Source organism: Schistosoma haematobium, chromosome 2, assembly GCF_000699445.3.
Source record: "Schistosoma haematobium chromosome 2, whole genome shotgun sequence".
Taxonomy (NCBI): domain Eukaryota; kingdom Metazoa; phylum Platyhelminthes; class Trematoda; order Strigeidida; family Schistosomatidae; genus Schistosoma; species Schistosoma haematobium.
In genome coordinates this window covers 23,058,178-23,202,356 of record NC_067197.1, presented here as the reverse complement: position 1 = coordinate 23,202,356, position 144,179 = coordinate 23,058,178, and the positions used below count along the sequence as shown (strand labels likewise).

Here is a 144,179-nt window from a genome sequence, read left to right as displayed (position 1 = left end):
ACTTTACGTGCTGTCCATAGGGTTCTAAAACTTTTGGTGGCTTTCTCATGTGCAGGAGTTTTGAGTCTTTGCTGACGATGACTCCGAGATCATTGTGTGTTTAGAAAACAATTAGCTCAATGTTATTCATCGTGTACCTTGGAGACCGATATGCATCTTAATGCGCTTGGAAGCGTTTATTATCAACTGCCAAGTTCTAGGTCATTTTGAATCTCTAAACCATCGCCTTCAATTTTTATCACTCACCATCGATGTATAACAAGGCCAATCGTTATAGAAGACTAGGAAGTTTGCAACAACTCATGCTGATTGATCTGGGATTGACCTCGAACGTCCAAGTATATGTTTAAACATTAAACTAGGAAAGATAGATTGGTTCAGCGAAGAGTTCTCTTTTCGGCGAATTCATTTTCAAAGCTGTACAATCTCAAATATATATACTTATTTTTACAGGGTGATAATAACATTGATAATAAACTTCTGTTATACATGGTGACAGTGGGGTTAAATAAACAAAGGTATTACAAAAATTTTAAAACAAGTAAAGTTTAATAATCGTTTGATAGTTAATGGCTTAAGTATTTATTGGGTAAGGATGGCTCAGCGTGATAAACTGATATGTTGAAACAGAGATCAAATGTAATAGGAATGATCGTGGAAATAAAAACATACCGGTTAGGGGTAGAAAATTTGAAGGGAAGTTGGAAGGTGAAGCAGATGGCTGTTAGGGAACAAGAGTGTGAAGAAAGAGAAAAATTTCGATACATTAAGACCATGGTAGAAGAAAAGGTTGTACCAGTCTCTTTTGTACACATAATTATAGTTTTTCAAAATGTATGGCTATTGCCTCAGCAATGCAAAGAAGATGCAGTCTAATTGTCTTTGGAAGGCTTCTACTTACCTTGTAGATGACTTTGAACGCAGAGTCTGTCTTGATTGAGTGGCCTGTGTTCACAAAGTGTTGGATTATAGAACTTCTTATTGATCGGTTGCCTCCTTTTTTTAGCCACACCGGACAATTTTCGTGAATTCTTTTGGATAAAGTACGCATCGAACGACCCATATACCTAGCTCCACAAGAGCAGGTAAACTGGTAAATGCACATTGAGTTGGTCAGATGCGATAATTTATCTTTAGGATTATTGGTGAACAGTAATCAGCTGGAGAATAATATTCGCAATGTTGCTGCGAAGGATGTTCTTCTTAAAGAATCCGAAATTCTCCTCTTTAAGATATATGCGGCTCTATCACCTTTGAAGTCGATGTTCATGTATGAAATTTTCTTTTCTACTGTAATTGTTTGTGGTTTTGGCATTTTTGGCTTCATGTTCTTATCAAGGAATAGAGAAGGATATCCGTTTTTGATAAGTATCTCTTTTAAAAGGTTCAATTCTTCCTCTACGACCTCGGGGCTACAGATTCTTCGTATTCTTGTGGCCAGAGTTATTATTAAGTTTCTTTTTCGGCTGATGGGAACCCAACTGTGGAAATTTGATAGTTGGCCATTCCACATGGGTTTCGTGTAGATAAATCTTTCCAAAGTACCATCTTGTTTTCTTGTCATATCTACATCAAGGAAGTGAATATTTTGTTTGCTTTCAACTTCAAGTGTGAATTTTATTGATGGGTGAGAATTATTAAATGTCTTTAGGAGATCACCTAAGTTACATTTGTTGTCACAAATGATAAAGATATCATCCACATACCTTTTATAGAAGTGGAGGCTTTATATAATTCTTTTGAGTTGGTTGTTTTCTAAACTGGCCATGAAGCAATCTGCCAGTAATGGATCAAGTGGGGATCCCATTGCTGTACCATCCTTCTGTCTATGAATTACATCGTTGAATGTGAACTGTACATTGCAAGTGAAACGTAGCAATAGTTCCTTCAAATAAACCCCAGGTATCCCAATGTTTATCTCATTATTGTTTATGTACTTACAGAAAAAATTAATGGTCTCTGTGAGTGGAACATTAGTGAATAATGATTCCACATTAAGAGATAGCATAATTTTGTCACTTACATTCAGTTCTTTTATGTGCTCGATTGTGTGCGATTGTACAGCTTTGAAAATGAATTCGCCGAAAAGAGAACTCTTCGCTGAACTAATCTTTCTTTCTTATTTAATGTCATAATAGGTGTATTCCGTTTATTAAACATTAAAACTCAGTTATTCATTCACCTTATTCTCTATGGGGATTATATTTCCTACTATCTTATAGTAAGTGCTGAAATGCTTTGTATGTCTGAGAGGCTAACCTCTCGCCTCACTGTGTTCTGTTTGGATAAAGATCTATTCACCTTTAGTCTATTAGGACGAAGGTTACTACCGACACGAAAAAGTCATCTACGTAGTGAAGAAAGAGCACGCTCCAAAACTTTACCCTCTTGCAATCCGCTAACCACTGTCTCCAACCCACCAGCCTCGAATTCACCCATACTCTTTTATTTATGCTGAATTCGGATGTTGTTTGTCCACATATATAAATTGCTTCTAAACACGACATCACTTTACTTAGATTGCAGTTGGTTATGAGGAACTTTGTTAAAAGCCTCATTTATAGGCAACTTTTAATACTTACTGGCACATCAACTTTCACGGGTTAGTAATAAGTTTGTTAGGCCTGAATAATCTGTTCTAGAGCCACTTTGTTTTTTAGAAAGAGTATAATTTCGTTTAGATAGGAATTAAATTTTCTAAGATTTAATAAACCACACTGATTAGGCTTACGTGTTGGCTGTCTTCAGGTTTACAGCTCGTAACTGATTTAAGGACAGGACTTTCTATGCCGTTCTCCATACCTTTTGATAATCTAATTTGGGCTTCATATAGATTAGAAGTATGCTCAATAAATTTCAAACAAAATTTCCCTGTTCTTCTGGTAACCTAGGATGCTTTTTTCAGATTCTATAGATTTGCTTATATCGGGTTTATTTGGCAGGCCAAAGACATTGTGTTATTGAGAGGCACGTTGTCTAGAGTGTTTTGGTTTTATATGAAATGGAGGGGAAGGCATTTCTAAGATGTGTGTGTTGCTAAATTGATTTTGGAATATTTAGGCTTTATCATCGGCTTAATCTACCCTTAATACTTCATAAGCTGTTAAAATCGTGTATTCTGATTCTGTTGTTCAATCTACTGAAATGACTGAGTGTACAATTTCTTGTATATTTTCTTTCCAGACGTTTGTTGTGGCTTGAGCTGACATATCATTGTTGGTAAAAAGTAGAAATTAAAAACTAGAATTGCGTGGTCAATCTTACTAAAGAGCGGATAGTAATGGAGATTTATAACATCATCCATAAGTCGGATCAGTATGAAATCCTGTAAGGACGATTCAGAGTTGTTGAATTCATATGTTGCACTAGGGTACATGTGATGATCGTGACGGTTAAGTTCTCAGACTTTTTCAGCTCGAAGTAAATGTAATAAAATCTCCTTAGATTAAACATCAACCACTTAATGTCTGAGTATTGAAAACATCTAGCAAGAACCTGCTCATCTCAGAGTTCGTAATACGATATAACAAACCAATCAGAGGCTCTGGTCTTTTAGATTTCAAACAGCAACTAACTTACTCCGACGTTCAACTTTGATGGTATATGTCATTGATAACGTTAGATGGGATTGTACTTTTATGAATGCAGCTACTCCTTCTCCTTTAAGCTTTCACGTTCTGTTGGCTCTTAATAACGTGAAAGTATTCTAAGCCAAGTTCTCTATTGTTTACTGACTGCATTAACCAGCTATCTTTGACAGCGATCATATCCATCTTAGTGGACTTTATCTATAAACCAAGTTCCCAATACTCGTTGGTCAACCTCCGAGCATTTGTTTAATCGATCGAAATACCATTCAAAGCACCGGCTAGGCACTCTTGTGCGATGCTATAATTCTGTGCGATAGAACATTCCATACGAAGTCGAAAATAATTCACACCGGCATAGGTACATACTTTACGTGCTGTCCATAGGGTTCTAAAACTTTTGGTGGCTTTCTCATGTGCAGGAGTTTTGAGTCTTTGCTGACGATGACTCCGAGATCATTGTGTGTTTAGAAAACAATTAGCTCAATGTTATTCATCGTGTACCTTGGAGACCGATATGCATCTTAATGCGCTTGGAAGCGTTTATTATCAACTGCCAAGTTCTAGGTCATTTTGAATCTCTAAACCATCGCCTTCAATTTTTATCACTCACCATCGATGTATAACAAGGCCAATCGTTATAGAAGACTAGGAAGTTTGCAACAACTCATGCTGATTGATCTGGGATTGACCTCGAACGTCCAAGTATACGTTTGAACATTAAAACTCAGTTATTCATTCACCTTATTCTCTATAGGGATTATATTTCCTACCATTTTATAGTAAGTGTTGAAATGCTGGTCAGGTAGGTCTTTTGTCGACTCACTGTCATGCTGAGAGTGTGTCCTAGGATATATGCTTTCATAATCCTCAGCCATCTGAAAAACAACTGACCTGTCTAGGCGATCAACCTTTGATTATTCAACTAGTGTTTGGGAAACTGAGTTTGCTTTCACGACATTGGGTCATTTCTTATTCTTAATTTGTACCCATTCATCTTATTTCACTAGATTTGCGGTCTCTATCGTGTTATAAACACGGTGAGATCCTGGGTAGTTCCTTAAAACTAGAGTTATCAGGCTTTCGTTTCTCTTGCTATAAGAAGATCAAGCATTGTGACCAGGCATTACTGCTTTGTTTCATTTATAGAATGCGTCACAGAAGAAAACTTTCTTGAAACGATCGATTCTTATCTCATTTGGAATAACTTTGAGTCTTGTTGTGTATCATCTGTGCGAGTGCCATACGATGCACCTCGAATACGCTTCATAATACGTCTCCTGACAGCATTCACCATTGCAATGGCTTTGGACGGCGAGCTTGTTTGCTTCCAAACAGCATTACTGATTCAACCACAAGCAACGATTTTTACTGAGGCATTCGAAAGCTACAGGCATTAGATTAGTCCAAACTTGTTGGTAGCACCCATTGCATTTATAGCGATGCATGCAATTTACTCCAGGGTATCGACAGCCTGAGCGCCGGTAGTTTCTTTTTTTGCATTTCTCAGTCATCAACCAGACATAAAAAACACTCAGGCAAAGGCTGATTGCTAAAAAGAGTGGAAAACCGTAAATTGTTAAACCCGAAACTTTAGGAAATAAAAAAACCGTACCCACAAAGTATATATGATAACCAACTGTTGAAAAAATGATACTCCTAATATTGCTTAAACCGAAATAAATTCAGTCACAGTGAAATTGGATAACTTGTTGCGTAATCAACAATCAAAGGTATAAATTTAACCTTGTTTGAAAAACTCCTGTTCTATTTAAATAGCGCTCGATGTAGTTCCAGTGACCAACTAATAACACGTCTACAGGGGGCTGTTTGATGGAATATACTAGTTGAATAGGGCACAGGACAAAGTGTAAATATCCGGAACTGTCTTTAAATTGAAGTCAAATTTCAGATACTAAATATAGATTACACACTTATCAATCGATGGGTCACCAATGAAGATTTATCCTCCGGTCAGTAAGGCAAATAACTCCGCCTGGAGTCCCTCCGGGGGCTACTGCCGGTCCCAAGCTCGGATAAAGGAGGAGGGTTGGGCATGGGGTTAGCGGCCCCATCCCTTAGAAAACTAACTCGCCAAAAAAACGCTAGCCAGAAAAAATTATTCAAACTTTTCAAACTCTGCCCTGGGAGTCAGAAGGTCCTCATTTAGAAGAATTATGACGCTTCATGATGAAAGCCGAATTCCTTCGGAAGTTACGAGGCCGATGCCCCTTCTGACAACCAGAGCGACTATCTATCTAGGTACATGGAATGTTCGTACAATGTGGGACACCGGAAGAGCCTTCCAAATTGCTGCAGAAATGAGAAGATACAACTTAGAGGTACTTGGTATCAGTGAAACACATTGGACACAAGTTGGACAACAACGACTAGCTACAGGAGAGCTCCTGTTATACTCCGGCCATGAAGAAGAAAATGCCCCACATACACAAGGAGTTGCATTGATGCTGTCCAAACAAGCGCAAAATGCGCTTATGGGATGGGAATCTAATGGACCAACGATCATCAAAGCCTCGTTCAAAACAAAAAAGAGGGCACTTCAATGAACATCATCCGATGCTATGCGCCTACCAACGACTACAATGAAGACGCTAAAGATCAATTCTACAATAGGCTGCAGTCAATCGTCGAGAAGTGCCCAACAAACGACCTGACCATTCTGATGGGAGATTTCAACGCCAAGGTTGGAACGGACAACACTGGATATGAAGACATCATGGGACGAGACGGACTGGGAGAAAGAAACGAAAATGGTGAGAGATTTGCGAACCTATGTGCCTTCAATAAACTGGTCATAGGCGGCACCATATTCCCACATAAACGCATACACAAAACCACATGGACTCCACCGGATCACACCACGCAAAACCAAATCCACCATATTTGAATCAACAAATCGTTCAGGAGGACTATAGAGGACGTGAGAACCAAGAGAGGAGGTGATATAGCATCAGATCATCACTTGCTGGTCGTCAAGATGAAATTGAAACTCAAGAAGCACTGGACAACGGGGCAGACAGTATCACAAAAGTTCAATACGGCCTTTCTTAAGGATACTAACAAACTCAACGAATTCAAGATAGTCCTCAGCAATAAGTTCCAGGCCTTTCATGATCTACTCAATGGAGAAGGAACTACTGTGGAGAGCAACTGGAAGGGGATCAAAGAGGAAATCACTTCAACATGTAATGAGGTCCTGGGTCACAAGAAGCACCACCACAAGGAATGGATCACTGTTGATACACTGGATAAGATTCTAGAAAGGAGGAACAAGAAGGCAGCGATCAATACCAGCCGAACAAGAGCAGAAAAAGCCAAGGCACAAGCTGAATACACGGAAATAAACAAACAAGTGAAGAGGAGCATCAGAACCGACAAACGTAAATATGTGGAAGATTTAGCAACGACGGCGGAAAAGGCTGCAAGAGAAGGAAACATGAGACAATTGTATGACACGACAAAGAAACTCTCTGGAAATCGCCGCAAACCAGAACGACCAGTGAAAAGTAAGGAAGGCGAGGTAATCATCAACATTAAAGAGCAACAAAACAGGTGGGTAGAACACTTCAAAGAACTGTTGAATCGACCAGCTCCACTGAACCCACCCAACATCGAAGCAGCACCCACGGACCTCCCAATCAATGTTGGCCCACCAACAATTGAAGAAATCAGCATGGCCATCAGACAAATCAAGAGTGGCAAAGCAGCAGGACCGGACAACATCCCAGCAGAGGCACTAAAAGCAGACATAGCGGCAACTGCAAGGATACTCCACATTCTCTTCAATAAGATTTGAGATGAGGAACAAGTACCAACAGACTGGAAAGAAGGACTACTGATCAAAATACCGAAGAAAGGCGATCTCAGCAAGTGTGATAACTACAGGGGCATCACTCTTCTCTCAATACCGGGAAAAGTCTTCAACAGGGTATTGTTAAACAGGATGAAGGACTGCGTAGACGCCCTACTTCGTGACCAACAGGCAGGATTCCGTAAGGATAGATCGTGTACAGACCAAATCGCAACTCTACGGATCATTGTGGAACAATCAATTGAATGGAATTCATCACTCTACATCAACTTCATTGACTACGAAAAGGCATTTGATAGCGTGGACAGAACAACACTATGGAAACTTCTTCGACACTACGGCGTGCCTCAGAAGATAGTCAACATCATACAGAGTTCATATGATGGATTACACTGCAGAATCGTGCATGGAGGAGAGTTGACAAAGTCGTTCAAAGTGATGACCGGTAGTAGACAAGGTTGCTTACTCTCACCCTTTCTCTTTCTCCTGGTGATCGACTGGATCATGAAGACGTCAACGTCTGAAGGGAAGCGCGGGATACAATGGACATCTAAGATGCAGTTGGACGATCTAGACTTCGCTGATGATCTGGCCCTTCTATCCCAAACGCAAAAACAAATGCAGGAGAAGACAAACAGTGTAGCAGCAGCCTCAGAAGCAGTAGGTCTCAATATACACGAAGGGAAAAGCAGGATTCTCCGATACAACACAGCATGCACCAATCCAATCACAATTGATGGAGAAGATTTGGAAGATGTAAAAACCTTTACATATTTGGGCAGCATCATTGATGAACAGGGTGGATCTGATGCAGTTGTGAAGGCGCGGATCGGCAAAGCAAGAGCAGCATATTTACAACTGAGGAACATCTGGAACTCAAAGCAACTGTCAACCAACACCAAGGTAAGGATTTTCAATACAAATGTCAAGACAGTTCTACTGTATGGGGCAGAAACCTGGAGAACTACGAAAGCCATCATCCAGAAAATACAGGTGTTTATTAACAATTGTCTACGCAAAATACTTCAGATCCGTTGGCCGGACACTATTAGCAACAACGTACTGTGGGAGAGAACAAACCAGATCCCAGTGGAGGAAGAAATCAGGAAGAAGCGCTGGAAGTGGATAGGAAACACATTGAGGTAAGCGCCAAACTGCGTCACAAGACAAGCCCTCACATGGAATCCTGAAGGTCAAAGGAAAAGAGGAAGACCGAAGAACACATTACGTCGGGAAATGGAGATAGACATGAGAAAAATGAACAAGAATTGGAAGGAACTAGAAAAGAAGGCCCAGGATAGAGTGGGTTGGAGAATGCTGGTCAGCGGCCTATGCTCCATTGGGAGTAGCAGGCGTAAGTAAGTAAGTAAGTAAGCAGTAAGGCGGTTCCCTGGTAATGTCACATTTTTTGAATGCCTAAGGTACTCGATAGATCATGTTAATGCAACCTACCATCCTTAGACAGACGAAATCAGTGATCATTTCCCCAACCTAGTACCCAAAATCTTTCACATTATCCCCTACAACACTTTTATGATGCGCTTTCATCCTGTTTTGAAATCACGCAAATTATCATCCTAGGTGTGACATATTTAGGATTTTCGAATGTGGTTCTTGGTGCGCTTTAGGAATTTTCAACTAACAGTTCGTAATAAAACATGCTGTACTGCTATTCAAAGAGGTGAGTTGTAGACTGACTTTGGCTTAATTTCTAGTACAGTCGTTCTCATCTCGCTTTTAACGTTACCCCTTAGTCACAAGTAGTTGATACACAAGTAGGGCGGTAGAAAAAGGAATGTTCGCTGTCTGTCCATTGCACCAACGAAATGAAGCTTTTAATGACGTGCCGGAAACCCACCAAAATATAATATCTTTCTGAGCATATATAACATGGGTGTCCGTTTTCATCCTGTATAGATATTAACAATTGCTTTCATTAACCATATAAAAACAATCATTTATTCCTGACAAATATAATTTACATTGGGCATCCCAATTAACATGCAAGATCAAGTTGTTACTAGCGCCATGTAATTTATTATGTTAAACTCATTCAACTATCTTCGGCCTGCCATAAAGTACGTTTTCCTGCAGAAACAGGGTAACAAAATATTAATGCATATACAGTCGGTTTTCCAATAAATGTTGAAATGTAAGCCTAAAACGTGACACATCATATGAGCATCGCGTTAGAAGGCTTGAATATTGGTAGTTAGTACTCCGGGATAGATACATTGTACTAAACAAGAAATTTGCTTGCATTTTCGTCTTGGAATTATAAATAAAAGCGTAATTTTGACTCGTGTTCTCGACATGTTGTCCAGATGTTGTACTTCGAAAATGTATACGACGTTTACAAATGTAGCATTTTGAGCATCGTTTATTTCATCTTGATTATATGCAGTGGATTGAAAGGCCATTACTCTCATCTTGTGATACTGTATTGACCAAGAATATTACCAATAAAAACTATTACTGCAGGGATATCACATGCAACTGCTCAGGTCTAAGATTTTTGGTGACGTACGAGAAAAGAATATCCCATATTTTTAAATATTAAGAAACCTACCAAACTTCAGTTAGACTTGTATGCCGAGGAATATACATGTATTCATCCTTTTTGTAGTCGCCCAAACATGCACTGTTGTGTTTTATTTGGATGCAAACATTGCCGACTGGTAAGGCCAATAGTGTGTTATGATTTGGATCGTGTTTGCTATGACATTTATCTGCTGAGGCTCTTCAGTCACCCTGAACTTCGTTGAGCTCGGCGCAGAATTATCGACCATCGATGTTAGTTGAAAACCAAAGGCTGTGATGTTGGGATGATCCCAACTTCGTATTTTCTGTGAAGGCTGTACTTAGCATGGTGCTAGATGTTGTTGATAATGTACTCGTCGAATTTTTCGGTCCCAGAAAAATGTCCGGACATTGGGCTGATAGAGAGGTGAGTGAAGTATCGTTACGTCAACCTAGGGTACTCTCGTAGAGGGTTCCACGGTGTTCAATGTGCCAATCATCAAGTTGAGTGGTCAACAGCCTCTGAAATCCTAGGGATAGCTCAGTCGTACTATTACAAGTTAGATCATTCCTTCACCTACTAATAATCTAAGAAATGATGCTTTGTTCGGATGAGTTACTTCTGAGATCCTTCCTTATTTATGCACATTTATATGAAAGTTAACATATTATGGTAGAATTCGATGTATTTGTGCCCCCGTCTGCTGACTTCTTGGTCTGTTTTTAAACGCTCTTCAAACTGGAAAATCCTCAGATTTTCGACCATAATTATAGTTTACAAACGAGATGGAGTTGGCCTGTTTAGTCTCGGTCATAAAAATCTCTCATGCAATCCTATGTTTGCTGACGCCTACTGACTGATGGATTTGCGTTCTTATATACGCCTGTTACTCCTCACAAAGCATAGAACGCCGAAATTTGTTTGGATAGTTACAACACGATCATGATGCTCGGGGTACAATATAATTCCCCATAAACATTGTCAAATGCTTTTTCATAGTCAAGTAACTTTATGTATATCAAGTGATTCCATTCAATCGATTGTTCAGCAGTGACCCGTATTATCGCGATTCGTTCGGCACACGATTGATTTATATGGAGTCTAGCCTCTTGGTTTTCAAGATGTATGTTTACATAATCTTTCGTTCAGCCCAACAACCTGTTGAAAATCTTTCCTGATACTGATATTTCAGTGATGCATCTTTAATTTTCACACTTGCTGAGGTCTTTCTTCACTGAACATTTGAGATATTTTTTCTCAAGTCCATCAGTACTTTTCCTTCCTGCTGTGTTCGAAGAGATTACGAGTTCACTTGATCTGTGAACGGAACGAGGACTCAGCGACAAAATGACTAAATCAGCTAACTATTCCGATTCGTCCCCGCCCGCTAACTAGAGAGAGAAGTCCAGGTTCAAAATAGAGAAGTATATTTCACCAACTGTCAGAAGCATGAACAACAACAATAATCACAACTCAAGCGTATAAATGGAGCATAAAAATGTGTTTAGGAAACGTCACAAAATAGAATAATAAAAGGGACGACGAACCAATAGCATTTAACGTCCTCTCAAGTAGGAAATACGACATGAAGGCGAAAACGGCTGCTTTTGACGCGAAAACAAGAAATTCAAATTTTTAAAATAGAATTACAAAAATCTGGCATTTGCCAAATGAGTTCTGAGAATCTAACTTTCCCAACACTTCCTTCTAAATTTTCCTCAGCAGAATGTAAAACATCGTTGCAATTGCTCCAACATTGACTTTCAGTGCTGCATATACCATTCTGTATGGTCCTGCTATTTCTTACCCATGTTCTGTCTGTTAATCATGCTGGGGCTTCAAATTGTTAGTACCTACAGGAAGGTATTAAAGTGCTGCTTCGATGTCCAAAGGATCTAGTAACGCTGTCTTTTTGAGAATCCTTCAAAGTTTTCTCTCTACCTATTCCGCTGTTCTAGAATCTCGGAGTTGGTTTTCCTGTTGCTTGTTGACTGGTCGTTCCGGTTGACCATATTTTTCAGCCACATTTTTGTCGTGTTATATAGTTATCACATATTTCGTTCTCTAGCAGCATCTTCCAGTGACATTTCTTGGTCTTCCACATATTTACGACAATCAGCTCTATGATTCTCATTGCTCGAGTGTTTACATCGTTCTATGCTTTTGTTCGACAGATGTTATCCGCTTTCCCCTTTTTATTATGTCATCAGTAATTCCTAGAGTATCAATATAAATCAGTTGTACGTGCTTGTGTTCGCTGGAGCCTGTCAACTCCTTGGATGCTTTCATTGGTCCCTTTCCAATTGTCCTCCGATTTGGCGTCCTGATTTTTGACTATGACGTGTAGGACATAGTTATATTGCTGCTAGTTATCACGAAGTCATTTAGTTTGATAGCACCTCGAAATACCGTCACATTACAATTTAATCGTTTTGTTTTCAAGTTAAAGCTTTAAACATCTTAAAAAAGCAAATCGACTGACTAATTATTCGATGAGAAATTTGTAAGCTAATAATATATAAGCGTTTATAAGATGTATTGAAGTGTCCATTAAACATGAAAATATTGGAACAGAAAAGTCCAAACATTTCGATATAGAATTCTTAGTTATCATGTTGACGACTTTCGTTAAGTCTCATCACCTTCAGTCAGAAAGTGACAGTCGACTCAGCGAAACGAAAGTCGTCTCGACTAACTAAAACTAAAGTTCGCTGCTGTCAAAATTACGTACCTTTCTTTGAGTCATGCAAAGTCAAAGTTTTTGTCAAACAACAATGTTTCACGTAAATAATTTTGATTTTTCTTCGTAAATTACGGCGAACAATTCAAAAATGGTTGGACCATTAGCGTACACAAAGTCTATTGATTTTGGTTACCCAGAATACTGAAGACTTTAGGCGCAGAAGCACGGCGTCTTACTTCGAGAACCGGTAATGCTGAGAGAAGAAATCAAAATATTCATACTTGTTGGGACACCGTCAAATGTGGAAACTTAGGCGAGGCACCTATCTGAAAATACATCACAACTTTTTCCATAAAACTTCAGTCAGACAACACTTCCATTCCATCTGCTGGACCAACAAACAATAAATTAAAATTTTTCACCTTATTCACTGCATCTACCTTAAAACAGTGCTAACAAAAAAAGTCGTCAAAGAATCTCCGATGGCTCAACTTTTAACATTAACACTAACACTGCATTTCGGACAAATATTCACTTTCATTTTTGGTACCATGATCAAGAAGGCTTACAGAGAAGGCACTAGATCAGTAGAAATGGCAAAAGACGACATTAATAAATCAGAAACATTTGTCACCGGAATGTCCATGAAAATTTACCAGATACGTATGTGTGCAATAGGACTGTCTAATAAGTCTGCATTTGTCATAATGCAACTGTGAGCAGACGCTTGCTATAAGAAGCAAGTATAACAAATGCATGAGTTAGGTTTGTCATCACTGAGTAAGAAAATCCCTCAAGGCTATATACTACAAACCTGATGATGGGGAAACGGAAAAGATGATCAGCAAAGCAATTCAATATGAAGTGTATGATATGAGTCTATGAAAAAAGTAAAGTTACATTTTAAACATTGTAATTCGTGATCGAACATTACTCCTGTTTTCAATTCAGCGTAATGACTACTCAGTGCAATATTTGTTTTACCTTCAGTGTTATATTTTACTCAACACAAGATTGGTTTGTTTCATCGTTATTCTCACTCAAAATATGATATCCTTTGTATTCAGTTGACGTGAGCTGTGTTCAGCGTGACAAATGCCATCCGAATTTTTTATGCATCTAACTTCCTCCTTAAATTATAATCAAATAAGTGTGCTAGTCGTAGTGTTCTTCTCCACTTTTAATAGTCATACATATTCCCACATCGCGTCGTGTGAATAGCAGTGGTTCCTCATTTTAACTTATAAGTAATAAGCAACGCGAATAAAGAGATTTACGACAGCGGTTTTTGAAAAACAGGATCACACCAATTTTTCTCTGGTACTAATTTATAAGTTCTAGTTTCCAAGTTAAACATAATAACATATATTTCTGACATCGAACGTACACGCTGTTTTCAGACGCGTGATCATAAATTTGAAACGTGAGATTGCAGATAGGATAGTAGGTAGCTAGGGTTGTTGGATAGATAACGTTGGTAAAAATATATAATAGAATTTTCGTGCAGATACAACGATAAACTACTATATGGGTTTGTGCGTCGGAACTGTGCTGTAAGTTCAAAGTTTTTACAATCATATCGATAATAGCACGTCGTTCAAACCGTAAACTTGACGGATATGCCACCGTAAAAAATGAATTCTGCCGTTTACGCACGCATGTGACGTGTTATTTTGTGCACAATAAAATCGATATTTCTCAGCATAGTACCGACAGTTGTATTATTTTGTTCATCCGGCGAATTTTGAACACCTTAACCTCATAATTTAAAGCAAATAATCGTGGTTTATTTCCAGGGTTATGCTCCAATGAGAAGTTGTTACATTAGACCCAATCTCGTCTTTCAAGTCAATCAAACATCGCATATTTATAATTCGATTCTTCATGGGGTTTGCGTTGACGTATTCCAAGAATCGCAAATAAATTGTAGCCCATAAGCAGTTGGCAATCGGTTGTAATTATTTTCCACACGATCCAATATGTTATCTTCCAATAATTTTTAAAACGAAAAAATTAATTTAATGTAAAAACTTGAGGAATATGCGCTTGCAAGCTTTTATAGTTTCATCCGTAATAGAATGACGTCCTCTGTGGAATACATCATTTAACTTAATAGCAGCTGCTTAGCTTATACAGAAAAATACGCCACAGTTTTTATCGCTTTTCTCAACTTCTTGAAATCGCCATAACCCACGATCGATGATTTTCGTAAACAAAAATGTTATTTGCAATAAAAGAAAATAAGAATGATTCCAAACACAAGATTTACTAAGTATAACTACACAGATCATTTTGTCAAATTTGAACATAGTTAAAGTAAAAGGAAAGCCGTCAATTCTCAGCATTCGCTACAGTTGTTTACAGTTACCCAATGGATTTGGTGGCAATTATTTTACTCGTTCGTGAAAAGTGAGTGGTGCATGAAAACATCTAGACCTTGTTTCAATAAATCAAGTCCAGATCAATTACAGCATTTTTGTATTTAGGATACAATCACCTACAGATCCTGAAATATACAAGGAATGTTTGTTGGGTAAAGCTCAAGGACTATTATTATCATCATTTCTTCAAGATGTGGCTGGAATGTGCGATCGTACTCTCACGCTTGGACCTGACACTAAACAAGTGAAGGATGGGAAAAATGCAGGTGTTAAGGAAGTTCAAAATGCTTATGTGAATTTTGCTTCTTTTGATCGTACAATTATGTATGTTAACTAATTAGTTAAGAGTCAATAATGAACTTTATGAAATTGTCTAGTGAGTTTATTTTGAATGAGATTTAAATGATATTGAGTTCTATTTCCAAATGTTTGATCATATCCACGCCCACTCTCAACTTTCTTTTCTTTCTCCGTATCTCCGATACAACGTGTGTTGATGTGTTTTGGATAAGAGGCGTGATAATATGAATAATGTCCGGATTTCATTGAAATTCTTATCGACATAGTGACAATCAGAAGAACTGGAAGAACAGGAATGTATATTTTAACTAAATTTTAAATAGAATTGTTTACATCATTCATCTGTCACTTAGGTTAATTATATGCTTTAGTAATTAGTTTTGTCATGGAGATTGATGATAATTTTTTTACTTAGTTGTTTTTATATTACTTAAGATTATTGCATTATGTCAGTATTTAAAACTCAATACTTTCACTTTTTCAGTTATTTCATTTCATAGATAAGTGTTCAGCTGTGTTTGGACAGTGTTTTCTGTCCACCGAGTGTGTGGTCAATTTTGTCACTATTCTGTATTTTATTATCTTTGTCTTCCGTATTGTTAACAAAATGATGTGCTGTCGTTTCACCAGTGATATCACAGTGATTACTGCATCATGGCACTGTGTGAAACTAATTCACTATGGTATTTTATTTTCACTGAAACTCTAGTAGAGTAAGTGAAACTTAGGCAAACGCACATAGGTGCTGAAAAGGAAACTGAATGCCGTATTTTTTGTCGCTTTTGTTGTTTGGAGATTAACATTAAAGTTTATTACAAGCAATGAGCCCTTCAGTTTACTTATTCTCTTTTTGTGTTTTATCTTTCGTCTCTGATATCTCCCTTGAGTTCAATATGTCGATACACCTCTATGGCGCTTCATCAATTGAGTCCTGCAAAGAAGAGCAGTGGGATCCAGGTCGGTTCATCTGATTGGGCTTGAACTTCACAGGTTTATCAGCATCATAAGACACGTTGTGCAATGAATTGAAATGACGTCAAAGATATTGGTTTTAATTTTGAATGAGATTTCTTCACCTGTGTGCCACGATTTATAGCGGTCTTACCTGTTTTGGTGAGTTTCTACTGGGAATTAAGAGTAATTCTGTTCGTTATCTTCTCTCTGAATTCAGGCAATTTTGATTAATTTAAATGGTTTAATAGTGTTTAAGGAAATTATCCTGAACAAGGTAATTTCATTGTTAGCATTAAAAATCGTCCAGTCAACAGGACTATAAAAGAAATTACTTGTCAGATGATTAGTTGGAAAATAATGCAAATGATGGAAATTGTTGAATCTCTTCCTTCAAGTGTGTCACACAATATAACACATGATCAGATATATATCTTCGAATTTGCCATACATCAATTCGCTATAACTCAAAAGTCTGGAGAATTCTGGAGAGAAATGTCAATAGTTGTCTACGGATTCGTGTAGTTCTAGAGACGGTTCTGATTGAGATCCGTCCACTGAGATGCTCAAACCTTTTGATAATTGTAAGTACTTGAAATATTGGTCTAACCGGGAACTTTCGAAGTAGTGCAATTTACAGCAAATAGAATTAGAATAACACAAACAAACGTACATAATTTGGAATTCGAAATCGGGAGGCTATCAAGTAAAAAGGAATCATTAGTTCGTACAAATATCACAACCGCCGTAGCTTAAATAATGTTCCAAATTATTGTATTCCATTGTATTTCTTCTCCCCAGGTTTATCATATCTGTCTGACTGTGTATTAGATGTAGGATCTGTGTGGTTTACTTACTTACTTACCTACTTACTTACTTACTTACTTACGCCTGTCACTCTCAATGGAGCATAGGCCACCGACCAGCATTCTCCAACCCACTCTATCCTGGGCCTTCTTTTCTAGTTCCTTCCAATTCTTGTTCATTTTTCTCATGTCTATCTCCATTTCCCGACGTAATGTGTTCTTCGGTCTTCCTCTTTTCCTTTGACCTTCAGGATTCCATGTGAGGGCTTGTCTTGTGACGCAGTTTGGCGCTTACCTCAATGTGTTTCCTATCCACTTCCAGCGCTTCTTCCTGATTTCTTCCTCCACTGGGATCTGGTTTGTTCTCTCCCACAGTACGTTGTTGCTAATAGTGTCCGGCCAACGGATCTGAAGTATTTTGCGTAGACAATTGTTAATAAACACCTGTATTTTCTGGATGATGGCTTTCGTAGTTCTCAAGGTTTCTGCCCCATACAGTAGAACTGTCTTGACATTTGTATTGAAAATCCTTACCTTGGTGTTGGTTGACAGTTGCTTTGAGTTCCAGATGTTCCTCAGTTGTAAATATGCTGCTCTTGCTTTGCCGATCCGCGCCTTCACAACTGCATCAGATCCACCCTGTTCATCAATGATGCTGCCCAAATATGTAAAGGTTTTTACATCTTCCAAATCTTCTCCATCAATTGTGATTGGATTGGTGCATGCTGTGTTGTATCGGAGAATCCTGCTTTTCCCTTCGTGTATATTGAGACCTACTGCTTCTGAGGCTGCTGCTACACTGTTTGTCTTCTCCTGCATTTGTTTTTGCGTTTGGGATAGAAGGGCCAGATCATCAGCGAAGTCTAGGTCGTCCAACTGCATCCTCGATGTCCATTGTCCATTTCATCTTGGCGACCAGCAAGTGATGATCTGATGCTATATCACCTCCTCTCTTGGTTCTCACGTCCTCTATAGTCCTCCTGAACGATTTGTTGATTCAAATATGGTGGATTTGGTTTTGCGTGGTGTGATCCGGTGGAGTCCATGTGGTTTTGTGTATGCGTTTATGTGGGAATATGGTGCCGCCTATGACCAGTTTATTGAAGGCACATAGGTTCGCAAATCTCTCACCATTTTCGTTTCTTTCTCCCAGTCCGTCTCGTCCCATGATGTCTTCATATCCAGTGTTGTCCGTTCCAACCTTGGCGTTGAAATCTCCCATCAGAATGGTCAGGTCGTTTGTTGGGCACTTCTCGACGATTGACTGCAGCCTATTGTAGAATTGATCTTTAGCGTCTTCATTGTAGTCGTTGGTAGGCGCATAGCATCGGATGATGTTCATTGAAGTGCCCTCTTTTTTGTTTTGAACGAGGCTTTGATGATCGTTGGTCCATTAGATTCCCATCCCATAAGCGCATTTTGCGCTTGTTTGGACAGCATCAATGCAACTCCTTGTGTATGTGGGGCATTTTCTTCTTCATGGCCGGAGTATAACAGGAGCTCTCCTGTAGCTAGTCGTTGTTGTCCAACTTGTGTCCAATGTGTTTCACTGATACCAAGTACCTCTAAGTTGTATCTTCTCATTTCTGCAGCAATTTGGAAGGCTCTTCCGGTGTCCCACATTGTACGAACATTCCATGTACCTAGATAGATAGTCGCTCTGGTTGTCAGAAGGGGCATCGGCCTCGTAACTTCCGAAGGAATTCGGCTTTCATCATGAAGCGTCATAATTCTTCTAAATGAGGACCTTCTGACTCCCAGGGCAGAGTTTGAAAAGTTTGAATAATTTTTTCTGGCTAGCGTTTTTTTGGCGAGTTAGTTTTCTAAGGGATGGGGCCGCTAACCCCATGCCCAACCCTCCTCCTTTATCCGAGCTTGGGACCGGCAGTAGCCCCGGAGGGACTCAGGCGGAGTTCTGTATGGTTTAGCATGTAATTATAAGTATTAGAATTAACAACGGTTGTGTGTATAGTTGATGCCTCTACCAAGGTGCACATCTGTAGCGTGGCGTCGAGTCGAAATTGACTATGAACACCGCTACAGAGAAACACGTGCCAAATAAATCCATAAAATCCCGCGGAAGCCAAATATCAGAAGGCAGTTAATGGACCAAGTCGAGATATGTTTGCTGGCGATCTCGTGGTATCGAAGGAATACCGAGATCGTGCCAGGATACAAACTTGGTTACAGAACGTAACCGAATTCGCGCGAGGTCACAATCAAAGTGTAATAATAATGCATGCTTTTCAGCACAGTTAAGCAAAAGCACATTAAAACAGTCACTGGTACAATTGGTTATAATAAAAATTGTTTTCAATAAACCAATCGTGTTCTCGTGATAAAAGTGGGTCACTATAGGAGCCTCCCGCTAGAAGGGGTCTACACTTTCGATAAGTAGCGGTTTGAATCGTGGGATTGATCGGCTGACGAGCGATTTTAGGACGGAAAAACTGGCGGAACAGGAAAGCGATCGTTGATCGTCGAGTTGCCAACGAAATTCTTTTTCGGAGAACGGTACCAAGAGCGGTGTGCTGTGTTTGTTGCTTGAGTTGGCATACTACACCAGAGTGGTTTGTATCCAGAATCTGAAGATTGCGTTCGTAGGGGTGCGGACCAGAAACGCTGCAGACGTAGGACGAAACCACGTTGAGCCGATGAACCGGAAGCGACCATAACGACAAAGTTCGAGACCAAGCGTATGCAAAGCATTCGAAGCCAAAATATCGACTGAGTGCGTTGACAGAAGCGTGGGTGGCCAGTCCAGCTTTCGCCAAAGTTGACTGAAGTCGACGATACTAAACGGGGATGGTCGGAGGCGTGGGCTCAGGAAACAAAAAGAAAATCAAAAGAAGAGAAGAGTGTAGCATGCGTGTAGCATAGGAATAGTCCTACACCGTATCGGTTGTTAACTGTGCGACTAGTCGCGGAAGCGTACGGGCAACCGTACTTGGCGACCGGGACGTGAGACGGTAGTCTCGTTCGTATCTTGAAGGTCTTTTCGTGACGAGCGATCACGTGAGAAGGGCTTTCGTAAGGTTGTTGCAAAGGTTTGCGTACCGAATCTACTCTTATGAAAACATGTGAACAGGTAAAAGAACATTACTCAAATTTCTTAATAAAATCGTGTCTGACAAACGCCTTTGAAACTATATTCACTTATCTGAGATAATACTAACTGATACATGAAGAAAGTTTTAGTTCAATATCTCGGTAAACGTTTGTGCAAGTAACCGGTTTGTTGTTCTATGCTCAGCTAATAACTCGACGGTGTTAACGAATAGAGGCATCGATTGCATTTGATTCTGCTATATTCTTTTGTTTGTTTGATGTCTAAATTTGTTCCACTTTGAGTGGCGCCTTCCCATCACATCTTGAGTTGTCAGAGTCATCTTGCTTTGTACGTGTTCGGGTGCATGTACGAATTTCAGAATTAATTGTGAATCCTAGCCCACGAAAGAAAATTTACACGTGGATCGATCCTGTTTTAGTGACCTATATTGAATCGTTCACGTACTAGATTCACATTTTCAGCAAAAATGTCGTAACCAGAGACTCGATGAGTAAGTTGACATGGCTAAAAATTGTTCGCAGTGACACGGATGTATCCAGTCTATATCATTCCTCGGATCTTCAGTCCCAAAATATCCCTATTTTTTCTCTTTCTGCTAATAGTAACTGAGAGTTCTTACTGTTGCCGACATTAATATTAGTGCTAATAGTCTAAGACTCGTTTTGAAGAGTTCGTCCCTCTGCGCTAATACGACGTGGTAAATTTGACTGATTCACATGTGTTACAGGTTCGTCTTTGAACACTTGACGCATCAGTCATCATTGAACATTTGGGATAAGTAACAATATCACATAAATAAAATAACAGAATAGATTAATAGAATAATCTGGTGATTGAATGAACTAATGGTTCCTTTGTACTTGTTGAATGCTTGATTTCGAATTCCAAATACAGTACATTCGTTCGTGCTTATCTTGTATCTCATGATCCAATTGCGTTATTTCTGGGATTGTTAGTTCGTGCTATAATTAAAATACTCCTAATCATCACAAAAACTAAAAAACAAGTGTTAATGAAGTTTAAGTGAGAACTAGGTGGCTGATGTTTACAATCCATTGTGACTGATGAAATTGGTTGACAATAAAAATCAGTCACAAATATACTCCGTCATGTATTTAATATAATCATATTGACTAAGATCATAATTGACGTGAACAATATGTTATTATTTCATGTGTGAACACCGAATTTCCCATTAGTTCAGGAGACATTTAGACATTTGGCTCGCATTGGATAGGATATTATAAATGATGGAAGGAGATTTTCAGTATTGATTTGTTTTGATTTACTGTTGGTACTCGGCAATATCTACATTCCCTGAAAACTTCAATAAACGCCAAAGAGACATACATTCATGATAGCAGTTCCACAGGTGCAAATCTGTTGTTTTACATGTGAATGTAGGGTATACTTGTGAATAAAGAACAACAAATTAGAATTAAGAAATTGTTGACAACCAAGTTCTAAGCGTTTTTCAATCGGTGATAACATGCGTTTCGCAAGCAATACTTATATGGTGACAAAACATGATAGGAAATGTGAACAAGTGATAGGTCAATGAAAACGATAAGTAATTCGAGTTAGCAGTGTAAGTGAATTAGTGAGAGACTATCTGATGTACCTCATCAGAATTATGGTCATATCTGACGGAGCAAATATGATAGAGAAATGATTGCTTAATAATACTATTTGAAAAAATATTAAGAATCTAAGGAATTTAATCAAGAATCATGTGTTTTTTATAATTTTTATTGTCTGATTATACAGCCAAATTGATGTCTTTAATTACAAGGTCGAAATACTTATGTGAATTTTGCTTCTTTTGATCGTACAATTATGTATGTTAACTAATTAGTTAAGAGTCAATAATGAACTTTATGAAATTGTCTAGTGAGTTTATTTTGAATGAGATTTAAATGATATTGAGTTCTATTTCCAAATGTTTGATCATATCCACGCCCACTCTCAACTTTCTTTTCTTTCTCCGTATCTCCGATACAACGTGTGTTGATGTGTTTTGGATAAGAGGCGTGATAATATGAATAATGTCCGGATTTCATTGAAATTCTTATCGACATAGTGACAATCAGAAGAACTGGAAGAAGAGGATTGTATGTTTCAACTGCACTTTTCAGGAAGTTATTATCGTTACATGTATCCGAATGTCATTCTTCACTTATACATTGGCTGTTCCTTTTTTGACATTCAAATTCCAATATTATATCATGTAATCCCCTATTTGTGGTACATGTTGTATTTTTATGATGTATATAATTTCTTATGTTAGCAGATGAAAACAACTGGGAATAATTTTTGAAAATAAATAGTTAGATGTCAGTTCATCAATGAGTCTGACATTATAAATTTTAGCGAACTGAACTACTGGTAGATCCACTTTCAGATATTCACACCTTTGTTTTGCCCATCCTCGATATTTTAAAGATCTTTCTCCAATACGGTTAGTAACCGAGCTCCTTCACATACTGCATAGAACTAAATATTCTGTTGCTTCTTAACACCAAAAATACTTCACTCACTAACCATAGGCTTAACACATATCTTTAATTTATGATATTTAGGCAAGCTTGGTCTTATACATTCTACGAATCTCCCTGTTACTATTTAGGAATGTTTTGATTCACAAAATGGAGGAGAGACAATATGCACCAATTATCGATCACTCAAATAATTAAATAAAGTCGTTTTTCTTTAAAGGCTTCATCCTAGTTACTTACTAACTACGCCTGTTAGCCTTCATAGAACCTAGTTTACCAAAGATGGTTATTTAAAAAATGTCCTGCACTCTCTTGTCCAGTTCTTGTCGAGTGCTGTGTCGTTTTCCAAAGACTATTAACCATGTCTTGTAATTTCATTCTCAACTCCTTCTGTGTAGACTAACACTTCAAGTTACATTTTTTATGAACAACATGACATTAAGAGAGTTTTTATGGTAATTTCACTTGTTATGTGAGACAATTCACGGTAGTGTTTATAAACAATGGTCATTTTCTGGCTAGCTTTTGCCGATTATTATTAAAAGAAAATATGTTTCAACACCGGACCTCAGCATAAATTTTTATTATTGAAAAAATTAATTAATTAACGAAAGTTTACACCATATAAGTTGTTGCAAAATTTAAATATTGAAGCATTCATATCTAATTTCGGGTCTCAATATAAAAATAAAAACAAGATTTTCATAAGATCACAACACTGACTGATTTATTGTCTTGATTTGATTAGAAAAATAATAGGTACAACAAATATCCCGATCGATATCGCCATGGTTACATAATTATCTGTAGATCTGCTAGTACGAAGAAAGGCATTCGTCGAGAGACATATTAAACCTGATACCGCACTAGTAATGCCATTCAATGTACCAAAATAACGTATTGGGAATGCAGACAGAAGAAAGCTAATGAAGCAACTGAATAAGAGTGACCTTAATATAACCAAGAATACAAACGATGCATAAGAAGCTATAGGACTAGGTATAAACATCATTGCACTCAGAGCAACAGCAGAGAGAGCCAAAAGACCTTGTCCCGGGACTAGGCCAAGTGTTAGAGTATAATACATTTTATCGGGATTCGCTAAATCACGTTCGTTGGTGAGCATGTTCTTAATGCTCGTTCGAGCTCTTTGAGACAGAAGTCAATCATAAGACCAGTAACTGGTGACAGCAAGAAACTCGACATGAAGAATGCTGAGGAAATACTTAACAAATGATCTGCAGTTGACTTGTCAGAATACGCATCATTTATGTGTTTTGCTAAGTGCGATAGGTAAAATGAGAAACGAAACAAACCCAAAGTAAACCAAAGATTAATCAGTAAGTATGATAAAGAAAAACACAACTTAATAAAGATGGGTAACGTTTATCCAAAATTGAAGATATTTCTCCATAGATATCCATTTCTCCCGAACTTTCAATTGACGTTTTCTGTTACAAAACAAATATAAGAAAGACGAACAATAATAACCGTCAGTGGTGGGAGAATCGCGTTCATATCTGTATTAGATTCTAAGATTTACTTCGACTTCTAAACCATGCATTTCTGTCAAGTTGAATAGATCATGACAAAATAAAACGGAAAATAATACAATGTCCCATCATAGTAAAAATAAATGGGGAACTGTAGAAGATCAGTAAACTACGATGTGCATAACGAGCAAGATTCTGTTATTAGGAATAATGGCATTTCATACCTATAATTGAGATCTTCGTGAAAGCGTCTTCCTCTCATCGAAAATCCGTATTCACACTCAATGGGAATGAAAACAAATTGTATATGGTATATATAGCTTGTGACAGATTTCAAACAAACGCGGTCTGAGCAGAATAAGGAGTTCGATGATTGTATTGATTTTGTCGCACATTACAGTTTATTAGAATATGTGAAATGCCTACAAAACTTAAGATTCTGTCGATTCCGAAGTCCCGTCATCTTCACTTTTAGTGGTTTTGTTATGGATGGTTTCTACTGCAATTGAAACAAGCAGTTTAGTCTATCCTCCACGTGAAATAGCGCACCGAACATTTCATGAAACTATCATTTTGTATGTCAGAATATGATAAGTTTGAACTAAATCTACGCAGCACGCTTACGTGATTGCACAACTGAGGCTAAACTGACTGGTCTTATTCGTTGAAGTGTTTAGTCGGAGAACATTATTCTTTCATTTGTCTATGAATGACACACATCCATATTCTGTCACATCTTTCATCATTACCAGTAAACGCTTGGTCGTAAATATTTATATTTATAATCTAATGTAGCTGATCAGATGGTTTAAACTGAACATAAGTCACTTTGTAGTTAGCCTTACTCTGTTCTTTGAAACGATTATCATTGCTTAGGCACTTCTCGATATTTTATATAAAGTATTAAGACTTCTTTCAGTTTAGTAAGTATTTATGGATTAGGCTGTCACTGAAAAGGGTTAATATTATTAGTGGGAGAAGTTCCTTTGAAATTAGTTTTTATTACATAACATCAATTAGTTTATTGGATAATATCTGTATGTTCCATTTTATGTTTTATACATTGTATGGCAGTGTATGAGTGAAACTGCTGTTTCATCCAATTCAATTCTTTGTTTTAACTGTGAATCCAATTTTAACTACGTAACAACGAGAAAACATGTAATTTACAAGTCATGAGGAGTGAAATTTTAGATTATGACTAGTGAATTAATAAATGTTGTGTTTCGTTCTTTCCTTCGGATGGATTCTAGAAGAATGACTACTGGCATATCTCCCTAACGAACTACGAATGCATAATCACAATACTCTTATAGTTTGTCCTGTGCTTCCATTGTGCCGTCTCTCATTTCCCATTCACTTTTATCCTTATATTCGGATTTACTTACTTAATGACTTACTTACTTACGCCTGTTACCCCTAGTAAAGGGGCACAGACCGCTCACCAGCATTCCCCTATCCACCCTGTCCTGGGCAATCCTTTCCAGTTCCTTCCAGTTCCAATTCATCCTTCTCATGTTTGCTTCCACTTTTCGACTTAATTTGTTCTTTGGCCTTCCTCTTTTCCGTTTCCATTCAGGATTCCAAGTTGGGGCTTGCCTCGTGATGCAGTTAGACTATTTCCGTAATGTGTGTCTTATCCATTTCCGTCGTCTTTTCCGAATTTCCTCTTCAGCTGGAAGCTGATTTGTTCTCTCTCACAGAAGGCTGTTGCTGATGGTATCCTACCAATGGATGTTGAGTATCTTGCGAAGACAGCTATTTATAGATACTTGTACCTTCTTGATGATGGTTATTGTAGTTCTCCAAGCGTCAGCTCCATACAGTAGAACTGCATTGACGTTCGTATTGAAGATTCTCACTTTGATATTGGTTGAAAGTTGCTTTGACTTCCATACGTTCTTCAATTGAAGGAATGCAGCCTTTACTTTTCCAATCCTCGTCTTTACGTCTGAATCTGAACCTCCTTGTTCATCGGTGGTGCTTCGCAGGTATGTGAAGAATTCTACATCTTACAGAGTTTCGCCATCAAGATTGATTGGATTTCTGTTCTTCGTTTTGAATTTGAGGATCTTGGTTTTCCCCTTGTGTATGTTGAGGCCAACTGATGCACAGACTGCTGCTACAATGGCTGCCTTTATCCGCATTTGTTCGTGTGTATGGAATAGGAGGGCTTGGTCATCTACGAAGTCCAAATCGTCTACTTGGTTCTGAGCTACCCATTGTATGCCGTGTCTTCCCTCAGATGTCGAGGTTTTCATAATCCAGTTGACCACCAGAAGAAAGAGGAAGGGAGAGAGTAGACGGCCTTGTCTGACTCCGGTCTCTACTTGGAATGCATCTGTCAGCTGTCCTCCATGCACTACTTTGCACTGTGGTTCGTCGTATGAGTTCCGGATAATGTTGACAATCTTCTCACGAACTCCATAGTGTCGAAGAAACTTCCATAATGTTCTCCTATCTACACTGTCAAATGCATTTTCATAATCAATGAAGTTGATGTACAGTGACGAGTTCCACTCAATTGATCGTTCGACGATGATCCGCAGCATCACAATTTGGTCTGTGCACGACCGATCCCTACGGAATCCAGCTTGTGGATCTGGAAGTTGGGCGTCTACTGCGTCTTTCAACCGGTTCAGCAACACTCTGTTCAAGATTTTCCCTGGTGTTTACAGGAGTGTAATGCCTCTGTAGTTCTCACATTTGCTCAGATCTCGTTCCTTTGGGATCTTGATGAGGTGTCCTTCTTCCTAGTCCATCGGCACTTGTTCCTCCTCCCAAATCTTTTTGAATAGAAGGTGAATTATGTTTGTAGTTACTTCGATATCTGACTTCAGTGCTTCAGCTGGCATGTTGTCGGGTCCTGCTGCTTTCCCGCTCTTGATTTGTCTGATGCCTACTCTGATTTCTTCCGTCTTTGGTGGATTGACATCAATAGGAAGGTCTGTGCGTGTTGCTTCGAAGTCCGGTGGATTCATTGCAGCCGGCCTATTCAGGAGTTCCTCGAAGTACTCTACCCATTTGTTCCGCTGTTGTTGAATTTCAGTGATTGTCCTGCCTTTTTGTCTTTGACCGGTCTCTCTGGTTTACTATATTTCCCTTCTAGTCTCTTCATTGTTTCTTATAGTTGTTTTATATTTCCTCCTCTTGCTGCTTTTACACTGTCGTTGATAGTTCTTTCACGTATTTCCGCCTGTCGGCTTTAATACTCTTCTTCACTTGCTTGTTTGCTTCTATACACTCAGCTTGTGCTTGGACGTTCTCTGCTCGTGTTCGGCTGTTGTTAATTGCTGGCTTCTTGTTTTTCCTTTTTTGATGCTGTCCAGTGTTTCTATAGAGATCCATTCCTTATGATGATGCTTATTGAGGCCCAGAACCTCTTGACACGTTGAAGTCAATGCTTCTTTGATACTTTTCCAGTCGTCCTCCATAGTAGTTTCTTCTTCCTTCAGTAGATCCTGTAAGGCTTAGAACCTGTTGCTCAGAGCTATCTTGAATTCATTGAGTTTGTCAGTATCTCGAAGGAAGGCTGTACTGAACATTTGTAGTGCTGTTTGTATACTTCTTCTTTAGATTCAGTTTTAAATTGGCCACAACTAGGTGGTGATCTGAAGCTATGTCATCTACTCTCCTGGTTCTCACATCTTCCATTGTCCTTCGAAAATTTCTATTGATGCAATTACGATCTATCTGGTTCTCTGTGGTGTGGTGCGGTGAGATCCATGTAGCTTTGCGTATACGTTTGTGTGGAAATATTGTGCCGCCTATGACCGATTTGTTGAATGCACACAGATTTGCAAATCTTTCTATATTATCATTTCTCTCTCCCAGTCCATGTTGTCCCATGATATCTTCATATTCGGTGTTGTCTATTCCGACTTTGGCGTTGAGATCTCCCATCAGAATGGTGAAGTGCTTTCTTGGGCACTTCCCTATGGTTGATTGCAGCTGCTCGTAGAATTGACCTTTAATGTTTTCGTTGCTTTCATTGGTGGGTGCATAACATTGGATAATATTCATTGTGATCCTCTCCTTCTTTGTTTTGAATGATGCTTTGATGATTCTGGATCCGTGAGATTCCCATCCTACAAGTGCATTTAGTGCTTCCTTGAACAGCATCTGAGCAACTCCCTGAATGTGTGGAGCATCGTCCTCTTCGTGGCCGGTGTATAGCAGCATTTCTCCCCTATTTGGCCTTTGTTGTCCAGCTTGGGTCTAATGAGTTTCGCTGATTCCCAGTTCTGCCAAGTTGTATCTCCTCATATCCGTTGCTATTTGACTGGTCTTCCCGGTCTTCCATAGTGTCCGGACGTTTCATGTACCGATAAAAATTGTTACTCTGTCAGAAGGGGCATCAGCCTAGTGAATTTCGAGGGAACTCGGCTTTCAGCATGAAGCGTCATAGTTCTTCTAAACAAAGACCTTCTAAATCCCAGTGCAGAGTTTAAATGGTTTGGATTATTTTTTCTGGTTAGCGCATTTCTAGCGAGTTAGTTTTCTACGGGATGGGGTCGCTAACCCCATGCTCAACCTCCTCCCCTAGCCGGGCTTGGGACCGGCAATAACTTTAAAAAGGCTACTGGCGGAGATATCTTCAGATGTGGTTACTTAATATAGTTGATATTTGGTGGCTTATCAAAATTATCTCCCCGATTCGTTGTACGAATCAGTTGAACTTTTTAAACTACTAAGGATCAAAAACTTACTTCAAACTTGTAACATAATATTGATGACTTCTCCCTCGACACGTGAGTTTTCCTTGAGTGAATGAATAATTTAGTGTACAACGGTAATTATTGTCTAGTTGTCGGTCGTTTATAGAAACGTTTTATGAAAAGTTTAGAAAATCCCAACCTCAATACTTCAAATATTTGATTGTGAACCGATAAACGGAATCCCATTGTTTTAAGTAGATCAACTATATCGCAAAATGAAGCGTATTTCAATTACACATCACCATTAAACTTGACAAAGAGGAATATGCATGTCAACAATCACGATAGCCTACTATGCAGTGATTTAAGTGCTTTCATGCATCGATTTGTAACAAGGTCTTCTAAATGTCACAGTGCTATTATCGAAATACAGTAGTGTGACGAATTCGAGCAAAATATCTATGAAAACATAACTCACAGTTCATTGATGAATAAACATGATAGACAAGTGATAGGTTGATGAAAACGATAATTAATTCGAGTTAGCGGTGTAAGTGAATTGATGATTGGCTAATCGTGGTGATTCTCTTAATCGCTATTTTCGAAGACTATCTGATGTACCTCATCAGAATTATGGTCATATCTGACGGAGCAAATATGATAGAGAAATGATTGCTTAATAATACTATTTGAAAAAATATTAAGAATCTAAGGAATTTAATCAAGAATCATGTGTTTTTTATAATTTTTATTGTCTGATTATACAGCCAAATTGATGTCTTTAATTACAAGGTCAAAATACTTATGTGAATTTTGCTTCGTTTGATCGTACAATTATGTATGTTAACTAATTAGTTAAGAGTCAATAATGAACTTTATGAAATTGTCTAGTGAGTTTATTTTGAATGAGATTTAAATGATATTGAGTTCTATTTCCAAATGTTTGATCATATCCACGCCCACTCTCAACTTTCTTTTCTTTCTCCGTATCTCCGATACAACGTGTGTTGATGTGTTTTGGATAAGAGGCGTGATAATATGAATAATGTCCGGATTTCTTTGAATTTCTGATCGAATTATTTATTATTATTTATAATGTCTTAATAGTGATATTTATTCTCATCACATTGGTTTCTTCAACACATTTTTCTTGTCTGTAATTTTTTTGCTTATATTTTTATTATTTTCTCTCACTTCCTACTTATTACTTTTTATTTTCTCTATTTTCTTCATTTGTTTACATCACTGTTAATGGTGCTTGAGCTTTTGCTTAGCTATCATTTATGAGCTTTTTGCCTCACACTTTCTTCCTTAACTTTTACTTTTTAGTTTCTGCTCTCTGTTTTTATTTCTACTTATTTGTACGTTTATGTTGCCACTTAAATAATGTTAACGTTTTTTGATCACTTTTAGGGATGTATAGTTTTTGAAATTTTTAAACCCCATCGAATTCCGTTGCCTGAATGTGGATACTAATTTATTTGATTATTGATATCCATGATCAAAATGACAAAATCTTATTATTGTGAAGGAAGGTTTTCATTTTAAATTCGTTTACTATTTTTTGATCTAATGACATGTTAAATATGCTACACAAGAAAAGAACCTAGGAGACACATAAAATTATGTTCTTTATTTAACCATCCTAGTGAGCGACTGTGCATGGATCTGAAGTGACCTACTTTTATCAAGAGAACGCTACCGGTACAACTGAAACTATTATTATTATAACCAGTTGTACCAGTGGTTGGTTAACCTACTTGTTTGTTTAACTGTACTAAAAAAATACATTTTTCCGCTGCTTGTGACCTTGAACGGGCTTACGTTGGCTCAGTAGCTCCTCTTGTACCCCCTTGGGACGATTTCGGTGTTATTTCGATACCACGAGGTTGCCAAAAAATATATCTTACTACAAACTTTAATCGACTTCTACTTTCTGGTTTACTCGAAGGTTTAGTCTGTTCTGGTACGCAGTTTTCTTGTAGTGATGATCATAGTCAAATGTGACTCGATGCCACACTGCAGATCTAATATTTCACCCACATTCAAGAAGCTAACTGACAGTCTTTTATTGTAAATTATTGATGATGCCTGTGAAAATGGAGTGTACCTGCTATGCCAGAAATATATCATTACTAATAATAACACAGATATTTTTATTCTTGTAAACTTTCTATAACTTTTGTATTTTATAACATATCACCCGGAGTAAATTATTACGGCGTCATTTTGATCTTGCTTGTTAACTGTAACGTTCTGTCAAAATACTAACGCTTTCATTACGGCCGTTATACGTTTCTTGGAAAGGCTACAAGCTCTCACATGAATCTATGGTGTAACGGATCTAAGCTTGTTAGAGAGACATATCAATTACTTATTAGTACGAATGTTTGAAAAAAACGTTGGATGAGTGACTTCATGACATTAAATGAAATACTTTGTCATACAAACCCATTCACTTGCTAGCTATTGAGGTGTGTTTTGGAAAAGATTGATACGCTCTATTTGAAGAACCTTATCGAAAAATTCTACGTGCTGATGGCCTCATCACTCAGTTTGTGGAAATAGAATGGATTCTGGATAAATAATCCATCGTTCATGTGACGCCGGATCAAAGTGATGGCTTAAAAACTACACCTAGAACCCTGTAAATACTGAAGGGCTTTGATGGAGTGCACTATCACGGACAGATATTCTGAACGATGAAGACATAAGGATAATATTTGACTTTTTTAGGAAGCCGACTTACTGTCGTATGTAGGCTAGGTTTGTGAATGTGGAGGAGTTCTATTTTAAGTTCTGCACATCGTACGCAAGTATGCAAGGCCGGTCGTACTTAGAAGATTCTTCACGTAGTTGGAGGGTTTCCGCGGGTGGCAGAAGAGACACTACATGGTTACTTCTAAAGCTTTTCATAATCTGACCTGCTTCTATTTGATTTTTAAAAATCCCTGCTTTGTTTTTCTAGTTGCACACAGGGCTCATACAATTATGGTTTTGTGTCGCTAAATCTTATTTGATGATGGGTTAGACTAGTTTGTATTGTTTCATCCTCTCGTTGTAGAATATCAAGCCAACAACAATATGCCCTTGTTTGAGTGAACCTAATCTTACGGTTATATGTGATGACCAGCGACCCTTAACTCGGTGACTCGAGAAGAACTTGTGCTTTGTTTTACTTCATACCAATATAGCTTCTAGGTAATCTGAACTCGGAGCTAATGCTGAAGTTGTTTGACACATACGATCATTCTTAAACGCACAAAATCCCCTCTTTGAAGAAAGTAGCGAACATTTAAGAATAAGCAAAAAGGCTTTTGTGTCAACTAGCCTTAATCCGAAAGGATTTTTTGACTGTTCTGAAATTTTCTACTGTACATTGACTGCCACAGGGCTACCCAACAACCAATAAGAGCTAAGTGCTCAATGCACCCAGTAAGACCACATATACCTAAACGTTTGGACTGTGGTAGATCAAAATATATGAAAAGTCCTGTCCCTTACGTTTCAAACAGCAAATAACCAGTTTTCACATTCCATCTTCATAGGATATATTACCGATAACGGTACGAGGGCTACTATTCCCAGTGAATGAACCTAATCCTTTTCACCTAGTTCCAGTCGATTGTTAATCAAGCCATGGGCGTTTGTGTAGCAGATCCGACGACAATGTTAAATGGCTTCGAGCATAACACAAATCGGCGTTGCCATCACTCTCTGCCCCTAAGTCTGCCCACCTAAACTTCATAATCCTGAGATCCTTTTCACGGGCACTTAATATTGCTCCCGAGTCCATTTCAGTTTCTTGATTCCTAGTCTCTCAATGTACGCCCGATTCAAAGTGTTGAATCTTTTTCATTTGAAGATTCAGATATGAACTGTTTTCTCACAACAGGTCAACAAGAGGCATTTTTCAACACCAGGACTTGTTCAGCGTAGATATAGCTTAAAGGTTGAATAGCCACTACACCAAGCTATGCACCAGATCTCGTAGTATTATGGTCAAAGAACAAGCAACAGCATGTGACTGCATGACTCAGGTCAATCTGGATCTTTTGTGGGAGTCAACTTCAAAACGTGCGATTTAAGCTGGAGTCATCACGTCTCATGGCATAACAATTTCTCTCAACATGGTCCTTGCAAAAGAATTTAGACTGTATTCATTTGGGTCTGGGTAGTACGTTATTTTTGCACCTGCAACTGTCATTGAATATAATAACTATTTTAAAGGCACTCTCATGGGGATCAAAACTTATGTCTCTGTTAACCGTTTTCATTATGTTGGGGAAATCACCCAGCAACAATATTTGAAAGATTCATATCTAACATCGGGCTGGCTGCAATCTGTAAGTTATTCAGGGTCATCAAAAATACAGTGAGCGCAGCTGAAACCGAATCCTAACAAATCTACTCGCCACTTTTCTAATCCGGTATTCTACGTGCAAATTAGCTCTGCAATTACTACAGCTGTCCATATAACGCCTATGGTCTGAATAACTAAAGCCGATTGAATAAACCATCTGGGATCTTAAGGTTTTCGGATATGTAATCAGATATGAATGGGTTTGTCACTTTGATAAGCACATAACTAATCACAGGATCAACCAGTTTATAAATATCTCTTGCAAGAGAATTTTAAATGAAATTCCCGGTAATTCGGACGCTTGGGGCTTCTACACCACGGTATGAACAGCACACCTTATTTCTGTAACGCAGTCACGCAGAAATCATAGGCTCTGGTAAACCATTCGAATCATATTACTTTAAGTACCATCTCTGATCAATGATCTCGCTGGTCAATTGTGCTTAGCATAAACGGGCCACTTTTGAGTTACATCACTTAAACGACTTTCAAATTCATAATTATAAACAATACAGATATGCATTATGCTATCTTCATGGCAATGGATTCTGCTATATTCCTCACATGGAATAAGACAGAACAATAAAATCTGACTACCACCGCGCCCGCTCACAACACTAACAAGCTTTAAAGAGTGAACCCTTAAGGTACGAAGAATGAGCATGCCCAAAACACTTCATTCTGACCAGTGAAGCGTTCGGACCGTAGTTATGTCCTCCAACTGTAGTAAATTCTTCATTGGTGACAAACTTATAGAAACACTAGATACACTCGATATCCCCAGTAAGTCCACACCAGACACTGTAGTGCCGGATGGCATCCGCAATCTGATATTGGCACACGATGTGATACACGTAAGCCTCACAGTTCATAGAACACAAGATTGGACGAGAAATCACATTTGGCTATTGAACATAATACACAAATACTCACTGATATAAATATCTCTTTATCCCATAGAAAATTATTACATTTCCTAGCCAATAATCTGCACTTGTCCTTCAAGTCACTTCTGATGGCCATCGACTGATACTGTAATTTGACTAGTTTTGATTGACTTGCCATATCAGACACTGCTACCATAAGCTCTTAAACCAACTGAAATCCAGGGCCAAGGGACGAGAATTACAAACAAGGTACTTTATATCAAAAGACATCGGCCTCCTGGATGAAACACAACCCCTACTTGGATGTGTTAAAAGTCGGTATTAAGATTATCGGCAAGTGGAGGAATAAAAAGAGCTTACTAAACATTTAAATCCCAAGGTCTCTGACGTCTGCTAGAAAAGCGCTCAGAAAAGAGTCTACATAACACAATCCATTTCGTTTAGCATGGAGGAATGTTAAACGATTATCAACAATTCAACTTTAAACCATTGACTGAATGGTTTTTCAACATGACAAATATATCTCATGTCCTGGAAAATGGCGTCAACCACAACAGCAAAAATATTCCGAGGACAATCAACTTTGGCTTCGTTATTATTTACTTCACGTTCAGACCTTTAGGTGTGAAAAAGTTTCTTAACCACGTTTCTCCAGTACGTAACCAAAAGTAAGTGATGGTCACATTGGATTTCGATACCAAGAAAGTTGATAAAGTATTAGCCAAAGAACTTCCTTTAATCTGAATCATTCTGTCAGTATCAGTTAAATCCCTTCTGACGAATAGTTGCCAAATGATTAAGATCAATTATGCAGTGCTTACACCTTGACTAATAACTAATGGTGTTGAGCAAAGTAATGTGATGTGTTCATTGTCTACCACAATCAATACCAACATTTCTAGGTGCTTCAACACTCAGAAACGCAGCTGGCTATGTATTGGAGACACTTCTTTTAAGATAATACTCATAGTTGCAAGAACGTATTTACCGAACTCATATCAGTGACTGACTTTAAGGTGCATAACTCGCGCAGACAAGACTTCCCAAAATATATCTTTACTAAAGCACCCGAAATACCAAAATTGATAGGCTTTATTCTCAACTTCTTTCAGAATTGATCGAGAATCATTCTTTACAAAATAAATGTAGGCCGGATACCGCTTCTTATAATTTACCAACTCACGCCTATCTGGTGTAGTCAAAGAGAAAGGTATACAATGGCATTTAACCTGTAATTTACTACTGACTATCCCTCCCGACGTCGCACATAGGATTTGAACTCTGTGGGAAAGAAAGCTTAGAATTAAATTGACGTTAGACTTCAAGCTTCTAAATAAAAGTATGGTCCGAATTAACAAAACGGTGAAAATAAGTACGAATTACCACATGGTACGTTAAGTGTAATGAAGATGGCGCAAGTATTCAGTGTTTGACAACGCTTTTACCAGTAAAACTTTCTAATATAACTCGTACCCACCAAGAGAAATCAAAAGACGGAATCGAGGAAATCAGAAATTGTATTTGACGATTGTCAATATATCGGAATCATCTGATTTAATCTGGCTAGCGATTGCAGTAGCAGTTGAGCACGGCGTTCCCACACGTGATCTGGTGCGGATGCATGACCGAGCGCCTTCAGCTAGGTGGGTCCACTAAAACTAATCTGGTCAGCATTCAATGTCGCAAAATTAAAGAGCTATTTGTTTTGAGGATTAATTTACCGCTACAGATCACTCTCCCCCTAGTTTGGTAGTGATGACCCTAAGATGTGGCCAGCCAGAATTTTAAATCCAACGAGTTTTGTCGTTGATAAACACTCTTCTGATAGCTTGCTAGGTTTAGCAGCGTCTGGTCGTCTTTTCTTACTATAAGGGACCATGGAATACAATATAGTAAGAAAATAATGTACAAGAAAAATTTTGCCTCCTCTTAAACTTCATCGTTCTTTTCCAGCCGTCCTGAAAAAAAAGAATAAGTAAGTGCATGTCAAAATACACTCGTACGCGCATAAAAACACAATGCCGGCGAAAAAAATGGAAAATAAACTCATATACACATAATATCGTTGAAAAAGGATTTTTTTAATGTATTTTTTTAAAATAAATATATAAATATATAAGCATATTAAAATGGCTTTTTTAAAAAATATTACATATGGTAAAAAGGAAAATTGAGATAATATAAAATGTCAAGTATTGCCTTACGTGCAATAGTCGTTTAAATGTTCTGGAAATCTTACTCTTCTTCCAGAACGCGTCGTTTTAAGTTTATTTTCAGATACATTCGGAGTATCATGGCGTGTGTTGGTTGTCGATTGAGGAATTATGAGTGGAGTCGTGTCGTTCGATTGTACCGAAGGAAAATCGACGTAGATAGGATTTCCTTCTAAATACGCTGCTTTGAGGCGATCGATGCTGATGCTATCGTTGGTTCCGTTCTTATCGACTATATAGTACTTAGATTCATGTTGAAGAACTTTGAAAGGTCCTTCATATGCTGATTCGAATGGTCGTCGATGCGAGTCTCGACAAATGAAGACGTGTGTACTATATCGTAAGTCCGATTGAACGAAAACATCAGTTGATTGTGGTCGAGTGGAAGCAGGTTTAACTGAACGCATTGCGTTTGTAAGCCTGTTCGTGTAGGAGGTTAGATCCATGTTCATTGAAGAGGGCGAAGGATCCACGAATTATCCTGGAAGTCGAAATGTCGTTCCATAAACGAGTTTAGCCGCAGAGTATCCAATGTCAGCTTCCACTGCATTGCGAATACCTAGTAAGATGAGTGGAAGAGCGTCGGTCCACTATGAAACGTTTGCAGCTGATAGTGAGACTTTTAGTTGTCGGTGAAAAAGTTCTACCAACCCGTTTGCTTGTGGATGGTAGGCGGTCGTTCGGGAGCGAGTGATTCCTAAAAGTGTGGTCAGACGACGGAAAAGATCAGATTTAAACTGACGTCCGCTATCTGTAGCGATGGTTGAAGGGCAGCCGAAGTTTGCTACCCATCGTTCGATGAAGGCGCGAGCCACTGTTTCAGCAGGATGTCCTTGATAGGTACTATTTCTGGTCATCGAGTGAAACGGTCTGCGCAGGTTAAGAGATAAGAGTATCCATTTGAATCTGGTAAAAGTTTGTGCAACGTATTGGAGACATTGCGTCGATAATGTTTTGTCACAATTCGGCAATCCCTACCTGTAGATGTGTCACACAGTAAGGTTTCCTCACCTGTTCTCATCTGTTTGATGCCTAGTTTAAGGGTTGTAGACGATAACTCGTGCTGAAGATCAGTGTTTTCTTCTTGAAGCTCGGCGAGTTTAAGAAGGTCGATTCCTTGGAAACTGTTCAAGGAAGTTATGCGAGATAAGGCGTTTGCAACTACATTGTTTGCTCCAGAGATGTGTTGAATGTCTGAAGTAAACTGAGAAATGTAGTCCAGTTGTTGAGACTCACGAGGTGAGTGCTTGTCTGAAGAGGAGCTTAACGAGAAAGTAAGATGTTTATGGTCAGTGAAAAGGGTATATTCGTGGCCTTCGATATAGTGTTGAAAACGCCGTACAGCACAATACATAGCTAGGAGTTCTCTACCGAATGTACTGTACCTCGATTCGGTTTCTAGCAACCGTCTAGAGAAAAATGCCAAAGGTTGCCAGGAGTGGTTAACCCATTGTTGTAAGACTCCTCCGATTGACGAGTCAGATGCGTCCACCGCGATGCTAATGGGCGCTTGAGTGTCCTGATGTGCAAGCATTGTTGCTTTAGCGATAAGTTCCTAAACTGTGGAGAATGCTTTTCGTGCGGTGTCGTCCAAATTAATGGATTTCGCATTTCCACGAAGTTGGTCAGTAAGAAGTTTCATGAGTAACGCGCATTTCGGTATGAATCGTCTATAGAAACTTACAAGGCCGTTAAACATTCGTGATTGCTTGATCGAGGTCGGTTCTGGATAATCCAGAATGGCCGCTACTTTGGTCCTAAGGGGTCGAATGCCTTGAGCATCTATAGTGTGTCTTAGGAAGTCTAATGAGTCGGTTCCGATTTGGCATTTCTGGATGTTTATAGTAATGCCATGTTTCTGTAGTCGTTCGAAAACAAGATCCAGATGCTTGAGATGTGATTCTCTGTCCGAACTTGCGATTAGGCAGTCGTCAACATACGCGTGTAAGAAGTTGAGACCTCGGAAAACGTCATCCATGAATCTTTGGAATGTTTGAGCAGCGTTTCTTAGACCGAAAGGCATTCGCAAAAGTTCATAGAGTCCGAAAGGAGTTATGATAGCTGTTTTCGGTATGTCGTCAGTAGCCATAGGTATTTGGTTATACGCTTTAACTAAGTCGATTTTCGAAAAGACATTTGTACCTTTCAAGGTGGTTGTCAAATCGTGAATGTGAGGCAACGGGTAACGATCAGGAATGGTTTCGGCATTCAATCGCCAATAGTCGCCTGTTGGACGCCAATCGTTGCTGTCCTTTTTAGGGACCATATGCAACGGAGATGCATATGGGCTATTTGACCGTCGTATGATTCCTAAGTCTATCATGTGATCGAACTCGTTTTTCGCTAACCTTAGCTTTTCGGGAGCTAGTCGTCGTGCTATAGAGAATACAGGTGGTCCTGTAGTCCTGATGTGATGCGTAACGTTGCTGGTTACACTCGGTAGTTTCGGTTGCGCTTGATGAATCCCAGGATGCTTTGGTCTATTGTATGCTTAATTGTGACTGGAGATAATCAGCAACCAGAAAAAGAAGTTACGCAAACAGATAAATTAGTGTTTCCGTCTACTAGCCTCCGTTTGCGCGTATTGATGAGTAGATTATGATGTTGTAGAAGGTCTATACCAGCGATTGGCATCGAAACGTCTGCAGCAACGAAACTCCAGTGAATGGGTTTGCGTAAACCCACGTTAAGGTAAACGTACCTTTTTCGTTTGCCGCCTATAAGTTTAAAGCCGATTCGTGAAGCCGGTCGTTGGGATTCGCTGGGAGAACGCTAACTTTTGCGCCAGTGTCGACGAGGTAACGAACTCTCGTTGTCACATCTGTGACGTACAACAGACGGCTATGTTCGCCGGCTACGGTCGCCGTTAACGCGTGCCGGCTTGGAAGTTTCCCGAGTTGTTTTTCGAGTCAGTCAGTTTCGTGTTGGGAAAATTGCAAGGTTTTCTGCAATTTCTGGAAGACTTTCCATACTGGTTATGATACCAGCACCAGTCGGGGTTATCCGTCTCTCGTGGTCTAGAGACAGATCGCTTGCGTGAAATGCTTCTACGTGGGGTGTGCGAGCGCTTACGGTCGTTACGAAGATTAAGATAACGCGTGAGTTTACGACATAACTCGGTAATGTCATTCTGAGTCGTGTGAGTCTTTTTTTGACTGAAAATACCTCGGTAGTAGATTTCGTAATTTCTAAAATACGACCGGCAGATGCAGCCAGTTCGTCTAAGGCGTTGTTCTGAAACGAGACCAGAACAGCTTGCAACTGTTGGTAAAGTTTGGGCAAGAAAAGTTGTTTGAATAGACCTTTGTCGAAGTTCTTGGTCCTATAACCTCTCTCATCCTTTGCAAAATGTCCGTCGCAGAACCGTGTTTCAGGTCGATGTTATTGAAGAGTTGATCTAACCTTTGTCTCCTCGTTGAAAGAGAACGCTTTAAGTTTTCGTACGGTTCAGAAACATCACTAGTAAACATACTAGGTGTTACGTACCTGTTGAATTCCCGCAGTAGTGCCTTGACTACTGCGAGGAATTGTGCACGTGTGTCGTTCACGCCGTGCTCGGAGAAGTCGGCTTCTGAGAGGCAGAACCAGGCTTCGATATTGTCTAGTCAGAAGAGCATGAGTTGAGACGAGGGTGAGGACAAAGTCTTAAGTTTAAGTACTTTAGGTGTCTGTTCAGTCATGATGAAATATGAAGTACGATAATGAACAATAGAAAAAATATATATGTATCCAAAAAGCACGAAAAAATATCGCAGTGTATAAAAAATTAAGATTAAGCAATAATATATAGAATCCCAAAATGGAACAAACTCACAGTTTACGATTTGGTGTACCAGATCACGTTAGACTCACCAATGAAGATGGCAAAGGTATTTAGTGCTTGACAACGCTTTTACCAGTAAAACTTTCTAATATAACTCGTACCCACCAAGAGAAATCAAAAGACGGAATCGAGGAAATCAGAAATTGTATTTGACGATTGTCAATATATCGGAATCATCTGATTTAATCTGGCTAGCGATTGCAGTAGCAGTTGAGCACGGCGTTCCCACACGTGATCTGGTGCGGATGCATGACCGAGCGCCTTCAGCTAGGTGGGTCCACTAAAACTAATCTGGTCAGCATTCAATGTCGCAAAATTAAAAAGCTATTTGTTTTGAGGATTTATTTACCTCTACAGTAACAAAGTTATTTGTAAATTTTCAGTATAGTCTTCGACACTTTTAATTACAACTTCAAGAACAGTGAACCACCCCAATAAGTTTAGGCATTGTATTTCATACAAGTTACTTTACGTTCACATTTTGTTTGTTTACTCGGAAAATAAACCAATGAAAAACGGACAATACCTATCTGGAAATAAAATAAAAGCTACAGATCAGATATACCTAGCAATGTACAGGAGTAAAACCTAATGAAAACACTAAAAATATTACAAAGGGACTAAGATTTCGTTAAGAACCCTGACATTTTGCTAGAAATGGTAACTACAATTTCTTTTTTAAGGATTCTATTTTCTACATGACATCCGCTTTTGTCTTTGTGATGTTCGCCGCTTTTCTTTGGTCCGTTAGCCCTGTGAGTGTTTGAAGGTACTGCTTATGTTGCTACTGATATCGTTTATGATTAACATTATTTGTTGTAATCGATATCGCCAAATGAAATAACACAAACACCTGACAGCCAACATAGAAAGAAGACAAATTGCGGAAAATCGTAACTTTTAGAGTAGAACAGCCAGTATAAATCGACAAACCAGCATATATGTAGCAGCAAAACATGACTTTCAAGCACACAGAAATTAAGCAGTGTTGGAAATTAACAGACATTCTTTTAACCACGAGCTCAGTCAAAAGACTTAACTGTTGATACACAGAGTTGCTCATGTCCTGTAATCTTTCTTCAACATTAAGGAGGGTTGACATGATGAACAACTGCTCAATATAAGCCCTTCATTCAGATATTGAATATTATTAAATAATCTGTAGTTTCACTGGCGGTTATTCAGTTGGGCGTCTTTTGTAACGAGGACAACGATACTATGATGACTTTAGTGCACAGAGTACCTTCGAGCTAGACACGAGTCGCTACATATCAAGTATCGTTCGAGAAGCTTTTTAACTATCAGTATGAGCCGACCTCTACTATAAAAGCACAATGAATTCTAACAAGGAATTTCCGAATAACTTCGGAGCTTATATCTCTAAAGTTAAGAGGGATATTTTACAAACCATTAATGAAAAGAATTCTGTGGGTAGTGTCACTAGGATCGATTGTCGTAATTTGAAGTCTCAACTCTTCGATGTGTCGGAAAATGTGGCTTGTGATTATAAACACATGAGCTCATACACTTATGACAATCTAGACACTGAAATCTCCGCCGGAAAAAACAACAACTACACACAGTCGGTTATATATTCGGGCGGCTTGTCGGGGACGTTAAGTTGTGAAGAATGTAAGTTCAGTTTCATGCATCATTTTGCCCCGAGCTCCCAATTTAGGGGAAAATTTGACCCATTTTGGTGAAATTTCGGGGAAGCCGCTATAGTAAACTTTGGGAAATTTTTAGGGAAATAGCACCAAAACCCAAAAATTTCCCCTTAACCTTAGTGAAGGTTATTTGACTTAGTTGGCTTCCCCGTAATTTCCTCAAACTTGGGTGATTGGGTTGGACAGATAAGTTGTGTGAGATTGTGTCAAATGTGTAGATTCCGTAAATCTCGAAGTGAGTCTTACTTTCAACAGTCGTTTTTGGCCTTATAGATGCACATGTACTTAAAACGGATAGGTTTATGATGCTGTTCTACTCCACTTCTTGGTTTAAACCAAGATTAGTAGGTTAACTCACGAGTGGCCAAATCTCCAAAGCTTGAGGAAGTTCTGGAGAAACCCACAAAGTCAAATGATTTTCACCAAGGTTGAAGGCAAATTTTGGGGTTTCGGTGCTGTTTCTTCAAAATTTACCTAAAGTTTACTACACCATCTTCCCCGAAATTGGGAGCTCGGGGGCTATATGGCATTCAAACATGTTATTATTCTTACGTAAGTGTTATTACATTTGCTTTCCGTGTGCTCTTTAGTGGGGATGCACGTACCCACCTCTAAAAAATAGCTATTAGTAACAAACTGTATTTCCCAGAATCCCTCTATTGTCTTGAACATTTCATATTTTTCTTACAGAAACTCAAGAAGACTTGATCATGTCTTTTATACCATTATATAAAATTCACCAGTTGAAATGTGGTTCTCGGACTGAGTTTAAAGTAGTTCCTTGTTGATTATTTCTAAGACCTTAAACTTCATTGATTACCGTCTTGAGTTTTTAGGACTATTGGACGTATGCTAAGATACTTTTTCAATATCTGAAGTTACGGCATGACTCTGATAGTAGTTTTTATACACACTTAGTCTGGACTAAGTCTTGTACATAAAATAAGATCTTATGAAGTGCTTATCATACACTAGTCAGACACCATCGTTAATTCGTTTGTGTGAGACTTTCATATCATTCTGGTTTAAAGTATTGGTTTTTTGTTAGGTTTTCAATGCAAAGAAATATATGTTTCATACATTCTTTAGAACCCGGTTTACATATGCTTTACATTGAACTATAGATTTATTTAGGGGTAAACCATGAAACGAAATTGTAAAAATCTTAATAACAATTTATTATTTGGGCTCTTCGGTTATGTTTTCATATATTTACATTACTTCAAAACTGTGTGTTTATTCGATATGAGCTTTTCGCAAAGTTGTCTTTTTCAACATACTTCATACTCATTCATCTAAATATAGGGCGTTTTAATATATAATAGCCCAAGATTGAAATAAATAGCTTCAATATTTCATTTTAGCGCTTATTGTCCGACTCCTCTGTGATAGAATCTGTAGTGCTGCAGACGAAGTCTAGATATTGCTTACATCGTGTTTGTTCTGTCAGCTTAACGGTATGTCAAAAGTCAGATACAAGTTGTGTTTAGAATAGGTATATTTTTGACAGGCTAATATTGAACGCCAGACAAGGAAACAAAAGATGCGGCGATCCTATACAGTATCTGAATTTGGTAATACACTGACTAAAAGACTAATAAGGTGACTCAGTTCTTATAAGATACGCAAGAAATACAGGACGTAGATAGGCATACCATCATACAAACGTATAAAGCATGTTAACGGTGAATGACAGGGCCAAATATGTGGACAAAATAAATGGAAAGATTGTGATAATTCATTTATCCGAAGGTAAAAGTAAATCACCATGTGAAAAAGTGTCAATTACTAAATTTGCATGATATTAAATGAGACAAGGATTTTGGCATCAAGCAACCTTTACCTTATTGTAAAAAATGCTTCTGTTCTGAACGAATCGCCTAAAATTGACCATTATTTGAAGTTAAAGTTCAATAGAGTTCAAATTTTTAGATCAGTCAGCCGGAAAGTACAATCTTGCATAAATGGGCATCGACTCAAGTTGTTAAACCATACTAGTACAGTGAGATGAAATTGTGAAGACAAGTCCCTGATTAGTAGAACCAATAACAGCGTCAGTGGCAGAAGAAAAGATTAAAAACAGGAAATTTAATACAAGAAGAAATAATTTATTCTCAAAAGTAAAAGAAATATTATAAAGTGATTTTGAAACTTTGGATCTAAGGGTTGATATAGAATGAATGCAACTTGAATGATGTTATAGTTGTATGCAGAACTTACATCATATACATTCTATTTGAGCACAGAAATGTTGTTTATATTATTCCCTTTTTTCTAGGTTACTGCTTTACGTTAGTGATACGTTCTCGAATGCGCATTTACTTTGGTTCCTGGCTACGTTTAGCTACAGATTATAAATCTGCACGTATTTTGCGTGACCATAATCTTCTCAAATCATCTTTACTCTTCTGGAAATACGGTATCCTTTTTACCATGTAAAGTAATTGCCATCGAAATAGTAATTCGTCCTCCTAGATATGATTTTCAGAAAATTGATAACGAGGTACAAATTTGTTCCATTTACTAAAATTTAAACAATTAAGCTGTTTGCATAAGCTTCATTTATTACAAAACCTATCCTGACCAATTACAGTATGTTGTGTGGCGATTGAAACGTACATTACTTTTTAATGGATTGTTCGATTGATGAAGTACTTTATATTTAACTCATACGTGATGTCATCTTGGAGTTTATATTCTATTCCCACTTTTAAAGTCAATGAAACTACCTGCGATAACTTTTAGTCCGTGATACATTTTTACCTGAAGGGTGTATTTTGTCATGACGCTGACGTCAATGGTTCATATGAGCTAAGCTGTCTTAACAGAATTAACTTGGTAAATCATTTAGAATTCGACTTTCGAATCTCGCTAAAATTTGCAAACAAAAAGGCTACACATCATCATAACATGAATATAAAGGTAATTGTGTAAGTTCATTTTTGTCTTCCGAATAAGACGTGCGGACGTTTACTCAATATTGACGTTTTATCTTTCAGTCGCGCTCACTTTTTATTTGGGTATCTTACGTACAAAAAAGACGGAGAAGAAACAAGTCAAAAAGTATGGCAAATGCTAATTATCGTCTTCAGGTGAGTAAACAACCTTATTTTCGGTACTGTGAAAAAACTAGCAAAAAGTTAAGCTTGTCGAATCGTATGGGTATTACTTAGAGTCCAAGCATCAATTACCGGAATAGATATAATAATATCGTGGGTTTTATTCCAGTCATTTGCATAACTGAGTAGTTGGATCTACATTCATGACGATGACCATTACTTTTTTGGAGACAGTTACAAACGCACTTTGTCATATTGATTGTATGACATTTGTCTTCTAGGACATGAATTTATGTTCTGTCTAGTTCTTAGAATAATCAGTTTGCTTTTTGACTGAAGGTCTTTTTATACGATTACCAAATAATTTATAATTCCACTTTTAATAAATCAAGGCATTGCAAAGCCACATGACATGTTGGAAAACGAAATATTTTCTAACTGGGAAATCTGCTGTTGAAAAATCCCTTTTTGCTGCAGCAAGAGCTCACGATCGTCGGCATATTTTACGTAAAGCTTTATTTGTTTGGATGTTAAAACATCAGTTTTGGAAACAAAAAAGAGTATTACGTAGAACCGCACTAAAGTTTCTTCACAATAAATTGAACAAAGCTATCATGGTGTCAGTAATTCAAGAGTGGTATCACCAAATTTTAGATATCCAAATTTCAAATAAACATAATAGGTAAGCTCAGTTACAAAGTATTTTATCAGTGTTATTTATATGGAAATGTGTTGCTCTATGGTACATTTCAATCTCTACAATATCAAACTTATTCATAACAATAATTTATCGTGACAGTACTTCTCGCGTGTTTATTTCCTTGTTAGTTGAGTTTAAAATTTAGCTTTTTATTGTTCATTTTTATGACTCAGATGAAATAAGGGAATATCTGCAAAAGTTTAAGTGATTTAATAATACCAATTTGTGCACAGATTAGTCATCAAATGCTGGTCAGTAATATTTTCAAATCATAACTACTATTTATGGTTTATCTACCATGAGTTAATCTAGTCGCCTGTCTACTGTTTTAATAAATACTTTAAGAAGTAGTCAAAGCTTCAGAAATCTTCACTTTTTCTAACATCGATTTACTTCTTAATTATACTGTAAATGCTCTGATAGTATATTTATTAAAAGGTGTTATATAACTCATAGAAGTATTCTAAACCCAATATCATTAAGGACGAATAAAGTATGTACTGCTAAACATACGAAGTGTAGAAAATCTTTATTGTTTAACTTCAACTGTACATCCACGATCCCACACTCGGGACGCGGATCCAAGACCCTCTGTTTCGTGCAAACACTTAACCTCTGGACCACTGAGCCGCGATCCATTGGTGTTGATGTTTAACTTCAACCAACCGCGTCGGATGTGATTCAGTTGACCACTGAAGACAGTGGAGGATGGTCGCGCACTATCGTGGATTAGTTGAAGTTGGAAGTTAAAACTGACGTGTCTCGGCTCCACAACCCTTTACTGATATTTCATTCTTTTAACAGAGTGGAGCATAAACATATATATTGCTTTGAATGAAATCAAGAAAACAATATGGATTATTCCATAATGCCCCCTCAATGCTCTGATACAACCGAGGATGAGGAGAGTCCGTTCTCCCCCTTAAAATGCTCTCACATGGCCACGCGTACACAGCGACTGACGGAGAAGTCCTACTCACTGCCTTCTTGCGTTGGGGGTGTTGTTTAGAAAATCGAGAAAACGAAAAGCGAATATCCGGTGCTTTAACCGGGTTGATGGACACGGGGGGTCCATCTAGGGGTTAAAGAACCCTTATCCTGAACCGATGGTACACATGGGCCCCAGGATCCTGAGAAAACAAATGGAGTATGAACCAATTGTCAATTGCCGTCTACCATGGGACTGCATCTCCTAACGTTGCTCCGCTGCCTTGTGGATTAAACCTCTAGGTCAGAGGCTACGGATGTGGCCCCCTGATCAATTGCAGTCCTAAACAACAATAGGAAAATACAAGCAAACAACACCATGTGAATTTAAACTTCACCCCATTGCACAAGAAGGTGGCTATCAGGAATCCGTAACTAAGTGGATAGTGCGATGGCGTTTGACGCGCACTGTACTGGGTTCGAGTCTCGGAGTGAACATCAACTCTAGGATGCTGGTATATCAAGCTGACGAGTTCCAAATAAGACGAAATGCGCGTCCTGGATTCCACTGCTAGCCACTATCCGTCTTTGCTCATGATTGTAATTGGCTAAAAAATAAAGGTAAAACTAGGTAATTAATTTAATCCATATTCGATGTGTTTCCTGATCTTATTTTTAAGTGTGTTGAAATATAGGTAGAATCAACTAAATTTACTTATACATCAGATAAATACAATGAACACAGGTAATTTTTATTTTCCATAAGTTATAAACATTCAATAAATAGGAAATCAGTCAACATGATGTACTCATTTGATGATATCAGATTTATATTCCAGTTACACATGGCACTAATTGTTAATCTGAAGGATTGTATTTCGACTTTACACATGATAAAAAAATTCAGACTTCTGAAAAGTATAGAGCTTAAACTAAAAATCTATTTGATGTTTCCTGGCTTTTGATTTATCTTCAGTTGATGAAGTCTGTTATAATGTTGTCTTGAACATTATTTTCAATGTGTGTTGGGGACGATATATCCCCAAAACTCATATTTGTAATTTTATCATATCGATTAACTTATCGATTGAATGATTAAATAGCAGTCAATTGATGAACTCATTGATTAATGTTTAAAATTTCCCATGACAATATCGATTATATATATTTGTATATATACGTTTTAAATTGTGTTTGTGGGCTCGCTCGTTTTCTAGCTGTTTGCAGAATATATTTTCCATGCCAAGCTTGGACTTCTCCTTCTAGGTAGCGGGGCTGGAACGCATCAATAGCTAGATTACTGGTCTTTGGTCACTGAGTCTTGTTCTCGTTCGCAGATTAAGTGAACTCGTAAAGCTTGAAACCTAACAATGTGGGAAATTAAATAGTATATCCTTTGATTTAAATTTTTTCACTGTCGAGTTGAATGTTCGAGTTATTACAAAACAAATAAATACAAATCGTAATCATCTGATCTTGATTCTCCTTTCCTGTAGGTATAGAATTTTGAAGACGTTCCTAAAAATTTGGTCATATGGAAGCAAAGTATCAATTATAGAACGTCAAATGTATTTTTCTGCTTGTAATTTACATTCTATTTTAGTACGTCGTCGGTGCTTTTTGTTATGGAGAAATTATGCATTATATAAGAGAAAAAAACACAAACAAATAAAATTTGTTATTCGATTTTATAAAATAAATCAAATAAAAAAGTACTTTGTTGCTTGGATGAATTATCATTTTGTGGCTGTTGATCATCGCAGTAGTGTTCAATCCATGAGTGTAAGTTTTACGAACTATGGAAAATTAGCTGTTCTTTGAGCCTTATTATTGACAGGTTACTGTATTGTAGCCTTGCTAATAGTTTGCTAACTAAAATTCGGTTGTCATATTACTTCAAGTTATCAGATCTCTGATATCACTGCTTAGTGATCAATCACCATAAATATATCAGTCATACGCGTCATAGCGGGACCAATATTAAAAAACTGAAAATTTGAGCTTTTAGCTAACTGCATCCAAACACCTAACATCTTGAGCATTATATTAAAACTTGCTAATATCTGGTGATGTGATCATAAGCCAATTCCAGGTGATTCGTATTCTACAGAAATGAATCCTTGGAGATTTAACTTTCAGTTTGAGTTATGCTCAAAGATTTTATACAAAACTAGTAGCATTCTGTTAGAATTGTTTAGATTATTACTATTTCTATTGGTTATTTAGTAAATTATACTTTAATTGTAAGAACATTAATACTAAAAATAATAATCTCTTCATTTCAAGATGAAACATAATACATCATTAATCAAACAGTGTTTACTGAAATGGAAAGATTATTGTACTACCAACCAATTATTATTGTCGAAATTATCTCATTTTAAAAAGTGTCAGAAAAATAAACTACTCAAGGAATATTTTCAATATTGGTTGAGTAATCTTCTCTCTAAACAGTCACAAGAAATAACAATCCGGAGTTTTAGAAAACATAAATTTATGGAAAGCATAAAAAGGGTAAGTCAGTGTTTAAAGTAAACTTCAATGCTTTTCTATCTTCAAAAGAAATTAATGGAGTTATAAAGATTTCATACTTATATGATAACGCAATGAACATTGAAAATCGAAGGAATATGTATGTAAATGGTTTAGCTTGCGCAAATATGGTATGATACTAAAAGGAAATAGCCGCAAACCACTCAATGTGTACATTAACTGTCAGCTTTCACTTAACACTTTATACTTAATAACCAATCGTAAATTTCATTTTACGATGCTATATATTTACTCCATTATAAAGAACTCTTTTTCATGGTTTTACTTTGTAGTTCATGTCAGATTCACAGTTTGTGTGGAAACACCATTGCAAATGTTTCCAGTTCACGAAATGTGTACTTAAAATAGACATGTTCATGCTATTTAAAGCTTATAGTACATCTTGACGTAAAACCCTGAGCTATTATTTTCAAATCTTCATCTTGATATTTAAAATTGAACTGGATATTCACTTGGTATTGTTTTACTTGAATCTTCCCATTGATGTTTTAGGACTGAAATTAATCAGTCTTTTATTGGCATATGTGCATACTGTGCGTATGCCTTCGAGTCCCAGAGTGAACATCAACTCTGAGATGCAGGTACATCCAGCTGACGAGTCCCAAACAAGACGAAACGCGCGTTCTGGATTCCACTGCTAGCCACTATCAATCTTTGCTTATAAACTGGATATTGTTTAAATTTGTAATCACTCATCATAAAATTTATGCCTAATAGTCATATAAATACTGAAATATTCATTACTTTATTATTATGCAAATACACTTGACATTCTTTAATTTCGGGTCAGTCAAATTTGCTAATAGCTTTCATTTAGAAATACCAATACTAGCAGTCGTTTGACTTGTAAAGTTTTCCTATCCTTGTGAATTGTTCAACCAACGGCAATTTTGAAATGATATCGAAATTACTAAAATTTTCGGTGTTTTTGTTCACGTAAAAATCTTTTTTTCCCTTTACCTAACATTCTTAAATTTATATAATTATCAAAGTTTCTTCAGTTGTATTTTCAAGCAATCTTTACTAATAGCTCGTAAGAACTATACGATTGTTTTTCATTTATTAATAATAAGTTAGCCATTTTTACTTACTTTCAGTTAGAAGATATTTGTTGAATGATGAGGATGACCTAAGTGAATATGTTCACCTTGATGATGTCCTATTACAATAGGTGTTCTGTAATTACTTGATAGTTGGGAAATATTCAGGTGTCATCAAAAATAATGATTAGTTGTCATTTTCTAGAAAATAAATTCAATGAAATACTTTGGATTTATGTACCAAATATGATATAACGGAAACTAATAGGAATTTGTTCTTGCTCTGAGACACTAAATACTTTTTACAACAAGATTTTACAACTTGTAGATTCGAAACACTAGAAATAGATCACTCTACTTGACCACATAAACTCAGATACGCAAGTCTGATCAAATATTAAGAACCAGATTAGATTAAACGGTAGCTCATTAATATAAATCACAATGAATCAACACAGTGAAAATCCGAGTAGAAACTAACAGTTAAGGAATTTACGACATTTTATAGTCCTATATATTTAATGTAACTAGGATGTGCTTATCTTTCTTCATTAGCTAATTATGTCTTTCACCAGCACATCCCAATTTAAACATAATGTATCTTAGTTCATGTTCGTACTTAACCTATCTTACTCATCGTATGAATAAACAATGAACAGCAAATCCAATGAATTTCTTTATAGTCTTCTTAAACTTTGTTCTGTACACCATCATCCTTATTTGAATGGACCAATGATCGCCAATCCAAGATGGTTAGTATATTCCAGATGTTCATTTATATACATACAGGACTAGACCACGGAGCAGACCAAATGAGTAATACTATTAACTCGGAACAACAACATTAATGGTAAGAAAAATGAAATACTGGGTACACAAATAATCTGTTCTAGTTCATGAGTTGAAAATGCTATATCAACAATTTACGGTTCTAATAAATGCTTGAGACTAGGGTAATACGAAAATAATAGAACTAAACTACTTAATTGACATGCAGTCAATATATATAAATAAAATCGTGGAAAAATAGCTTCGAAAGTTTCTACCTCATAGTTAAATTGTCTCTTACAACAACAGTAGCCTTATGAATTATACTTTGAAAATAGGATTGGTTAAAGCTGTTATTAGATTTAATTGCAATCAATGATACTTGGATTTCAGGTACATCCAGAAAACGAGTCCCGAGTGAAATGAAATGTGCCACCGTGTATCTCACATTGCTAGTCACTATCGGAAATATAAACAACACTACCTTACTACCGTAGATTTCTGCACAGAATTTTAGGTTTTTATTGATAAAAGGTTATCATTTAGTAGAATTAAACTTTGAGAAATGTAAATTATACTTTATGTTACTGTTTAACATCGGGCTATTTATGCAAAAACAATATAGATTCAATTATTTAGATAAATCAGTGTTTGATTTCTATGATACTTTTTGTTTAATAATCGAGTCTTAGAAATTTCGGCTATCAATTTTAAGCTACTACATTGATATGTATAAGTGATTCGACTTAGCTGCCAAAATACCAGCTCAGGAGAATGATTTTTCTAGATGTTAGATGAATCTAACCGTTCTAACACTGTTTCATTGATTGATGTTTGTGTTCGATTATATGCAAAGATACATTTGCCGTATGTTGAATAACCTCATTTTTTCCACAGTTGTTTCTTGCATGGTTACAATGGACGTCTAGTCGTCGAGAATACCTTTTGAAAATGCAGCTTACTTTTAAAATAAGTTTAGAGAATATGCGAATTGTTACTATACGAATTTGGTGGAGACACTGGAGATCTGTGTATAACTATTGTTCAAACGCTAAACTTGCATGCAGACTTTATGATAAACATATACTTGTTCAGTGTCTCAATTGCTGGTCTGCTTTTATTACTATCAAGAAACATAAAATCAAATTATTTAAAACAGCTAATGACTTTCGAATTCGAACAATTCAGGTAAGTTAAATCACTTTTTAACGAATTGAGGTATCATTAAACAAATAAATATTTGAGCTATCTATTTCTTAAATTTATCATGGAAGATAATTATTATACGTCAGTGTAATTGATTCAGTCAGCCATAAGCGACATAGAACTTGGTATGTATGTCCATCTATTGAAGTTGCCACATCATATCAGCTTAACGAGACTCAAGAGTAGTAAATTAGTAACAGTATGAGTAGTAGTAGGATAGACTGGGCGTGGAAAGTTATGATTCAAGGAGAAAATATGGGTTTGTGAAATACTACTCAAAAAGATTGATTGCCTTTATCTTTTTGTTGATTTCTTATTTTTGTATATTCTTCTACCTGATCAATAACCTGTTATAAGAACAAGTAGTTAGCAGGATAAAGGTTGCTTAGGTACTTGGTCTCTATTATATATGGAGGTTTGGTAGCTCAAACGTCATTTGCTTTACAAACTGACATCATTTGGAGAAACGTTTAAATAAAATGGATAACCACACTTTAAGACGAAACAGTTGTTCAGTGTTCCCTGGTATAAACTCGGGAACCTCTTCAGAAGTTTAAATATTTGTATGGTATACTATTACTACTACTAGAAAGGAAGGACAAAGTGGGTTGGAGAATGCTGGTCAGCGGCCTGTGTTGCATTGGAAGTAACAGGCGTAAGTAAGTAAGTATACTACTGAAAGCTAATAACTTTGAATTACTTCTAACTTTTCATCTCTTATTATCATTGTTTGATGCATCAAAACCATCTTTGTTATTTTCAGAAGCACTTCTTAAGCCAATGGCATTTGAAACTAATTGAAAATAGTAAATTTCAAGCTTTGAAATCCATAGCTCTTGTGCGATGGTCTTTATCCTTACAAGCAAAAGTATGGAAGGCTTGGCATTTATGGATTGGAAAACAAAAGTATAAAAGAAATAGACGAAAAACCGCTACCCAACGGTTTTATGAGCACAAAACTGTCGACGCTCTAAGACTATGGATTACTGTGGCTTTGAATAAACGTCATGAAAGGCATATGAAGTACTGTTCAAAATTTTGGGTATGTTTTTAAAAGTTTCGCTTATTTAATTTTTATTCTAATTTACATCATTGGAATGTATTCACGTTAGACTGAGCTCAGTCTTTTCAATGGAATTGTAATTACTACGATTACTAAATAATTCTCAATAGTATAATACTTCCTAACTTGGTTTTTCGTGGGTGCTTCCCCTTCATATTAGCACTCGGTCCTAAACTAGACGCTTCGAAATTTCCGAAAGTATACATATGGTTAGTGTAGTGAGTAGTTAGTTACTTATTTCCGAATGAAAAATCACGATCTTTTGGATAACAGAAAGAGAAGTTTAAGATCTGCATGAAACGTGGCGTGTTCATTTCGTATTAGCCTAATGGTTAGATACCGCATTATTTCATCTCATTCTAACCTCATTTTATTGTTGTTTACACAGTTGTATGGATAAATACGCTTCAATTTACCTTTTTTCTTTCATCTCTTTGTTCTCTCTAACCGTTTAAACCAACAATCGACACTCTTAATTTTTGTCTTTGATATTGTAATTATTTCTTCTTGTGGTCTTTCATAAATAGATCGTGTAGATTTACATGTATTGTCAATTATTTGCATTTATCCATCTTTCTGAACTCCTTACTTACGCCTGTTACTCCTCGTGCAGAAGCATTGGCCGCTTATCAGCATTCTTCACCGAACTCCTTCCTGAACAATCTTTTTCAGTTGCTACTCATACTTTAACTGTCTGCTTTCGAATCCTGACTCAGTGTGTCCTTGGTCTTCCTCTTTTTCGTTTCCCTTCAGCATTTCAATTTAACGCTTATCTCGTGATGCAGTTTGATGATTTCTGCAATGAATTTCCTATCTACTTCCAGCGTCTTCTCTGAATTTCCTCTTCAGCTAAAAAATGGTTTGTTCTCTCACAGTAGGATGTTGCTGATAGTATCCTGTCAAGGGACATTGAGTATCTTGCGTAAACAACTGTTGATAAATACTTGTACCTTTTTGATGATGGTTGTGGTGGTTCTCCAAGTTTCACCTCGATACATTAAAACTGTTTTGACGTTCGCATTGACGATCCTGAATTTGATATTTGCTTGCAGGCAGTTGTTCTGAGTTCCATATGTTCTTCAACTGTATGAATTAGGCCCTTGCTTTTCCGATCCCCGCTTTACATTTGCATCAGATCCTCCTTGTTCATTGGTGGTGCTGTCCAGGTACGTGGAACGTTCCTCCTCTTTCAGAGTTTCTCCATCAAGCATGACTGGGTTGGTGTTCTTCGTGTTGTATTTGAGGATGTTGCTTTAGCCCTTGTGTATGTTGAGGCCTCCTGCTTTAGAGACTTCTTCTACACTGGTTATCTTGACCTGTATTTGTTGGTGTATATGGGATAGAAGAGCTAGGTCACCTGTGAAGTCCAAATCGTCTAGCTGCATCCAACTTGTCCATTATATTCCGTGATTCCCGTCAGATGTAGGGGCCTTCATAATCCAGTCAACCACCAGGAGAAAGAGAAAGGAAGAGAGTAGGCAGCCTTGTCTTTCTCTGGTCCTCACTTGGAATGCGCCTATCAGCTGCCTTCTATGCACCACTTTGCAGTGTAGTCAGTCGTATGATTCCGTATGATGTTGACGAATTTCTGAGCTACTCCATAGTGTCGAAGAAGTTTCCATAATGTTCTCTTCTCCACACTGTCAAATGCTTTCTCATAATCAAGGAAGTTGATGTATAGTGACGATTTCCATTCAATTGATTGTTCAACGATGATCCGTAGTGTCGTGATTTGGTCTGTTCACTACTAGTCTGTTGATCTCGAAGCTGGGATTTTGTTGAAACCTTTATCCGGTTCAGCAACACTTTGTTGAGAACTTTTCGTAGCACTAACGATAGTGTGATGCCCCTGTAGTTCTCACACTTGCTGACATCCTTCTTTGGTATCTGTTCGAGGTCTTTTATCTGGAGATCTGTATATGCTGCCTCGATGTCCGATGGGTTCAGTGAGTCTGGTCTATTCAAGAGTTCTTCAAAGTGTTCTACCCACCTGTTATTCTGTTCTTAAATCTCATTGATTGGTTCACCTTCTTTGTCCTTGACTGGTCTCTGCTTTACTATATTTCTCTGCTAGTTTCTTCGTTGTATCATAGTTGTTTCATATTTCCTTCTTTTGCATTTTTTTCCGACGCTGTTGCTAGTTCTTCCACGTATTTCTACTTGTCGACTTTAATGCTCCTATCCACTTGCTTCTTTGATCCCTTTTTCAGTTGTCCTCTATCGTAATTTCTTCTTCTTTGAGTAGAACTTGTAAAGCTTGGAACCTGTTGTTGAGAGTTATCTTGAATTGGTTGAGTTTGTCAGTGCGTCAAAGGAAGACTGTAGTGAACCTTTGTAAGGCTGTTTGTTCAGTCATCCAATGCTTCTTTATCTTCAGTTTCATCTTGACAACCACCAGGTAGATGGTAATCTGAAGCTATATTGGTTGCTCTCCTGATTCTCACGTCTGCCATTGATCTTGTCAAATTTTTGCTGATGCGAATATGATCGATTTGGTTCTCTTTGCTGTGATTCGATGAAACCCATGTAGCTTTGTGTGGGGATATCATTCTGCCTTTAAACAGATTGGTGAATGTACATAGATTTGCAAATCTGTTACCGTTCTCGTTTCTTTCTCCCAGTCAGTCGCTGTCATTCCATGATATCTTCATATCCGTTGTTGTTCGTTCCGACTTTGGTGTTTAGATCTCCCATCAGGATGGTGAGATCCTTTCTTAGGCACTTCTCTATGATCGCTGCAACCTCTCATATAACTGATCTTTATTGTTGTCGTTGCTATCATTGGTGGGTGCATAACATTGGATAACATCCATTGTGATTTCCTCCTTTGTTTTGAATGATGCCTTGATGATGCTGGATCCATTAGTTTCCCATCCTATAAGTGCTTTTCATGCTTCTTTGAACAGTATCAGAGCAACTCGCTGAGTGTGCGGAGCATTTTCTTTTTCGTGACCGGAGTACAGCAGCATTTGTCTTGTATCTATCCTTTTTGTCCAACATCGTTCCAATGGGTTTTGCTTTTTCCGAGTACTGCCGAATTGTACCTCCTCATTTTCGTAGCTATTTGGTTGGTGTTCCCGGTCTCCCAAATCGTCCCAACATTCATTGTACCTATGTCAATTATTACTGTGATTGTTAGAAGTGGCATCGACCTCGTAACTTCCGAAGAATATTGGCTTTCACCAGAAATCTTCATTATTCTTCCGAAAGAAGATCCTTCAAATTGTAGGGTGGAGTTTAGATGGTTTTATTTATTTTATTCTGGTTAGCGCTTATTTAGCTATGTTGTGTTCTACAGCATGAGATTGCCAACCCTATGCCCAACCCTCCTCCTTTATGTTTGGAGTAACCCTAGTAGAGCTACATCCGGTGTTGAACTCCTTCGTACCATATTAAAAGTTCACTCAAAAAACCAGATACGGTTAGATCAAAAAATATTATTTGATTATTAGAATATTTTATCTAACTGCTTTTACATATCATTTGTAATTTTTTTTTGTTTCAGAACAATGACATTCGTGTTTTTAAATTAGTACTTAATACAGCAACACGTTGGTACTGGTGGACGTTTTCTAGAGGAATTAGTCAAAATTCAAGTGAACTTAATATGAATAGTATTTGGGCTGATATTTCTGAATTGACTAATGAAAATCGCATATCCAGACTTTCAGAATGTGGCAATAATTTCAGAACAATACGAAATCAAGAACTAACACCTGCACGTTATCCCGACTTCATTCTCCCTGAACTACATTCACTTGGGCTTACCAATGCTGTAAGTTGAAACGTTCTGTACACTACCAGTTTAATGCATCTTCTAAATGTTAACTATTATGATGTTTTAGATAGAATTCGAACAAACATCAGCTCATGTACCTCCATTAAATGAAACTTTTCACCATGAGACGTCCAATTGTCCAGATATTCATTCCTGTGGTTATCCATGTAAGTAATAGAATACACGTTAGTTTACTATTTCCGTATTTTATCGTTTAACAATCACTGTGTATACACGAAGGTTTGTTGAATGTAAATAATCGCTTTGGCGAATTGATCTTTTGAGACTTCCTCAAACAGTAATTAAAAGTATCCGTTTGATATTTCTGTTTGTTGACTACTAACTTACGACGTTAAGCTTAAAAGGAATCAACAACAGCACTGAACGGTTCTCTTGTCATTACCAAACATGTTTCCTCGATAATTTATTGCAGCAAAGTTTACCCCCAGAAAATTTGCTCCATTCCAAGTCAAATGAAGTGTCCCTCAACTAATCATATACGGTTTCCTAAATGCGTGACTGAAATCTCGTCAAAATAATAAAATAAATTGGAAAACAAATTTTAGAACTTAAGAGAATGACTTGATGTACAGATCTATTTTTTATCATACCTTCATTTGTAAAGTATTCTCATCACCCTGACTTTTTTTGCAAGTTGGCTAAAATTCTTCACCGTTTTTTTACGAATGATCTTACTACGCAGTAGTGCCATCAAGTACTCTGTAAAAGGAAAGTAGTTCCAGTTTTTTGCATTTTCTAATGTTTATCTAAGGTTTTTCAGCGTCCTCAAGTTTCCAGGTTATTTTTGTTGAGTATTTTTAGTGTACCTAATTTACATATAGCATACTATTACGAACTGTAAATATTTATTGTGAAAAGTTTATTCCCCGTTACTCTTTGATTGCATATCAATAATAATAAAAGTGATAACGCTCTCATATGTCTATTTATTTTAATTCTACAACATATTCATCTGCTAACAGTTACTGACTTATGTGAATTATCTAGTACACTAGTTTATGGATAAAATAGAATTATCATGTATTTTGTTAAACAAATAATTTAAGTGGTTTAAATGTAGCAAAAATAATCATTTGATTAAAGGGAACCACTGATATTTAACATTTACAAGTTAAATATTTTAGTTTCTACTGTAATAATCTTAAGTCATGTAACTTCTCAAATGGGAGTTCTATTTTCATTTATACAAAGTATTGTATAATGATTATTCTAGATGATACTCTATATTTATTTCTAATCTTTTAGTTAATTATAAGATATTTTAATCTATGAAATCACAATTATTTTATTCACTTACCATAATATTTTTATAAATGATATTCATATAACAAATTCATAGATTATGTTTGATCCTAAGTTATATCATTAATTGTAGTCACAATATTAGGATTTCAGCTATTAAATCATCAATCAACAAATTTATATGTATATATCTTTTCTATTTATTCATTATGTATCATTACCAAGGTTTGATTTGATAATTTCGAATAAATTGAGCATTGGGTAGATTGGCATAAATAAATAATATATTTGTAATTTTCTGACGTTTCGTGGCTTAGTGTAAGTCACTTCTTCAGAGAAGTAATCATATGTATTATATTAAGCAAAGCAGTTGTCATTATTAAAGTTTAAATAAGTAAATAATATATTTGTAATATCCCAATGAGTAGGAAAATTAAATTTTCTGACGTTTCGTGACTTAGTGTAAGTCATTTCTTCAGAGAATAAATAGCCAAATTAAACTTGGATTAGTTGTAATTTGGTTATTTATTCTCTGAAGAAGTGACTTACACTAAGCTACGAAACGTCAGAAAATCTAATTTTCTACTCATTGGGATATTGCAAATATATTATTTATTTATATTCATTAATTCAACTATTATATCAAAAATATTTGTAGAAAAACATAAATCTAACAATTTAGCTAACTCTCGAATTGTTACTTTTACATAACTTAGATTATGTTTATTTAACAGAGTTAGTTTTTAGTAACGTTTAGTTTTATCATGCAAATAAATTGATTTGAATGAAAGTTTAGAGATTTCCTTAAGATATTCTCTTCTTATTGATAGTAATTGATAAACTAAACAATAATCTCACCAAATTCATCAATTGAATTCAATTCTCCTGATGTTCAGCATTTATTGTTCCAGTTTCTGATATAATCAAAATGAATTGTTAACAGATATATAGTATTATTATGCTACTGTGGTGCATTTTTCTATTCTAATGGTTGTGTATTGAACTGTTTTCTTTTTTTTTTAAAGAAAAACACTGATTTATTTAAAATTCACCTTCCTTTACTCTAATTGTCTAAGTTTGGGTAGACAGGTATATAGATTTGATGTAACTTATTGTATGCTATAAGTTATTAGTATTACTGGCTGGAAGTGCTAGTAGATCTGTTATTTATGGTAACCGGCTTTAATTTAAGCTCTAATATCCACTTCTTGTCAAGTTAATCAGATGATACATCTAAAGTTAAATGGTATAAATTGTAATGCTCAATCTTTACCAGGTTTTGGTCTAGCCTGAAGGTACTTTGTTGGGGGAGTGTAAGGAACAGTAATTGAAAGAATCTGGAAGAGAAAGGAACAAGAGAAAATGTGGACAGTTAACTCAGTAAGCACATAGAGTGCACTTACATCTTAAGGTTCAAATGGTAATAAAAGTAGTCAATAACAATTAGAAATAACACAAGGCTATTGGACAATTGAAACTATAATTTGATTGCATAATGCTTCGAGTATTTTGTAGTGGATTATTTTTGAGATAATTCCTAAGGCTTTGTATATCACTCGTCCTGATAACCGTTACTAGATATCTCCCAACGGTTTATAAATTTAAGAGGAAAATACAAAGCTTCAACTACAGTTTGTTATTGTACAACGCAGATTAACAAGCCGCAAGCGCAAAAAGCGAATTCGAGCAGAAACGTCAGTGCGAGAGACCAAGCAAGCAAGTGAACACACAGGCGAGTTAAGAGTCGAATCCAGTAGTAAGATTCAAGCATATATATATATATATATATAAGCAACTAACATTCAAGCTAGAGAAAGGGATTTATGCGTAGGCTGTCACACGTAATCAAGCAAACATGTTCAGACAGACGTGATAATGATAATATTACAAAGACAGAAAAATTGTTACTGTTCTAATGACACTTACCGTTAAATAAGTTAATTGAGGGGCTTGGCAAAGTTGAACGTAAACAGCCTTATATGTAGATGAGCAGCTATATTCGCTCCCCCTGCAGACAATGATATAAATAGATGACTGTGGTCGCAGAAAAATGTTAAACTGGATTGAATGACTAGGATACACAGAAAATAATGAATTACTTAAAATTAAGATAAAGCGACTCTGTAAGCTAGTATTTGTTACGTATATCTGAGTTTCCGTAGTTCACTGAGTCCAGGTAAAATGATCAAATATCAAAAGGATTTGGTGGTGTTTTTATAAGATTATATATATAAGCACAAAGATATATAAAATGTGTGGAATTTCATAATACATAGTTTAAACTTGATGATACGCGCGTACAAAACAAAGAGGAAGAAGATAATTCTTATTCAAAACAGTGAGAGAAATTATTAATTCATAATCGTGGCTATATACTGTTGTAGCCATTCAACTTTTCGACCATATCTCGTCATTATTGGGATCTTTTCTCTCTTTTTATTTTCGTCGTTAATGATTGAGACACATATTTTAGTGATGTGACGGTTTTCCCGGGACCTGTATTTGTTGATGAGTCGTCAATTTCATGAATGCTGGTTTAGCTCAGTCGATGCTGATTATGTCCGTTTTCTGAGCTTTTTTCTACAGTAACCGTTTTGTCAGTCCTTGAAACCACTTTAAACGGACCATCATAATTCACCTCAAAGGAGGCTGTATATCATCCCTTCTAATGGATACATGAATGACAATATCTAGTTGCTTTGGTATATACTCATCGTTTCTGTGGTCTGAGAAGTTTTATTTTTGAATCGTTCATGTGCTTCTTTAGACAATGTTTGGCTACATCAGTCGGAACACTTTTACCTGAAGCGAAAACTTCTCCGGGTAAACCTAGAGTAGTTCCAACCAACTCTGCTGGACAGTCTTACAAAATGTGTTCAAATGTTTGTTTAGAACTTTATTCCATTATTGCTCACTTGAACATTTGTCTTTGTTGCTTCTAACTTTCGCATTTTTATCTTAGTTCTCAACACACCAGATGTTCGTGAAATTAATTTATATCTAAACTCTTTGTCGGAGCGGGTATCTTACTACAGAATGATAAAGTCTAAATATAAGTAAGTAGTATAATTTTCACAAACATTTCCAGACTGATTTATCAACGCCTTTATTTAGAGGATCAGATGGAGAATAAAGCTAATTACAATAAAGAGGTGAGTTGATTTTAAGTAATACATTAGTTACAGGGATCTGGTGATGTATCTTTCAAGTATCACCTGAAGACGGAGAAAGATACATGTAACTTCCTCATCAAAGAACTACGGTCTTTCTTTGTCCAGTTATCTAAGTCCACATAATATAAAATAGTTGTTTATTAGTGGATTTTTAACTTTAATTCAGTATCAATCGCTTTTTTGTACTGCTTCACTGGAATTTGTTGTTAATGACGCTTTCGTGTCTTTCAAGTCTAATAATGATGTAAATCTTGGTTGGTAGTTATTTTCACTTTGGTATGTTAATAAAATATTTGATGATGTGTCTTGATGCTTTTTTGCTGAAGCGCGCACAGACCTTTATGTGCGTAATTATGACAGACTTATTTTGTAACTAGTTTTTGCTACTATCTTCATTCTTTTCACTAACTCTCATAATTTGTTCGTTTACTATGAGTGACTGCAAAATAGTTGTCTAAAAATGCATGACATTATATTTCCATTTTCGTTTTGAATTCTCCAATATCATGACACTGATTACATCTTACAAAAACAGTGTTGCACGTATATGTCTATTGTTCTCCATTACGTGTTGTTATGATAACAGAACTCTAATGTATTTACTGTCTTCGTTTACAGCCCACAGTGATGTTCCCATTTTATCCTTCATGTGGATACACATTTTGAATTATAACAATTGTGATCGGAATTAATAACTACTTATAATTGTGGATTAATAAACTAAAAGAAAGTGAAACACACCAATTCCTGACAATTTAAGTAACGCCCAGTATATTTTTCTTGTGTATGTAGATTGTATTTAATATTATTATCAATAATGACTTTATTCAATATTTTATCTTGATACACATTATTGAATTCTCAGAACGAGGTATTTCAAAAAGTTTCTTTTACAAAAACAAAAATGAAAAGTGAAGAGCAGAAGGTGAAAAACATTTGAATTTGTAGAAGTTTTAGATTAGACACATGTTTAAGAATACAGGTCATTGACTAGGTTAACTCAAACAACCTGTTCATCACATAGTATGTTTGCTAGATAAGGTAATATAGAACCTTTTACGTCAGCTTGCGTGCATGGATTCTAATGCACTGAAGTCTCGTTCTACCAGAAGCTATAAAAGATGAAAGTCATGGATGAAGAGGACGGTCACTATCTGATAATGTAACACCCATCAGGAGTTTGTAAGACTTAAGTTGTCTATCCGCAACCATATTAATAATGGCCTCAAAAGATTCACCACACACCCTGCTAACTGTCTTCAGCAGTTTTAGAAATATAGAAAAGAATTGACAAACTGTAAGATTAAATGAATAATCCTGAAATCATGCAGCCTCTTTATGTAGTCGGTCAGGCGGAAAACGTACTTCGATAACAGTAAAACATGAAAAGACCAAGAAATCAGAGGAAAGGTAACACCAAGATAAGTAACCCACGACACTGTGTTTATCAAAGAATCTCCAATGTTTCAAGGATTATGGGACACCATCATTGTGTTTAGGTGCTGTTCATGTCTCGGGATAAAGTTAACAGTTTGACATTTAGACGAATTAAGTATGGGACCATTAACAGCAGACCACTATTTGTTACGAGACAAAAACTCATCTATTTCAAGGAGATGTAAAGAGGTAGAAACTGGCATACATACAATGAGATCGTCCACACATTTAATAAATGTGTTTTCTGTGGAAGATCATTCAGAAAAAAAGAAAACAATAGGCAAAGGAACAGCTCCTTGTGACACTTTCATGAGACAGTAAAGACATTGAACACTTTCTTACGAATAGTGTGCTGTTCTCTTCCAGAGAGGTAGGAACATAGTCAGTTGGTTATCGAGCTGTCAGCGTTGTTACCTAAAAGTTGTCTTGGTATAGAATCGAAAGCAAAAGTATAGTACCCTTTTCCAAGCTGAACACTATATTATGATGCAGAGCGATAGCAGCATCTAAGGTGCTTCTTTTGCATTTGTAAGCAAACTGATACGGATCAATGTGCTCTTTAATTGCAGGTTGAAGTGTAAGTATCAATAATTTTTCCATTGTTTTGGGGAAAGGTGAAGTTACTGCTATGGGTATAAATTTCACATTTTTATTGTCAGATACCTTCTTACGTATAAGGATTATTTTTACCTTCCTCCACGTTTTCGGTATGAGATTGGTTAAGAACAATCTGTTAAAGGTACTCATGAATGAATAACACAGAACATTAGCACATTGTAGCGGCAAATAAATCCCCAAAATGAATAGCTCTAAGTTTTCGACATTGGGTGCTGACCAAATGTTTTAGTGGACTCATCTAGCTGAAGGCGCTCGGTCATGCATCCGCACCAGATCACGTGTGGTAACGCTGTGCTCAACATCTACCGCAATCGCTAGCCAGATTAGATCAGAGAATTCCGATATATTGGTAATCGCCAAATACACTCTTCCGATCTCCTCGACTCTGTCTTTTGATTTCTCTGGGTAGGAACGAATTATATTAGGTGTTACTGGTAGAAGCGTTGTCAAACACTGAATACCTGTGTCATCATCATTAGTGAGACCAACGTGATCTGGTACACCGAATTGCAACTGTGAGACTGTTCCTTTTTGGGATTTTTATATATCATTGCCTTATTTTTTATTTTTTAAACATTGATTTTTTTCGTGTTTTTTCTTCGATATATATATTTTTCCCGTCGTTCATTATCGTACTTCATATTTCACCATGACTGAACAGACACCCAAAGTACTCAAGCTTGAGATTTTGTCCGCACCTTCGTTTCAACTGATGCCTTTCTGGCCCGACAATATCGAAGCCTGGTTCTGCTACGCAAAAGCCGACTTCTCCGAGCACGGCGTGATCGACACACGTGCACAATTCCTCGCAGTAGTCAAGGCACTACCGCGCGAATTCAACAGGTACGTAACACCTAGTATGTTTACTAGTGATGTTTCTGAACCTTACGAAACCTTAAAACGTTCGATTCTTAAGCGAGGAGACCTAACTGATCGACAAAGGTTAGATCAACTCTTCAATAACATCGACCTGAAACACGGTTCTGCGACGGACATGTTGCAACGGATGAGAGAGGCTGTAGGTCCAAAAACTTTCGACGAAGGTCTATTCAAACAACTTTTATTGTCTAAACTTCCTCAACAGGTGCAAACTTTCCTTGTCTCGTTTCAGGACAACGCCTTAGACGAACTGGCTGCATCTGCCGGTCGTATTTTAGAAATTACGAAATCTACTATCGAAGTATTTTCTGTAAAAGAAAATCCTCACACGACTCAGAATGATATAACCGAGTTATGTCATACACTTACGCGTTATCTCAATCTTCGTACCGACCGTAAGAGATCGCGCACCCCACGTAGAAGCATTTCACGCAAGCGATCTGTCCCTAGACCACGAGAGACAGATAACCCCGACTGGTGCTGGTATCATAACCAGTATGGAAAGTCTTCCAGAAATTGCAGAAAACCTTGCAATTTTCCCAACACGAAACCGACTGACTCGAAAAACAACTCGGGAAACTTCCAAGCCGGCACGCGTTAACGGCAGCCGTAGCCGGCGAACATAGCCGACTATCGGCGATTGAATGCGAAAACCAATCTCGATCATTACCCGTTGCCTCACATTCACGATTTGACAGCTACCTTGAAAGGTACAACTGTCTTTTCGAAAATCGACTTGGTCAAAGCGTATAACCAAATCCCTATGGCTACTGACGACATACCGAAAACAGCTTTTCGGTCTAAGAAACGCTGTTCAAACATTCCAAAGATTCATGGATGACGTTTTCCGAGGTCTCAACTTCTTACACGCGTATGTTGACGACTGCCTAATCGCAAGTTCGGACAGAGAATCACATCTCAAGCATCTGGATCTTGTTTTCGAACGACTACAGAAACATGGCATTACTATAAACATCCAGAAATGCCAAATCGGAACCGACTCATTAGACTTCCTAAGACACACTATAGATGCTCAAGGCATTCGACCCCTTAGGACCAAAGTAGCGGCCATTCTGGATTATCCAGAACCGACCTCGATCAAGCAATCACGAATGTTTAACGGCCTTGTAAGTTTCTATAGACGATTCATACCGAAATGCGCGTTACTCATGAAACTTCTTACTGACCAACTTCGTGGAAATGCGAAATCCATTAATTTGGACGACACCGCACGAAAAGCATTCTCCACAGTTTAGGAACTTATCGCTAAAGCAACAATGCTTGCACATCAGGACACTCAAGCGCCCATTAGCATCGCGGTGGACGCATCTGACTCGTCAATCGGAGGAGTCTTACAACAATGGGTTAACCACTCCTGGCAACCTTTGGCATTTTTCTCTAGACGGTTGCTAGAAACCGAATCGAGGTACAGTACATTCGGTAGAGAACTCCTAGCTATGTATTGTGCTGTACGGCGTTTTCAACACTATATCGAAGGCCACGAATATACCCTTTTCACTGACCATAAACATCTTACTTTCTCGTTAAGCTCCTCTTCAGACAAGCACTCACCTCGTGAGTCTCAACAACTGGACTACATTTCTCAGTTTACTTCAGACATTCAACACATCTCTGGAGCAAACAATGTAGTTGCAAACGCCTTATCTCGCATAACTTCATTGAACAGTTTCCAAGGAATCGACCTTCTTAAACTCGCCGAGCTTCAAGAAGAAAACACTGATCTTCAGCACGAGTTATCGTCTACAACCCTTAAACTAGGCATCAAACAGATGAGAACAGGTGAGGAAACCTTACTGTGTGACACATCTACAGGTAGGGATCGCTCAATCGTGCCGAAACATTATCGACGCAATGTCTTCAACACATTGCACAAACTTTCTCATCCAGGTGTTCGTGCAACTATCAAGCTTATAGCAGAACGGTTTTGATGGCCTAGCATGGATAAAGACGTGAGGGAGTGGGCACGCTCCTGTGTAAGCTGCCAAAAATCTAAGATCATCAGACACAATAAATGTCCCTTAGGCTCATTTAAAACTCTGGGTGGGAACGAATTATATTAGGTGTTACTGGTAGAAGCGTTGCCAAACAGTGAATACCTGTGTCATCATCAACATTTTTAAGGAGGTTCGGGATTTTTTCACGTTCTGAGTACTGAGATGAATTAAGTGACCGGAGACATTTTCGGACATTAGTTTCAGTGAAAGTAGGGACATAACTATTCTTCAAACCTGTGGATAAAGAGAGCATCACATCATATAACTAACGTGTAAAAGACTTATTTAAGTCACAAACATTCAGGTGGTTATTACTTATAATATGCCCGTCACCCGTAAGTTATTTAAAGGGTTTCCACATACTTGATAATTTTTTATAAGATAGGAGTTTCTGAATAAACATGGAGCTCAGAATTCTAATCTCCACGTTTATTAGACCATTTAGCTCACGAACAGAGTTTTGCTTCTGCATTCTTTCTTATACCCCTCGCAGTCGTTTTAGTTGTGAAGATCTAAGTCGATTAAAATTTTCAGTGGGACAATAAATATTAAAATAGAATTTAAGATAACAATTGATATCACTAGTAGTGTTTTCCAGTAAGTCATCCGTAAACAATTCTCAGTTAGTCGCACGAAACATGTTTTTCAGATTTTTAATATTTTCATCTGAGTAATTCCTATATTTGACTTAATTGGTCTGATTTAAGAGTGTACCTTTTCCATGCTTTCTGTATACTTTAGGTGAAACACGAATTCCACAATGTTCCGAGCTAGACAGTGGAGCACGTGGCAAGGTCATAACCTATGAATGACTTTTGAACGGACTTAAAGTAACCTTGGTAAACATTAGCTAAGCAGAAAACATTCAGTATGGAGTAAAAATTTATTATGAAAAACCAAAGAATTAGAGTGGATACACTTCTTTTACATGGTTTTAAGACTTATCAAAGTTGAGAAGAGGTTCAGAGATTCTGAAATCGTAATGCATACGGTAGAGGAATGTATCTATGTGAATCCATATTAGTCGACCTCTGCAGCCATAATAAGGTCACAAAAACAACTTCAGCTTCAATCACATAGCTTCGATATTTGTTTGTGTGTACTCCGGTTGTTGGGTCCACAAAATATCAATTGTGGTCAACGACACGATGCACATAACCAAGTCTATGTGGGCATCAGTACACAGCTGCACATATTCCCGCATAATTGATATTATTGTTGTAACCTGTCGGTTCCTAACCCATTAAAAGTGTCTGTTTCGCTTTCTTCCATTATTGAAGTACGGTATATCCATCTATTTGCACGTATGAACCCAAATTGACAATAGAACAAAGCTCCAATTTAGGTACCAAAGTTTATTCGAAATTTACAGATAGTCGACCCAAATGTCATCCTAACAATAACTATAACAAGTACAAAACAAACCTTTAACTTTGTAGGCTACCGGAGCGAAAACTCTCAAAAACCAAACCAAAGACAAAGAAAAACCAAAATGTCCAGAAATCATTATCTAAACAAACAAGTTCAGAAGTTGAGTGAAACAAAAACATCAAAAATACACAGTGAAATTATTAATTTCTTACTTTATTTACGCCTGATACTCCTCATGAAGTAGTATAGGCCGCTCTCCAGCATTCTCCATCCAACCCGATCCTGGACAATCCTTTCCAGTTCCAATTCATCCTTCTCATGTTTGCTTCCACTTTTCGACTTAATTTGTTCTTTGGCCTTCCTCTTTTCCGTTTCCATTCAGGATTCCAAGTTGGGGCTTGCCTCGTGATGCAGTTAGACTATTTCCGTAATGTGTGTCTTATCCATTTCCGTCGTCTTTTCCGAATTTCCTCTTCAGCTGGAAGCTGATTTGTTCTCTCTCACAGAAGGCTGTTGCTGATGGTATCCTACCAATGGATGTTGAGTATCTTGCGAAGACAGCTATTTATAGATACTTGTACCTTCTTGATGATGGTTATTGTAGTTCTCCAAGCGTCAGCTCCATACAGTAGAACTGCATTGACGTTCGTATTGAAGATTCTCACTTTGATATTGGTTGAAAGTTGCTTTGACTTCCATACGTTCTTCAATTGAAGGAATGCAGCCTTTACTTTTCCAATCCTCGTCTTTACGTCTGAATCTGAACCTCCTTGTTCATCGGTGGTGCTTCGCAGGTATGTGAAGAATTCTACATCTTACAGAGTTTCGCCATCAAGATTGATTGGATTTCTGTTCTTCGTTTTGAATTTGAGGATCTTGGTTTTCCCCTTGTGTATGTTGAGGCCAACTGATGCACAGACTGCTGCTACAATGGCTGCCTTTATCCGCATTTGTTCGTGTGTATGGAATAGGAGGGCTTGGTCATCTACGAAGTCCAAATCGTCTACTTGGTTCTGAGCTACCCATTGTATGCCGTGTCTTCCCTCAGATGTCGAGGTTTTCATAATCCAGTTGACCACCAGAAGAAAGAGGAAGGGAGAGAGTAGACGGCCTTGTCTGACTCCGGTCTCTACTTGGAATGCATCTGTCAGCTGTCCTCCATGCACTACTTTGCACTGTGGTTCGTCGTATGAGTTCCGGATAATGTTGACAATCTTCTCACGAACTCCATAGTGTCGAAGAAACTTCCATAATGTTCTCCTATCTACACTGTCAAATGCATTTTCATAATCAATGAAGTTGATGTACAGTGACGAGTTCCACTCAATTGATCGTTCGACGATGATCCGCAGCATCACAATTTGGTCTGTGCACGACCGATCCCTACGGAATCCAGCTTGTGGATCTGGAAGTTGGGCGTCTACTGCGTCTTTCAACCGGTTCAGCAACACTCTGTTCAAGATTTTCCCTGGTGTTTACAGGAGTGTAATGCCTCTGTAGTTCTCACATTTGCTCAGATCTCGTTCCTTTGGGATCTTGATGAGGTGTCCTTCTTCCTAGTCCATCGGCACTTGTTCCTCCTCCCAAATCTTTTTGAATAGAAGGTGAATTATGTTTGTAGTTACTTCGATATCTGACTTCAGTGCTTCAGCTGGCATGTTGTCGGGTCCTGCTGCTTTCCCGCTCTTGATTTGTCTGATGCCTACTCTGATTTCTTCCGTCTTTGGTGGATTGACATCAATAGGAAGGTCTGTGCGTGTTGCTTCGAAGTCCGGTGGATTCATTGCAGCCGGCCTATTCAGGAGTTCCTCGAAGTACTCTACCCATTTGTTCCGCTGTTGTTGAATTTCAGTGATTGTCCTGCCTTTTTGTCTTTGACCGGTCTCTCTGGTTTACTATATTTCCCTTCTAGTCTCTTCATTGTTTCTTATAGTTGTTTTATATTTCCTCCTCTTGCTGCTTTTACACTGTCGTTGATAGTTCTTTCACGTATTTCCGCCTGTCGGCTTTAATACTCTTCTTCACTTGCTTGTTTGCTTCTATACACTCAGCTTGTGCTTGGACGTTCTCTGCTCGTGTTCGGCTGTTGTTAATTGCTGGCTTCTTGTTTTTCCTTTTTTGATGCTGTCCAGTGTTTCTATAGAGATCCATTCCTTATGATGATGCTTATTGAGGCCCAGAACCTCTTGACACGTTGAAGTCAATGCTTCTTTGATACTTTTCCAGTCGTCCTCCATAGTAGTTTCTTCTTCCTTCAGTAGATCCTGTAAGGCTTAGAACCTGTTGCTCAGAGCTATCTTGAATTCATTGAGTTTGTCAGTATCTCGAAGGAAGGCTGTACTGAACATTTGTAGTGCTGTTTGTATACTTCTTCTTTAGATTCAGTTTTAAATTGGCCACAACTAGGTGGTGATCTGAAGCTATGTCATCTACTCTCCTGGTTCTCACATCTTCCATTGTCCTTCGAAAATTTCTATTGATGCAATTACGATCTATCTGGTTCTCTGTGGTGTGGTGCGGTGAGATCCATGTAGCTTTGCGTATACGTTTGTGTGGAAATATTGTGCCGCCTATGACCGATTTGTTGAATGCACACAGATTTGCAAATCTTTCTATATTATCATTTCTCTCTCCCAGTCCATGTTGTCCCATGATATCTTCATATTCGGTGTTGTCTATTCCGACTTTGGCGTTGAGATCTCCCATCAGAATGGTGAAGTGCTTTCTTGGGCACTTCCCTATGGTTGATTGCAGCTGCTCGTAGAATTGACCTTTAATGTTTTCGTTGCTTTCATTGGTGGGTGCATAACATTGGATAATATTCATTGTGATCCTCTCCTTCTTTGTTTTGAATGATGCTTTGATGATTCTGGATCCGTGAGATTCCCATCCTACAAGTGCATTTAGTGCTTCCTTGAACAGCATCTGAGCAACTCCCTGAATGTGTGGAGCATCGTCCTCTTCGTGGCCGGTGTATAGCAGCATTTCTCCCTATTTGGCCTTTGTTGTCCAGCTTGGGTCTAATGAGTTTCGCTGATTCCCAGTTCTGCCAAGTTGTATCTCCTCATATCCGTTGCTATTTGACTGGTCTTCCCGGTCTTCCATAGTGTCCGGACGTTTCATGTACCGATAAAAATTGTTACTGTAAGATCCATTTTGAATGTTTTGTGTGTTTGTGAAAATCCCTCCATGTATATACTTGTACTTTGTTCCTATTGATTCCCTTAGTTGTACATTGTTGTATTTTGATTACATTTGAGTTGTTAATACTTGTATTTTTTATTATAGTTTTTGTTTTCTTACGCATTCACTAAGTTTGTGTTTCTTCCTGAACTGCATCTGTGTTGTTTTACTTGACACTTGTTCTTGGCGGTAGCCATATTGAATTGTTCCTCCTGTTGTGTGTGATCTATCCAGCCAGGATAGAATAACGTTGATTTGTTGTGATTGGTAAATTTCTTGCATCCTTTATCAACTTTCTTATTTATTGTAATTAGATTTGATCAATTGAACAATTATTGGTTGGATAGCTGAGTGGTTATATTTGTTTAGGTAATAATGTACACTTAAATTTATGATAAATTATAGAACCGCTATCTTACCTAATTACTTTGTTTTGGTTTCAATCGGGCGAGGGCGCGTATCTAACTCATCCAGACAGCTGTCCAGCAGTCCAAACGTAGTTTGGATCTTACAGTTACTCTGTCAGAAGGGGCATCAGCCTAGTGAATTTCGAGGGAACTCGGCTTTCAGCATGAAGCGTCATAGTTCTTCTAAACAAAGACCTTCTAAATCCCAGTGCAGAGTTTAAATGGTTTGGATTATTTTTTCTGGTTAGCGCATTTCTAGCGAGTTAGTTTTCTACGGGATGGGGTCGCTAACCCCATGCTCAACCTCCTCCCCTAGCCGGGCTTGGGACCGGCAGTAACTCGAGAAGAGCCACAGACGGAGTTAGTGAAATTAATAATATTCACTATAAAAGTTATAATCAGTTCAATGTTTTCAGTTCTGGAAGATCCTGTCGCATATTCCAAGGACGTGTGAAGTGTTTCTTAAACGGTCTTCTTTAACACTACGTCTTCTGTTGAATTTTTGTCTTCTAAAAACTGTTTCGCCTATTTCGACGTCTCCGACTCCTTTAGGCATTTCGTTTAAGTTTGTTATCTTCACTGTGCATGTCTCTACAATATTCATAGTCTGAACAGCTGAAACGTCAGTAACATCTGCTAATGTTCTAGCCATTGTTATTGGTGCTTTTATTATCCAATCCGCAACAACTATCAAAAGTTGCCACTGAGTGCAGTAACAGCAAGTCCTGTAAATCAGCTAACCAAGATTCTTGAATTTCGTTCACACAATGATTACGATGCATGTGTAGTGTGTCATCGAGTCGCGGTTGACTATGATCACCACTACAGGAAGACCACGTGTCACTTGACTGATAAGATCACCCGCAAGCCAAATATCAGAAGGCAGTTGGTGGGTGTATTCAAGCTGTATTTGTTGGCGATCTTGTAGTGTCGAAAGGATACCGAGATCGTGCCAGGTTACAAGTGTGGTTACTGAGCGTAACCGAATTCGTGCAAGGTCACAATCAGTGGAAGAATCTATGTGTTTTGGTACAGGTAAACAAACAAGTACGGTAAAACAATTACTGGTACAATTGGTTATAATAGTAGTTGCTTCCATTACAACAACCGCGTTCTCTTGATAAAAGTAAGCCATTGCATGTTTTGACTTAGTAGGAATTTTAGTAGTTGAGATCATTAGTCAATTCAAGCTAGACCGCCATGGAAAGCCTGGAAGCACTCGGAGGCTGTTTCGTCCTACCATGGGATCCCTCAATGGTGCACATCCACCGTCCCGTCTCGCTCAACGCACTTTTCCATGGACAAGACAGCACAAACTCTCTGGTGGTTACGATTGTTATGTCACAAATGCCGTCAAGAATAATTTCTATATTGTTGATTGATTCATATTCTTTTCCACATGTAAACAGGTAAAGACGTTTTTAAGCAGATAAGTGAATTTTTATGTAGAAAAGCAATCAAATTAAAGAAATGGATAACCAATTCAAAAGAAATAAGGACTATATTGCCTGAAGTATGTAAAAAAGAGTCTTTAGTAGAAATGTCAACGAGTTGCAATATCACTCATCGAACTCTAGTTGTAGGATGGGATTTCAAACAAGATGTATTTAAGTTTTGCTTTGATGCACCAGAAAGCATTTGACAAGGAAAGTGTTTGACGTGACAACGGTTTATGATGAATTCAGGACACTTCAGCTACTTACGGCTTGCAGAGTGCAACAAGACTGGTATAGCTTCTCAGCTGTATGAGTAGACTACTTTGGATCGTTTATAGTCAAGAAAGGAAGTTCACTGGAAGAAATGTATGGATGTGCATTTAGTTGTTTGCAAACATGAAAATTACATATTGAAATGACGTTTAGTTTGAATACTGAGTCGTTTATAATGGCCGTATTACGTTTTATGGGAGGAAGAAGCAGGAAGCCCCATAGAAATTTACAGTGGGTACAGTATTCGAACTAAGAAAATTTGTGCAACAGTGGAATTAGCAGAGGATAAGAAATGGATTGTCAACAAGGCAGGTTCAGTGGCATTTTAGCCCGCCTCATCTAGTCACAGAGGTGGAGCTTGGGAAAGAATAGTTAGGTCTATACGCTGACTATTATTAATAATTCAGAGAGAACAGACTTTGACCAATGAGACTTTAGGCAGTTATTTGGTCGAAATTGAAATTATATTAACCGACGTCAGATATCCACGTACAGTAACTTAAAACTCTGCATTAGCTTCCTAAACTACCAAATCTCCAAAATAATCTAGTAACCTGAGAAATCGAAATCAATACCACTTCTTTCTTTTGGAAACGGTTGTAGTGATATTTCATTCTTACAGGTCAAAACTTCTACAATTTTCTTTCATTTTCTTTGCCTAGTGGGTGCATAGAGAAATAGACCAAACGACAGATGTTACAATCTTAATTTTAAAGCAGATATTTTTATCAGCAAGTCAATTATTGTCATATTCATTCTTAATAAACAGTACTGTACAAATGTATGATTTTGCCCAGATGGAAATCCCATTATTTCAATTCATCATGAACTGATTAAGTCACGTTTCAGCATGATGCAGCACAATGAATTTTTTCGATCGCTGATGAGAACAGACAGAATTGGTCCCATACCTCTGCTTGTGCATCAACAGTTGCAAGGATTTCGACAAGGTGTGGTATGAACTTTTAATACTGAAATTAAAACCCGACGATTCAGAAACCCCTGCGTCTCGATTCGTTTCTGAAAGGACCAGTTACAATAACTAGGGCAAATTCACAAGCTCCTGAGTCCTTTCATCTATTATCAAAAGCAGTGGAACAGGTCCTTCAATAATGCAGCTTTGTGGTACTTGAAATACGAGAAACCTTTCTTTTGTGTTGTAGATTTTAAAAGTGTGCATCTATATTTCTATCATTGAAAAAATGTACCATTAAAAAATCTACAGAGCTATTACCCGTATGTATACTGGTGTTGTGCAGGAAAAGACTATTTTCTAGTCTGAAAAATTAACTTTTAATTGTAGAGTTACTAAATAACCTTTTATCTGACATGATCCAGCCTCACAGCCCAAGATGTGAGCAAATGAACCTTCAGTGTCTCTTGATGAAGTTAGAGAAATGGCACCACAAACATGAATATAATGAGTCGAACTTACTGTCTTACGCCTGTTACCTCTCTTCGAGGAGCATAGGTTGCCCATCAGCACACTCCATCCAACCCTATCCCGAGAAATCCTTTCCAGCTCTTTCCAGTTGTTATTCATCCTTTTCGTATCTACCTCCGCTTCCCTTCGGGATTCCAAGTCAGGGATTGCCTCATCATACAGTTTGATGATTTCCGTAATGTATGTTCTATCCATTTCCACCGTCCATTCCTATTTCCACTGATTTGTTCTCTCTCACGTTAGGCTGTTGCTGATGGTATCCGGCCAAAGGATGTTGAGTATCTTGCATAGACAACTTTGTATAAATGCTTGTACCTCCTTGATGATGGTTGTGGTAGTTCTGCAAGTTTAAGCTCCGTACAGTAGAACTGTCTTCAACGTAGACAGGTCATGTAACATGGATACATTTTCTCTACTGATACACGGTCAACCAACAATGAACCTTAGCTCATGTTTCTGTAACTTAACATGTGTAAGACGGAGTGACCACCGAGTCCACAGTGGTCCAAACATCATTTTCAGTAATCCAAAGTCATAACTTCTGGTTACATAACAAATCACTAAGGGCTTGTAAGATGTTGTCATTATTATTTATTATCGTTTATTAAGTAAATAATACTGATACTTCTGATTATTTCATATTTACTCTGCTTAAACTTTGACAACAGGTCGGTGATCCAACAAAATCGATAAGCATGCGCTACAAATTCAGTCCTGATATGGATGGACAAATGCCAAGGTTTTCAAACTCCAGCTTCATTGTGTTATAACTTGTGACCTTTGTGCCCTGTTTATTGTATAACGATACCGCCAATTAGAGAGCAGTGAATTATCGATCGGACCAGTGACGCATAAAACCCGTACGAGCAGTCTCGAGTCCTTATTGTTCCTGCTTTCCGCTAAGCCCAGCCAGCTAAGTTCAGGGCACCAGTCTCAGCCTCTGCAATATGAATCATTTATTTCAAGCATACAGGGTTTATATACTATCCAGACAGACCGCAATGTACCATAAAATATGAAACAACATTTGTACAAGAATTAGCCAAATGTGGCTGTGAATGAGGGAGGTAGTAATTAATAAACAATGCATAATTCAAGGATGGTAGATCGTAAAATAATAGTTCATAGGTCAAAACAAAGCTCATAATAAGAGGGACATAAATATGTATACTTTAGCTACTTAACAATTATACGACAAAAATATACGCATATTGTTTGTCCATAAATGGATCCCAAAAGTCACCATTGTTTATTCTTATCGGGACATAGCACATCGATATACACGGTTTGCTGAAATGTCACATAAAACAACGCCATGGGACCAGATGCGGTAACGATTCACCAACAGTATCACATTTCAAACTGCCATCTGAAACCTCCACTTAATCAATGTTTACAAATGCCAAGTAATGCACTTTCGAACGCTCTCCATGAAATGGTTATAACGTCCATATCACGTTAGATGTTCTACGTTTGATTGTGTTTGCCTTTTTGTGTTTCTGTATACTCAAAATGTTTTTACCCAGGATGAGTTTTTTGAATACCGAAACAGCGTTTTGAATTGCCCAGTACTGACATGTGGTCCATATTTGTGTGTGATTGACATTATGCATTTTTCTACTGAAGTCGTCACTTAAACTGGGAATACAGACAACTTCAGCCATCTCGTTGTGCCATGCTTTCACAACTAAGACAATACAATACTATGTTAGTTTCAACATCGGTATTGACTATTTCAACTCAGTCTTGTTTTTTCAAAACACAGACTACATAGCTGGCCATCACACTTAGCGAAAAATAAAGTGTCGTCTTTTGTGTTTCGCCGATTATGAATAACGATATTCTGGATTTAATAAATTCATTGGAAAGTAGCGACATATGACCAACATTATGTGAAGCAATTCCTTTAATTCCTGTCTCAAATGGAAAACGGTCCGTGACGCTAATGAACAATGGTTTATCTACACCATTATGCGACATAGATGATGCTTGGCGATTACAACGTGTGAAGAACAGGGCTTTTCAAGGGACTGAAATGATTTTGTATAGCGCTATATAACTTAGAATAACTTGCTGACATATGAATATCATGTTATTTCAATATAAATCAAAAACGAATTAGTCTCAGGTCATACAAATTCTTCTCAAGAGTCGCAAAATGCTATTACTACAACTACAACTGATGAAACACACTAAAAGTCCTTCTTTGTATTGCTTTGATCGATGAACTTGCGGAATGCAAACTATCCGAAAAGATCAAGAGTAAGAAATAGTCTAAATAACGTCCAGCTCAAACCCAATTTATAAAGCTCTATATGGTCAGTGTACAGAGAATAAAAATAACAACAAGACCTAATGAGTTCTAGCTTATTTATATGAAGCAGAAGGCATGCAGTCACCTAACAGACTAAGTACAATAAATGTTAAGGAACCAGAACAATGTCATTTTAGTTTATTTATTTCCCCGTACGAAGATGCGAGAGGATGCCTTCACTTGAGTTTCACTAGATGGCTACTTGCTGGTTTTTCCTCTCAGTTTTAACCTCGTCATTCACCAAATTGAGCAATTTATGTCGATTATTGAGGTTTACTTGAGTTGGCGGAATCGTTCAGCCTTCTGAATTGAGTTACAGTCACACCTCTCGGTTCATACCTTAATTGGATTGTATCTTCGTGGTATTCGAGTGCTGCGTTTGTTTCGACGACAAGTGTGACGTTGGTAAAGAAACGCATTAGTTAGTATAAGTTGGAGGAACAGGTGGTAACCGCTGCTTGGTGATTTGTCCTACTCTCTGTGATACTTCAGTGATCCTACGAGTCCTACCGTCGTCCACGCTTTAGCATGTTTCGTTCCTTTTTTGTGTTTTAAGTTATTTCAGCTACGTTTTTTGCGATTTGTGAATTGTGATTAACTCCTCGATGCATTTATTTTTGTCATTTATTGTTTCACTATATTTGTTCTTGAGCATTTGACTTTCGTGGCTGTATTGTTGATTATTACTGCTTGATACATTGAACCGACCGATCCAACAGCATAGAAATCAAGTTTCGTCTTTGTCAAAACGTCTACTGTCATTCAAAACGTTGATCACTTATTTCCTAAGTGAATCAACTAGTATATTCGTGTGTTATTCTTCAGTTTTTAATGCATTGTATTGTATTTAATTAACCTCCTTTGAAGTAAACTAACCTATTTTTTTAATTTCTGTGGACTGAATAGATATGGTTCAAAACCGTACAGGTATTGTACATCTGTTCTTTATATGCGTGATTTTTTTATTCAGTACACCTCATTCATTTAGCTGATAGGTTTTTGATTAATTAGCCCAATGGGCATGTCTCGACTAACGAGTAACCCACAGTTACCACGAGTTCTGGACTTCACAATTTCAGCCAGTGACAGATAAGTGAGGAAGCCTTGTGTGATACCACTGTCATCTCGGTTGAATAGATCAAGAGGCTCATACGCTACGTCTCAAGGTCGATGATTCAATGATCGTGTTTCGAGAAAAGATAGATAATCGCCTAAATATTTAGGCATGTATAACACTACTAAAGATAGAGCTACTAATAAGAGTATTTACCGATCACCTTGCGCCAGTGAGCCACCGTAATGCAGATGTACTAAGGGTGACACCGGCAGATTTTTAAGCCCATTACATTATCCTTCGTGTTGGGTTTTATGTAGGCATGCACTAATACAATCTCATTTAACACAACGCCGAAATGTAGATATTAGAGTCCCAATCTGTTTTGTAACTGGATTTTAAACATGTGATGTGATTGGTCTCTGGTGCCTGAAACTGTATTAACGTTTGCACTATCGAAATTCCAAGACACCCTTTGTAAGATCCATTTAAGATGTTTTGTGTGTGAAAATCCCTCTATGTATACACTTGCAGTTTCTTCCTATTGATTCCTTTAGTTGTACATTTTGTTAGCTTTGTTGATTCCATTTGAGTTGGCAATATTTGTATTTTATTATAGTTTTTATTTTTACACGCCTTCTCTAAGTTTCCATGTTTCTTTCTGAACTGGATTTATGTTGTTTTACTTGGAAACACTCTGTGTTATAAAGCAACCAAATATTATCTTTTGAACGAATCTGTTGGTAATTTTCTCGCATCCTTTATAGATTTCCTTATTTATTGTGATTTAGATTTGATGAACTGAAAAATTACTGGTTGGATAGATGGGTGGTCATATTTGTTTAAGTAGTAATGTACATTTAAATTTATGACGAATTTCAGGACCTTTATTTTACCCAATCACTTTGTTTTTATTTCAACTAGGCAAGGGCGCGTATCTAACCCACCTATACGGCTATTCTTCAGTCGGACCCTTGGTTTGAATATGACAAACTTGTCCTTTGTGTTAGACTTTGTCATGACTGACACTTGCGAGGAACACTCACGATGACTAGTTTGAGTTCTGGCTTAAAGAGAAGGGGTAGACCAGAGCTGCTTATTGATGCTGTGCCACAAGTAATCTGGATATCAGGGATTGAAACGGAGTCACTCTCTCTTGGACTTAAATTTCATATTCCGGATCAGGGTTCCGATTTAGTCAACCTAAACAGTGATGAATACATTAGCAAAGTAATGTCCATTTTAAATGATTCCACGAGATTTATCATCGATAATGCTCAAAAAGACCTAACAGATATAACTGAGGAGCGTCATCTTAAAAAGCTGAGAGAACTCCTAAAGAAAAATATAATAGATATTCATACGTACAATGAACTGAAAACGAAAGGACCACATTTATACGGCCTACCTGAATCACACAAACCCACAAGCTCGATGACTTCAATATTATCCATGACCAAATCACCCTCCCATGAACTGGCTGACAAGGTGCCTGGAACCAATTTGTAAGAAACTGGCACCCTGTTTTTGTGTACCAAAAACATACATTTTCAATTTAACCATGTGTTGTACCGCCAAATTGATGGAGTAGCCATGGGTAGCTCTTTGGATTCAATTCTGGTCAACATATTTATGGGACGCCCGGAACAGCTCAAGCACGCAATCGGTGGAACTATACTCCACTGTGGATATACTGATGACAATTTTCTCCTCCGCAACAATCACAAGCATTCTATAAACCTACTCAATCTGTTTAATAAAGCACACAAGGATATAGATTTTACTATGGAGCGCGAAGTAGAAGGTACATTACATTTCCTAGATATTGGAATCAGAAGAACCTCAGACAGCACATTACAAAGACACATTCACTGCAAAAATACCAGGAGTGGAGTTTATCTCAACTACAACTGTTTCTGTCCAATGAGTTGCAAAAAGCGTATTGTACGAACTCTGTTTGACCGCGCACGTAGAGTTTGCCCAAAAAATGCCTGAAAGGTAAAATTGCTCCTATTAAAAATTACCTACGAAAAAATGCATATCCGGAGAAGTTCATCCAGAAGTATGCTAAAATCAACATTTGACTTAAATACGATAGAGTACTTGGGCTTTAAAAAATATGAAATCACTAGAATGATTAGTCAGGATAAATTCCTCGTTGAAGGCGACTTACCCATTAGCGAAGCTGACAAAATTATGGGAAACAAACCGCTTGCCCGAACAAACTAAACTTGACAGGCCCTCTTTCCTCAGTAGCTTCAACTATATTTATTAATTTGCATGTACGTGCCAAAACACATACATTGGCAGAACCGAGAAAACAGTACACGTTCGCATTTCCGAGCATGTCCCAACGAAATTGAGACTGCTAGGGGCAACGGCTCTTAACAGTGCAACAACTCAGCATTTACTTGACACCAGGTATACCACTGACAATCCCCAAGCTTTCAAAATTATTAGCAGACAAAGACACACTGCCTCCCTTTGGCTTTCTGAAGCAATTACAGTGAAGAAAGCTCAAACTTGATTGATGTATCCAAAGAGAGACAGTAATAAACCTTTTACTACCTTGGTTATTCATTTTTGGTCATCACTTTTATTTTGTTATGTTGTTCTTGCATTAGCGAGTTCTTATTTTGTGTACATTAAAATCCCCCTTCATCCACAAATCTCCATCAACTCAATTCTCTCAAATTATGTAAATTCTTCAAATCTTGTTTAATTACTACGCAATTATCATAAAATTTATCTATCTCTGAACTTCACTCATGTCTTTTTTTATTCTGACACTAAATGACCTCCGACCTGTTACTGCACAGATATATATATAGTTATTATTGGTAACCTTCGTCATTCCAGTTCTTTGCATTCACTTATGTCAGTTGTTTCATATTATATTTTACCTCTATGTAAAATTTAAACATATTCGATCATAAGCAACTGATGAGAAACCACGAAATATAATGAATTCATATCATTCTGTACCCATGTTTCTTCTGGCTTCATTTAAATTCACAAACGAAACTAATTGGATGAAATATCAAGAAGATTGATCATCTTGAACAAATTTTTGAGTAAACGTCAATGTTTATGTTGCCAGGGTGGCATTTGTGTTACAAAAAGAGCGAATATGACTGATAGGAAGTAAAATTTTCATAATAGGATGATTCTGCTCAAATCATGGTACTGGTGTTTTTTGCTAAAACATCATAGAAGTAACATTTCACCTCGAACTTTGTTACGGAGATTCTTAGACCCGAGATTCATACTATTCGCCGGGGTCAGGTTGTGATTAAAATAAGCAGGAAAATATTTGGTCACTAAAGACAATTTAACACTAATTACTTGAGTGTGAGATTGCTAAAAATAGGGCAAATCTGTATGCCAGGATAGGCAAGTTTTCAATCATTGTTCGAATGTCACTATATTTTGAAGTAATTTTCGATGTTCTGATATTTATGTTCCGTTTCAAACAAACGATTGTGAAGACATATTATGATGATTTATGTGAAAGCTTTTTTATTAAGTTATCAACGATCCTAATTTTGAAGGGTCTATTTGATCTTCGCACAAAAATTAGAATTCATATATTAAGCACACGGATGGGGACATAGATGGGATCCTGATTTGCTCTAGTTAATCCACAACTCATCCCAAACAGTGTGGTTCCCAACTTGGTTTTTTACGCCTCAACAAATGAGATGCATAGATGTTTTTGTTACCGCGGAGTCAAGAATTAACTTCATCGAACTTGGTAAACCGTTTCAGTCATTAAATGTTAGGAAAAATGGAAAATGTAAAGAGAGAAGTACAGCTATCATTGCAAAGGTGACGAACGGTCTCAAGAAGGGTTCTTCTTGGAGATGGCACAGGTATTCAGTGTTTGGCAACGCTTTTACCAGTTACACTTTCTAATATAACTCGTACCCACCAAGAGCAATCAAAAGACAGAATCGAGGAGATCAGAAATTGTATTTGACGATTGTTAATATATCAGAATTGTCTGATCTAATCTGGCTAGCGATTGCAGTAGATGCTGAACACGGCGTTCCCACACGTGATCTGGTGCGAATGCCTGGCCGAGCACCTTCAGCTAGATGAGTCCACTAAAACTAATCTGGTCAGCGTTCAATGTCGAGAACTTACAGAGCTTTTTTTTCTGGATTCATTTACCGCTACATTCTTAACATGACAGTGATTGTTTACCGGACGACTTGTCATTGGTGTTAATACAAGCTGAAAAGGTCAGTATCAATGTCAGATGACTATAAAATTGTTTGCCGAACGTAACCAGTTACCATAATATATTCCAGGAACTCAAATAAGTGTTTACCATTTATATATTTATCCAGCAATATTTTGAATAAACTGCAAATTAGGTCACATAATAGCTATCTTTTGGACTGCGATTTACTTTGAGCTACTAAATGGGAAATTTGCATCTTGTACCGATTTTCTCAAGTGTATGAGTTACACTCGATCAAAGTTTCAATTGCTTTTTCTATACTCCTTCACCGGAAGTCGTTTGGCGCAGTCGTTGTTAATGACGCTTTCGTGTCTTTCAAGTCTAATAATGGTGTAAATCTTGGTTGGTAGTTATTTTCACTTTGGTATGTTAATAAAATATTTGATGATGTGTCTTGATGCTATTTTTTGCTGAAGCGTGCACAGACCTTGTCAGTAGATTCATTTGCAAATATTTCGGTCACTTTCTATTTCAGCTCTTTATTATTGTATGGATAAAAGGCATTCACATGCTCCATACTCTTATTCTGATATCGATAAATTATCTCCATTAGATGTTGATATGACCGTCATAAGCAATCCAGATTCTGATAAGAGTGGCGTTTTACTGGACACATGGTCTGTAAATCACTCCAGTGATTTAGTTTCAACCCCAAATGATTTGGTTTCTTTGGCATGGCTTCAGAAAAGAGATATTTTGCAGATAGCTCCGTTAGATGGAGAAGAGGACGGGAGTGATTCCGTTAGTTCGGCAATCGCCGGACAAACGGAGGATGACGATAATTTCGAGAGCAATCCTATCGTGCACATGGATTCGTTGGAGCCTGTTGTCAACCGTTCACCTTCACTAATGCCTGTATCACAGTTTTCAATTCTAGACAGATGTGTCCGACGACCTGCTTCTGTTTCTGGAGATCAGCTCTCTCATAACGAACAATCGCGTTTCTCAACCAACCCTACTGTTCCTCTTGGCACCCATGGTCTTACAAAGCCGAATTACAGCTATACGCACCTTATATTTATGGCAATTGAGTCTACTCCACAAAAATGCATGACTGTCAATCAAATTTACAACTGGTGTGAATCAAATTTCCCATTCTATAAACATGCTGGTGTTGGATGGAAAAATTCTCTTAGACATAATCTTTCGATCAATAAGTCTTTCAAACGCCTACCTCGTGATAGCCGTGTAAGTTTAAGTCCTTTTATCGTGTTTAGTTTTGGGACTGTACGAGATTTACCCATAAGCTTGTTTTCTTCCCTTACACAGAATGAACCTAATATTTTGAACTGTCGTAGCCTCGATATGCTGTGCTCTCAGAAACAGGAGCATGAGGATTTTGATGATGATGAGGTGATAGAGGTTGTCATACGCACAACAAATGCACCTTTTATATCACTAATATTTCCTGACGCACCCGTGTTACTCGTGTTGTATCGTATTAATTGTCAAAATTTATGTAAATGCTTGTTGTGTAGACAATTAACCACTTCTGTTGCTTACTTCTCATCTCTTCTTCCGTCTCTTTCTATCTTCAAATAGGGCCCCGGTCGAGGTGCTTTCTGGACAGTTGAACCTCGTGAACGCGCATCTTTGCTAGACGCTATTAAAAGAAATCCGTGGAACTTCGCCAATGTGACTGCTATGGGATGTCACTTATCTGATGGTTCTAACAACGTTACTTCCGCATCTGCATATCCAGTTAGACGTTTTGGTCTTGCACATAGCGCTCCTAGTCACCTTTTACGAGCCGAGGGATTGGGAAAAGATAAACTTGAGTCAACCCCACACATCCGTTTATTGTATACTAGCGATGGTCAAGTCTTGGCAACTTATGATGCTTCATTTGTTGATCCATCAAAATTTGAATATGATATGACTGCCAGTAAGGAGAGTGCTGCAACCTTGTCTTCTGATGTTCCTTTATCCGATCACAGATATTGGACTTCACCATCTGGAGACACTGCCAGCACTGATGGTGCGACGGCTGAGGTTGAATGGCCAGCCGAAGAAGAGGAGAAGTATTTGGATACTTTACGCTTATTAAACGAAGGAGAAGAAACAGTTGCCAAGTCACAATCAACTATAACAAAACCCCCAGATGAGAGTTCAATGAGGTAATTTCCCTTAAAAGTTCCGGTTTATCCACCATTTACTTGAGTTTTTGTTAGTGAGGGTTTAGCTTCAGCTAGCGCTAGTCCAAGGGACGAGATCGCCTTATCAAAGATCTTAAAACATGATCTTGACCAACTGTAAGGTTGGTTATTGATTGATTTATTATAAAAATCCATGTCAACTGCATAACTGTCAGTTTTAACCGTCTTTCCTGGCATGTCACTTGTTCTGTTTGGTGTTTGTAGATGTATCAGGTTAGTTGTATTTACCAGCTTAATATTTAGGGAGATGTAACTGCTTGTTTCCGTTATGCCTTTACTTAAAATCACTGTTAACTTGTGGACATCGAAGCCTGGTTGGTTAGATCTCAACCTTACAAGAAACCTTCATTTCCTAACTTCAGTCAGTGTTTCCTAAATACAATCTAACACGTTTATAATCACGATTTTCAGAGGTTGGTAGGAATGCCAAAGTTCTTGGTGTATTGATTTTCATACCACGACGTGTTTTGGGCAGGGTTCAAATCATTCACTAAACGAGTGACAAACATGTGGGGATTGTTAAACGTCATCTCAGTTCGTGTACACCAAGGATATATAAATGTTATGCAGTATATGAGGACATTTTCACATCAGAAAGTAAGCTGTAAACGTGTTGTACACTTGGCACGCTGAATTTATAAAGTTCTTAGTAATGGAGTGAGAAGTTTGTCCAGTACTTGGCGATTGTCTGCCTAAAACAATGTTGGACCGGAGTTGAACATCTTGATAGACCTCGTACTTACAATCACAAGTATAGATAAACAAATAGTTACATTATGAACCTTTATTTTTAAGGACTGGAATTACATTCGTAAATCGGAATCAGAGTAACTAATATTTCTGATGATTTCTCTGTGAAATTAGCAAAATGGTTATTTTGTTGTTATTCAAATCATTGGTTTATAACATACTATGGTAATTTGTCCGACTGAACATCTCATAAAATATCAAGTTAATTGGATGTCATTGATAAGTCTATTGAGAATGAACCTTACTAGTTTTTAAATCGCTGTCAAGGAAAGTCGACCATATTTAGCTCGGTTTCAGAAAAGTATTGTTTTTCAGCTGGTTTTGTCCTACAAATGGGGCTTGTAATTTTACAATTACTGTGTTTTTCTTGTTTTGTCATTTTAATGAACATTCTTATCCACAATCTTTTTTTGTATAGTAAAACGAAGTCCGAAGCTTTGGAAAGTAAGTCTCTTTCAGTCTTATATTATTTGATATTTTATTTAATATCCAGTTTTTTTTCATGTCACTATATGATTGTGAAAGAGTTTAAATATAGGGTAATGCTGGAAAATTGTCTCATATTTGGATATTCTTGGCTACACTTTACCCAAGTAGTTTCATGTCTTCGTGTAATGTTTTTAAATTTGACGTATCGTGCAATACAACTGTAACAACAACAACAAAAACTACCAACTTGAACCATGTCTGATCATTTTTATCTCCCTCATCACTTCCTCAAGCTATCACCATGATAACTTCAAATAATGGACTAATTCTTAGCACGGCTCATTCATTTCGGTTTATCCATGTTGTTTACTCTGATCCTGATTGAGTTGTTCAGTGTCTATTATTTGGACCCTGTTTATTTCACACTCTTCAGTCAGTCAGTCGTCAACAACATAAAACTTCGTAAGTACATAAATCAGTTCGAGTTGCCATACCACATTAGCACAGAGATACAGTTGTCGATTCAAATCCCATAGTAGTAGTATAATATGGTGAAATAAATTTGGAAAGAGGAAAAAAAGACATAAAAATTAAGAAGATTAGAATTTGGGAGAACACAAAGAGTGGATGATACACCTGCGCCATTGCAAACGATTTTGAGCCATGTCATTCAGGGTCTCTAACCATCGGTTGCTATCGTCTTGAGGATCCCAACCAAGTAGTCTACACCTACTAACATGGTTCAGTCCACTAGTCAATGACTTCATGGATTTGTGCCATGTTTTGGTCCGGCCGCCCCTAGCTTTCTTTCTCTTCGAATTCTCATTGTTGTGTGGCGCATATTGGCGCTCTCCTGTACCAATATTTGTGTTCAAATAAATAAATACACCATAAAATACCGCATGTCAGGACAGTCGGTGGTTGGGTACATGTAACACATGTTCCAGCCATCTCAACTGACTAAGTTTCACCACTTCATCAATTGATTTGCCATCCTTACCTAGTATCCGTATCCTAACAACTGAATTACCTACTTGGTGGTCCAAGGATACGAGCAATCTTTCGAAGACACCTATGATCAAATACTAGCAGCCTACAAATATCCTCTACTCTTACCGGCCATATTTCACTGCCATAAAGTAGGACGGAACGAACTGCTGAGCAGTAAACACGTCCTCATTTGGTTGATAGATGGATATCTCGCCTACGCCATAAATGACGCAAGTTGGCAAAAGCTAGTCAAGCCTTCTGTATCCGTGCTCAGAATTCGTCACACCAGACCACAAAGGCTGATGAGACTACCAAGATAGGTGGTCGACCCGCTCAGTTACTTCAATCCTTATCATTAGTCCAGGTCGGAAACCAGCCTGGTTTTCTCTAGTCTGCTCTTCACGAGATTTATTTGGGCGTCGAATTATTATTGAAGCTAATATTTTAGACACAATATTAGTCAAACTGATTCCTCTGTGATTGCCATAAGAGAACTTTTGTCCTTCCTTATCGACCAGTCAAATGGGATTACCAAATGGCAAAATGGGAATTTTTACTAAATGGGATTACGTCCACTTCCCAGATTCTACCCAAGACCTCAGTCAATCTCACTGCTAATACTGGATCGCCATCCTTAAAAATCTCAGGGATAAACCGGTTAGGGCCTGTTACTCTCCCTATAACTTTTTCAAGTTCGTAGAGTTGGGGGACTTACATCAACTTGCCATTTAGGTCGACTGGTGATCGTGGGAAACCGAAGTTTGACTGAAGGCCAGTTGAACTGATCCCTAAAGTGTTCTGCCCATCGATCAAATCTCCTGGATTGAGAGTGAATAATATATCCGTCTTTTTGCGAGATAGTTTCGCTAACAGTTGGATTCCTAATAACGGTTCCCTTGACAAGTCTGAAGAGTTGTCTGCCGTAGCCTATTGCCGCTGCCTTTTACATCTCTCTTGCTTTCGCTACCCACCACTGTTCGCGATCATTGCGTAGGCCTCTTATCAGTTTGCGTTTAAACTGACTCCGCTCTTCGTCATGTTCAGAGCCAGGTGGAATGAGTTTTCCAGCATCTATCAGTGTGGTAGATGCTGCTGAGATCCAGTGTTTCTCCCTAACCTTATGGTTTACCTTACTAGCAGATATCTCTGTTGTTTCCAAATCCTCTCGGATATCATTCCATGCTGCCTCGGGGTGGGCATCACTTACATGGCTGCCTAACTGTTTTTCTAGTTGTTCCTGAAATATATTCTTAGCTTGGCTATCATTGAGTAGAAACCTGAGAGGTATCTTTACGTTGTCTTTCCTACGTCCATTAAGAAGCAGACGATTTCGCGCTCGCACCAGAGCATGATCTGAATCTAAGCATGTGCTCCCGAACGGGCGACAGTCTTCTATCGAGCCCCTCCATCCGTGGCTGATAGCGATGTGATCTAGTTGGGTCCAACTTTGGGACGAATTTGGGGGTCTACATGTCAAAAGATGTTGTTCCTTGTGCTTAAAGTTAGTATCTGCAAGAAACAGGCAGTTATCTGAACATAGCTGCAACAGACGGTCACTATTATCTGTTCGTTGAGCCACGACACCATAAGATATACCCAGGTGTCTGTCCTTTTCGTTTAGTTTACCTACTTGAGCATTGAAATCACTAGTACTACATCAGAGCGCCTAACTTTTATGAGGAGGTCAGAAAGCTTTCTGTAAAGCTCATCTTTTTTCCTCATCTGAGCTGCAGTGGGAGAATAGGCACAGAGGACGAAGAGGCAACGACGAGTGTCCCTATCTTTCCGAGTCCTTACTGTTCCGTTTAGTTGGACAGCGCACAAACGACTGTCTACTGGTATCCAGTCTAAGAGAGCTAATTCTGCCCTAGGACTCAATGCTATACCTATACCAACGAGGCCACGGGAAGCAGCACCAGGGCTTTCAGATACACGAAGCGTGAATCGAGATGGTTCTCTATTTTGATATGGTGGGGTCAAATGAATGACGCTCCTTGGGTCCAGTATACACGTTTCGGAGGTGCACTATACGTCAACAGTGCGTGATTCTAAAGTCCCAGCTAAGGAAACCTGTTGTCCTATTCGGCACAGTGTTCGAACGTTAAAAGCTTGTACATGTAATTTAGAGCGTGGTTCCAGGAGATCGAGAATAACGTTCCGGGTACTCGAATCGTTTGCATTAGTGGCGCGAGGTGATAAAGGAATGTAAGAACGGTTAGTTGTGGAGATAAGAGAGTTATTATTTATTTGAACACATAAATATTGGTATAAGAGTGCGCCAAATATATATGCTCCACACAAAACAATGAGAATTTAAATAGAAGGAAAAAGAAAAACGGTAAGGAGCGTAAAAAAGAGAGAACGATAACGAAGAGATTGGTGTAAGTTAGTGTAATAATAATAATAATAATAATAATAATAATAATAATAATAATAATAATAATAATAATAATGGGGGAACGGAAAGGTACAATCAGAACAAATCTTTCAGTTAAGGAAGATAAAACGACTTTTCTTATGAAGAAAGTAAAAAAGGTTACAGCAGGATCGCCACCGGCTTCTATTCTCAGCCATATCTGATAACGTCTCTAGCCACTGTGTAGGACCATCTCTCGGACCCCAGCCAGGGAGTCGTGAAGGGCCAACACAATCCAGTCCTTTACAGCTTTATTTCATGACACGACATCATGTCATATATTGACCACCTCTCCGCTTTTTCCAACCAGTCCCAGAGTCGGCAAATAATGCACGATGTGGAATTCTCTGGGACGGCATTCGTAGAGCATGTCCGAGCCACCGAAGTCGGTGTTTCAAGATAGTGACACCAATTGCATTATCGTCTCTCTGCCCTAACACACGATGCCGAACCTCTGCATTACCGACATGGTGTTGCCACTGGATGTCAGCAATCCTTCGGAGACAGCGATGACCGGACACAGAGAGTCGTCTAACATCCTCAACTCGGAGAGGCCAGGTTTCACGAGTATAGAGTAGAACTGCTCTCACCGATGCGTTGTAGATCCGACCTTTTACAGCCAGACTAACATCACGAAGGCGCCAAAGGTGGCCCAGATTGGCATAAGCCGCTCTGGCTTTCACTATACGTGCATTGATCTCATCACTCACACCCTCACCAGCACTTATGCAGCTACCCAGATACACGAACTTCTCGACTACTTCTGTCTGCTCACCATCCACGGTGAGTACAGGATTAGAATCCTGCCAATCTTGTAGAAGTACTTTGCACTTCGAAGGTGCAAAGCACATACCATACCTACGGACACTGATTGCCAACTGATTAAGTGCTGATTGCATGCCTTCGGCATTGTCGCACAGTAAAACAATATCATCCGCATACTCGAGGTCGAGAAGTCTTTCTCCAGGCAACAGATCCACACCGCCATTACTTACATCCATCAGAGCTGTTTCCAGAATGTCGTCGGTGGCAAAGTTGAAGAGGAATGGTGAGATTGGGCAACCCTGCCTAACCCCACTGCTCGAATGGAACAATGGAGAAAGGTAGTTGTATGCCCTCACTCTGCCTGAGGTGTTTGTATATAGGGCTTTTATGATGTTAATAAACTTCTCAGGCACACCCTTCTTCAATAGACAATCCCAGAGAGCAGTCCTGTCCAACGAATCGAAGGCAGCCCTGATGTCATGGAACACTACGATTGTTGGCCTTTGATAAGTATGGCGGTGTTCTAACATTTGGCGGAGGGTGGAGATATGATCAATACATCCTCAACCAGAACGAAACCCAGCCTGCTCCTCGCGAGTCAGTCTTTCTCGGGTTTTGAAAAACCTACGAAGTATGACGGAAGCCAATAGCTTGGACGCAGTCGGAAGTAGACTTATCCCCCGATAGTTGTTACAGGAACGACGTGAACCTTTTTTAAAGATAGGGACAACTATCGACTCATTCCATGACATTGGTACACTCTCCAGCCCCCAGACCTTTGCGAACAACGTCGTCAGTTCCTCAGTCAGAAGGATTTGAATATAACCGACTTGGTCTCGTGTACTGTTACGGTTATGAGGCTGATGTCACTTCCCGGCTGCCCACACCGTGGAAGGGTATTTCTTTAGGAACCTGAAAAGGAAATCGGATTAGTGTTGGTCTTAACGACCTGGGAGCGTGACCACAGAGCCCAAGGGACAACTGTTCGAGGCTGGTCGCACACGGCCCTTTTTAACGTGTTAGCTCCATTCTTCAAAAGGCCTTACCGCTGGAGACGGAAATCCGTCAGTTAAGGTGAGGTTTGTCGTTTCTAGGGGTGACCTTTTTTAACCCCTTCCTACCTTCCTTATGAGAAGGCAGAATCGTGGCAGATACCGGTTGTCCGAGGGGAATACCTTACTGCTGTCACACTCCTCTACAGTCAGCAGTACGACTTTGCCTTCAGACCTAGAGTTGCTGCTTTTAGTCTTACCGTTCTCCAATCGACCTGCCTTGGTATGGTAGGACCTGCAGGAATATATGTTCCAGCCAATGTAGCTCGGTCGGGTCATCACGATAAGCAAGCCCGACCACCACGTCAAATTAGCAGCTACGGCCGGGTTTCACACTTAAAGTAATACAGACCGTGCTGGTGCAGGTAATATCCACCCTCTACTATATCCAATCGGTGTTTTTGGGTTTCACCATTCACAAGAATTAATAAGAATTTAGCAGTGAGTGAGAACGTTAGCTTATCAAATTACTTCACTTCATATGATCGAGATACAACTACACAAAAAACATTTTATGTTAGAAGGAAACCTCGTAAAAACATTGTGATATGATCACTGAATATGCACATAGGGATGCATTTTATTAGTCTCTTCGTGAAACAGATCAGTACTCTGAAGCAATTGAAAAGTAGCCAAAGAATAGGTAAGGTCTTTACTCTTTCTCTGTGATAGTTACACTAACGACCGTCTCGATAATTTTAAACAGTTGTCTATTGTAGTTAGTAGTTTTTGCTTCTTATCTTCACCGATAACGAAGTGTATTTAAATTAGGCGTATTTCTTCCCTATAGGCTTTATCGGTACTCATATTTTGGATGATGCGAAACTGGTCACTAAACAAAAAAGAAAATCACGCTTGTTACCAACCCGTATAAGTAAGTTTGTATATGTGAATGCGGGTTGCAAACGCTTCTGTGCGCAATTCAATTCATTTATAACTGCATGGTACTTTTAACGATAATAAATTCAGTGCTACACACTATAGTTGCAACACAACAGTCTGCCGTGTTTCATGAATTATACTTTTGGTTAGGAAGAATAATCGTGAATTGCCCTGGAGTTTGGGAACTTATTACTTTATACCTCTCAACATTTTTTTAAAGATGTATATTCATGTTGCTGCGAATAAGAGATTACTAATACTTCTCACCTATAATATAATTTTCTCAACTTGTCCAACTTAATAACTAGGCGATTTTTAACTGTAAAATTAACCAGAAGGGAACACCGTGTGTTTTATTCAAGCAGAACGTAGATTAGGGCTTTTAAATGTTAGATAAAGGTTAATTGCAGTTAACATTTAGTTGATTTATCAGGTTCCTTCATATTCTTTAACCGTGCTTTACTTGATGAAGTGCTGACATTACTACAGTGGATCTTGAGTAGAATCTTAGTTTAATATTTATTCTAAGTTTGATCAATGAATAATAAAGTCTTTAAAGTTCTAAGTACTCTCTTAGATTTTATATAGATCTTCGTATAAAAAGGGACTTCATTTGTGAAATATATTGCTTGTGTTTCTTTGACCTAATAATCATTATGTTACATGTGTCTTCCATAGGCAAGTGTAATGAGTGTAAGGAAAATACATCTGGTTGTGAATCCTGTCTGGCTAAGCGTTATGAGGTCCTTAATAGCAATTACGTTCGTTCGGCGCTCAAAGAATATGATCTTGATATTGGTAACATGCTGGACTGTGATCAGGAACCGGGGCCCGCTGGTGGACCACTTGTTAAGACAACGGCTACTAGGATTTCTAAGTCAGCTTCACCAGTTGCCGAGGAAAATGAAAGCGATATAGATTCATGTGACAAAAAATCAGCCAACCCTGAATCATTAATTTATTCGTCAGATGAAGTTTACGTCACACCACCCCCGTACATTGACCATGAATATTCTCATTGCCAAGCCCAACTGCGCAGACCTGAAGAAAATCAGCTTGTAAATAAATTTAACGACAACTACTATACAGGTAGACTGTCAGAATTAATGAACCTCTATCCGCTTCTCAAAGCTTTTGTGGATTCCATAGTTCTAGAAACAGATGCTAATTATGAAACAGATGAATTTGATGACGGCTTCAGTTCATCAGGAAATGATATATACAGTGAAGAGGATTTTGATGGGGGAAACCATGAATTAAAGGACTCGGGTAGTCAGGATCTTTGTGATTGCGAATATACTTTTTGCAAAAGGAGCTCTCGTCGCCAGCATATGGTTTCACCGTATTTCGAAGCTCGTAAGACACGTCCGTTTAGAATTTCATCTCGTAGTGTTAAGCAGCGTAAGGGAACGAGATCAATGAAATTATCTTCATTAAACAGTTGTCCCACTCGAAGATCCAAACGAGTTATAAAGGCTCCTCGCCGTCCATATGATGACTTTGAGAAGTCTCAATACTATAATTATGAATTAGATGATGAGTCAAGAATATTGATTTTTGATGAAAAGGAAGGAAATTTTAGTTCCAGTGCTCGATCTAGTATGATGGAACGTTACAGTCGCCATTCGCCTAATAGTCAGTCAGATATTGATTCAGAGAGTGCTGAGAAATCTGTGGATATTGAGAATGGTCGATATCGGTATCATAATCATCACCGATCATTAAAACGCGCTCGTCAACCTATTTCAAGTACACAAACACACTTAGATAACATCGTTGATCGTTCGCCTCCTAATTTGGAGGACTATGATTTTAGTTCTGATCAAGAAGAAAGTTATTTATATACTGCTTCCACATTACAAGTAAGCAAAAACAGGATGACCTTAAGCTCATCGCATCAACTTAACAAACGATCGCAAACAAAAAAACAGGAGACACATCTTGATGTCGCTGGTGGTTGGGCTTCTATGAAGTGGTCCGTTGGGCGGGAAATAGATGAACCTTCAATTAATTGTGTTAAGTTAGGAAGAAGTCACAACGGTTTTCCTGATGATGAACGTGATAAAATTCAAACCTATAAACAGACAGCAGAGGAGCCTGTTTTAAAACGCAAGTTAGTTTATGTTATAAATATCAATAGTGATTCTGTTATAATTCGTATTTAATATTTTAAATCCCTAGTTTTTTAAGTGAGTATATATCTGTTTCAAGTCAGTCATATTGTATAAAATCTCAAATAATTAGTTTCTAATATCACAAAAATGGCAACTAATCAGTCAACTACGACGTAGGACCAGGCACATATATGCTTACGTCTAAGTAAGGAAGATTTCATACAAGGACATGATACAGGAAAAAAGAATTAGTACGTAGAAAGAAAGATATGAAATAATTTTAATCTCTTAGTTTGAGGGAAGACAGAGTGTATACACCTACACCGTTGTGATCGATTCTGACATGTCACCCAGAGTCCCAACCATTGGTTACGAGAGTCATGCGAGTTCCAACCAAGTAGTCTGCATCTACCAACATGGCTCAGACTAGAAGTTAATGACTTTATAGACCAATGCCACGTTTTGGTTCGGCTGCCCTCAACTTTCTTCCAACCATCCTCAACACCAGTCAGCAATGCGCGTCGTGGTAATCGGTGTTCAGGCATACGTAGCACGTGGCCCAAACATATCAGTCGATGAAGATTCACAACCTCATCAACTGATTTATCATCATTCCCTAATGCTTTGCGTCTAACCTCACTATTACGTACCCGGTGATCCCAGAAGATGAGAGCAATATTTCTAAGGCATCTGTGGTCGAATACTGGTAGCTCAAGAGTATCTTCTACTCTTAATGGCCACGTTTCGCAGCCGTAAAGTAGAACAGAACGAACTGCAGCGCACTATACTCGTCCCGAATATCTCGCATTCGTCATAGGTGACGTAAGTTGGTAAAAGCCAAACGAGCATTCTGAATCCGTGCTGAAATTTCATCAAATACCAACCCATTAAGCTGATCAGACTTCCAAGATACGTGGAGTTGTGGGCGCGTTCGATTACTTCACATCGTATCCTTAGTTCAAGTGTTGACGCAGACCAGTCCTGAAGCAACAACTTGCATTTAGATGGGGAGAAGCGCATCCCAAACATTCTGGCATTGTTGGCCAGCGCTATCAAAAGACTGCATTTTATTAGCGTCTTCATCAAACAAGACTATGTTATCTTCGTATTCTAAGTCGATAAGTGGACCTCCTGGAAGGAGATCAATGTCCGAAAATTCAGACGACGAGAACGTTATTCCCATTAGTATGTCTACAATGAAGTTGAACAAAAATAGCGATAGTGGACAACCTTGACGGATACCACTTGAGGTTACAAAATCAGATGACAGCTCACCATAAGGTTCGACTCGATTAGTCGTGGTTGAGTACGTGCGTACGAAGTTCTACGTTGTTACTGACTGACTGACTGGTTGAGTAAAGAGCTCTCACAAAGTTTTTGTACTTCTGAGGTACACAGGATGGTTTAGACCACTTATATATTTGGTCGATCAGTGATTACGACCAGTCAGATGGGATTACGTCCAATTCCCTAGTTAAAATATTAGTCAACCTAATCGCTAAAGCTGGACCACCATCCTTAGAGACCTCTGGAGTAGATCCATTTGAATCCGCTACTCTTCCTCGTTTCAGATTAGTTATAACTTTTTGAACTTCAACTAGAGTTGGTAGGAAACATATCAATGTTCTATTCAGGCTGTTTGGGAATGGTGGGTAGCTATAGAGTAGCTGAAGGTCAAATGAACTGCTCCCTAGTGTTCCGATAATCACTATAAACGAGCGGATAAGAGTGACCTCTTTTGCTGAAACTCTCACGTACACTTGATTTTTTAATTCTAGTTTCTTTTATTAGTCTGAAAAGCTATTTTGTGTTACCTACAGCCGCTGTCTTTTCCATCTTGTTTGCTTTCGTCGCCCACCGCTACTCACGATCGTCTTGTAGACTTTTGGTTAACCTACATCTGATATATTTTCGCTCGTCATGTTACTAGCATTTTGGTAAAAGTTTACGAGATTTTATGTCGCGGAAATCAACTGGTTTTTCATGACCCTTTAGATCAAATCACTAATAGATGTCGCTGTTGTTTCAACAGTTGTTCATATAGCTTCCCAAGCGTTATCTCGGTCATCCTCGTTTTCGGAATTACCTTACTGTGACTTCAGTCGTCTATTTGAGTCTGTCGTTGGTTTAGTGCAAAGGTTCGCCATTCTAGACGATGTCTCTCCTCATGTTTAAAATCAGTGCTTGCTAAAAATAAGCGATTGTCTGAGCACAGTTGCAACAGACGGTCACCATTACCTGTTCACTGAACGGGAATACCAAAATACCCACTTAAATGCCTTCTTTCTTGGTTTAAGCTACCTAATGTGCATTAAAGCCACCTGCTACGTGCACTATTTCTGAGTGTTTAGGTTTTTGAAGTAGTTCAGAAAGCTTTCTGTAAAATTCATCTTTTACGTCATCCGGGTTGCAGTCAGTGGGGAGTGGTAGGCAGAAAGATCATACTTAGTGCTGTGTCTACACCTGCCAGTTCAAGAGAATTTACCATTGGGTCGCCAGATGAACGGAGGGCGTGTCTCGTCGGCTCCCTGTTTCGGCGAGGTCAGGTGAGTTGAACACACTAGGAATCTTTATGTGTTTCGGAGACAGCATACAACAATTCTATGAGATTCTTAGTCAAGGATGTCTGCTGATCGATTTGACATAGGGTACGTACATTGAAGTCTTGAATGTGTACTTTGAAGCGAGGTTTCAGTAGACTTGAGATAGTGTTTCGCGCACGAGTGCGAAGTTGCGGATGCGCACCACAGCCGGAGTCGCGTACTGGGACGAGACGCCCGTCCAGGTTTCCAAAGGTGACAGAACTTAGATCGGTTCATGATCTCACTGAAATATACAAGTCTTGTTTTCATGTCACTGTTAAACTTGTGAGTTTTTATCTTTTTTGGACATGTGCTTTATCTGCAGGTGTATCATTGGAAAACTTACTGTTAGCAATGTTATATGTCTCAGTCTTCAGTGCTGAAAGTTGCAATGTGGTCACCAATTTTAGTTGCTTGACAATAAAGTTGTGTCCATACCTTGCAATATCGAGTGAAATTTTACTTTTTTTTATTTATTTATTTGTATTAGTAAACAGACGGCTGTTGATGCAGCACGATTACTGCTGGGAATCAGTCAAATCCAAAATCTCAGACAGAAATCTGAGTGTTTGAATCTGGACACCAGTGTAGCTAGTTCAACATTAGATTTCAAAAGAACATCCATCTCCGGTACAAATCATGCCACTTCTGAATCTATGATATTACAAGAAGTGCCGGCCACTCTGATCTAAAAATTTGTCTTCTCGTTCCCTTCTTTGAATATGCTATATATATATCTATATATATATCAGTGAATTTGAATAACTCGTTGATTTCAGGGTTACCCATTCTAGTCTCATTCGCTCAACGCGAATATTTCAACCCATGACCTGATTCACCTCATCCTGCAATATTAGTTTCGCTTCCATTTTTTCATATAATTTTTCTGTTACAACACGTACGTTACTTTGTTTATTCCAATCACTGCGCCTATTGACAGAGTGTTAATTTTCCTATAGATTTTTCTGCATCAGGTTCACGGCATAAATTATCATGTTGTTTTTGTCTTATACTTGTTTATCATGCAAAATAATTTGTAGCACCCGCATTTGTATTTTATCAAAGTTTTTCAATTTACATGAATCAAACTCCTGTGCAGTATTAACAGTGTGTTTGGAGGATTCTCCTAACTTTTACTCCTTGCTTAAACGAAAATTCCTCCACATCTTAAAATTAGTGCAATTTCTGAATTCGGTGTGGTTATTTTCAAAACATGCAAGGAAAGTTTGTTTTTTTTACTGTAATAATCATAATGCGTTGTACATTCAACAGTATTGCATGTAGATGTTATTTGTGTACTTTTCATTTTCATTTGATTTACTGTTCTTCCGGTTATTTTTGGAAGTGCATTTTGTTGATATATTTGTTATTCATCTGTTATACTGGTTTGTATCCTTTTTCCACATTATAAAAATCCATTTACTGGATTCTTTAGATGAAACTCTTTAGTTAAATACTTTGATCAGTGATTTTGAATCATCTGTCAATAACCTAATGTGCAGTATTATTTGTATAGTTTAAGAGAAGTTATCTATTTCAGAATGGGTATTTTTTTAACTGAGAACTATAAGGGTTATTCGTTTTATGTTAAAATCGTTTAAAAATACTTTGGGCATTAATAGAAAGAAACCAATAACATTTAGATATTCTTTTCTTGATATTTAAATGAAGATCATCCAGTACTCATATTCCTTTAAACCTCGGACACGATTTGCAAATAATCTTGTGCTGATTTGAGTTATCTTATGATATATTTAAGTAAACTGCAGATATTCGATAAGTTAAGGAAATAGGTTTTGTCCCGAAACTAAGTTAAATTTCCTGGGCTAGAAGAAGACTAAGAAAGAAAATTAGTTAACAGTTGAAAAGCCGTGGGAAATGTAGTTGGGTGATTCCCGACTCAGTATTTGAATATAAGTTAGTCAGTAGCGACGCACAACTTGACGTGAGTGTGCAACTGGTTTTCAAGTCGTTGAACCTTTTGTCAGCAGAGTATAAGGAAATCATACAAAAAAGAACAATACTGACAACAATGAAAACGTCGAAATTATAGTTAGAAACGAGCAACGACAATTGATGGACAGAAATCGTTAACTAACTGAAGGCTTAGGAGAGGGACTAAGAATGAAGGCCAACATGTCACTGACCGACTATTCATTGCGATTGTGTGGGCCCTGACCAAAGAGTTTGGGCATACGGACATGGCGCAGACCGATGATCAGTGATTTCACGGGCTAGTGCCACGTCTCGGTTCGTTGGTCCCCAGTCTATTAATCTAATTGTATGCCAGGTGACATTGTACGTGATGGTTTGAAGAATCCAGACGTGTTCGCCCCAAACCTAAACGTCAAGTTTCTAGGAAAACAATACTAAGTCGCTGAATAGTCAAATTTAGAAATCAGAACCATGAGTGTATAATTGAATTATTTTACAATGTATTATAGAAATATTATTAACATATGTTGTAACAATGAGGATCAATTTGCTTCTCTACTCCACAGTTTATAAGTTAGGTCGTGGGAACAGGTTGCAATGTACTTATTGTCTGGTGAAATATCTGCATAAACAACTTTACTGTTATGTCCTTCGAGGGTTTTGATAGGTGTCCAGATAGGATGACCCCAAATTTTGGTTGTTTTGTCAAACGAACTGGTAACAATATAGTTGCAGTTGCGTGCTGTGAATAGAACAAAAGTAGAAAGCATGATATTCGGCTTTCAGATCACAACTTTTCTCAGAAATCGCGACTCAACAAGTTAAAACCGTAATGGAACTGAGTAGTATCGACAATCTTGGAATAGAAAGTAGAGTTTATCCTAGTGCATAAACTTGTGAGAAGTTAGTGAACTGCATTCTCGTCGATCTAGTCAAAAACAAATATTTCCGGTTTCATCCATAAATAATTTCACATATAAATAGCAATGGTCAGGAAAAAGTGAGTGAATAGCTTTTTCGAACTATAATTACGCGACCTAGTATTAGTAATGTGATAGAGCAATCAATTTGATTAAATAAATTCATACCTACGAAATGCTCATCCTACAATTATCTGGAAGTTGGCCAGCAATACTGCCAGAAATTCCTCTGAAATAATCAACTTACATTCGAATCGCACGCTGCTTACAACACTTGTGTGAGCTGGTATTACATAGATTGCTTGTTGTTGTCGTAAATCCCAAATACGAACAGTGTTATCTGCACTAGAAGTGGCTGCATGATAACCATTATCAGCTACATCTGCACCCAGCAACTCTTCAAGGTGACCTTCTAGGAACATAATGCAACGGCCTGTTCGTAAGTCCCAAACACGAGCATATCCATCTAAACCAGTGGTTAGAGCTAAGGAGCCATCAGGGTGGAAAACTACATCATATACCGGCTTAGAATGACCTTCCTGATGTAAAATTTCTTCACAAGCCTCTAAATCCCATAAGCGCCACGAGTGGTCGAAGCACGTAGTTGCTAGGAAGCGTCCAGAAGGATGGAAAGCTAAGCGGGATACTCGATGAGGTGCGTGACCTTCGATATCGGCCAAAGGTTCTTCATTATCTAAACTCCATAGTTTAACGCTTCCGTCCTGAAATAAAAAGATGATATAGGGTTTTACAAGCAAAGCTTAAAAAAATATTTTGTGCAATATCTATAAGAGAACTCTTGTAGAATACAACAGTAATTCTTCAGTTAGTCCTGTCCATGATAAGGAACAAAAGGCGTATTAACCTATTATTGGTCAGCGGCTACCATGGGACTGCACCAACTGACGTTGCTCAACTGCCTTGTGGACTAGACATTTAGGTCTAAAGGCTCCGGGTGTGGTCCCATTGTATGGCGCATATGTATTCGGTGCCCCTTTGTACCAGTATTTATGTGTTTAAATAAATAATAACAATGATAGCAACGGTGACGATAAAGATCAGTTCTACGAGAGACTGCAATCGATCAGAGGAAAAAGCTCCAAAAGAAGGAAATATGATACAACAAAGAAACTGGAAGGGAAATGCAGTAAATCAGAGGGATCCGTCAAGGATAAAAAAGGAAAGCTAATCACTGAAATTCAAGAACAGTATAACAGATGGGTTGAAACATTCGAGGAGCTCCTGAACAGGCCACTTTCGTTGAGTCCACCAGACATCGAAGCAGCACGCACAGACCTTCCTATAGATGTCACTCCACCAATGATCGAATAAAACAGCATGGTCACCAGACAAACCAAGAGTGCGAAAGCGGCATAACCAGACACTATACCAACTGAAGCACTGGAGTCAGACATGAAAGGAACTGCAGAGACTATCCACGTTCTGTTCAGGAAGATTTGGGAGGAAGGACGAGTGCCACTGACAGACTGAAAAGACGGATACCTCGCCAACGTACCAAAGAAAGAAAATCTGAGTAAATGTGAGAACTATACGGGCATTACACTACTATCGGTACCAGGAAACGTTTTCAACAGTGTTTCCAGACCGAATGAAGGATTCATTAGACGCCCAGCTTCGAGATCAACAGACCAAATCACGACACTACGGATCATCGTTGAACAATCAATTGAATGGAAATCGTCACTATACATCAACTTCCTTGATTATGAGAAAGCATTTGACAGTGTGGAGAAGAGAACATTATGGAAACTTCTTCGACACTATGGAGTAGCTCAGAAATTCGTCAACATCATACGGAATCATACGACTGACTACACTGCAAAGTGGTGCATAGAAGGCAGCTGATAGGCGCATTCCAAGTGAGGACCAGAGAAAGACAAGGCTGCCTACTCTCTTCCTTTCTCTTTCTCCTGGTGGTTGACTGGATTATGAAGGCCCCTACATCTGACGGGAATCACGGAATATAATGGACAAGTTGGATGCAGCTAGACGATTTGGACTTCACAGGTGACCTAGCTCTTCTATCCCATATACACCAACAAATACAGGTCAAGATAACCAGTGTAGAAGAAGTCTCTGAAGCAGGAGGCCTCAACATACACAAGGGCTAAAGCAACATCCTCAAATACAACACGAAGAACACCAACCCAGTCATGCTTGATGGAGAAGCCCTGAAAGAGGTAGAGTTTGAGGCCGTGGCGGAGCTGGTGGGAGTGAAGGAGCCGAAGGCGAAGTTGGAAGGGCTGGGGACGCTGCTGAGAGGCAGGGCGAAGGCTGTATATGACAGCTTGGACGGTGCTGGCGGGAAGACGACATGGGAGACAGTCACGGAGCGGTTGGTGGCGGAGTTCAACAGCCCAGTGGACAGAGAGGAGGTACTGCGGAAGTTCTGGTTGGCGAGGTTGCCGGTCGATGGTGACCCACTGGTGCTGGCTGTGGAGCTTACCAAATTGTTATGCCGTGCGCTGCCGAGTCTGGGTGAGGAGTCGGAGGCACAGTTGTTGGCGTCGCAGTTTATCGAGAGTGTGCTTGCCACCGTCTCCCAACAGCTGAAACTGGTGAACGCAGCACAACCGATGGATATCAGTGAACTGGCGAAGGTGACTCGTCAGCTGATGACGCGAACAGTAGCTCCAGTTGGGTGCGAAAAGCAGGAGATAATTAATGTCGAGAAGAAGATTGAAGAACTGGAGCATGAGATTGCAGCAATACGTGTGAACCATAAAAGGAACGATAAGTGTTACGCTTGTGGAGGGACAGGACATTGGAAGATAAACTGTCCAACAAGACGAAGACGCAGATATTTTAGACGTTATAACGAGTGTTCTTTCTATCCTAGGAATCTGGGGGTTGTTGCGTTAATAGACAGAGGGGTAGTGTATACGAGAGTGAACATAAATGAACGAGATTTAGTTTGTCTGATCGATACAGGGGCAGCAGTATCGTTAATAGGCAAAGAGCAATGTAAGAGACTCAAGCCGTGCACATTAGCTGTCCACACTATAGGAGGCCATATGCTAGAAGTGTTTGGCGTATCTAACAGTACCGTAAAAGTGGGAGATGCTGAGATAAATTTTCCGTTCGTGGTAACCACAAGCTTATCGAGACCGATATTAGGAGCAGATTTCCTAAGAGAAGTAAAAGCGATAGTTGACTTAAGAAGCGGTAAGGTGGTAACAAAGTATGGTTCATTGCCAATACACGAAAGTAGCGAAGTGGCTGAAATAAGAGTGGCAGCGGATGTCTCGTCGAAGAAACCAAACATTAACGAGTTATGCAAAAAGTATGCGAAACTGTTCACTGGAGATGGGGAGCCGTATGGATTTTGTGACAAAGTAAACCACGAAATCCCGATAAAGAACGATCGAGTAAACGCATTTGCAACACGTCGTGTCCCGGTGCATTTAGAGGCTGAGGTAAATCGTCAGGTTCAGGAAATGTTGAAAGAAGGTATAATTGAGGAAGCGGACAGCCCACATAGCTCACCGATACTCTTGGTAAAGAAACCAAATGGAAAGTATAGATTTTGTGTCGACTTCAGAGAATTGAATAATATAACAGACCTGAAGCCTTGTGCAATGCCAACAGTGGTGGAAACATTAGATCGACTACCGAATGCCACGGTGTTTACAGTGCTGGATTTACGGTCAGGTTATTGGCAACTGCCTATAAAACAGAGCGACCGAAGCAAGACAGCGTTTACTGTACGTGATAAACAGTATCAATTTAAACGAATGCCGTTCGGGTTGGAGGGTGCGCCGTTCACGTTCAGAAGATAAATGACACTACTGCTCAAGAATCTAGATAATGTCGAGGTATATGGCGACGATGTAGTTGTGTACAGTCAGGCAGAAACAGATCACATCAAGCATGTAGAAGCGGTCTTAAAGCGAACTGACGAATTTGGACTTCGAATTAATAAAGACAAGTCGCAGATAGCGAGAAGTAGCGTCACGTTGTTGGGACGTAAAGTGGGAAATGGAGAAATAAAACCATTGTTGGAGAAAATTTTTACCATAAAATATATTGCAGTACCTAATTCGAAAAGGAAGTTGAGACAGTTCCTGGGAAGAGCGGCGTTCTACAGTCGGTGTGTCAAGAATTTAAACGAAATAGCAGCACCCTTATATAAGTTGTTGAGCAACACCAAGTTTACGTGGACTGAGACTGCCGAACAAACGTTCAACCGAATCAAAAGCATGCTAGACGATCGTCAGACGACGCTCAGACTGCCTGAACCGGGAAAACAGACGCGAGCGATCATGGTATAGGTGCTGTGTTGAGTCAGGCCGATAGAGTGGTGGAATACGCGAGTCGCGTCCTCACACCCGCTGAACAGAAGTATTCAACCATCGAAAAGGAGTGTTTAGCAATCGTGTGGGCAGTAGAAAAATGGAGACCGTACCTTTTAGGTAGACGATTTCACATTGAGACCGACCATAAACCTCTGCAGTGGTTGAAAACAGCAAGAGACCCCCGAGGGAAGTTGGCGCGATGGATGATACGTCTGCAAGAATACGACTTCAGTATCGGCCATGTTCCAGGAAAAGAAAACGTAATGGCGGATTACTTGCCAAGACCAAACATGGAAGCCGACCTTCCATTGACAGCATACGCGGTGAATAGTTTAGAGGGAGACCCATTAGAACTCGTCCGGCAGCAGAAAGCTGACCCTAACCTTTGAGAGGTAATCAGAGTGATAAAAGAGGGAGCAGACGTAGACGAACGAACAATGGACAAGGAGGTAATAACGCTGCTTCGGCAAAAGGAACGACTGAGAGTGAACGCATATGGAGTCCTGACCTGGCAGGACGACGACGAGAATTGAGTGGCTGTGATCTCGAAAGGCTGGCGGTGTAAAGTGATACACGAGTGTCACCAGGTAGCACATACAGGCATTGCAAGAACGACGGATTTACTACGACAAAGTGCATACTGGCCGGGCATGAGAAAAGATGTGGTTGAATACGTGTTAACTTGCCAGCAGTGTCAACTAATGAAAAGCGATCGATACACACAACCGCCATTACAGTCAATCCCAGTAACCGCAGTCGGTGATATATGGTCGGTGGATGTGATGGGACCGTTTCCACAGACGGCGAGCGGTTACCAGTACCTGCTAGTGATGACGGAACATGCTACACGTCGGGTAGATGCCGTACCCATTGCAGACCAGCGGGCAAGGACAGCGACCGAAGTGGTAATCCGGTATATTGTAGCGTGTCACGGAATACCGAAGATGATATTAACTGACCAGGGTCCCTGTTTTGAAAGTGACGAGTTTAAAGCCCGTTTAAAGCAGTTTGGCATCAAAAGAATACGAACTACACGATATCATCCTCAGACAAACGGGCTTACAGAGAGAAACAACCGGACGTTAAAGGAAAGGTTAGCATCAAAAGGAGGAAATTGGGAGAAAGAGTTACCATTGATTTTGCTGGCACATCGTTCCTCCACACAAGGAACAACCAAGAAGTCACCTTTCTTACTCATGTATGGCAGACAGCCACGACTTCCAATGCATAATAAGACCTGGCCGTAACAACAGAAATGGACGACAACAAGGTTATGAAAAGAGAGGAGGGAGGCAATAAGAAACGTGGAAAAGAAACAAATATCAGACATAAAGAAGGCGGAACAACAGAGGAGAACGTGGAAACCCTTTGCAGTGGGGGACCTAGTAAAGTGTAGAGAACGAAAAAGTAACATAGCAGGGGGAGCAGGGTCGGGAAAGCTGATCCCAAAGTGGGAAGGACCGTATGTTATCACAGAGAGACGCGGCTCGGTCTACACGATCCGGAGAGAAGACAAGCAGAAGCGCGTAAATGCTAGTCAACTGCAGAGATGGTTTCAAGATCATCATGGGCGTGAGTCACGAAAAGCACCAAAGAAGACAGCGGTACGGAGATCAGAAAGACTACGACGGCAACTTATTAAAGGGGGAACGAGTGTGGTGCGTGCTACTTATATTGATATAAGTAGTATATAACGTGAGTCAAAAGAACGTAATGTCTGGCAGCAGAAGATGCGGAAGATCAAGAAAGGAAGAGCGAGAACACAATGGAATTTGTAAGAAATCGCATGAACAATGAAATATGAGACAATGGATTGATGTTTGCAACAGCAACAATCTGGTTTGATATGATGGAATGATATTTTGCAAATTAACGATTTACTATATGGTTTTTTTTATTTTACCAAGTAACTCTGTAATTTTGTGCTAAATACAATTTGGTTGTCCTCACCTGTGTTCTCCTTCACTAAAGTATAGGATCCTCATTACAAATCGGTTTTCCATACATTTTCTCTTGAAAAAAACACAATATAATAGACACAAAAATATAAATAACATACTTGAGCTGAACTGGCAAGTGCTAATTGTTGTTCCGACTGGAGACCAGCTTGAGGATGCCAAACAATAGCACAAGTTGGTGCAGTATGTCCACGTAAATTCATAACTAAATTACAATCAGGTATAGACCATAAACGACATAGACCACTCCAAGAAGATGTAGCCAATTGTTTACCATCAGGTGAAAAGCGACACATACTTAATGGTCGAATATCTCCAACTTGACTGCATAGTAAATTTGTATTCTACATCGTAAATTTCAGAAAAAAGTACTTCTGAATATAAAATATTACTTTTCAAGATTTTGAATAAATGATGAGTCCTAAAACATACGAAAAACTCTTGATGGCGAGTTTCCATTCAAATTTGAAATGCTTACATCTTCATGGTAATATTAAGAGCTAATGAAAACGTTTTCAGTCTTAAAACACTCATTATAATTAGTATATTACCATAAAAGCAAATGATAAACAATAAACTAGTTTGAGTTACATGCACTTATCCACCGACTACATTGGCAGAAAAGACTGTCAGTATGTAAACAAATCATTAACCCAGGTAAAGATACAACTAGGTAATAGTATTTCAGACTGCTTAGTTGAACTCAAATTACAAAATCTTAAATTTATAGGTCGGTTTGTATAGAGATAGTGAATAATAAAGCTCCTAGTTTAACATAACATAGCTAATTTTGCGCAATGATACTTAAATGTTAAGTTTTTAGGTAATCACATGTAAGTTGGTAGGAAAAAATCTAATCATTAGTTACATTCTATCATTTCATTACTAGATTAAATATTATGCAGGATGTAGAAGAAAATATGACATTGGTCAATAACGATTCACATCACATGTAATTGCAGATTTTGATAGAATTAGGTCCAATGGATATTAAGCATTCACGCTTATGTATGTTCAGTGAAAATTAGACACTTTTAAGTAGTACGTGGTCAAGTGGTAACGACATTCTTTATAAATAATGAAAATTAAAATAGGCATACACCAAAGAAACTTCATACACTCAAAAAACATCATTATCTCAATTCTAAATTATTGACAAAGACGTCATATAAGCAAACTTACTCGCAAAACCTTATGATATTCTTGAAGTTTAGCTTTACGTTGAGGTGCTGGAACATTATTGAAATAATTCCTAGCTCTATCAAGTCGAACTTTAGCTCGGGTTAAAGAAAATTCACTAATCCATAGACGAGCCTCTGCAAGAGTATTTGGACCTTGATGGTACCACACTGTAGTATCCTATGAAAGAACAATATTTGATTGTGCAATATTTGCGAAAAATGAATGCTAGAGAGTCAACAAATAAATTACTATGCACAAACAATATAGGTAAATAGAAACAGTGAAAACCATGAACATATAAGTACTTCAGTACAGTAGTGTACAATCTGGTCTTCGTTTAAGTAGTAAAATAAATACCAAATTAGTACGGACATATTTTAAAGTATAGTTAGAAAATAAGTTATTGCTATATATTACACTTAAACTGAATTATAATGTATAACCCATAATTAATTTAGTTTGAGTAGACAAGTAGTGTCTCTAGGTCAATGCACTTAGACATAAACCAAGTGAATTGTGTGGCGCATATATATTCGGTGCCCCTTTTACCAATATTTATGTGTTCAAATAAATAAGTAATTTGGGATTGAAAGTATTTACTGGTCACCTACCAATGTACACACAATATCCATGGTCTACGTGCTTGACGGCAGTGTTTAAAAATGATCGTGAATGAATGGTTAGTATGAAATTCAGTTCTACTTATACGATTTGACCCGAGCAAGTATTAAAATGTAAGCATAGTGTAAAATCCTACTGCATGTAGACTGATTAATAATATAATGATTGTAAAATGTCATGGAAATTATACATAATATCACACCAAAGTTGTGGTATACATTTTAGAAATTCAGTGGCATAAATACTTTCAAACTTACATCTCCGACAGTCTCAGTAGAAATATTTTCACCAAATCGATTAACAGATATACCAGTCCCAGTCGATGATTTTACTGTATCCGTCAAAGTTGGTCTTTGAGCTGGACCACCGCTCACTGCGAGAATCATCCGTAGTCTTTCTCTTCGGTCTGCTCCATCTTCACCAAATAAACCTAGTGCCAATACATATTTTGAAGAAATTTATCGCAGAATGTAGGTGCAGTTTATGAGTTATACTATTTAACTAAAGTATTATTCTAATAAAAAATTTAAATGATGAAAAATTTATTATCTTGTACTGTTGTCTATGAAACAGTAGTTCCAACATATCAAATATGTAAGTTTCTCATTTTCGAACTATACATTTAATTTTCTACATTAAAGATTCGCATTATGAAAATTAGAACACATATACGCGAACAATCATGTTTTCAATTAAATCATCATCCGGCTTTAGTCCAACATACAGTAACAGCAACAGCGATAGTAAAAAAGTATCGATTTATACTTCCCACCTATTATGTGCAGTTATACAATCTATTTCATTGTGATCATTGACTCCCACAGCCCACTGTGGGAGAGAACAAACCAGCTTCCAGTTGAAGAGGAAATTAAGAAAAAACACGATTTGAATAGGACATACACTGAGGAAATCATCAAACTGTATCACGAGACAAGTGCTAACTTGGAATCCTGAAGGGAAAAGGGGAACACCAAGAAATACACTGCATCAGGAATTGGAGACAGATGTTCAAAGACTGGATAGCAATTGGAAACAACTGGAAAGGATTGCCCACCACGGAGTTCGATGGAGAATCTTAGTGGGCAGTCTATGCTCCTTCTATGGAAGGTAACAGGCGTAAGTGAAAATTGTTGGGTTGAATATTTTTAATGTTTCATTGTTATTATAAAATGATATAAAGAAACAAAGACAACAAACAAATCTGGACTTACAGACAGGTTCACCAAGTTGGCGAAGATAAGCTCTCACTTCAGAGTCTTCTGTAGATACTTGTATTAAACGAGCCTGCAATTGGGGTTAGAACAGTTTTGTCAGACAAAAATATGAGTAATACACAGTGATGTAAGCAAAATAAGAATAAACTTCAAAAACAAATAGATAGATTATTGTACAATCGGGTTAAGAATCTGTATAAGATTAGTGATTAAAATGGTGAGGTATTCAGATATCATTGTTATGACTCTAAATATAATTCTTCAGATTATAATTAATCTGTTACTAATTTACAAGCTGAATGGACTGTCTAACCGTAATTACAGTTTTAATACACAAACAATGGTGAAAATGTAATTATATTAATTTGAAGCATATTGTTTTCAAAAAAATGAAATGATTTTGTAAATTAAAGTATGACTACTATGCTATTTCTACTGAATGACTTTGTAAACATAATGATCCAAATCCCAAATAAATGCTACATCCAATGATCATTCTCCACATTAACATTAACAACAACTAACTAAATATTTCTCAACATAAGAAGCAATCCGATTTCTTAAGGATTTGAGTTCAAGTTTATGTGCGCTATTTATGTGTAGGACAAATTCTCATTTCAGCTGATACTGGTTTCGGAAAATAAGGTATTTCTCTACAATATCAAGATGTGAAATAAGTTAACATTAATCAGCTGAAGTGGCACGATGTAAATGGGAAGAAAAGATTTATTTGACACAGAGAATACCTAAAAAGCAAATGTAAAAACAAGGATGAACACATAAACTATATATATACCTAAAACTAGAATTTAGATTTATAAGATACAAAGTGTTTTATAAAAGAGGTAGTATTTATTAAAAATAATGCGACGTTTAGTACTACTGTTGCAAAAGTATTAAAACAAAATTATTATAATAATTGTTTATTCAACTTACCTTTTTACGTAGTTCCAATTGATTTAACGCTTCTTGAGCATTTTTATCCACTTCATCCAAAGGTAAAATACCTAATGTGGAAAACACAAAGAAAATATAAACAGCAGTTGATGTAATAGACAGATTGGTGGTAGCAGAGGAAATCACGAGGGACGTTTTGTCTATATGTACCAGCATCCCAGTATAGGTAATTCACATCAAAACAAAAAACTCGCTTAGGTGGAGTTTCGATTTCTGAGCTGGGTGGTTTAGTCGTGAAGCTTTCATTGTTCTTCTGCACAAAATCATCAGCACAAACTTCAAGTAGAAGTGAAGTTTTCGAATTTCTTTACATATGACTCACAGATTGTCCTGCTCAGAGAACAAAACTCCACCTGAGCTACAAATCACCATCGTCACAAAAAATCCCGTTTTCCGCCTTAAATGTTTACACCTTATCACTTAGGTGTACAAGCCACCTGCTTGTACAATGGGGTGATGTTTGAATTTACCTGGTAATATTTGTTTGCGTCTTCCCATTGTTGTTTAGGACTGAGTGAACATCAACTCTGGGATGCAGGTACATCCAGCTGATGAGTCCCAAGTAGGACGAGACGCGCGTTCTGTATTCCACTGCTAGCCACCATCAATCTTTGCTTACATGATCATATATCTCGAAAATATCCTATATACATAAACTGCAGTGACCATCTTACTGTTTCCCATAAAAAATTAGTTTGTTCTCCAACTTGAGTCTCCTAGATTCGATGTGTATAGCTTTAACAAGAAAATCAGATTTCACAGGTTACATGTAGAATCGTTTGCTTCTCATAACAAAAATACAAGAGGACTTTGATTTATTAAAATGGTTCATTTAAAATTATATGAAAACGAATAAATAAAAATGCAGAGTAAAACTTAGAAGTTATACGACTTCCCTTTAAACCAGATAAATTGTTCTTACCTTAAACCTACCCTGGTAATAATGACTTATTATCCAGAGTGATTAGGTTCCGCTTTGTGTTCACATTATTATTATTATTACTCTTATCATTATCTTTATCTCCTCTTACCCCGTTTCCTGTCTAGTTGACCTTTTATTTTTATATATAAATGCTCTTAACAAGTATATGTGTGACCAGATTGTTCGAAATGTATTGCGCTAATATATCACATAGTTCTGATAATCTTCGTCTCCTAATATCATTATCGAAATTGTAAAAATCAATAAGAATATCTAGACATACTAGTGAACAACAGTAATTAGTATATCAAAGCTTGAGAGAAGTTCAACTGAGAAAACAGAATTTATGGATTTATGTTCAGTTCGACTGTATGCATATTATTAATAAAATCTAGTGAGGATAAAAATAAACACAATAATGTAATATACAGTGTAACTAAGGTTTGATTAAAGATCTTAATAAAAACAATTATCTGAAATTCAGTCAGTCAGTCAGTCAGCTACAACGTAGGACCAGGCACATATGTGCATCGGTCCAGGTTGCCATACCGCATCAGCACAACAAGATGAACACCGGATTCATAGCAGTGGTTAGGTCAAAGGTGGTAATATATAACAGAAAGATTGCATATAGAGATAAAGTACAAGAAGAAAGAATTGGTTCGTAGAAAGAAAGATATGAAGTGATTTTAATCTCTTAGTTTAAGGGAAGACAGGGAGTGTATACACCGACGCCATTGTGATCGACTCTGAGCCATGTCACCAAGAGTCTCCAACCATTGGTTACGATAGTCACGCGGACCCCAACCAAGTAATCTGCATCTACCAACATGGCTCAGACAAGAAGTTAGTGACTTCAAGCACTGATGCCACGTTTTGGTTTGGCCGCCCCTAACTTCCAACCATCTTCAAGACCGGTTAGCATTGCACGTCGTGGTAATCGGTGTTCAGGCATACGTAGCACGTGGCCCAACCATCTCAGTCGATGAAGATTCACAACCTCATCGACTGATCTACCATCATCTAATACCCTGCGTCTAACCTCACTATTATGTACCCGGTGATCTCAGCAATATTTCTAAGGCATCTGTGGTCAAATACTAGTAGCTTACGAGTATCTTCTACTCTTAATGGCCATGTTTCGCAGCCGTAAAGTAGAACAGAACGAACTGCCGCGCAGTATACTCGTCCTTTAATTGATAGACGGATATCTCGCCTTCGCCACAGGTGACGTAAGTTGGCAAAAGCCAAGCGAGCTTTTCGAATCCGTGCTGAGATTTCGTCAGACACCAACCCATTATGGCTGATCAGACTTCCAAGATAAGTGAAGTTGCCAACGCGTTCGATTACTTCACATCGTATCCTTAGTTCAGGTGTTGACGCAGACCAGTCCTGAAGCAACAACTTGCATTTAGATGGGGAGAAGCGCATCCCAAACATTCTGGCATTGTTGGCCAGCGCTATCAAAAGACTGCATTTTATTAGCGTCTTCATCAAACAAGACTATGTTATCTGCGTATTCTAAGTCGATAAGTGGACCTCCTGGTAGGAGATCAATACCCGAGAACTCAGTCGACGAGAAAGTTATTTCCATCAGTAGATCTATGATGAAGTTAAACAAAAATGGAGAAAGTGGACAGCCTTGACGGACACCACTTGAGGTTGCAAAAGCAGAATCATTTATTATTATTCTTTCACCATTACCCACTAATGACGGATAAAAATACCAAATTTATAAAGTTTATCTTACATTTATACGAACAGTTGACAAACTTTAAAACAAGTGACTAAAATTCTTTCCAGTTGATTTTATACTTTATTTTAAGAAATGACGTATTTCGATAGAGCGATGAGAAGACGGAGTTGATCTGATCTCATTGCTTTATCGAAATTTATAAAAAGGACTAATTGCTTTAAAATAAAATACTGCCATAAATTTACACATGAACAAGTCATCTACAATAAATACGGAACATTAGCTTAGTGGTTAAATCATTCACTTTTAACAATTACGTAGAATGTTCAAAACCCGCTTCGACTTAATAGGTTAAAGCAGTCCTTTAGTACGAGTAAATCTTACATAGAATATCTGATATAAAACTAATTACATGAAAGTATACTTAAAAGATAGGTTACTTTCCTAAGAACAATCATCAAGCATTATATCAAGTTAATCTATCACTCATAATATTACAAGTAATACATTTTTTAATCTGTACGATTGATTATTTTTAGTGTTTAATAAGTTTACTAGATGAACGCAACATCACCTATAATCAATATAAAATCAGTTTTTATCAAGACAAACGCAAATATAATGAATTTGTTACTGATGAGAAACACTAATAATTATTTTTAATATTGTAATTTTCAAGTATTAATAATCCCCGTGAAAGTAGTATTTATAGTGCACTTAAATATAAATAATTGAAGATACGATTTAATAGTTAAATACGATACATATGACCTATGCACAAGAAAGGAAAACCAGCGAATCAACGAATCGCATCATCAAGAACAAATAACAGCAAATAATCATGAACACATATACAAACAGAGTAGGTACAGTTTTCAGTATACATCGTTTGTATATCTTAACACTTTTTCTTTAAAACAGTCGGAACACATCAAGTGTCAGAAATACACCTAAACCAATCAATGAGGTAGGGAAAGAAAACAAATGAAGGAATATATATATATGAGACTGACCTACCATCTTTGTTTGCATTTGCTGCTGTATGAGCCTCTCGCAACCTATGCAAATCGGCCAATGTAGTCATTAGGATAGATGAGATTCAAAGAATTTGATGACTGGAGCGACAATAAGAATGCTGAAATAGCAACAAAAATTATATCAAATTAATTATTAGCTAACGAAGAAGAGAAAATAAGTGAACAAGGTGATCAATATTTCAGCTAATAGGCACAGTGAAGACGCACACTTACTGAATATATCAATTGTTTTGTCGGAATATTCTGTGATGGTTTGTCTAATTCAAAAGAAGTTTTCTTATCAATTCCAATGAAACACTGACTAAAACTGGTGTGGGTCAAACAATTTCTTTCGTCTTAGTTTTGAAATAGCAGATAGTAACATTGATTACAAGATATTTAAATTCTGTAGCAGCCAGGATGCCATTTGGTCGACAAGTCAGAATGTAATGTTTAAGTTAATAGGGGTATAGCTTGAGGATTATCGACTATCACTAGTACTTATTAAGTAGTACGAAACTGTTAGAAAAGCCAAACACTCAGGAGAAAAGCGCATCTACTGAAGCATAATTATTCTAAAATACCTTACGACAGTTGTGAAACGACATCAGTTAATTACTATCCTTAGCATTCAGTAAATTGGAACTAACAGCACTAGAAGCAAGTAAAATTTATCTATCATATTAAACAACTCGAATAGGTAGAACAAATTAAGTTATGGTTATGGATCGATTACCATTGATCTAACAGTGTAAGCGCGGATAACATCATATTCGTATTACTTTAGACTGAAGTTTAAAATCTAATCATGTAATGTAATAAGCGAAATATAGCATCAACATGAGATTTCTCATAGTAAGATAAAGTTCGTGCACACTGTAATAAACTACACATTAGATATTACTGTGCAATACATATACTTAGGCTTATACTAATCATGAAAATAATCCATTTCTTTAAAATCACTACAATGATCTTAAATGATATACAACACAATTGAGAGAGTTATGAAGCAATTAAAGTACAACTGGTGGAGGATGTGTTTTTCGTTCACTACAGGACAGTCAAAAATTTTTGTCACAGAAATGAAATGCACAAGAGTAATTAAATAAACTGATGTCAAAAACCACTATGAGTAAAACCATGGTAGCATGATAATAAGATAAATAAAAGGGGTGAATAACTAGTGGGAAAAAGTCTGAAAGCAGCAATGAGCACAAGAATGTACCATTGTATATAGTTGCACGTATTTCAGTTGCATAAAGCAATCTTTACTTAGTGGGCTTTCTTTGAAGGTATACAGTAAGTAGGTAAACTTCGAATCAATTTATGCAAGAATCTATACTGATCATCTAATACCACCTTGGAATATAATTTAAGACAAACGCACAAAAGACTAAAGAGACCATCAGTACTATCAGGGGATGTTCAGTGTCCTTCAAATAAATTATAAGAGCACGAAAATATACAAACAGGAAGATGTTAATTATTTAAACGAAACTAATAAAGATGATAACACTTTACCATACATTAAGGTACAGTAGGAAAACCATGAAAATGTTCTACGATTAACCGTTATGTCATAAATCTTCACGTAAAAATGAAAGTATATTTAAAACATTTCCGAATTAATGTAATAATAAATGACTGTAGGTAACATGATTTTTAGCATTCATAGTTTGCACGAGAAAAAACTAAACAAAACTATATATAAAACTCTGGTTTCTAACTATAACAGTTAAATCAATTAAAAGCATCTGACTAAGATAAGTAAACGACAAAGAATATTAAAGAAGCACAACACACACACAAATACGCACAATTAGGAAACAGAAAAGAGAAATAACCAACTTTTATTTTTATATTTACATCAGTTATTTATAGAGTCGAAAAAGTACATTTATGGTTGTAGAAACACAAATAATAATAGTAACAACAATAAAAAAGATGGTGTACAAAATAGATATATGTAGATATAATAAAATCAAATATACATGTATATCACATTTGAGCTCGCTAATATGTTGATTCAACGTATCAGACAAAAAAGAGAGAAGAATCTAACCACCCTCCCTCCCTTTCAAAAAAAAAAACGAGAATGGAATGATCCAAATAATAAACTACATAGACAATTAAGAAAGAATGAGAATTATAAACGTATATCACAATGTAGTAAACTAAAAAAATTTTTAGAAAAATTAATCTACTCAATGTTAAGAATAGGAATTGTACATAACTCAAAAAAATATATATGTAGTAGAAATTTGTAGATTGTTAACTTTTAAACTGCCGTGTAAAATTGTTTATCAAATGATCCCAATTCAGCTGTTCATAGTAAACGCAGAATTGAACATTGTGCCATTTGATGAAAACTTTTTACCGATGGATGATAATAACAATAAGTTATTTTATATTTGATTTGTGTGACAAGTATTTCTTCGTAAGCAAAACAAAATAAATTACATTTTAATATTATAAGTTAATAATTAAAGTGAAAAATAATTATTATAATCATGATGTAATTATTTAATAAACTTAATACAAAAAGAGAATTCAGCGAAGAAAATTTTCTTTTCGACGAAATCATTTACTTAAGCTGTACATTCGTATATATAGTTATATGGAAAATGTATGTCTATAGGAGGATAGAAAAAATTGCATCACCAAAATGGATTCGAGGATAAATAACAAATGAGGTTACGTACTAATCAAGGGGTAAGGAAGAAAATCGTTTATGGGTCAGATAATAGTCCAATTGACAAATATGAAGAAAAGCGACAAACACAAAGATCATAATAATAGACTAAAAAGTAATCAAAAAAACTTGTATGAGGTAATAATAATAATAACTGATTCGAGTTTGAAATGCAAAATAGTAATTTTAAAAATTCGATAATAATCAAATAAAAGTGCAGAAAAGAAACGAATGTACAGCTTAAGTAAATGATTTCGTCGGAAAGAAAATTTTCCTCGCTGAATTCTCTTTTTCTCATTCAATGACACTATGGGTTATTTTAATTAAACTTAATACAATTTGCCATAATTTGATTTGATCATATTGTAGTGAAAGAGAACATAGGTGAGGAGAACCGAATTATATTTAGCACAAAATTACAGAGTTACTTGGTAAAATAGAAAAACCATACTATAATACTTAATTTGCAAAATGTTCAATAATTGTCTTGGACTTCATTGTTCTTGCATTTCTATACTAATTGCTTTCTATTCCTGTTCTTCCATTCTTGATCTTCCCAATCTACTACTGCCAGACATTAAATTCCTGACTCGCGTTATATAATACTTATGTCAATATAAGTAGCACGCAGCACAATACTTCGCGTACAGTGACTATCAAAACTAGTCAGTTGAGAACAGACAGAAATAGATGGAGTGGATAAAGGTTGAAACTTATAAAACAATCATTACAAGTTGATCACTTTGATCATTTAAACCATTAATTTACTATTGTAATACTTTCAAAATCATTACTGGCTAGTCAACATTTAGGCCAACATATCATACCAACTAGGATAGATAACTCGGGATATTACGAAATGAATTTCAGGCAGAAAATGAATGTTTGGCTAATATTAGTTTTCCAAAAAAAAGCCGAAGAGAGAACAAAATGGAGATTTAAAAGAAATATGTTACCAATAAGTACTAAAGAATGAAGCAAATGTAGGAGTTTTAAACTAACAACCATTTTAATTTAGATCGGAGATATAAAAAATGAAAAACGGGAGCATGACGAACGTCTGGTACAAAAAAAAAGCTTTTCTTAATTACATAAAAGTACACAGTAAAATAAAACAACTAAGCGTAATCAGTAGGAAATTTTTGATCTATTGGTTTTTACAAAGTTGGTAATAACAAGTAATGCATATTCACAGAGAGGATATATATAAGCGATGCTAGTCATTTTATATTCTAAACTGCCTCGTTCAATATTATGGGTGTAGACCATGTCACTGAAACACTTGCGTCGTAAACATATTGGTCAATTTTCAAGAAATAACTGTAAGTATTTATGAAACATTCTACTAAGTTTCTAGCTACATAATTCAATGGCGAAAGTGAAAACTAGACGACATTCAAATGATTAAACCGCCGAGTATTTCACATAGGTTTCGTGTTTATTGATTCACTCATTATTGACGTGAATAATTAAAACATGTAGCAACAGCAGGCTTTAATAAATAATCAATATTGTTTGTTTTTTGCATTGATAAGAAACTAAAGTTGTAAGTCAGATTATGGTCATAATTTATTTTTATTTTACTCTCAAACGTAATTTATCATCTGCATCCAATTATCATGCATCCTAGTTTGATAACAGATTTCAGCTATGTCAACAATAAGGAATCCCAAACAATCTGATTAAATATAATGATTGCTACTCAAGATTCAATTCACACAACAATTTTACTGCGTAACAAAACTATGGATTAAATTATATTCGAGTCCCAGAGGGCTTTTTTAAAACAATTCAAATCGAACAGACAGCTAATCATTATGTTTGAGATAAGCATAGTTTACAGATTGATTTAAGCATATTAGGATAAGACTTAAATAGTTACTAGGTCTTGAAACTTACTCAGTAGAGTATCGAACGGCCTAATAGGCTGTTACAAATTTGGATTCTGGTGAGATGCATATTTCTTTCTGATAAGTCTTGCAAACTGAACGCTATATTCGTTTCCTAAGCTATTCTGTAACCCCCAGCTATAACTATACAGCAACCTGAACGAGACAGAAGACGCAAGGTATGCGAGAAGTACTTTACTCCAAGGTTCGTTTTAACACAGAAAATATAGGGTTTTTATAATATTTTTAAATGTCCTTGGGTTGCTCGAAGATTCTGGAATGCTACTAAACATAGCAGCAGTATAGCAATCAGCCAATCAGAACCTCTACATGTGAAGTTTCACTTCCTTGATATTTTTGGCAAAAATTTCAAGTGAACGCTGAATGGATGAAACGCTTCTTAGTGTTTCCTGATCCTTGGTTGTCTTTTGCAAGAAATTTTCTGGATCACTCCAACACTTTCCGCGTTAATCATCATTTAATTTCATATCGAACAAGACTATTTATATTAGTTTAATATAAAAAATTTTGTGCATAACAAAAGATTCATTATGAGTGATTAGATAATAATTAACTAAGTATAGGCTGTATTTTTGAGCTATCCAAAATAATTTGTAACGTTTTGAGGTGAACTGCCTTCGATAAGTCCATTACTCAAATAAATATGTACATGTTACATTTCTCATACTAATTACGGTGTATATATTGTAATTTAAAAATACAGACTAAATAGTTTATCCTGTTTTTGAACTAAACATATGTCAATCATTCAACTCATTTTATTTCAATATAAGTTTATGTTAGTTGAAAAAAAAAGAATTAAAAGAAAATTTGTAATAGTTAATTGAGGTTACAGATTACGTGTAGTTTTTTTTTGGTTTGTGTTATTTAGTTCTATTTGTTTATGAATATCTTTTAGCAGTGAACTCAGTTACAAATCAATAGATTATTATGTTACGTATTCTTCATTCAATTGGGTTTTTTTTATTGAATTACATTAATACAACTTAACATACTAACAAAAAGTAATTCTTTAAGAAAAAAATATATAAAATACACTTACATAAAGAAAATACATTCCGACCTCTTATATTTATTGGAGAACGAGACATAGATCGTGCACCGAAAAACAATATAAGAAAATCTGACAGTAACAATATAATTACTAGAAATTGTAGTCGAGATGAAATGAGGAGAATATCTACCTAAATAACAAATTTAGATAAATGAAAAATATAAATATTTGGACATTTACTGATGGAAATATATAAATGAAGAAAACTAACAAAATATGAACACATTTAAAATATGCGATCATAAAAAAGATGATTAACACTAATGATCTGTAAGTCATTATAATTGTCGTTAACATAGCTCTTAGGTGGTTAGGGATTCCACCCGACTGTCCATCCCGAAGTTGGTATCCAGAATTATTGATACTACCTCAGGCAATGGATCAGGGTTGCGCAATGTCCTAAGTTGATTGAAGTTAGATATGTACACTATTGAATGCCGGTACAGTGGTCTAGAAGTTGAGCACTCGCACGCGAGACCGAAAGTCCTGGGTTCGACTTCCAGATGCAAGAATGTGGATGCACATTACTGAGCTCCATACTAGAAAAAAACAGTCGTCCAGTTCTTTCAAATTTTCAATAGTAGTCTGGCTAAGATCGGTTATTAATTTAAACCATGAAAATTCTACAATCATCATAAATGCCCCCTATGCTGAAAAATATTTATTCAATCGTTACTAGAACAAATATTTTATGCACCTCTAATTTGCACCTTTATACCTAATTAGAAATAATATCTCGTTACTAATGTGACCACTCGTAATCCCCTACTACGATCGACGTTGAAGGTAGCTAGCTTTTTTACCCGAAATCGCCACAAGTCTATAGCCACTTAATGGGAAGTCTTATTCCATGCCTTGGTGTAGAACAACCTAATTCGGACCAGTTACGACCTTCCATATTTATTGCTGAAGTTCCACCGTAAGTTGGCCTCTAAAATTGTATCACGGACTTAAATAAATCATATTCCAGCAAACTACAGATTTCGCGTATGTATAGAAAACTGTATTTCTACACTATCTGCCTGCATCCTGATCATGATATTTTGTGCACGAAACACGTTTCATGTTTATGTGGTCAACATGTAAGTCTTCGTAAATAGGTTGGTGTAAGTTAACTGTCTTATAGCTCCTAGATCAAGGTCAGCTATTAGTCCTTCGGAAGGTGTACATTGAGACTAGTTACAACTAAGTGGGTCAATAAAACCGCTTGCAACTTCGCGAACTGTCCTGCTCACAAGTAATGAGTTTCAGTGAACTCTTAACAGGTTTATGAAGCTCAACAGTTGACTTGGACGACGTATGAGTACAACAGTGAAAACTAGTCCTCAATGTGGAAAATTTCATAGGCGACATAGCCTGATCAGAACTTGCTACTCAGTTAAAAGAAACAGATGCATTTTACAAATGTTAGAGATTGTCTTAAATCATCTAAGATAACAATAATCTTTATGTCAGTGAAAAAGCAAGTTGCCATATTGTGCAGATTGCAAGAAAGACGTGGAAACCAATCTGTGGCGAGTGGAATAAACTTTTCCTATGTATCGAATGTGTTAATTATACCTTTATTTTTCATTAAACGCTTCATCAGTGAAGCGAGTATAGCAGACTAACTACTATCATTCTAATCAGCCAGAAAGATATGACCCTATGAAGATGGTTAACATCTTAATAACTTTGTGCAAAAACACTCTAGGTAGAATGAAAGTATCCAAGCTACCTCTCTCCATATTTCTAAACCAAGTAAGACTAAACAACGCTGTCGAATTACTTTAATCATTTTTTTAAAATTCTACGTCGATGATGTTTAGAAAACAGCTTGAATGAAGTGGTGAAAACTTACAGATATTACCTGGAGAAAAACTTGTCGACCTCAAGTAAGCTAATATAATCCGAATCAAAAACATGCATAACATAAAGGTTTACTCACATCACACCGTGTCTTAGGTTTATTCTTTCTCTAAATCTGAAATAATTCTCTACTCAAAATTGTCAAAAAAGAAAATAAGCCACGTAACAGTTAAAATGTAGGCAAATATTAGATTAACAAACCTTTTCCAAGCGTGGTAAAAGATGAGGAGAAACATGAAACTCAGTCTGTATTCGTGTCCGACCATGACAACGGTTTGAGTCAAAAACACCAGTCCGTTTGGACCATTCAAGAAGACTAGTTATTGAGGATGTACTACCAATTAAGTTTGGTTCACAAGTCGGAGGTAACCTAGAATTTTCCGAAGTAAACACGAAAATATCATAGGTGTATATAACTGCATAGTATAAGTACATATAGACTTATTGCTCATCACAGACTGGTATCAGTTGGAAAACTATAAAAACCAGAGAATACTACATGGTTTTTTCGTCCTCCACTGTTAACCACCTATGACTTTTAAATAGTAAAGTAAAAATGGTACTTTCAGAATCCAGTGATGGCCATCATTTTCAACTGCAAGTAATCCGCGAATTGGTTATGACTTATTTCAAAAATACTAAAAATATCACGCCGTGTAGATAACGATTTAATATGTCTTTTACGCTCTCATGATCGCTTGATTCAAGCATATAGCTTTGTAAAATAAAACGCAACCGTAATAGAAAAAATTAACACTGAAAACTTGAATTTCATGAAAACCAAAAATCAGGATACATAAAATCACTATGGAAAAACATGCGATTTTAATATAAGTAAATTATTTCATTTACGAAGACAATTGCACAAAATGTGTAGGTAATCAGTAGCACTTTTAGATACCTGTGATTTAACCGGAGAATTAAAAAATTATTATCTTTCTGCAGTATACTACGCTAATATAGGACTGTTGATGGAGTTTATAGTACGTCCAGATTGGATGCTCGATACCACTAAATACAGACTAGATCATGTTGTACCAGGGTGCCAGATTCACGATCAAAAATAGAAAAACAGTAACCCTAGATAATATTATATACCACACAATTACAGGCAATCATTCTAAGTGAGTTCAGATTAGAAATCAATAAGTGGAAGGGAAATAACATATTTATTATCTAGCAAGCTGCCTACCTGTTTGCCTACGTACAGTAACCAATACCATTTACTTTCACTACTACACATTACGTTGCTAATATAAGTTTGAAAAACTGACCAGACAAAACACATTTTCGGACTTCATTGCTTAAATCACAAACTCATCATAGCTAAACAGCCAATGAAAATCGCGAAGAATTAGACAAGCATTGACAAAATAGAACCAATGTTTCACTAAAAAAGAATACAATTCAGAAAGGAAAATCCTCTTTTCGACGATTTCATTTACTTAAACTGTACAATCATTTTTATGGTTAATTTTATTTGCTAAAATATTGGTCTATGATAAAATAAAATGGAGTAAAATAATTGGGAAAACAACCTAAAGTAGTATCTTGTCATAAATTGTTTACGAAAAACAGATATTGAAAGGAAATTGTGTAATAATCGGCTAGTGAAGAGTAGTAAGGTGAAGGATATTTGTCCACTTTATAGCAATTAAGAACAGAACTAAAAATTGTAATGGTGGATAATTAATGGTTTTGAGCATGATCAGAAACTAATAGAAGTAAAAAAACAAAACAGATTACAGGAGATAGAAAGGTAGGTGAAGACCATGGGAGAATGGGGGACTGAATGTATTGTTTTCTTACGCAAAGTTTAGGCTCGGGATCATGGGTAGCGATAGCCTCTTCTGTACACAAGTTTTCCATTCTCATCCCTATTGAGCCGACTCTTCCCGTTGTGTGTGATTTTGAAAAAGGCTTCTGGTAAAGTGTAATGACCAGAATTGACTAAATGCTTCGAGATTCAGAAGACTGTATTTTGTTAGCGTCTTCACCAAATAGAACTATGTCGTCGGCATATTCTAAGTCAATAAAATAATCTCCAGGTGGAAGTTCAACCCCTGGAAATTTAGATGAGGAAAGTGTCATCTCTAAAAGCATGTCAACGACAAAGTTAGACAAGAATGGAGAGAGTGGACAGCCCTGACGAACACCACTTGAGGTAATCAATTCTGATGACAGTTCGCCATAAGCTCTTACTCTACCAGTTGCGTTCGAGCAAAGAGCCTGTATAAGGTTAATGTACTTCTTTGGTACTCCTTTCAGTGACAAACACTGCCATAGAACCTCACGATCAACAGAGTCGAATGCCGCCTTAAGGTCGTGAAATACTACGATTGTGGGGCGTCTGAATGTGTGTCTGTGTTCTAGAACCTGACGTAGTGTGAATATCTGATCTATACAACCACGTCCAGGTCGAAAACCGGCCTGGTTTTCTCTAATCTGCTCTTCACGAGCTTTGATTAGGCGTCGAAGTATTATTGAAGCTAATATTTTAGACACAATATTAGTCAAACTGATTCCTCTGTGATTGCCATAAGAGAACTTTTGTCCTTCCTTATCGACCAGTCAAATGGGATTACCAAATGGCAAAATGGGAATTTTTACTAAATGGGATTACGTCCACTTCCCAGATTCTACCCAAGACCTCAGCCAATCTCACTGCTAATACTGGATCGCCATCCTTAAAAATCTCAGGGATAAACCTGTCAGGGCCTGCTACTCTCCCTATAACTTTTTCAGGTTCGTAGAGTTGGAGGACTTACATCAACTTGCCATTTAGGTCGACTGGTGATCGTGGGAAACCGAAGTTTGACTGAAGGCCAGTTGAACTGATCCCTAAAGTGTTCTGCCCATCGATCAAATCTCCTGGATTGAGAGTGAATAATATATCCGTCTTTTTGCGAGATAGTTTCGCTAACAGTTGGATTCCTAATAACGGTTCCCTTGACAAGTCTGAAGAGTTGTCTGCCGTAGCCTATTGCCGCTGCCTTTTACATCTCTCTTGCTTTCGCTACCCACCACTGTTCGCGATCATTGCGTAGGCCTCTTATCAGTTTGCGTTTAAACTGACTCCGCTCTTCGTCATGTTCAGAGCCAGGTGGAATGAGTTTTCCAGCATCTATCAGTGTGGTAGATGCTGCTGAGATCCAGTGTTTCTCCCTAACCTTATGGTTTACCTTACTAGCAGATATCTCTGTTGTTTCCAAATCCTCTCGGATATCATTCCATGCTGCCTCGGGGTGGGCATCACTTACATGGCTGCCTAACTGTTTTTCTAGTTGTTCCTGAAATATATTCTTAGCTTGGCTATCATTGAGTAGAAACCTGAGAGGTATCTTTACGTTGTCTTTCCTACGTCCATTAAGAAGCAGACGATTTCGCGCTCGCACCAGAGCATGATCTGAATCTAAGCATGTGCTCCCGAACGGGCGACAGTCTTCTATCGAGCCCCTCCATCCGTGGCTGATAGCGATGTGATCTAGTTGGGTCCAACTTTGGGACGACTTTGGGGGTCTACATGTCAAAAGATGTTGTTCCTTGTGCTTAAAGTTAGTATTTGCTTCACCTTACTTCTCTTTACTAGCCGATTATTACACAATTTCCTTTCAATATCTGTTTTTCGTAAGCAATTCGTGACAAAATACTACTTAAAGTTTTTTTCCTAATTATTCTACACCATTCTATTTCATTATAGACCAATATTTTAGCAAATAAAATTAACCATAAAAATGATTGTACAGCTTAAGTAAATGAAATCGTCGAAAAGAGAATTTTCTTCTCTGAATTGCCTCCTACCTACTATACAACTGTTTCTTCCTACTATAGTGATTCTCAGCAGTGCTCAACCATAAGATCATCGAGTGTCAAACCAAGGGCCCTCAAATTCTTAACTTCAGGAGGGTTGAGTTGACATTTACTGGTTTAAATACCTAGCTTAAATCAATTTGTGCTGTTGTCTAGCGATCTTTCAATGTCGTCGATGAGTAACTGTCTCACACTAGATAAGGCTGAACTTCATTTTATTAAAACCCCTGGAATTACCTCTCGAAATTGGTTACTAATGGGCATATAATTGTTATAACAATAGGTGTTTTGTGAACATTGTTAAACTTTTATAGTTTCCATCATCGGCGACAAAGGCAGAAGTAGTAGACAACAGCATAAAAACAGTAACATGAGAAATTAGAGCACACAAAACAAACAGATACCGCATCTAAATTTACAACAAATGATGTGGTCACCTTAATCGACGTATAATGATCAATTTATTAAATGACTTATACTTATTATATGAAACATATTGATCAAACTTAAACAACCTCATGCATTTGATTAGCAAACACCATCATGTCGGCCATAATAAAGTCACATTGTTACGTAACAGTTGGTTGACTAAAGATTATACAATTAGTTACCTAAAAGTTTCCATTGGTTACCATCACGTAATTAAGAGCAATGTCGTTTGTGTGGCATGCTGTTACTCAATACGAATGGATGGATCTTAAAAAAAAACTTGATTAGACGTGTGTGCGATTGCCACAGAGGAAAAAGTATAGCACTGTTTGTTTTAACATGAATGAATCTCAAATAAATCTAACTCGTAAATGAGTTAGATTTGTATGACCTGGAAGGGTAACACAGAATTTCGAACTATAAACCAAACATATCAGAAAACTGAATCTAAACAAATAGCCATTTTTAATGATTTAGGCATGTTATGTCCGAGTGGAGATTAAATTACAGGTAACTCCCGAGGACTATTAATGGACTAATATTCTATAAATATTCTTATTGTATAATTATTCAACAATTACATTACATATATTTATATTCCTCTTATTATAAGCTTTATTTTGACCTATAACTTATTATTGTACGATTTACGGTTCTTAAGTTATGTTCAGCTTATTAACTACTGCCTCCCACATCCACAGCCACTTTTTGGGCTTATTTGTGTACAATATTATTTCCTATTTTATGGTACGTTGCGGTTTGTCTGATTGATATATAAACCAAGTATGTCTGAAATAAATGATCTGCTCTGATTCGGAAGCTGGTATCTTGTTCTGGACTCAAGTGGAAGGGCTCGTAGGACATAGGACCAATAAGGACACTAAACTGCCCACACCGGTTGAACGTCATTGGTTGGCCTAGTGCGAAGATTCGTATAAGTCGTATTCGGATTGGTAGATAAGTCGTGTGATCGAAAAGTCAGACATCCAAGGTCATAACAATTGGCGACGGGGATTTTGGCAAAAACAAAATAATTGGGAGACGCAAGGTCATAACAAGGCAACAGGTGGAACTTTAATTCTATAACTATTAAATACGCACTGGATTCCCAAGGCTCTATCAAATAACACTGGAAATTTCTACGTGAGCTTTCTTACCTAAAAATGATCTACAGCAGTGGTTAGTAAATCTGTTCAAGTTTTCTTCCGAAATGAGAAGCGTTAAATGAATAAGTAACACAAACACTCATTTATACAATATAAAAATTGAAAAGTAACATATTACGCAGAAAATACATCCCATTTGTCCAAAAGGATTGCTTTACTACGTTTGAAACTTACAGTATTGGTGGGAAAATAGCCGATGTAGCAGTAAAAGTCACACATGTTTTTAAATGTACAAGTCGAAAGTTCAGTTTTTTTCCTTTACGATTTTCATTTCGAACTGATGGTACCAGAAAAGATATGTTCAGTTTTTGCAGTGCTAAAGGACCTGGAATAATGAAAAACTATCATTTGTTAGTATTAAAATGAAATACCTAAGAGACATACCAGTCAATCATGTGACAAAAAGAGCCTAACACAAGTGTGAGAATCGCCGAATCAACGCGATGAGATGAAATTAGTAAGATAAATAGCAAAAGAGTTCCAATGATTATAGTAGCAATAACAGTGAAAAAGATTAAACATTTAGAATGTTTGAAATGAAATGAGAATGTATGTAAGAAGGAATACTGAAACTCAAGATCTATAGAATGATAAAGAATGAATACCTCCAATCCAATGTAAGCGATTCTAAACTATCGCACCCAACGTCTCAAACCTTATAATGGTTAAAATATATACATTTTGCGCTTAGAGCTTGTTATAACTTGTAACCGCCAGTTAGAAAGCAGTGAATTATCGATCGGACCAAGGACGAGTAAAACACGTGCGAGCAGTCTAGAGTCCTGATTGGTCCTGCTTTTCGCCCAGCCCAGCCAGTTGAGTCCAGAACGCCAATCCGAGCCTCTGCGATATCAATCATTATATTTCAAACATACTGAGTTTATATACCAATCAAACAGACCACAACGTACCATAAAATAGAGAACAACATTTGTACAAGATTTGGCCAAAAGTGGCTGTGAATGTGGGAGGCAGTGATTAATAGACAGGGCATAAATCAAGAATGATAAAGCGTATAATAATAGTTCATAGGTCAAAATAAAGCTTATAATAAGAGGAATATGAACATGAATAGTTAAGTTATTTAACACTTATACGATAAAACATACGTTTAGTATTGGTCCATAAATGGATCCCAAAGTTACCATTCATTATGCTTATCAGGACATAACAGAGCTTCAAAAAATACGTCACGGAAAACCCACTTTAGTTTGTGTTCAGCAGTTAGTCATTATCATTATGTTGGATTTTAGGAAAACTAAACATCATCGAGTAACTAGAAGGATTTTGATGATAAAACTAACTACCTGTTTAAATATTTATATGTTAGGTAGGTTTCGGAAATATGGTCCACAATGTTAAAGAAGTATTTCAACCAATAAAGCACAACACCACGTATTCTGTCACGGGATTTCCAAAAGTACAATTTCATTATGCTTCACTAGACCTCACGCACAACTATTGTTTTATGTTGTAGACGTAAACGGACAGACATAAACATTTACAACATTTTCAACTCCTTATGATACAGTACGTTTTATTATCAAATCTAGTACTCTGATACTGTTATAGGACAAACACTCGATTATCGCACAGCCTTCAACAACTGAAAACAAACGATAACACTGCCAGGGGGTCATGAGTTCAAATGACAGTGAATGTTAATTTACGATAATAATGCGTGCCGGAAGTAGATTAAAATGAGAATGTAAATTGAAAACCAGCTTGTTAGTTCTGAAGAACTGAGACTGATTTTCATGAGAGTAAATGAGTTATACTGCTGCATATATACAAAATAATACAAAACAAATGCCCAGTACCTTGTGATTTTCTACAACAGCTCAACCGATATTTATTTATGATGGAAACATTATTTTCACGTTTGCTAAAACAACTGAAAACATAAACTTCATTTAAACTATTTGGAAAAACCGTCGTTACCAAAACGGATTTTATATACATGGATTGTTCTTCAAGCGGTAAGAGACAACCTGAATTGAATTGTCAGCCAATCAGCTACAACGTAGGACCAGGCACATATATGCATCGGTCCAAGTTGTCATACCTCATTAGCATAACAAGATTAACACCGAATACATAGAAGTAGTTAATTCAATGGTGGTAATATATAAAAGAATGATTAAATGTAAGGATATAGTACAGGAAAAAAGAGTTAGGACGTAGAAAGATATGAAATAATTTTAATCTCATAGTTTGAGGGAAGACAGAGTGCATACACCTACACCGTTGTGATCGATTCTGACATGTCACCCAGAGTCCCAACCACTGGTTACGAGAGTCATGCGAGTTCCAACCAAGTAGTCTGCATCTACCAACATGGCTCAGACTAGAAGTTAATGACTTTATAGACCAATGCCACGTTTTGGTTCGGCTGCCCTCAACTTTCTTCCAACCCGAACTAGTGATAGGGAGTGAAGTAGTTGAGTGTGTCGACCGCTTCACTTATCTTGGAAGTCTCATCAACCCTTGTCGTTTAGTGTGTGACGAAACCTCAGCGCGGATACAGAAGGCTCGACTAGCTTTTGCCAACTTGCGTCATTTATGGCGTAGGCGAGATATCCGTCTATCAACCAAAGGACGTGTTTACTGCGCAGCAGTTCGTTCCGTCCTACTTTATGGCAGTGAAACATGGCCGGTAAGATTAGAGGATATCCGTAGGCTACTAGTATTTGATCATAGGTGTCTTCGAAACATTGCTCGTATATCATGGGACCATCGAGTAAGTAACACAGTTGTTAGGAAACGGGTACTAGGTAAGGATAGCAAATCAATTGATGAAGTAGTGAAACTTCATCAGTTGAGATGGCTGGGACACGTGTTACGTATGTCCAACCACCGACTGCCTCGACGTGCTATGTTCAGTGGTATAGGAGTAGGTTGGAAGAAAGCTAGGGGCGGCCAAACCAAAACATGGCACAAGTCCATGAAGTCACTGACAAGTGAACTGAGTCATGTTGGTAGGTGTAGACTACCTGGTTGGGGACCACGAGATGATAGCAACCGATGGTTAGAGACCCTGAATGACATGGCTCAAAATCGTTTGCAATGGCCCAGGTGAATCCACTCTTTGTGTTCCCCCAAATTCTAATCTTCTGAATTCTTCATGTCCCTTTTTTTCCTCTTTCCAAATTTATTTCACTGTATTATACTCTTTAAATAACTTCTCCAAACCCTAATCTTCCCGATTACTGCTTATACTCTTATTACCTCTACCACTATGGGATTTGAATCGACAACTGCATCTCTGTGCTAATGTGGTGTGGCAACTCGAACTGATGTACTTACGTACGAAGTTCTACGTTGTTACTGACTGACTGAATGCGCGTCGTGGTAATCGGTGTTCAGGCATACATAGCACGTGACCCAAACATATCAGTCGATAAAGATTCACAACCTCATCAACTGATTTATCATCATTCCCTAATGCCTTGCGTCTAACCTCACTATTACGTACCCGGTGATCCCAGAAGATGAGAGCAATATTTCTAAGGCATCTGTGGTCGAATACTGGTAGCTCAAGAGTATCTTCTACTCTTAATGGCCACGTTTCGCAGCCGTAAAGTAGAACAGAACGAACTGCCGCGCACTATACTCGTCCCGAATATCTCGCATTCGTCATAGGTGACGTAAGTTGGTAAAAGCCAAACGAGCATTCTGAATCCGTGCTGAAATTTCATCAAATACCAACCCATTAAGCTGATCAGACTTCCAAGATACGTGGAGTTGTGGGCGCGTTCGATTACTTCACATCGTATCCTTAGTTCAAGTGTTGACGCAGACCAGTCCTGAAGCAACAACTTGCATTTAGATGGGGAGAAGCGCATCCCAAACATTCTGGCATTGTTGGCCAGCGCTATCAAAAGACTGCATTTTATTAGCGTCTTCATCAAACAAGACTATGTTATCTTCGTATTCTAAGTCGATAAGTGGACCTCCTGGAAGGAGATCAATGTCCGAAAATTCAGACGACGAGAACGTTATTCCCATTAGTATGTCTACAATGAAGTTGAACAAAAATAGCGATAGTGGACAACCTTGACGGATACCACTTGAGGTTGCAAAATCAGATGACAGTTCGCCATAAGCTCTGACTTGATTAGTAGTGTTCCAGTGAAGAGTTTTCACAAGGTTCATGTACTTCTGATGTACATTGCCACAGAACCTCTCGGGCAACAGAGTCAAATGCTGCTTTTAAGTCAAGAAAGACCACCAATGTCGGACGCCGATAAGCAAGCCTATGTTCTAAAACCTTACGAATGGTGAATATGTGGTTGATGCAACCTCGGTCAGGTCTGAATCCAGCCTGATTTGCTCGTGTTTGCAGTTCACGAGTCTTTGTTAGGCGCCCGATAATTATTGAGGTTAGTATCTTAGATGCTATAATCCCTCTATGGTTATCACATGATGACTTCGACCCCTTCTCATATATTGGGACAATCAGTGATTGTGACCAGTCAGACGGGATTACGTCCAACACCCAGATTTTAGCTAGAATATTAGTCAACCTAATCGCTAAAATTGGATCGCCATACTTAAGGACCTCTGGAGTCAATCCATCTGGACCAGTTGCCCTTCCTCGTTCCAGATTAACTATAGCCTTTCGAACTTCTGCTAGAGTTGGGGGACCTACTTCAATGTTCCATTCACACTGTCTGGGAATGGAGGGTAGTTGTAGGGTCGCTGAAGGCCAGATGAACTGTTCCCTAAAGTGTTCCACCCATCGTTCTAAACGTCTGGGCTGAGAGCAGATAAGAGTGTCGTCTTTTTCCAAGATCGCCTCACTCACACTTAACTTTTTAGTTCCAGTTCTTTATTAGTCTGAAGAGATGTCTTGTGTCACCTACAGCCGCTGCCGTTCCCATCTTTTTCACTTTCGATGCCCACCACTGATCACAGTCCTTCCTTAGACTTTTGGTTAAACTAGATCTGACTTGCTTTCGCTCTTCATCGTATTTAGAGCATGATGGGATGAGTTTACGAGAATCTATCAGTGCAATAGACTTAGAAGAAATCCATTGGTCTTTTTTAACCCTTTTGTTTAAAATCACTAATAGATGTCACTGCTATTTCCACAGTTGTTTGTATATCTTTCCAAGCGACATCTGGGTCAGCTTCGTTTTCAGAGCAACCTAAGTGCGACCTCAGTTGTTCCTAGAATCTGCTTTCGGCTTCCTCGTCACTTAGTTCAATTCTAATGGGTCTTCTTAATGTGGTTTTTCTGCGTCCAGTGAGGCGCAAGTAAATGTGTGATCGTATTAGAACATGGTCGGAGTCCTGTATCGAAAAGTCTCTAGATTACTGACCCACTGTTCTGCCGACTAAAACTTTGTTATAATAATGTTAGTATAACTCTGTTATCAAGCAGATTCGTATGCTATGCCTGAAACCACATCGTTTGCAGAGGGATTGATCTGGTTGTCGAGCATGAAGCACGTTGAGCAGGATTCGAATTCTGTGCTCTAAACAGTTATTTAGCATTTAGAAGCTATTACTTTGAATACTACTGCGACTAATGTTTTCTCTCAACTTAAATCGTCATCCGTGTATACAATTCAAATCGTTAAAATTTATGATCGAAAACCAGTACGTAAACATAAGCTAAGATGACACACAAACTATTATAGGTGAATCAACTAATCCATTAGTTACATGTTCGTAATCGATGAATTATCATCTGTTCAAGAATGATCGCAAATGAAGCTATACAACTGACTATAACCATGAAATATTAACATCCATAAATAGTTTCATGTTAGTCTACTTTATCAGATAAACCACAAAGTGAAATCGTATTTTTTTTATTGAGTAACAACATTTGAGATACAACATTGCGTCCATAGCCATATAATAACCGGCTAGCTTTCAAATTAGGTTTCGACACTCCACGATTGCTTTAGTAAGATAACAATGTTTTCCATTGAGCCATATTCAGTATAAAAAAGCATACATTGAAGCTGATAAGAAAATTGTAACATACCTTTAATACCAATATGACGTCCATACATTTTAGCAATTAATAAATATGACATATCATAAACAAATTCTTCATTAGGATATATTAATAAAGGTAGATGGATTGCATGTGAAATAATGACGTTGTCAGATTTTATATCATCTAATCCACGTAGAACATGTGCACTTGCGTAAGATTCTGCCATTAATCTTGCATTTGATGAATTAATAATACAAAATTCTAATCCTGATAATTCTAATAATAATTTATTCCAATGTTTTTCAACATCAGGATTATTAGGAGGGGATTTATTCACTAGTACATCTAATACAATTAATCCAACTGCACATAATAATAGAAATAATGAAAATAGAGCCAAAGGTGGTCGACCAACCAAAAATAACTTGACATAATACAACTACAAAGATGAAACCAAATATTATATACTTTAACAAAAAAAAGCAATCAAGAACAAAACGATATCTTTATATCGATCACTCTTTTATTTATTTAAATACAATACAGAATTATATCGCTACAATATTAGAGATCTTTACAATTTGACATTATTTCTCCAACAACGTAAACTAATCTTGTAATTATTGTGTTTTGATTGTTTTATATCAAGAACTCGCACTCTTTTACCAAGAGGTTCTTCTGTATCGTCGATCACTATATCAAGTTTATCACCTTTATAAACTGTAGTACCCATCTTAAGCAGTTTTCCTCCATTTAACCTACATCGGTTAGAAAAAAAGGCATTGTCAGCAGCACTTCTAGTGATATCTAAACCCACACGAATAATTTTATCAAAACGTAAGGATTTGACGTATGATGAGATTTGTCGAAAATGTGGACTAAACGCCATATCTTCTGAATAATATGGATCTAATTCATCGGCATTATCATCATCATCCTCATCTTCATCAGCTAACTCATCATCTGAAGTATCAGAATCTTGTCCAACATGACGACATCCAGTGTGTTTCTGAAGATTTATTAAATGCATTGGAAGAAGCTTTTGAGTTGATGCCCTATCAACGTACGAAAAGCCTTTTAATAATCCACTAGGTCTCTTATATAATGAGATGCGTAATGCCAAACCAAATAAACCCCAACAAGAGTTCATTATCCATCAAAACAAGAACTAAGTCTGTAAAAAAAGCAAGATAAGAGCAGTTATTGGAAATATTCATTAATTTTTTGGAGACATTGTACCTCTTTGAAAGAGACAGTTTATCCATCAGTTAATTAAACCCTCTCTTTGTTACAAAAATCTTTTTGAAAAATAATACTGTCGCTATATAATTCCATAAAATGATGGATTTAGGAGACAGAAAGCAAAACAATCAGATACTCGTAAAGACCTCTGTCGCTACTCTTTCTTTTTCATTAAAAACCACCTTTCAAGTTGAGTGTCATACTAACATATTTGAAAAGAGGCAAATGAAACCATTTAGGAGTCTTTAACCACTGTCCAGAAAGTCATACTGACTTAGCGAATAATGGAAAAAAACGTTTTCAAGTGTCGAATTATAATACTAATTTCATCAAGAGATAAGGTTTCAATCCATCTTATTTCATGTAGCACAATATATGGCTGCCAAACTGTACTTACTAACCCTACGCAATCTGATTAATTTTTAAAGTAAATAGACGAGCTGTAGGCACAAAGATAACTCATTGAACTTTAAGATGTGTTACACACAGTTGTGGAAACTATATCGGTATAATTTGCGAACCCCTTACAGTAACTCAGCCAACATGTACAGGTTTGGATGCTAAACTACGAGTAACGTATCTTATCTAAGGACAAGTGATGTTACCTAGAAGTCTAAACAAATATGAACTTGTACCTCAGTTTACTGTTGACTAACACCAACCAAGTAGAATCTAAAATTCGACAGTTAATCTGCAGAAATAAGAATTAGCATTGCTACTAGTCATTATTATTTCTTTATTTAATACAGACAGATTTCAGTACAAGTAGAAACCAAAAAAATGTGCTCTATATATACAGAGAGAAAATATTGTGAACAAATAAAAAGAAACTTAGTTAGGAAGAGAATAGTATACAATAGAATACAGGTAGGCTAAAAATGTGATCAAGACAGTTTTTTCAGTTAACAAAAATTATCTTATCTTAAAGAATGTAAAGGAAATTTACAGAAGCATCGACAACGGCCTCTACTGTGAATCATGTCTGATAATATCTAAGGTCAATGAGTTTTATTGTCTCTTGTACTCTAACTAAGGAGTCGTAATGGACCAATATACACCGGTTACATCCAGCTTACTTTCGTACTATGGTACAGTATCATAAATTGTCCAAATCTCTGCAGTTTCCACTTTATCCTAGTGTCAGCAACTCAACAACTCAGTCAGTTTCCACGGCTTTCGCATTCAAATTTCAGGCTAGTACTACAGTATCGTTCGAACGCACTTTCTTGGGATCACTTGATTGACGGCAGAACTCACATTTGATTGAGTTCGGGATGAAATCGATCTGAGTGTGGATTATCAAGAAACAGCGGTTTTTACCAATCCCTTCTCACCTTTACCCAGCTTTCTAATCTAACAGCACATAAATGACTGTTAATAGGAATCACACCAATCAGTGCGGCTCCTGACCCGGGGCTCAGTACTACTTTATTTATTTAAACACATAAACACAAATAGATATGCACCACATTTTGTCATTAGATTTGTGTGAGGGCTATGATACTGTTCGAGCGCCCAAACCGGAGCAGTTAGTTTCCTTAAGGCGGCACACCCAGAGCCTTTGACCTAAAGGTCTAATCCACAAGGCAGTGGTGCAGCGTTAGGAGATGCAGTCCCATGGTGGCCGGTGGCCAACAATAGCTTCATACACCATTTGCTTCCTTAGGATCCTGGAGCCCAAGTGCAAAACTAGTTTAAAATCAAGATTTTCCAACTCCCGAGGTGGACCCATCGTATCCACTAACTCGGTTAGAGTACCGGACATCCGCTTTTTGTCCTCTCAATTTAGTAAGCAACACCCCAGCCGCGAGAAGGCAGTGAGTAGGACTTCCCTGACAGTGGCTGTACATACATGGCCATGTGAGAGCATTCCGAGAGGGAGGACGGACTCTCCTCTCTCAAAAACATTACTCAAACTAACTTGATTTTAGAAACTCGGTAATAATATAAGACTGAAAAAATGTGACCCAAAACTAAGTACACAAAAGTAACCTTCGGCAATGGTAAAGAAACTGCCGTCAAGGGAATTAAAGATAACAGGAACGAAATAAGGGAGACATCCATCACGGAAATAAGGTGTACATTAAGAGGAAACACACCAAAAATATTTCGTCTTCTATCGTAGTAAAATCTGCTTAGCTGATGACTATTTTAGAGTGCGTTCAACCATAAAATGAAAATAACAAGTGCCTGATATGAGATTTTAAGGCACCTGATATTAGTGGACTGAGATGGAGAGCAAAAATATCAGCCATTCAGGAATGAGCTGCAAAAACAGACTGGTCAGTAGATACTGACTCATCAGTTGAAAAGCATGGTATATATTTAAATGTAAGCTTATTTCAACTACGTTCTCCTTTATACCATGCTTAGTACCACGCACACAAAATAACTGTCCACCATAGATAACTAAACAAGTCAAGAAACTTCTTAGACGCAGGAGAATGCATTGAAATGTGTTCATCTCTGCAGGCTTAGAAAATATATATTCAATTATTGTAGGACTAGAAATCCTTGTAAAGCGTTGATAAGTAGGATTAGACAGCCCCATGAAAAACAGTTGGTTATGGATTGTGAAAATAGTCCGAAAAGGTTATTTTCGTATATAAAGAGGCAAACTCAGGGAAGTGATTGAATCCCACCAATTTTGGCGCAACAAAATCCCTTGATGTTGGCAAGAGATGGTGCCTAAAAAGCTGAAACGTGATCAAGACATTTTAGTACGATGTTTTATACCGGCAATGAGGAACGACCAACAATTAATCGTGATCAGGGCCTTGTAGTTATTGAAAAAGGAACTGTGTTAATATAACCTCAACGTCTCAAACCAGATAAGGTCGCACTTGGAATATGGTATTCAAGAAGTGAGTCCTTAAATTAGGTATGAGGCGGATATACTAGAACAAGTCCAACGACAATAGACCAAAATGGTTAAAAAGTCTCTCTGGCATATGCTATGACGATAGACTGAGACATCTCAACTTCCGCCATCATATCACGGAATACGGGGTGCTCTGATGTTGACTTATCATATGCTGAACAGCGTCCTTGGTATTAATATGTCTTATCTTTTCCTTCCATCTAGGGCTGATCACCTGTGAGGATATCCCAATAAAGTTCAAAAACCGAGATCAAATCGTTTGAGTCTGGAGTCCCGTTTTTCGCACCAAGTGGTGAATAACTGGAAATTTCTACCGGAATACGTAACATAAGCACCTTCTTTTGATAAATTAAAAACGAGACTGGACCTTTGCAGTGTAACAAATTACAAGGATTAATACAGGTCAACAGACTTATCCTTACTACTGAAGACTGGTGCTATTATCTCAAGAAAAGCAAAAGTGTAGGACGAAACTATACTTAATCTGCTCGAACATTTTAAAATGATCTTCTGAAGTATTATGCATATTATAACATCAATCATCGACAACGATGAGTCAACAATTATTGATAAGCAAAAAGTATACAGCCAAACCGATAAGGAACGAAAATGCTGCTGCATGTTTATGGCCCAAATGTTAATACACGGCTGTAGTTAAGTGTTAGTAAGTAGGATTAGCGGTTACGTCTAAGATTCTCATCACGAACTGACAGCTTTGATGTCAGGACAGTAATCATAATCATAGTCGCCAGAATAGAAGGTCATTTAAACGTCTTTGACTTTTGAAAATTCCCTAAAACGAGTCGAGACTTCACATTCTCTCGGCTGTATATTTCACGTTTACCAAATAATTTATGAAAGACCACATTGGCAACATACATTATAATACGCGCAAAGGCTTCAATATCCAAATAGTTCAAACGGTTGTGTATGGAATAGACTAAGCTTTCGCTTAACGAGCTTCCGTGTCTATTAGCACTAGACCACCAATACTTCCAGGCAGGAACCTAGGTATATTAACGATAAAAGAGGAAAAAGAAATTGGTAAACATAGTATTTTACGGCAGTTTTCATGCAGGAACCTCCTCTAGATAAAGAAACAAACCCAAATATAGAGTCAACAAATCACCTGCTAGGCATGGACTTCGGTCAAGACGATGCACTTAAGGCTCTTAGAATCGTAGACATGAAAAAGTCAACAGGACCAGATGGACTACACCCCAAAATCTAGAAACATATTGCACAATATATCGCGGCCCTACTGGTTGTGATATTCAACATGTCACTTGACCAATGTGTGTTACCTATGGACTGGAAGGACGCAATCGTTACTCCCATACACAAAACAGGACCACGATAACTTCCATCAAACTACAGACCTGTAAGCCTCACCAGTGTTATAGTTAAAATAATGGAAAGAATAGTCAAACGCACCATAATGGCATTTATGGAAACCAATAACTTGTTAAACAGAAAACAACATGGTTTTAGAAAGGGTTTGTCTTGTACGACGAACCTCCTTATAGCAAAGGAATTTCGGATAAAAGCGCTAGACAACGGAAACTCAGTGGATGTTGTCCATATAGACTTCAATAAGGCTTTTGACAAGGTGCCAAATAATAGACTGTTATTGAAGTTGGGAAATATTGGTATTGCCGGACCTCTTTTAAAATGGCTTCAGAATTTCGTAGTAGGTCGCAGGCGGAGAGTAAGAATAAATTCCAAGTGCTCCACCTAGAAACCAGTACTTAGTGGAGTACCTCAAGTTTCCGTCCTAGGTCCTTTACTTTTTACACTGTATGTAAATAGTCTCCCAAGAATAGTACAGTCCCCAATGTTATTATACGCTGACGATTTAGAAATCTGGCGAGTAATAACTGGAGACGCAGACTCGTGCGCACTTCAGGCAGACTTAAGTAATATGATTAACTGGTCTAAAGAGTGTCTGATGCCAGTCAACACGGTAAAGTGTGTCTACATGCACTTTGGGAATGCAAAGATTAATAGGTACAGCAAAGCGGAAGTACCAGTACCAGTGGTCCGGTCTAATAAGGATCTTGGGGTGACAGTAAGTCATGATCTTAAGACAACGGCTCATTGGCAGGAGGTCGCAGCAAAGGGGTTTAGAATCCTCTAGGCTTTGAAACGAACATTCACTAAGTTAAATACTACCATGTTCACTACAGTATGTAGTGGCATTGGACAATAGCCACACGATCCACAAAGCTGTGAACACGAGACTACTCAGAAAATAGATATTCAATATTTAACGCGGAGAAATACCTAACAATAGAGAAGGCGCGAACAATGAATTGAAGGAATTGGAGTTGATCGAACGGCATGGCTCGGCCATGCAGGCGTGGTCCCTGCTGAATGTTATCTTATATCTTCTATTCGTATTAAATACATTGTTCTTTCTCTAGCCTAACCTTGTTCTACATCATGTATTGGTAATTGATACGATACAGTGAGTTGGCGTAGTCGATGGTGTGACTTCCACGTAAGATCTTATAGATTAGGCAGTTATATCATGACAAATCTACAAATTTAAGATTAGGTCTAATATTAGAGCAGCACTAATATCATAGTAGACCATAGTTCTACAAGTATACACAACCTTGGTGAGAGCTAAGCTTGAGAACTGTGTTCAGGCCACAAGCCTCTGTTTAAAAGGTGACCCGAATATCCTGGAAGAAGTACAGAGGGCAGCTACCCATGTAATTCCAGAACTTCGGGGTTTACCATACAAAGAGAAGCTGAAAAAGCTGGACTACTTCACTGTCCTATTGCAGACTAAGAGGAGATATAATTTCGATGTATATGATACTAAGAAATGGTTTCGGACCTAATATATTCGCTCTTTTTCCTCCCACTAGATTGGGACATCTCAGAAGACATAGCAGGATTGTAGAAAATCCAAGAATGAACAAAATAGCAACACTCGGGACCCTTTACTAGAAGCAGTGGTGTCCGCACCTTCAAATGACTCATTTAAGGGAAGACTGAATACTCACAGGAGGACACTAGAAAAGGAATAATATAAGCCGCAGGCCTTCTGTCCTTACCACCCAAATCTGAATCTCAAGGACACAATCCTTAGTCCTTGAGAATATGCCAAGTTTTCTCTTAAGGGACTCCATGGAAGTCTCTTGGACTAACTCAACCGGCAGCGTATTCCGGCATTTGACTACTTTTAAAGAGTAGGAGTTGTGTATACTGTCCATTCTGCTGAGTCGTGTTTCCAGTTTCTGGGTATTACCTCTTGAGTTTGTGTTGAAGCTAAGCTTAAGTAGATGTTTAAGGGGACAATTAGAAGTGTTAAGGATGTTGTAAGCCATTGAAAGCTCACCTTCAAGACCCCAGTACTCTAACCGGTAAAGATTTGATGACTGGAGGTACTCTTCACAAGGTTTGAATTTGAGTTCACAAACTGATTTTGTCGCTCGCTGTTGGATACATTCCAGAGTCTTTTTTCAACTTGGTGTACTTCTAGAGGGGAGCTGCTTAAGTTGTAGCTGTAGTCTGCAACATGTCTCAGATGGACTACTTTACACTTTGAAGTGTTAAATGTAAGTCAATTGTCATATGCACAACTCTAAAGTCGAGTCATATCCTTATGAAGTGCCAGCATATCTTATTGGTTGCATATCTCTCTCCAAAGTTTCACATCATCAGCAAAACGTAGTAAGTCAGACTATACCTCCTGTGGAAGATCGGTTATATAAATGAAGAAAAGAAGAGGTCCTAGTACTGAACGCTGTGGGACCCCACTAGAAAATCCCATAGCCTTAGATAAAGTGATGTTAACCCTGACCTAAAATGTCATTTTTTTAGATATGAAGTGGGCCAATCAGTTAAAGGTGATTTGATACCTAGTCATTTGAGCTTATTGGTAAAACATTTATAGTTGGCCCTATCAAGAGCTTTTCAGAAGTCAAGGTAAATGACGTTGACCTTCCCCTTGCTATTAAAGATAGTTGTCCAACTGTCCACCTCAGTCAGCGAGTTGGTTATACAAGGATGGCCCTTCCTGAAACCGTGCTGTTGGGGTGAAAAGAAGTTTAAGGATAATAAATAGTCGTGTAGACCATCGCATATCAGAGTTGCAGCCGCCATATAGGGTGATGGGAAGGTTATCTTCGTCAGCCGTGGTCTATAATCTCCGTCTTTTTTGGCTAGTCTCACCAGTTGTTGAGTCAATATGATTTTCAGCTTCAAGGACTTCCTGAAGAATTTCCATTCACGAATACCAGAGTTTGTGTGGCCAGGGTCCGTGTTTTCCGGTACACCTTGCACAATGATATTTCTTCCGCGGAAAAGCTGCTCACGAGGTGCCTTATGGAAGTTTCGGACGACATTGCGCTGAGAGTACGACCTATCAGGCGGTATTCCTACGTTTTTATCTGATGTCAGTAAGTGACTAGCCAGTAGGATATCCTCTAGTGCGTGTTAGACGAAGTAGTCTTGGGTTATTTTGAGGCTTAGAGTTTCCTTCCCCTAGTGAGCTGTGTGACCTTCAAAGGCTCTATTTTTGGAAATTCGAAAACTCCGTGTAGAGCTACTGCAGGCATTTTTTGAACGTTCTTCCTGGTGTCACAGTATCGTTCCAGGACTTTAGTAGCATCTAGCGATAGTATTTTAGCTATCTCACTTGAATTGTTCTGGAGAATTAGACTGTAAGGTCAGTGGAACATTGGTCACTTTTACATGAATCATTCAACAAGCTGAGCCTTTCCTGCATTATATGAATGATCACTGGACGTTGAATCTTTTTGAATATCGAGACGGTCAAAGATATCCAACACAATTTCATCAGTCGTCGACACAGCTTGACCTATCCGGTAGTATTCATACCTATTATCCTTTTATTCGTTTCAAGAATACACAATCCTTCTGGTAAGATTTTGTTCAGTTCCAGTCCACAGTAAGAAGAATGGAAGGTCGAACGAACTTTGATGGTCATTGCAATCTGTAGCACTGTGAAGATCCATTCACCTTTGGATATGTCAATAGAATGTGCTGATATTACGTGTTCTAGTATAAAATTCCAATAATCCATTCAACGAAAGGGACGAAAATCTATACTTAAACGATTTAATATCGGTTTTTGAACCATCAAGCTTTTTTAGAAGGTATCCTGGGATGAAAGGTCTTAGATAGAAGACGGAGGCAAATTAATTTCAAGTATTAGATATTAGAAAACACTTTTAACTGATCTCAATGTCGATAAAACCTCATTTGACCGTACTTGTTGTCTCTTGTCATTGAGAAAGTCACTTATAGAACTTCGACACTATGGAGTAGCTAGGAAATTCGTCAATATCATCCAGATTTCACAAGACGGAGTACACTGAAATGTCTTGCATGGAAGTCAGCTGACAGATACATTCCCAGTGAGGAAAGAGTCAAACAGGACTACCTACTCTCCCTCTTTCTCTTTCTTCTGGTTGATGACTGGTTTATGAATACCTTGACATCTGAGGGAAAGCATGAAACACAATGGACAACTCAGACTCAACTAGACGATCTGGACTTTGCAGATGACCCAGCTCTTCTATTCCATACACATCATTAAATGCAGGCCAAGACACATAATGTAGCAGCAGTCTCTGCAGCAGTAGGCCACAACGTACATAAGGGAAGAAACAAGAACCCCCAGATACAGCACTGAGTACACCAACCAACCCAATCGCACTTAATGGAAAAACTCTGGAGGAGGTGGAATATTTCACGTACCTGTGAAGCATCATCGATGAACGCAGAGGATCGGATGCAGATGCAAAGGCGAGGATAAACAAAACAAGGGCAGAATTCCTACAATTGAAGAACATATAAAACTCAATACAACTGTCTACAGATATCAGTCAGAGTCTTCAATACAAACGTCAATACAGTTCTATTGCACGAAGATAGAACTTAGAGAACTACTACAATCATCATCGAAGAGGTACATATATTTACAAGCGGTTGTCTTGGTAAGGTACTATAAATCTGTTGGCTAGATAACAACCAGTTGCGGGAGAAAACACACCAGCTTCAATCTGAAGACGCAGTTGTGGAAAGACACTGGAGGCAGGTAGGGAATGTATTATGAAAAACAGCAAACTGAATCACGAGGAAAGTGCTAACTTGGAGTCCTGAATGTAACAGGGAAAACAGAAAATGTTGGGAGACATGAATATAAAGTCTTACCTGAAGATTCAGGTAGAACCTTCACTGTGCCATATTATGCAGTGGACGCTACTCATAAGACTGTTTGTAACTGGTGTGTGGCTGAACGTGACGTTGAAGTCGCTACAGTTGTCAGACGGAGTAAGTATTTTCGACGTATCGAGTGCATGTAGCTGGCAGAACACTTGGAGGCCAAACGAGAATACATATCAGACGGTAGGAAACACCGATAGGTGCAACTGTACGATTGGAGGCTACGTACATATACTACGTAAATACTGTATAATATCTCGCACTAAATACACATTCCTTTTATCTATGGTCGTTGTTTGTAAAGGTTCTGATATGACTGTCCGAAATAACAGGGAACGGACACAGTGCAGAAACCAAGAAAAAGAAAAAAAGCTACCTTTACCAATAATAAGTTTTTAGTAAGTCCCTGTTCTGAATAGCAGAATACCTAATCAAGGTTTCAAAATGGTACTAAAAATAACCCCGATGTGATGGTAAACGGCAGAACATCTCTCACTTTTTGGTGCCACTTGAGGATATGGCAGACACCTAACTAACGTCTGGACTAGTATTAGAGAAACTAAAATCCTTGTGCTTAGGAAAGTTTCCAGGATGTGACAACACCCGACCTATAATCCTGAACCAGCGAACAGAAGCCATTAGCTCATTGACGTGTGATCTGTTCAAGTGCTTACTAGATTCTCAGTAGTTCCCTAATGAATGGAACTAGTGTACTCTCACTTCGGTATTCAAAGGAAATGGAAAAATCCATCGTATTGCAGACTAGTCGGAATTTCCCAACACTTTCGAATGTAATGATTAAGCTAATCAGTGAACAAGTGAGAAAATGCAATAATAAGACTACCGACCCCCACATATCTCAACATAGACTTGAGAAAGGAAGGTTCTATGCGCCCAATCTACTCACAGCTCGATAAAGCCGTATGACCTTTTGGAACCGAAGCATACTGATTCACGTGATGTTCCTTGATTTCGGAACAGCCTTTGATACAGTACCACACGTAATTCTCATTGCGAAGGTTGCAAGAAAGACGTTCACTGACTAATGTCTTTACTGGTTCCAAAACCACCTAGATAACCGAATGTTATATGCTGAAGATGCCACAAGTGTTCGGAGTATGACAACGCTTTAATCAGTAACATTTTCTAATATGAAGTGTACCAACCAAGTGAAATAAAAAGACAGAGGAGAGGACGTCCGGAGATATATTTGATATGCTATCAATATATCGAGGATCGCCTGATCTAATCTGGCTAGCGATTGCAAGGGTTGTTGAGCACGGCGTTCTCAATCGTGATCCGATGCGGATGCATGACCGAGCGCCTTCAGCTGGATGAGTCTGTTAAAAAATGTGTTCAGCATCCAATGTCGAAAACCTACAGAGATATTTGTTTTGGGAATTTATTTACCGCTACAGATAAATAAATAAAGTGATTGAGGGTAGAAGGGTCTCAGCATCAGGAGCTTCACAAGTAACAGTTCTAGGTCTACTTCTGTCCTTGATCTTTTCGAAGATATGTTAGGTAAGGTTAGGTTGGTATCACTGACCTGTTCAGACAATACAAAGATTAAGAGGTACATAAAAAGCGAAGAGTATTCACTAGAGCTTGAATAGGACCATACAATTATAGAAAAATAGGCAACAGATAATCAGTCAAACAGTAACTTTTGAAAAAGGATGCAGCCAAGAGAAAAACAACTCACCATTATATGCTAAGAAAACCTAACACATTCATCTTAAAATTGCTCCTAACACTGCTTACCATTTACACACAGACTCATTTTGAAGTCTACACTGTCGTTGCATCCATTCTCTTTAAAGTAGATAAAAACCTCTTAGACTAAGTAAACAGACGGCTAATCAAGCTAGTAATAGTTTTAGAACATAAGCGCTTCGAATACGGACCAGTTAACTAATATAGACTGATCACAAGGACATTGGATATTGACACATTTTGAAGTCCAGTTTCGTTACCTCGAAAGCGGAAAGGCGGTAGAGTGATTATCTTGAAGATGGGTTTGTGTGAGTATATTGAAATTTACTTATAAGTCACATTTATGCGAATTGCTTCATGCTGACCGTCAAAGACTTTCGTTTAAACCTTACTAAGTTCCGCAAATTCCTACCATTTAAGCTTACGAACTTTGGGCACTTTAACGCGTTAAAAATTTTAAT

At 37.7% G+C, this 144,179-nt stretch overlaps 5 protein-coding genes across 6 annotated transcripts in view; 2 read left to right on the top strand and 3 right to left on the bottom strand.

The window, feature by feature from the left end:
- Positions 1–4,774, bottom strand: part of MS3_00006495 (uncharacterized protein) — a 9,735-nt gene extending 4,961 nt beyond the window's left edge. The window contains exons 1-2 of the mRNA XM_051214662.1: positions 4,280–4,774; positions 1–325 (exon numbers count right to left, since the gene is read on the bottom strand). The exon at positions 1–325 is cut by the window's left edge and continues 659 nt beyond it. The gene's annotated coding sequence lies outside the window, so the exon portion shown is untranslated. The remainder of the gene's footprint in view (positions 326–4,279) is intronic.
- A 36,468-nt stretch (positions 4,775–41,242) lies between these two features.
- On the top strand, positions 41,243–62,617 carry SFI1 (spindle pole body protein Sfi1). The gene is made up of 12 exons (XM_051214660.1): positions 41,243–41,695; positions 44,009–44,822; positions 45,182–45,471; positions 47,913–48,198; positions 48,703–48,930; positions 51,675–51,965; positions 52,747–53,025; positions 56,552–56,821; positions 56,892–56,991; positions 61,050–61,143; positions 61,176–61,239; positions 61,273–62,617. The coding sequence occupies exons 2-12, from the start codon at positions 44,796–44,798 to the stop codon at positions 61,381–61,383; spliced, it is 2,040 nt and encodes a 679-aa protein (XP_051067841.1). The 5' UTR covers positions 41,243–41,695; positions 44,009–44,795; the 3' UTR covers positions 61,384–62,617.
- Positions 62,618–81,591: 18,974 nt separating this feature from the next.
- Positions 81,592–128,412, top strand: FOXN3_1 (Forkhead box protein N3; the record flags this gene model as incomplete). Of its 2 annotated transcripts, XM_051214658.1 has the most annotated exons (7): positions 81,592–82,301; positions 82,413–83,125; positions 83,480–84,054; positions 85,262–85,287; positions 91,286–91,369; positions 92,056–93,490; positions 96,564–96,765. In XM_051214658.1, the coding sequence occupies exons 2-7, from the start codon at positions 82,427–82,429 to the stop codon at positions 96,763–96,765; spliced, it is 3,021 nt and encodes a 1,006-aa protein (XP_051067839.1). In that variant the 5' UTR covers positions 81,592–82,301; positions 82,413–82,426. The 2 variants fall into 2 exon arrangements, with proteins under 2 accessions (XP_051067839.1, XP_051067838.1); XM_051214657.1 differs by adding exons at positions 83,207–83,290; positions 128,281–128,412 and having other exon boundaries at positions 81,592–83,125; positions 83,480–93,490; positions 96,564–111,183.
- PRPF4_2 (U4/U6 small nuclear ribonucleoprotein Prp4) lies at positions 98,487–113,068 on the bottom strand. Its single transcript, XM_051214659.1, has 8 exons — positions 112,812–113,068; positions 109,156–109,226; positions 108,217–108,289; positions 107,263–107,435; positions 106,385–106,561; positions 105,304–105,546; positions 99,176–99,650; positions 98,487–98,750 (listed from the first exon to the last, which is right to left on the bottom strand). The coding sequence occupies exons 1-8, from the start codon at positions 112,876–112,878 to the stop codon at positions 98,551–98,553; spliced, it is 1,479 nt and encodes a 492-aa protein (XP_051067840.1). The 5' UTR covers positions 112,879–113,068; the 3' UTR covers positions 98,487–98,550.
- On the bottom strand, positions 113,799–136,798 carry PRPF4_1 (U4/U6 small nuclear ribonucleoprotein Prp4). Its single transcript, XM_051214656.1, has 6 exons — positions 136,678–136,798; positions 131,721–132,849; positions 125,897–126,047; positions 120,519–120,687; positions 118,458–118,599; positions 113,799–115,246 (listed from the first exon to the last, which is right to left on the bottom strand). Coding segments are annotated over exons 2-6 (645 nt in total). The 5' UTR covers positions 131,902–132,849; positions 136,678–136,798; the 3' UTR covers positions 113,799–115,244.
- Between the last annotated feature and the right edge of the window lie 7,381 nt (positions 136,799–144,179).

Bases quoted from the DNA above. Each gene is read 5' to 3' on its own strand.
- SFI1 (XM_051214660.1), top strand. From the start codon at position 44,796: ATGGCAAATGCTAATTATCGTCTTCAG. The intron at 51,966-52,746 runs GTAAGTTAAATC...TGTTATTTTCAG, and splicing joins TTCGAATTCGAACAATTCAG to AAGCACTTCTTAAGCCAATG. The intron at 53,026-56,551 runs GTATGTTTTTAA...TTTTTGTTTCAG, and splicing joins AGTACTGTTCAAAATTTTGG to AACAATGACATTCGTGTTTT.
- PRPF4_2 (XM_051214659.1), bottom strand. From the start codon at position 112,878: ATGACTACATTGGCCGATTTGCATAGGTTGCGAGAGGCTCATACAGCA. The intron at 108,290-109,155 runs GTAAGTTGAATA...CCCCAATTGCAG, and splicing joins AATTGGAACTACGTAAAAAG to GCTCGTTTAATACAAGTATC. The intron at 107,436-108,216 runs GTAAGTCCAGAT...TATTGGCACTAG, and splicing joins CCAACTTGGTGAACCTGTCT to GTTTATTTGGTGAAGATGGA.
- PRPF4_1 (XM_051214656.1), bottom strand. From the start codon at position 131,901: ATGGCAGAATCTTACGCAAGTGCACATGTTCTACGTGGATTAGATGAT. The intron at 126,048-131,720 runs GTATGTTACAAT...TCATTATTCCAG, and splicing joins ACGTCATATTGGTATTAAAG to GTCCTTTAGCACTGCAAAAA. The intron at 120,688-125,896 runs GTAAGTTTCAAA...GGAAAATTCTAG, and splicing joins GCTATTTTCCCACCAATACT to GTTACCTCCGACTTGTGAAC.